This window comes from Dermacentor variabilis, chromosome 10 (genome assembly GCF_050947875.1).
Source record: "Dermacentor variabilis isolate Ectoservices chromosome 10, ASM5094787v1, whole genome shotgun sequence".
NCBI classification, from domain to species: Eukaryota; Metazoa; Arthropoda; class Arachnida; order Ixodida; family Ixodidae; genus Dermacentor; species Dermacentor variabilis.
The window spans coordinates 89,776,608-89,895,616 of NC_134577.1; the positions used below are offsets into that span (position 1 = coordinate 89,776,608).

Here is a 119,009-nt window from a genome sequence, read left to right on the forward strand (position 1 = left end):
CGCAAACCAGTCGAGGAAAAAAGCACGGCTACGAATTAGGGTAACTTGTAACCGTCCGTAGTTTCATGCATATTGCGGTGCAAATGTTTTATTGCACCTGAACGTTATGAGTCTATAAAGCCTGTCCGAACAGTTTCAGGGACGCTTTAACAAACCCGCCCCATTTCAACACCTGTTCAAACGAATTTATTTTCCATTCTCGTGCACTACGATATAGAAAGGACCCAAACAATAGAGGATAACTAGTTCACTTGACAAGAACTCGAGCCCCTCTAACAAAAACGACCTACACCCGCCGTGGTTGCTTAGTGGCTATTGTGTTCGGCTGCTAAGCATAAGGCCGCGGGATCGAGTCCCGGCCGCGGCGGCCGCTTTTCGATGGGGGCAAAATGTGAAATACCCGTGCACTTAGAGTTAGGTGCACGTTAAAGCAACCCAGGTGGTCAATATTTCTGGAGTACTCCACTACGGCGTGCCTCATAATCAGAAAGTGGTTTTGGCACGCAAAACCCCACAATTTAAAAACGACCTACATATGATGGAAACTTGCACGCTTAAAAAAGATTATACCTTTTGGAGCTTCTCTTGTCCCACAACAATAATCGTCATTGCCTTCCTTTCGTCTCCTTTCTTGAAAACTCTGAGCGAGTTACATTCCTGTCAAGGCTGCTACGTCACGCTAATGACCTGCATGACGTTCATGGCCTGGAAGTACCGGGAGCGCAGCATTAAGGAAAGGAAAGACGCGCAAGGTAAATGACCATTATTGTGGGGAAAGATAAGCCCCAAAGCATTCAAACACTTTTAAAAGTGTACGACATTATTGCTTGCCTATTAAAGAGTTCAAAATTATTCAGCAACCAATTAACGTAGCATTATAGGTAGAATTTGTCGTTACTGTGCAAGGAAATAATCACTATGCTAACTTGTAAAGTGTGATCTCCAATGTTTACTCACTCATAGCTTCTCTAGCACCCTCACAAGTTTGTTTCTGGCCAACGATTTCTTCTTTTACGAGAAAGAAGCCTTGAACCACACCTCCTACTTCTTGGATTACATTTAAATGTTACTTACTTGGTATACTTGGGTGCCTCGACTCTTATGGCATCTTCAATGTGGCCGCCTTGATCCTCCAAATCAGTGCCTTGCATGTCCAGCGTTCTTCTAGACTAGAAGCACTGGACGAGCACGCAAGCCGAACGTGCCACCCGCTCTTGGAGGAGGATGAAATGGCAGAGGCCAAACCACATGACTACAGCGAACGTCCGATTTCCCCCAGCCCCAGATGACGGAAAAAAACAGCGCACGCGCAGGTAGGTCGAGCGTTCGCTGAAAAACCCCCCACGCAATGTCTTTATTACAGTGGATGATCGCCGAAAGTGGCGACGCTGCGTTGTGGTGACGTGTCGCGCGAAACGCTCTCAGTCCTGACGACTGCTTCCAGGACAAGGCTTGGCGCGCTTGAGAGCGCTCGAAGGGGGAGGAGAGCAACCGAAAAAAATCAGGTTCACGCAAAGCGCACGCTCTCTCTTTCGAAATGTTGAAGACAACGCTGCTCGCGGGTGTGGTCTAAGGCACTTCGAAACGTCAGGTGTCTCAATAACCTCATTTTACTTCCTGGTTGATTGGCATTCCTTGCGTCAGCCGTCTTGAGCTCATGTCGGCTAGTTTTCCTAACCAGGCGCGATGCGCCTGGTCAGCATTCCTGCCACCTAATGAATTACCTATATATTAATTTTTCCGCAATGGCGTCAGCACCATTCATGTGGCACTTGTGCCTACCAATTGAGGTTCCATGAGGATCACGAATCCACGGGCTGTCCAGAAGGCACTTAAGACCATATCCGACCAATTCCAGACCATCACTGATGTGCGAGCGTTCGTGCGGGGAGGTATAGTGTGTCGTGAACCCGACCAGACTTGTGTTGAAGACCTCTTGAAATGCAATTCATTCGCTTCCACCCCGGTGAGTGCTTTTATTCCGCCTCACCTTGCGTGCACCAAGGGTCTTGTACGGGGCGTAGGCTCCTGATTAAGTCCTACTGAAACCCTGGGCAAGCTATTCGTAGCAGGCGTCATTGCTATCTACCGTTGCAATCGACTGGCAAATAACGAGAGGACTCCGAAAGAATCTGTAATTGCAACGTTTGCGGGCACATCATGTCCATCTGAAATAAAGGTGTGGCGTCTTGTGTTCCGTGTAGAGCCGCTTGCGTCAAGCCCAATCCAGTGTCAGATTTGTTGAAGATTCGGGCACAGCGCAGGAGGATGCAAGTCTAGCTTGCGTTGCCGCACCTGTGGGTATGGTCATTCTTCAAGTGAATGTTCTACTCAATCTCAAAAGTGCTGCCTCTGTGGGGGAGAACACCCAGCTGACTATTAGAACTGCTCAGCTCGCGCTCAAGAAATACAAATTCTTGAAATAATCAACCGCCGTCGCTGCTCCCGAAGAGATGCAATTTCAGTTATCAAAGATAGGGCCTTCGGATACTCTGGTGTTACAGCGCGCAACGCTCCAAGCATGGATCTTAATCTCTCAGAAGCAATTGACTCTGCTGTGGAAAAAGCAATGGTGAAAGCTATGGATAAATTGATATCCAGTCTCTCTGATTGCTTAGCGCAAATCATTTCGAGTCACATGATGCAAATAATGCAGGCCACTAAGACACCAATGCAGTCCCCAGTATCTAACGCCACACCTCGAACGCCTAGCAACGAGGTAGAGACGCCTTCCACAGTTGCAGACCATTCCACAGACGCTATAGTCCAACCAGGCGAGGATGAGCCCTGTTATTCAGACACTGTTAGTGTCACAGATATGGAAATTGACACTCGAGCTCCCAAACGTATGGAGTCTCTAATTTCAAAAACAATGAAACCAAAATGAAAAAAGAGCCAACAATCTCCTGTGCTTACAGAAAGTATTCTAAAGGCGGCAGTTGTCGCTGCTGTGCGTTCAACACCATTGGACAGTTGAAAGTGCTGCAGTAGAACTGTCGTTCTATATTTTCAGCTTTAACAGATTTATCTTACCTATATATTCAGTTCAATCCAGATATCTGACTTCTTCAAGAAACGTGGCTTTCACCAGAGAAAAATATTCATTTAAAAAGCTTTCGGTTTTTATGATTAGATCAAGACAGGCGAGGTGGAGGATTCATGATACTTGTTTCCAGTAAAATTTTTCACAAGGCAAAAATTTCTTTTCACATCATGGACTGCGACAGCGAAATTTTGGCCATAGATGTATGTCTCCCAGGATACCATCCATTTTCAAATATAAATGCTTATTTCCCCACCGGTGTGCAAAGTACACGTCAACTTGATAGGGCTGTGGCTGCCTGTAGAAAAGAAGTTTCTAGGGGATTTTAATTCGCATCACGTATCGTGGGGGCTAAAAACAGATTTGTGTAGTAAGCGACTATGGGAATGGACTATTGATAGTCACCTTTCATGTCAGAACACAGGACAAGTAACGTTTGCTAGAGGTCCCTTTCGTTCAGAGTTAGATTTAACATTTTGTAGCGCTGGCATCAAGGTTTTGTCGTGGGTAGCGGTTGACTCAGCAACCAACAGTGATCATCTTCCTGTGTCATTTGAAATCAATTGTCCAATAACATCTTTAGAATACCAGCCATGCACATTTGCGGATCATACAAAATTTAAGACTTTCTTGCGTTCTGCCGTTTCGAAACTTGCCAATGCTAATGATAAGGAAATCGCTTCAAACAGTGGCTCAATTCTAGGTGATTCCCGGAAGCAAGCTGACTTTGTCATCCCTTCGGCTAACGCCACCGCTTGTCGTGGGTGGAATAATCAGTGTACGCGGGACTATAAGAAAGGAAGGTCGCTTGGAAAATGCTTCTGCATAATCAGTGCCCGAAAATTGGGAAAAATTATCAGTTTCACGCTGGTATATTTAAGCGTACTGTTAATCGAGCCAAAGAGGAATACAATATTAGGCATTACGATTATCTAATTCGAAAAATAAGCGTGCTTTATTTGCATTTCTTCGTGCTAGGAAGGTGCTACCAACACCCTTAACATTAGACTCAATTGTTTTGACCCCGCAGGAACTGAGCGCCTCCCTAGAAGAGATTGCCGAAGGCTTAGAAAATCGAATTACGACCAGGCTTCCGGCTATTCATTCTACATTAGATCCTTGGGATGGCTTTACTCCAATTTCCTTAGCTGAACTAAATGAAACTGCACTATGTTTAGCGAATTAAGCCCCTGGCCCTGATGGTGTCACAAATTCAATATTAAAAATATTGTTACAGGAATCGCCTAACGTTCTTTTAGACCTGGTGAATTACTCAATTAAATATGCTTTGATTCCGCTGCAATGGAAGCTCGCCAAAGTAATATTGATGCTTAAGAAACAAGAAGGAAGGTATGCATTGGAGGACATTAGGCCCATTGCGCTTACATCAAACGTAGTAAAATTCATTAAGAGGTTTCTTCACCGTCGTATCATGACATTATTAATCATAATTCCATTCTTAGTCGCTGTCGGATTGGTTTCAGGGCCGGCTCCTCCATCTGGCATGCCCACGTCGACTTAGAAAGCCGAATACAACTCGCTTGACGTCATAAGCAATACGCTGCCTTAGTGACGCTCGATATCGCTAAAGCATACGACACTGTGGAGCACACGGTATTGATCAATCGGTTAACTTCCTGTGCTGTTCCTGGGTATATAGTAGCCTGGGTTTAGTCATTCTTAGGTGAAAGAGAATTCTATTGCTACGAAAGCGGCGTTTCTTCTTCTAAGCACAAACAAACGAGAGGCGTACCGCAAGGCTCAGTCCTTTCCCCGGTGCTTTTTAATATTCTCATGAGCAGACTACCTTGTCATCAAGAAATAACTACTTATGTTTATGCAGACGATATTGCGTTTTTTTTTTCATCTGCAAACGACATCCACACGCTATACCAACGACTACAAACTTACCTTTATGCTCTGGAGAGGTGGTTAGTTGTTTGTCACTTTACACTCAATGCCAGCAAATGTGCTGTTCTCGTTGTTCCGACACGTGACATAGTGCACATTTCATTGTCTTACCACCTTCAAGACATACCACAAGTGTAATCTGTGAAATACCTCGGAATTATTTATAACGCCTCTCTCAACTGGCGCTCACACATAGATCATGTGACCGGAAAAGGTACCCTTGCAATTGGCATATTGCGTAGGCTCAGCAGTCGTGAATAGGATTGAGAAGATATACACTCCTAATGATATATCGTATGTACCTTCGCCCTGTATTAGAATTTGGTTGCGTGCTTTTCTCTAGAGCTCCAGCCTATATGTCCCGTCCTTTAATCATCTTAGAAAAAGAAGCATTACGTCTGTGTTTAGGTCTTCCTAAATTTGTTGCAAATTCTATTCTTTATCTAGAATCCCGTGTTCTTCCTCTTTCGTGCACGTTCCGGCGTTTGACATTGCAGACGTTCTTAAGGAGTTATGAATCACCGCTGCGTCATCCCCAAGCAATCTTTATTTCACAACCTGCATTGTTTTTGATGTCATCTGGCCGCGACTACATACTCCGCAAATTATATTCGAGCAAAAATTACTTTACTCTTTGGGCGTGCGCATATGCGATGTACTTCCTATTCCTGAGAGAGCTGTTGCAACGGATATTGAATTCGATGACATTTTCCCTAATAATGCAAAATTACTTCCACACCGTATTCTAGACGGTATATTACAAGATCATCTGAAAAACCTTCAAACAAACATTGTAATTGCGACAGATGCTTCACAATGTGAAGAAAAGTCATGCGTAGGAATATTTTCCCAGATTCTCGATTGGACATTTTCTCTTCGGCTGCCAGATTTCATACGGATCTTTCTAGCCGAATTCATAGCCGTGGTGCTGGCATTACGCAAATTAGGACCATCAGTTACGTCAGCCGTGATGGTCACTGATTCATTATCATTGTGCTCATCCCTTACTGCTTCTAGTGATTCTCGCGTCATGAGGACATTTCATTCATTGGTACCTGGGTACTTGAGAAGCGTGCGTTTGATTTGGGTGCCTGGCCAAAAGGACTAATCATAAGTGAAATTGCAGACTCTCTAGCCAAGGCATCGATATGTGGCCCGATTCTCCCTTGCTGCCCTTTGACTGCTTATGTTACTACTGCTAGATTTTGCAGGAGTGTCATTATACAGACAGTATCATGCTCCGCAATTACCAACTCTGGATTACGGACATCTCCTACACCCTTGGCACAGAGATTTTTGCCGAACACGGGAAATTGAAGTGTTCATCAAGAGGCTGCACTGTCGTATACCTGCATTGAACTTCTACCTACACAGGTCTGGTCTGGTCGCCTTACCATTATGATCATTCTGTGGCGAAGCGGAGAGAATAGAGCGTTTCTTGTTGTCTTGCAGGTCTTGTTCTATTAAAAGAAACTACTCGAAATCCCGCTTCGCTCTGTTGTCTAAATTAATCAGTGCCTGTGATCCTACCTTTTGAAGCCTGCATTATTGGGTTCAGCCACAGAAATGTTTTCTTGGCAATAAAAAATTCTCACTGAATCCACTCGATTTCCATGTTGGACTGATCGTTCTCCCTCCCAACCATAGCTTTCTTTTATTATTATTATTATTATTATTATTATTATTATTATTATTATTATTATTATTATTTTATACCCGGATTTCATCTGAATACTGCCTTTTTTCTCCGAAGACAAAACGTTTACTTTTAAACTCCAACCCTCAAATTACTTTCTTGTTATTATTGTTTTTATGCACCTAATTGAATCACCCGATCCTTGGCAAATCCACCACTGTGCGTATGTGCCACGGCCACTCAGGACAACGACAACACTCCCAAATGACCATCCGAAGATGCCATTAAATACAGCGACGGGAAGGTTCACTCTGTCGTTCAGGACTTCGTGCAAAAGTGGACGCGATTTACTTTATAAAGCTTTTTCGCCAAATGTATTTTGATTCGTGCTATGTGGGTTTGTGTCCATTTTCATCAACACACTGAAATTTTTTTCTATTCTTATGTGCCTTTTCTCAACTAATGGCTACTCTTTTTATAACCTTATAAATTCCAGGTTATGACTTCAGGACACCAATTCTTGAAGGCAAAAAATGAAGGCGAAAGTTTCGTTTCTTGAAAGTTGGCGTCGGAAACCCAAGCGCCGGCACGTCAGTGTGACGTCATTGATTTCAACGTGTGTTCTCGGGGTGGGGGCGTTTTCGCGACAAGCAAAAGCTCTCAAGACTACCCAACTTCTCTCTTTCCACGTTTTAGAGTACAGCGTAGCTCTGTTTTACCAATGAAACGAATAGCTACAGGCCGGCACTGATGCCGCCAAAGCTCATGGCGTCACGGAGTGTTCATGCCGGAGCTACGTAACCACCGGTCTATCGTTCTGAAAACTATATTTCATGAACTCTCGGGCCTGCACTCACGGTAGGCGTGATGCCATTGTTAACGATTCGTCAGGAAATCCGCGCAAGGTGCGCAAAGAATGACGAAGCGACAAGAGTAGAGCCGCCAATAGTGTAACAACCGGTGATCGGCGGTATTAAAGAGCCCTGGCGTGGCCTATAAATGTTGTGCAGTGGTTGAAAGCTATCAAGGCTCCAACGTACCAATCACCGATGCACAAAACAAGCCGAAGGTTTCGACAAACGAGCGGTTCATTATAGCATCGAGGACGACAAGCCGTGTGTGAAACCGCACACGTAAGGTTTTTTTTTTCTTTTTGTCATCATCACGGTACGGAATACCAATAAACTCACACGGAACGTGCGGAGCAAATACACCGCGCGGTAGTGTACAGCTTACGCACCGCCCCGTCGACAGTAGTAGTCTGTATATGCACTCTGGCTGAGACACGTGCCACATTGATGCCAAAACGAGAATAAGAGTCCGTCCTCTACAGAAGATTTCCTCATGAAAAAAGTAGAAAGTCGAGGTCACACTCGCAAGGCTCCTTGCGCGTTCTATCCCTGCAAAGTCAATTTTCGTTCGCATACGCGTCACAGTAAGAGTTCAGATGGCGCGCCGATTCCACAGGGTTCTTCGCACAAACGCCAGCTGGGCGCGTGACTCATATGGCACTCTGCTACACCGAAAAATCACAGCACAGCGCGGAACACTTTCAACAAGAGGAGGAACAGCTTGTACATACACACGCGTGCTGAACATTAGAAAGCGGTACACATCTTTTGCACTTGTTCAAACGTACCCACAGTTGAGCATCAAAACGGATACGATTGTATACACACGGCAAGTATAGCGAATGACGAAAAACTACAAAAAGGAGGAGGGCGCAGGCATAGGGCAGACGTCCATCCCAACAAAACAGAACCTCTGTCCAATACCGGCAGTGCGCCGAAAACTAACGGGTCACACCACACAGTCGGGAACGAGACACGGTATGAATGCGCTGTTCGTTCCATCGTCAACTACTATTCCATATCCCATGCGAATGGAATGATCACAGAGATTAGCGCTGCACAATGAGGGCAGTTGGGGAAAGTACAGCCGCTTTTCATTCCCCATAGGCTGGCTGACGTGACTCGCCGGAGCTTTGCAGCGCTGTACGTCACCCACACCAAAAACACACTTGTTCTGCGGCAAATGCGGTGAGGGGCTTAGTTTTACAAGTTATGAGAAAAAAAGGAAATTGCACTTCCCACGCGACAAACGTAAACAATTACCCCAGCTCATCAAGCTTATGCTAAACGGTTTCATCCATAACCCATCGTTAACCCTTCCGTGTGAATGGAATGATCTCGGAAGGATTAGCGCTGGAAAGTGCAGCCTCTTTGTTACTTTCTTTTTCCCGTGATCGGCTTAGCGGGGCGGCTTCGCATGACTGTGTATTTTGATCACCTGGGGGAAGCAAGAACTTCAGCCCGTGCTAAACCTATACACGTTCGCTAAATGTGTTAACACTGTCGATATGTCCGAAACATGCCGATAGCTTGAAGCGCAGTTTTGTGAACACAGTTATAATATTTACAGAAGAAAACTATATGGCGGTCTACCACGTGGTATACAGTGCCGTGGAGGTCTCCCGTGTCAGAAGCTTGGGCACTTCTCCAATCGCATGTAGCTGTAGGAAGGGCAAGAGAAGACGTTCGCAAAGTCCTCCTTGTGCTTCAGGGGGTCGTTGCACAATGACGTGCCATTCTCTTCGGCGCAGTGCGTGTAACAGTGGACGACGTAGAAGAGCTGGTGGCCTGTGAGCGGCACATTCTGCAGCCGGTCCTCATCGAAGGATGGTACGAGCTTGAGCACCAAGAGCGCGATGTCCAGGGCAAAGCTATCCACCATGTTTGTCTTCACTAGACTGATCCATTGGGGAGTGCGCTCCTCTTGCCGCTGGAATAGCGTGGAAAAGGACAAGCGTTAATTATGGCGCGCGCCTGGGGGGAAGGCAATGTGTCTAAAATTATCGGGTGGGGAGTTGAAACAACGTGCGACAAAACCCACTGTCTCGGGTCCCCGCCTTCCATCAAGTGCGTGTCTCCCCACGAAAGTGGAATCCTGGCTACGTCACTGCTGTCAGAAATTACGATTATATTAATTACGATAGATATTTTTAAAAAAGAGCAAATTTGGATTGTGATCTTCGAGTAGGATGGACTCTACGGTACTGAAGCCCGAGGTTACTGGTCGGATTGATTACCTCACGGGGTCAACCACTTAAATAAACAAATGCCCAAGAAATCAACTTGTTTACCACGGAGCTCGAACTTCACCTCGTCTTCCTCGATACTCTATCGAGCCCTTAATATCCATACCCTCGGTCGCTCCATGGTTGGAGTTTATCATGAGCACTGACAAGGGTGCGCATTCTGTAACTGTGTAGTGATCGTCCGTACCTTCGTACACGACTCTACGAAGCCACCACTGCCTCCTTCCTACGAAGGCCCCTTTCATGTGGTTCGCGGCAAAGAAGAGACAGTGTCGTTTTGACCGTGTGAACCCAGCCTACCTTGAAGAACAACTCTTCATTCCTTTGACCATTCACACCTAAGCCTGCGGAATTCTGAAGGGAGGGGGAGGAGCCTTTGTAGCAACCATCCGTCACTTCGTGGTGCCCACCGTGGGGGTCATTGCCCTAGCTCGAACCGAAGCGGCTTTAAGACAGGGGCATCACCACTGGCATTACGCGAACCTGCTTTATTTTAGAGACAGTAGACTCTCCGTTCTCAGGCTGTCAAAACGTGTATTCCTTGCCTCCGCTAAACCAAGCTCCCAACAACTGTGCCCAGTAGCTTGGAGGTACTGGTAACCCAGGCGTGTCCTGTGTCTTGTACCCCGTGTGCTGGGGTTCAAAAAACTTTAACCTACATGTTAACATGATGGGCAGAAACGCAATCACAACAAAAGAAAGAAACGCAATCACACCAGGATGCGTTGACATGACCTGTGTACGTGCATATTTGGGTGGTCGCGTCCATTTGCGCTGCACACCCTGCCAACAGAAATGCACCACCTGGCCCACCAAGATATCCTAGTGCCATACCAACCTGCTTATCCTTCATGTCGACGAAGCAGAATTGGAATTTGTCCAGGAGATCTGTCCCGTGGCCCTGAAATCGAAGCTCCATGTAGGACTCGATCGTTGCCTTGGCCACTTCGACGCCGAAGGTGGCTAGCCGCACCGGCATAGGCGCGGTCATGTGGTACATAGGCGTCATCAAAATGGACGGCTTGAGGGCGTAGTCGATGCGGTCGCCCTTAATATGCGGATGGTAGAAGTCGTTTTCAAACAACCATGGCTGTGGCATCGCGCCGATGTCATCGATGTCCGCCCGGTGGTTGGCCTTAATCGCGTCACGCAGATTCTTTAAGAAGCTCGCCTCCATTTCCGGGTATTTCGAGAACCTGTTTCGAGTAAGAAAGCGCCGAAATTTCAACAAGAGTAAGTTTTAAAACTAGCGCACTAATTGCCTCTGAGTGCCGCAAACCCCGCGCCCTTTATTGCTTCCGTACTTTTGTACTCCTGAATATAAAGCAAAATTAGTACGATAATGTACATATTTCAAGGACTACAAAAGAGTACAAGAGAGTACAACTCCCTGCGGTCGCGCTTTTTCGGGTGTTCAAAAATTAAAACTCCCAATTGTCGTTGCAAATAGACTTTCTATCCCTTACTTTATGGTTACTGCGTGACGCTCTACGAGCTGCCACGCTTGCTCAATGGCTGAAACGTTTTGCCGCTTAGCTTGAGGCTGAAGGTGCAAGAAAATAAAGGTTCAGCCCGATTTTCGGTTCACTTGGCGGTGGTTTCGACACCCACCCGGCCCCGACTATTCCTCGTGAGGCGCGGTACCTAGGCAAATAGAGGAGCGGCGAGTCTGCTTCCACTCTGGGATTAGCGCATACACCGCAGCGTACCGCCGCAAAGCTAAAACGCTTTCACTTCGCATTCACTTTACTATAAGGCGTCACGCGGTTCCGAACCTCGCCTCGATGTCGTCCACTCGGGCTATCTCGATGTACTTGAAGGCCACGTCGAGTTCGGCCCACGGGTAGGTGGCGCGATCGAGCCTCTGGTACACGGTGCGGCGCACCTCCCTCGCGATGCGGCGCGCGTCTGTGCGCACTGGTTCGCTGTAGAAGCGCTCCAGGAATGGCAGGAACAGGGCGGCCCCCATGAGGTAGCTGGCGAAGGCGAAGCAGTCCCTCCGGTGGAGCTCCTCGATGCCCTCCAGAGTGTTGTAGTGGTTGGCGATGAGCTGTCGGTTGGCGAACTGCGCAGTGAACTGGACGGCCATCCAGCCTATGACGAGCTCGACAATGGTCTCTTTCGTCTTGATCAGCTCGATCATCTGCTTGAAGTATTCGTCGTGGTTGGTGGCGATCTCGATCTGGGCGCGCGCGCGCGCGTGCGGTGCGCATAAGCGCGAGCTGCGATCTTGCCTCTCGAGAACACCGAGGGAAAAAAAGACAACAAATTTATGATGGTTGAGCTAAAAGTTTGTGTTTCAGTGACTGGTTAAAGAAAAATTTTATAAATAGGCAAAGACGTGAATTTTTTTCTTCTGAAGAGCAAGTTCGGAAGGCCAAGACTAGATTTCATCAGCGAAACACTGGCAGTACGGGAGTAGTTTGATATAATAAAGCGAGCTGAGCGATTCTGAAGAGACTCTATTGCATCTGCAAGGTTACGTAAACCTGGATCCCAGATAGCAGACCGATACAAGTTTAAGTCGAATTAGCATTTGATATGGCAATAATCTTAAATGGCTCGGTGCTTCAGCAAAATACTGACAAAATATTGACAACAGTATCAATGTAAGATTGTGGGTTCTCAATGCTTTCGAAAATTCATGCTTGTCGGTGCTTATTGTAGCTACGCTTTAGCAAACCTCCGCAAGAAAAATGTTATATGTGGAATTTCATCCGAGGCATGACTTGGATATTCGGGAGGTATGGTGTGTGTGGGGGCGGGGGAAAGAGAATGAGTGATGTACAATGGGGGTGTAGACTAGAGAAGTGAACATTTCTAGCAGATGACGATTAGGACTACTTTCGACAAATATAAGCTTGCGCCCTATCTAATTTTAATTCAATCTCAAAGCAGTTTAAAAATGCTTATGCTCACTCTCAGGCCCTACCTGCAGTTATATGACTCACTTATGCAGCAGTAACAAAAAGAAAATGAGGAATTTAAAAAAAAGACATTCCATGAAGCAGCACCCCCTCAAGCCTGATTCCGGAGTAATTTCAACTCCGGAGTGGTAATTCCACAACACTGTCCTCCACAAAAATAGTGGCATCACTTCACTTGTCACTAGCGTTTCATGCCACAAATGATGGCAACACTGCGATCATTCAGACTGAAATCCAAATGAGGGTGACGCTGAGATCAGTCAGCATAAAATCTCTGTCATGTTATGACCTGCAAAGGTAAAGCTCAGGGGCTGCCTGTGTTCGCTTTGATTGTTAACTCTTGCTTCTGAACAAGTTTTTACAGCTATGCGAAATGCCGCAAGCCACCAAAGCGTCTCTTCCAAAGACACAGCCTTTGCTAACGCAGTGGCAACTGGACTGGCAGCTAATGATGGATCTGCAAGCCAGTGTGGTAGCATATCAAACAGCCTGTGCCTCGATGTGATGGCAGCTGAAGATGTGCAAGATCAGCTTACGGAGAACTATGACAGTAATGTGATCCACGCACGACAGCCTGAACGTGTGCCATACTACGCGCAGCTCTGGAACAAGTAGAACAAATGCTTTATAGATTTACGTTCAGCAACTTCATTACCATATGAGGCAAACGCTCGCCTACCCAGGTATGTAGTTCTCAGCTGCAGTGTTTTATTTATTTATTTATTTATTTATTTATTTATTTATTTATTTATTTATTTATTTATTTATTTATTTATTTATTGGTACCTCAAATCATATTTTTATTCTCCAGCAAGTATCTGGATGGTCACCTGGGCTAAAAGCTGTACGAACAGCTTGACGAAGGCACAGGAAACCATTACATGGCAGCAGCAGACCGAACGAAAGAACAATAACAATACAGAAGTAGTCAGCAAATCGAGTCAAGTACAGCAGTAACACAGAAGTTTTCTTAAACGACATGTGAAGAAATACGGATTACATGTGCACAAAGTATGTTCGCAGTTGTTTTCGACGAAAACCAGCAGCATCCTTATGTTTTTTGAGATAAATGCAGATTTTGGGCCAAGGATTGCAGCTTGTAATCGGTTCTAAACTGTGGTAAGGACCAAGTGTCAGTACAACGAGTGTTAACTATTGGTGTACAATATTCAAGGGAAGCAAGTTGTGTCAGGAAATTACTCATACCTTTGAAAGAAAAGTATATTATTTGTAACAAACGAAATTCATATGTATTATCTACACGGATCAAATTGAATGATGCTATTGTGGGACTAACACTCGACGTTTGTTCAATGTTAACGATAAGGCGAATAATTTTCCTCTGCAATACAAGAAGCTTGTTCATATTTCTTTTAGTTGTTGTTGCCCATACCAGTGTACAATAGTTGTGAGAACGAAATAGGGCGTAATATATTTGTAGTTCAGCGCTTGTGGGAAAAAATCTACGGCAGCGTGAGATTACACCTGTAACTGCAGACAGTTTTCTGGAGATGTAAACAGCATGAGCGTCCCATTTTAGATGGGCAGAAAAATACACACCGAGAACCTTGTGCTCGGTGACTATTTCTATAAGCTGGTCTTGAAAAATGAATGAATTCATCGGAGGAACTACTTTATTCTGAGCACGAAAAATAACTGCGTTGGATTTAGTTGGATTTACTTTGATTTTATTTACTCTAGTCCATGCCGATAGTTTAGTAAGAATATCGTTGCATTTTGGCTCTAGTGTGCTATTACGCCCAGAAATAAGTAAGGTGCTATCATCAGCATAGATTACGAATTTTACTGTGGTGTCGATATTTACGATATCATTGATAAAAGTATTAAATAAAAGGGGCCCCAATATACTTCCTTGTGGCACGCCACATGCAATTGGTAAGAATGATGATCTTTGGTTGTTAATATACACCCACTGGTACCTATTTTCTAAGTAGGATTTAACTAAAGCCAAAGCTGTACCACGAATTCCACATGATGAAAGCTTACTAACGAGAATACTGTGATCAATGGAGTCAAATGCTTCACTAAAATTGAGGAAAATTCCGGCTGTCAGTATAACATTATTAATATTTTCCAAAATTATTTCCTTCAGGGCTAACAAGGCGGCTTCAGTCGACCACCCCTTCCTAAAACCATACTGCGAGTTTGTCAAACTACTGCGCTTATCATAAAAGTTTGTAATGCGACAAAGAATAATTTTTTCAAATCCCACAGCAAATACCCCATTTGGGGCTTTGCATGAGGGGTAGGCATATTTAGATCATATTTTCAATGAACGCCTTGAATGACGAATGACTGGAGTGGTGCACCGCTTCAGCAGGTAGATGATTCCAGTCTTTTGCTGTTTTAACCAAGAAAGAGTTAAGATGAGCGGAGGTGCGAGCTGGAGGGGGATAAACAGCCTTCGAATGGCTATGACGGGATGAAGTGCGATGCGCAGGCGTGATGTTGGTCTGGTGAAGCAGTGAGCGATAGAATTTGTAAAAGAGGCACAGTCTTGCTGTGTTGCGGTGCTGCTCGAGGGTTGGAAGGTTCAGAGATGAGTTCAGTTTAGTAACGCTAGTGTGGTAAGAGTAGTCAGAATGAATGAACCTTGCTGCAGGATTCTGTATGGATTCTAGTTCTGTTGCCAGGTTAGATTGGTGTGGGTCCCACACTGTGCATGCTGTTAAGAACCGCCAGCTGCAGTGCAAGTTTCGACGGCCAGTTGCGACTGTGGCGGCAACTTTCCTGGAGCGTCGCCGCAAACCTCTAGCCACGGCGTGACTAAGTCGACTGTGTGTCAACAACAATACGTGCGTCCTCGACTCTCCGTCGCTGGAGCCGAGTTTGACGAAGTCGCCATTGTGACTAAACGGGCTCGGCGGATGAACTATTGGTAATGAGCCCGCGGGAACGTCTACTGAGACCCCTTTCCACGCGCCGACCAAGACGCCAGACAAAGGGCAGCCGGCGGGCGCGCTGCAGCTCGGGGAATAAATGCCCCTACGGTGCCGGGTCAACTCGCCTACGGTGCTTGGACGGCCGTTTCCGTCACCTGGGTATCGGGGGAGGACCGAGTGTTTATAAACCGCTGTTGTGCAGCTGCTCAAGACACACTCTCTCTCAAGCAGTCATGTTAGACTGATATAAATACTGTAAATAACCCCATATTCCTCGTTCTCGATGAGAAGCAGTCCTTTCCTTCCTCAACGTCCTCAGCGTGGATAAGTTGGACAACGGCATGGGCCAGCTACCTTCTAATTCATGCCCAACTCCAATCTTGACAACGGATCACGAGCGATGGAACTGAACCCCCTATCATAACAACTAGCTGACAGCGGTGAGATGGACTTTGCGACGTGGTGCTGTGTCTGCGGTGAGTGCTTGGTTCTTGCTTTGACTGTATAGGCTTCATTTTGTGGTGGTTCTGTTTAGAACAGTAGGAAAGCTAGACTGTTGAGTGTTAGCTAGGTTGTGTTTTCGTAGCTAGATTTAGCGAGCAGGATAAACGCAGTAACACAGCAATCATGGAGTTAGGGAGACTAATGAGAGACGAATTGTTGATTGTTTGCGAGGAACTGGGCCTAGATGTACGCAAGGAAAGGCTAAAGGCGGAATTATTGGAGCTAATTTCCGAACAGGCCAGTGGGGAAGAAACTGAAATGGGATTGGAACTTCTAAAGAAAAGAGAGAAACGGCAAAGAGAGAGAGAAGAACAGGACAGAGAAGAACGGGAAAGAGAGAGAGGAACGGAACGGGACAGAGAGAGAGAGGAACGCGATAAAGATCGCGAGTTAAAAAAAAATGCAACTTCAACTTGAAAGCAAACGTTTGGGGTTGTCTCAAGGAAGTGAAGGGGCTCTGGGACAATCAAGTGAGGTAGAATCATACCGCATGGACAGGCTATTAAAGCCATTTGAGGTCGGGACCGACATAGGCTTGTTCCCTAAGCAATTTTGAAAGGACTTGCGAGAAGATGAACTTAGGCCCGAGAACATGGCCACAGAGGTTGCTGTCTATGTTGCCGTGTGAGGTGGCGGAAGTAATCGCAAGACTCAGTGCACAGGATGCATATGATTATGCGAAGGTCAAGGCCAGTCTTCTAAAGAAATACCGCCTTTCAGCCGAAGCTTTTCGGCAAACGTTTAGAAGCACAGGCAAGAAAGATAGCGAGGGGTATCCGGAGTTTGCATACGCCTTAAAGACCAACCTACTCGAGTGGCTGAAAAGCGCGGAAGCGTACGACAGCAGAGACATGATCATTGAATGCATGTGTCTAGAACAGTTTTGCAGAAGCATCCCACCCGTGAAGCTGTGGGTGCAAGACAGAGGAAATGTAAACACTGTGGAAAGGGCGGCGGAATTAGCCGAAGAGTACGCAACGCGTGGAAAGTTGAACGGCGAGGACGGAAACTGGGACGGTCGAAATGGACCGCGGAAACCATTTCTATTCAAAAAGGGTTCGCAGACTAGACGATCGGAGTCTGTAGAAGTGGAGGGAAAGCCCGCAGAAAAGAGCGAGGAGAAACTTAACGGAGAAACCGCACAAAAAGCACAGGAAAGAAAATTTGAATCTTTTACACCCATTCGCTTTTATAAATGCCACCAACTGGGACAAATAGCTGTAAACAGCGGGAAGCCCATTGTAGTTTTTTCCTGCGTAGAGGAAAAAGACGAGACTGTGGAACTTTTAAGCCCATATCTTCCCGACCTGCAAGTTAAAAGCAAACCATGCCGAGTGCTAAGAAACAGTGCCGCCACGATGGACACTGTCCATCCGTCTTACGTGACGGTAGATGACTTCACCGGAGTAGTATGGATCCAACAGGTTGTAGAAGAACACAGCGTGTACACAGTAATAGACGAGCTTTTGACAGTGTTTGCACGAGTTGGGTTTCCAGCGGAAATGCAGGTGGATCAAGGGTCAGGATTCACCAGCGCACTGACTTCCACATTCTTGCAGAAGTGCGGGGTAAAGTTATTACACAGTTCCGTCTATCACCCTCAGTCAAACAATGTAGAGAGGTGGCAGTAACTGCTTAACCGAGTTTTGCGTGCGCTCTGTTACGAGCAAAAGAAGCACTGGGAGAAATGTCTGCCGGCAACATTGTTTGCTTTGCGAACGGTTCCACATGAGGCTACAGGGCTCTCGCCAGCAAAACTAGTGTGTGGGAGGACACTCCGTTCTCCACTGAGAATGTTAAGAGAGATGTGGGAAGAAAGAGGAGAGAGTCCAACAGTGGTTGAATACGTGCAAAATTTGCTGGAAGTTTAAGGAGCATAGCGCGACCTCCAACTCTGAAATCGGCCTAGGCGAAGTAGTAAAACATTCGGTAAGCTCGCACGTGCTAAGACCCGAGCAGCTAGATGAGCTAAAAGAGGTGTTAGGGGAATATCTCGACAGATTCAGCGATCGGCCGGGTAGAACCAGAATAATAACGCATGAAATAGAGCTGACATCAACCGAACCCGTAAGATCAAAGCCTTACAGGGTGCCTCCAAGACAGAGAGAGATTATGGAGGCAGAGATACAGCGCATGCTAGAGTTGGGAGTTATTGAGCCCGCTGAGAGTGAGTACACGTCACCGCTAATACTGGCAGAAACCCCTAACAAGGACCCTCGTCCGTGCGTTGATTCATCATCATCATCAGCCTGGTTACGCCCACTGCAGGGCAAAGGCCTCTCCCATACTTCAACAACCACCCCAGTCATGTACTAAATGTGGCCATGTCGTCCCTGCAAACTTCTTAATCTCATCCGCCCACCTAACTTTCTGTCGCCCCCTGCTACGCTTCCCATCCCTTCAAATCCAGTCCGTAACCCTCAATGACCATCGGTTATCTTGCCTCCTCATTACATGTCCTGCCCATGCCCCCCCCCCCACCATTTCTTTTTCTTGATTTCAACTAAGATGTCATTACCTCGCGTTTGTTTCCTTACCCAATCTGCTCTTTTCTTATCCCTTAGCGTTACACCCATCATTCTTCTTTCCATAGCTCGTTGCGTCGTCCTCAATTTAAGTAGAACCCTATTCGTAAGCCTCCAGGCTTCTGGCCCGTAGGTGAGTACTGGCAAGACACAGCTATTATACACTTTTCTCTTGAGGGATAATGGCAACTTGCCGTTCATGATCTGAGAATGCCTGCCAAACGCACCCCAGTCTATTCTTATTCTTCTGATTATTTCCGCCTCATGATCCGGATCCACCGTCACTACCTGCCCTAAGTAGATGTATTCCCTTACCACTTCCAGTGACTCGCTACCTATTGTAAATTGCTGTTCTCTTCTGAGACTGTTAAACATTACTTTAGTTTTCTGCAGATTAATTTTTAGACCCACTCTTCTGCTTTGCCTCACCAGGTCAGTGAGCATGCATTGCAATTGGTCCCCTGAGTTACTAAGCAAGGCAATATCATCAGCGAATAGCGAGGTTCTAAGATATTCTCTATTAACTTTTATCCCCAATTCTTCCCAATCCAGGTCTCTGAATACCTCCTGTAAACACGCTGTGAATAGCATTGGAGAAATCGTATCTCCCTGTCTGACGCCTTTCCTTATTGCGATTTTGTTGCTTTCTTTACGGAAAACTAATAATAATATTTGGGGTTTTACGTGCCACAACCACTTTCTGATTCTGAGGCACGCCGTAGTGGAAGACTCCGGAAATTTTGACCACCTGGGGTTCTTTAATGTGCACCTAAATCTAAGCACACGGGTGTTTTCGCATTTCGCCCCCATCGATTACAGAGGACTACGGCGGCTGTGGAGCCGCTATAGATATCTTTCAGTATTTTTACATACTGCTCGTCTACAGCCTGATTCCATAATCCCTCCATGAATGCTGAGGTTTCAACTGAATCAATTGCTTTTTCGTAATCAATGAAAGCTATATATAAGGGTTGGTTATATTCCGCACATTTCTCTATCACTTGATTGATAGTGTGAATATGGTCTACTTTTGAGTACCCTTTAGGGAATCCTTCCTGGTCCTTTGCTCGACAGAAGTCTAAGGTGTTCCTGATTCTATTTGCGATTACCTTAGTAAATAGTTTGTAGGCAACTGATAGTATGCTCATTGGTCTGTAATTTTTCAAGTCTTTGGCGTCCCCTTTCTTATGGATTAGGATTATGTTAGCGTTCTTGCAAGATCCCGGTAAGCTCGACGTCATGAGGCATTGCGTATACAGAGTGGCCAGTTTCGCTAGAACAATCTGCCCACCATACTTGAACAAATCTGCTGTTACCTGATCCTCCCCAGCTGCCTTCCCCCTTTGAGTATCTCCCAAGGTTTCTGTACTTCTTCCAGCGTTACCTGTGGGATTTCGAATTCCTCTATACTATACTCTCTTCCATTATTGTCGTGGGTGCCACTGGTACTGTATAAATCTCTATAGAACTCCTCAGCCACTTGAACTATCTCATCCATATTAGTAATGATATTGCCGGCTTTGTCTCTTAACGCATACATCTGATGCTTGCCAATTCCTAGTTTCTTCTTCACTGCTTTTATGCTTCCTCCGTTCCTGAGAGCATGTTCAATTCTATCCATGTTATACTTCCTTATGTCAGCTGTCTTACGCTTGTTGATTAACTTCGAAAGTTCTGCCAGTTCTATTCTAGCTGTAGGGTTAGAGGCTTTCATACATTGGCGTTTCTTGATCAGATCTTTCGTCTCCGGCGATAGCTTATTGGTATCCTGTCTAACGGAGAGACCACAGACTTCTATTGCACACTCCTTAATGGTGCCCACAAGATTGTCGTTCATTGCTTCAACACTAAGGTCCTCTTCTTCACTTAAAGCCGAATACCTTTTCTGTAACTTGATCAGGAATTCTTCTATTTTCCCTCGTACCGCTAACTCATTGAGTTTGTTGACTACAGGAAGTTAAATGCCATCACTAGGGATCAGCTGTACCCGATACCCAACATTGAGGAACGAATTGAAAGAGTTAGCGCTGCTAAATACATTTCCATTATAGATCTCGTGCGGGGGTACTGGCAAGTTCCCCTTTCAGAAAGTGTAAGCCGCTATGCCGCATTCATCTCACCTGTAGGCACTTTCCGCCCTCTCGCACTCAGCTTCGGGTTGAAGAACGCCCCGTGTAGCTTCTCTAAGTTAATGGATATCGTCCTAAAAGACTTTCTGGAGTTCGCCTTGCCATATCTTGATGATGTAGCAATTTTTTCGGATAGCTGGGAACAACACGTATCGCACCTCAAACAGGTGCGTAGCCAGCTTTTCTGGACACGAAGGTTTAGTTCGCGTGAGTGCCACCACGTGGCGTACTAACCTTAAACTTTTCAAACTTCCCGCGGTGACGCGTGATGACGTCAACAAAAGAAAAAGAAAACCAAAAGCTATCCCTGCGCATTGAACTTCGCCACAATGCTTGTCTCGCCGGCGTTATCAGTCTTCTTGATAAAGCGTAGTCGCTCGTCGCCTGGAAATGACTTATCATTCTAGGAGCGTTTAGTCGCGACGAGCGATGATTGATTCGGGGCTTTTGATACGATCCTTTTTTTTCGTTTTCCTTTTCCTTTTCTTTTTGATGCTACGGAGTAAACAAGCTAGGCTAACCGTCAGAAGCACTCCGTGGCAGCCTTTCTTCAGTCGGCACACATTGCGAACATCCGAACATCGCACAGTGTCTACGAGAGACGCTTTCTTGGACAGCTTTTGATTTTGACCTATTGGTTTCATTAAGGTGCCCCAATTATTTCACTAGCGATCTTGCTTCCGCACTCATGGGCTACCGCCGCAGCTACAAATCGAGATGTGCTTAAGTATTAAGACATATATATGGATATGTTGGTTTTGCACCTTGACGCAAAAGTCACGACACAAGAATTGAGCAAACTGTCTCTGTGTCACCACAGGGTGTGAGAACGGGCTAGTTGGTATTCCGCGCTGATGTGACTAGCGCAAGAGTGGGCACGAGACACTAAAGAGGCGACAAGGAGAAGCGCAAGCTTCCAACGTCCAGTTAGAAGTTTGCGCTTGTCCTTGCCGCCTTTTTAGTGTCCCGCGTCCATTCCTGCGCTAGTCACTTCAGTCTGTGTCATCGTCTGTTAGCATGCTATGACCGAAGCTGCTCGCAATATTGCGTCACATTTACTTGTCACCAGGTCAAGTACACCCTTGGATATCACATATACAGTTGCAGTTAGTTTCCAAAGCAATCTCCTATGACGGTTATCCACGTGTGAGGAGGAAGACCGCTATTTAAAATTTTTTCCAGTAATATATGAGGCATTGTATATTCTCCATCTACCATGTTGCTGTTCCGCCTTTATAATATAGCCGCAATGTAAACTATAAGGTATCGGACGCCCTAAAGGCTACCCACATATTCAAAGACCTCGCGCACAACTCCTGGCGACACTTGTATTCAAAAGTTGTACGACTGCCAAGGACATCCTTAACGTACGATACACAACACATAATGGGGTTTTACGTGCCAGAACCACGATCTCATTACGAGGCACGCCCTAGTGAGGGATTCGAGAATAATTTAGACCACTCGGGGTTCCTTAACATGCGCCTAACCCTAAGCACACGGGCACTTTCGCATTTCACACCCATCGAAATACGGCTGCTGTGGCTGGGATTCGATCCCGATACCTCGTGATTAGCAGCCCAACCCAATAAGAACTAAGCAACTTTGGAGGGGAAGGAATGTTGGCAGCTTGAGGAAGGTGACAGCCGGGGGACACGTGAGACAATTCGTTCCTATCCTCATTGCGTGAGAATCGGTACCAGCCGTTGAAGAATGACACAGTAGAATACACTTTATTTAATGTGATGGAGTCCGCGTCCAATATTTCAGACATGAATCACACTGTAACGACTGATTACCTGGCATCTCGCTTATACGTGCAGTCGCCTGAAAGCTGCCGGGCGCTATCGTTGGCCACAGTGTCCACGTAATTGACCTCTCTTCCACACTTGCCAACATTCTCGCCTTATTTCACACCATCGCGTTTCAGCTGGACTGCTTCAACCGCCAATTTAGTTGTGCCAAAATTTTGCCACCCTGTCAACGTTATGGTTTCTTATTTTTAGGTCATCTTTTATATTTGGGCTAATGCTTTCCTGAGATTTCCAGCGGTTTCGCTGGAAATCCATATTTTGAAGGATTTTTAATAGACGTTGAAACCATTGCAAGGCCCCCTGACCACGCTGCTCAAAAAGTCATTTTATTTCCCTGAGGTCTCGTGCAAGCTTCCGCCTTGTTGCCGCTCATCAACCTCCGGATTTTCCTGTCACTTGTACCCCATTTTGACGACTGCAATCCCACGGAAGTTGGCAACGATATAATGTACGTGGGATTAAAGCCGTTTAATCAATTCTACCGTGGACACGACAGCCACTTTTGCTCGCTGTCAATGCAAATATTGCATTAATGAGCACCGTTCTTAAACGTATAAATTGGTAGTCTAAACAATTATGAGGATCCAACGTATAAGCGAATCGATGTACGCGAAGCTTTCTGTGTTGTTTGTTGTCATTGTTGTACGTAATCTCCACAGAGTAGTTAGGCACCCTCTAATGAAATGCTGTCAATGTTTGCCCGATTACGACCGCCATTGTGATGCAAATAGACGTAGCTTCAACAAAGTTTCTCAAATAAACGCTGAATGAAACGCTGACGTTATCCTGAACAAGATCAACAAGCGCCGTAGTGCTCGATCGTATGATGCCCCTATTCGCAAGCTGATTTTCGTGTTTGTTTTTCTGTTTTTTTCTAGGGGGGGGGGGAGGGGGGATAAGGCGGCGATGTGCTCTTGTACCGTAGAAACGTCCCTCGGACGTCTCTAATTTGCTCGTTTTTATTCTCAAGCACCCAATAAAAACTGTCATCGCTGCTATTTCATGATGTCCTGGTGGCTGGCCACCATAACGTGTCGCGCAAATGTGACCACGCTCATTCATTTTGATTGGCATATACTATATTGTGCGTCATACTTCGCCGCATTCGTTTTTCAAACTATGCCAGAGCTCGTAAAGGCCGGTCAATTCACTAGGTTCCTTTCCTCTGTTTACATCCGCAAAGTGTGTGTCTATCGCTGTGGTTACGAAATACACCCGGCAGTATGCTACCACTCAAGCCTTTCTGGCGACCTGTGCAACCGAAGTCGCAGGCTTTCTTCAACACGGTGTCGACGTTCAATATGACTATCCTCAAGTACTTTTCGCGCACTTCGCTCACCACCTTCTCTCCAGTGTCATGTCTCACACTACTCTATCTTGCTAGACACAACACAAACACGCAACGACCTTAATGAAGTATCAATTACACGCTAGTTGACATGCTGTCGATCTACGACAGCATGTCAACGACGCACAACGTGAAGCGACACGCAACGGGGACTGATAAACTTCTTAAAGGGGCTTAATTTTATTTTTCAATGCACAACCGCAAGCACAGGGAGCGCCACGCGTACACCGCGGCCATGTAGTTTAGCCGCGCTCCTTTTCCTCTAACAATATGGCCGCCGGTGGCTTCACGCGCTCCCGTAGGCGGCGGATTGGACTGTTATTCCAGAAGCTTAAATATATAACCTCTCTGCATAGAAACAACAGCATGATTGTTAACATATTGTTGGCTTGGATATGTTTGGCAGGAGGCCCAAGACGGCACACTGTCTTCTAACATGTTCTTGTGTTTACGTTTTCGTCTCTGTCTTGAAGCGACGCGCACCGTAACATGCTGCAAGGGTGCCTGCATTGAGCATTTGTAAGGCGAGAAACGCTGTTCTAAAATTTCTCTTCTCTATCTTGCGCAGTAAACGCATTTTTATAGCGTTCCCGCAATGATAAGAGTCACGAGTATGGCAACCGCAACCGCAAGCGTCACGGTATGGTCGTAACTTGTCGCGACAGCGCAGTTGTAATCCACAGAACCTGCAACTAAGGAATGCGCGGCGAGGTATGGCTGATGAATAAGTAATTGCCAACGTTGGTTTTCAGTAGACTTTTATTACCAAGAACGGCGGGCGCTTATACTACTGTAGAGAACGGATGCTGGGCGGTGACTCGAATCACTTACTCGCCACATCACACGTATGCACTGGACTTCAACCGGTTTCACCAACTCTCGCTTATATTCTATCGACCCTAAACTGCGGCTTCACCTGTCACCCGGACTCCACCTTTTCCACTCTTTGTCCCCCGCTTCTTGTCCAATGTGCTGAGACGTGCTTCAACTGATGCTTGCTCCTCCTTTTTCTCAATAAACGAAGGCATTCATTCATTCATTCATCCTTAAGTTGCTGCAGCAAACAGCGTGTCTTCATCTCCATAACTACCCTGTCTCTCACCTGCACTCTCCCATCGCAAAACAATGTTGCTGTGGAGCAAATGGCTGGGCGTCACATATACAATATTCTAGGAATGGCCAGCATCGCAGCGTGCAATTTTCGGTGGGTGACGAGACAGTATAGAACACCTTCTCTGCCACTTCCACACTTAGCGCTCTGCTTTGTGAGCTACTATTAGCCGCTGGGACAAAGTACGAAATGAAAGAAACCTAGCTGGAGCTGGTCGTGGGCAGCTCTTTTCGGATTCATGAGGCGTCGATTTAAAATATATATTTCTTATCTAAACCTAAATGACAGCGATATAGGCGACATGAGTTACGGTAGCTCGTTCGTTTGGGCTAGCGACACTGCTCACGCAGCACTTTCGTCTTAAGAGGAAGCTTTAGCTCGGGCCCAACTCCGACGCGGCCTATTCAAGGACGTGTAAAACGCAAAAACGTTTTATGAAATAACCCCTGGACCGACTTTAATGAAATTTGCTGCATTTGAGAGAGAAAGCTAAATTCTAGTGACTGTTGGAAGCGGAATTTCGATTTACGGTTTCACTTTTGTTTAAAAGATTTTCAAATATTCGACAGGTTGAATAAAATATAAGCACAAAGTTTACAAATTCGTAACTCTGCATCAAGAACAGATATCGCGGTTCTGTAAAAGGCAACCATTAGATCATTCGAAGCAGACAAATCCGCTATGTCATTTTCCATCTTACTTGAATTCGTTACGTTGTTTACAAGGGTTCTGCAAAAGCTGTATTTATATAATAATACATTTCCTGATATTCATGTTTAACGTATCAATTTCGTCCGCTTTAGATGCGCTATTAGATGCAATTCACAGAATTGTATTATCATTTTTTGTTCAGTTACAGAGTTGTAAACTTGGTAGTCTGGTTTTCTGTATATTTTCGATTTTTGCCCCTTTCTTATTAAAAAATTTACAACCTAAATTGGAAGTTCGAGACCAACATTCACTAGATTTTAAGTTTTGCTTCTAAATGCCACAAACCTCGTCAATATTGGTGCATTGGTTGCTGAGAAAAACGAATTCTCCTTTTACATATATTTAGATAGGAGCGCCCGAGCTAAAGCTTCCTCTTAAGCGTGTTTGCGAACGGTAATGAAAGGCAGGAGGGTAAGACGCCTTCCTGAAATGAAACATTCCGAATAACTATTTGTTTGACGGTTGTACGTATGTCAAGGGCCCCCTATCCAAACCAGCTGCAAGTCGGCATCAGCTTAGAAAGGGTAACTCAGATGAAAGTTGACAAGCGGATAGGCTTTGAATTATCCTAAGGATATCTTTATTGAAATTCCTTACCATGAGATGAAAGCCGACGAATAAGCGTTTAAGTTTTCTGTGTTATTAAGGCCTCCTGTTAAGAGGAAGCTTTAGTTCGAGTGCTCCTATATAAATACATGTAAAAGGAGAATTCGTTTTTCTCGGCAATCACTGCACCAAATTTGATGACGTTTGTTGCATTTAAAAGCAAAACTTAAAATCTAGTGACTGTTTGTTTCGAACTTTCGATTTCAGCCGTCAATTTTTTAATAAGAATAGGCAGAAATCGAAAATTTTCAGAAAATGAAACTATGAAGTTTACAACTCTGTAACTCAACAAAAAAAAATGATAATACAATTCTGTGAATTGCGTCTAATAGCACATCTAAAGCGAACAAAATTGATATGTTACACACGAATATTAAAAGATTTATTATTATATAAATACAGCCTTTGCAGAACCTTTGTAAACAACTTAACAAATTCACGTAAGATGTAAAATGACATAGCGAATTTGTCAGCTTCGATTTATCTAATGGTTGCCTTTACAGAACCGCGATATCTGTTCTTGATGCAGAGTTACGAATTTGTAAACTTCGTGCTTCTATTTTGTTCGAACTGTCGAATTTTCGAAAATCTTTTAAACAAAAGTGAAACCGTAAATCGAAATTCCGCTTCCAACAGTCACTAGAATTTAACTTTCTCTCTCAAATGCAGCAAATTTCATTAAAATCAGCCCAGGGGTTATTTCAGAAAAACGGTTTTGCGTTTTACATGTACTTGAATAGGCCGCGTCGGAGTTGGGCCCGAGCTGGAACTTCCTCTTAATATAAGGTTGCCGTATTTAGAGCCTCCTAAATTGAGAAAGTAAGTTGTAAAAAATAAATTGTTGTGGTAAATGTGTAAACGCATACGCAAGAAGAATCATAGTCCGTTTCCCAGCATTCACTCAGTGAAGATGGAGCACGTCTATACTCTCACGTTGTAGTGACGTGAAGAACAGAACACTTCCAACAGAGTGTCACGAATATAACTATAAGGTGAGCTTGAGCTGGAAAACACTCAAAGCACAACGATGGTTGCGCTCATAGTAGTGCTTCCTTTAAATCTGATGTATACGGATCAAGGCATCGGTTCATCAGATTGGAATGCCCGTGCATTGCAGCGCAATTTCGGGTCCTCAAATGTGATGGAGAATGTACGCCAGTATTTGCTTCACGCGCGCAATCTGATAATATGACGCTCTTTCGCTGTTGAAACCGTGACAACATACTGGATATTGGAAAAACATGCAGGCGCTTCTTGAGCTAACCGATAACGTTGGAACAGTGGTTAGACGCTAAGAAAGCCACCACCGCCCCCCCCTCAAAAAAAGGAATACAGTTCCTTTTAATATTAGGTGAAACATAGTGCTCGTGGTAAAAGGGCCCCAAGACTGCACAGCGACGCCGACATACAGAAAACTCAAGAGCTAAACATTTTCCAATTACTGGTATTTCTGGTATTAGTTCAATTACTGGTATTGGTTCAATGTAGCCCTGTAGTCCAGGGGCCAGATCCACCACAGGTACTGTGTCAGAGCTCATATTTCATGTCAGCCTTAACTGTCAGAGAAACACCATATTTTCTCTTTAAATCTTAACATTAGGCAGCCAAAATACATGCAGCAAAACCCTCATCTTGATATTTCAGTACATTACGTTCTAACGTAGTGCATGTCCACGCTGATCCATGTGTTACAAAGTACTGAACATGTACCCAATGCTTTCCCCCAGGCAGCTGTTTTTATTCATCATGATGCCAGGAAACCTAGCCTGATGCCACCAACGCTCAGAAATCTAATCGGGAGCGCGCACAATGTTCTCGCACACCTTGTGTGATGTACCGTAGCGCTGAGGTGTTTCTTGTGTAATGTAGGAGAATCGGTTGTAAAGGCAGAAGTGCACATGTGCTTAAGCTCGCGAAGTTGATTTGTGCGAAGAAAACCTGGCCAAGCTTTCACACTTTATAAGAAGCCTGCAGCACCACCAACGTGCCGGCTGCTTTTAACTGCACCAATGAAAACTATTAAACCAATACAAGCATTGGTGACATCATTTTATCATTCGAGCGTTGCAACCTCAACTTGCAACTTCTTGCAAGTTCTCAACTTACTCGCAACCTCTGGATGCGGAGTAAGTTGTGAAGTTGTGCGGATAATTAACAAAGCTACGTTAATTAGGTTTTCAGTAATTGGTCTTACGTCACTAAAGAAAATGAGTAGTTTGGAGCCCGTCCTCTAGATTATGCAGCCGAGTGAAAAAATTTCGATTGAACATGCTTCTTAACAGCCATGAGGACCAAAATTTTCTTAGACGCTCTTGGAAGGCGTAACTGACACAAAAAAAGAACATAAGTCACAGAAAGAACGGCACTTCAAGACGGGACACACAGGAGGATCCACACACAAACTGTGCTAACAACTTGAAGCGCTGTTCTTTCTGTGATAATGAAGCAACTAGCCCGTCGGTCACCCCTTGCAAACCTGTAAAGTCAACCTGACTGTACCTAGCCTTTTGTGATGCTGTCATTAATACTACGGCCCCGTGAGCATGCTCCTTGTAGCCATCCCGCTTTCGATATTTATTCACGCTGTTGTTTCGAAGGCAAGCAGTTTAAATTCTTATTGTCAATATAGCAGAGAACATGTGCCGCCGAAAGCTTGCATGGTTGCAGAAGTGATGCATGACGCAATGATCGTGAAGATATAGTGCGTCGCTGGCATCAAGAATGCGCTGCCGCCGAGGAAAGGAAGATAACAAAATTGAACAGGTTGATAGCTGCTCACGCAGCGGTGCCGGTGGTGACGCTGCCATGGTGACGAAATCTGGGGCGGCGGTATCGACGGCTGAGGCATTTATTTTCTTTATTTTTTTATGTAGTGAAGCCGTTAAGATGAAGTTCTAACTCGGGCCCAACTCCGGCGCGGCCTATTCAAATAGATGTAAAACGCCGAAGCGCTTTTCTCGGATAAACCCTGGACCGATTTTCCTGAAATTTGCTGGATTCTAAAGAGAAAGGTAAATTGTAGTGACTTTTGGAAGCGAACTTTTCATTTAGGGCCTGAATGTTAAGAATCTTAGAGATTCGAAAGTGCGAAAAGATAGGAGCGCGAAGTTTACAAATTAATAGATGCGCATTAAGAATAGATGTCACGCTTCTGTAAACGGCATTCATTAGTTCAAAGCGGACAAATTCGACATGTCGATTTATATCTTAAGTGAACTCGTTACGTTGTGTACAAGGGTTCTGCAAAAGCTGCATTTCCATATTATTAATTTTCTTTTGAGATTCATGTGTTATACAATAATTTTGTCCGCTTTAGATGTGCTGTAAGTTGCAATGCACAGAATTGTGATATCATTTTTCATTGTTGGAAGACAGAGTTGTAAACTTGATGGTTTCGTTTTCCGAAAATTTGCGATCTTTGCCAATTTTCGATAAACACATGATAACCTGAATCGAAAATTCGAAACAAACAGTCCCTAGATTTTACGATCCCCATACGTGGGCCGATCCGGAAGATAGTGAAATACGGATCCGACCCGACCCGCGGCGGCGCTGAAGCCGGCGTTAAGCACTCCCCATACGTGGGCCGATCCGGAAGACAGTGAAATACCGACCCGACCCATCCCGCGGCGGAGCTGAAGCAGGCGTTAAGCGCTCCCCATACGTGGGCCGATCCCGAAGATAGTGCAATGGCAGGCCGACCCGCGGCGGAGGTGCAGTTCGCCATTAAGGGGCCCACATACATAGCTTTGCTGGTTATCCTTCTTCACAGAGTGGAAGGGCACTGAGATTTTTTTCTTATCCGCGTTGTCCTGCATGCGTCTGCGATGAAAACAAGAAGCAGGTATGCGTCGAAAATCTTAGGTGTGGTGGCAGGTGGTAGCGCAGAAGTTAGCATGCCCAGCCCCTGCACGTACTTATATCTGCATTAGCATGGGTTCGTGGTAGGGATAGCGAGCAAAGTTCTCCTGTTTTCTGCGCGCTCTAGCGATTGTGAAACTAAGGATGTGGTTAGCATGCCCAGCCACTGAATGCATATTGCAGCTGTTACGAGTGGTGGAATCCCGCTGGGGCTGATTGTGAAGAAAGCTTCCTTTCTCTGTCCGCTCTCGCGATGGTGAAGCTAAAAATGAGGAGGCCTGACGGACACAACGTTGATCGTCATCATAACATAATGGATGGACGACCTGCGGAAAGAGCAAGGCACACCAAGTTTTTTCACACTTCAATTGTCCTACAGTAAAGCGTTACAGTGGCTAGTATGCCCTCATGGGTATGGTCGACCGAACTGCTTCTCACTGCTAACACTGCACTGATAGTAAGAAAATGCTCCGTTCGCAGACACCTCGCTACACTGAAATTAGGAAAACAATATCAGTTTATAAAAGTGTGTGTGCCAATAATCTGGTATCCTTCTTGCGTGTGTGGACGTCATAAAGGTTCTGGCAATGAAACGGTAGTATCGACGTTTTTGCTGCAGTTGCACACAAACAAAATTCGTTGAAGTGATCAGACAGCGATCTACCAGCCGAGAAGACCAACCCGCAAATTAAAAAAGATCTTTCAATGTACATTTGGCTTAGCTACCGACTGTAATATTTTTCTTTCTGTGCTCTTATGAAGAGGAAAACTCCACATTACTACAATATCAACAACGGTACACAAAATAGACTGGCTTTGAAGCTGTGACCACGCACCGCACCTTTGAACATTTAGCCAATGTAGTATTGAGGCAACATGTTTGGGCAAAATTATTAGGTTTGCGGTCAAAGAACTGTAAGAGGCGGGAAGAAATCGTTGTCATGCCCGGTCGAAACAATACCATCTGAAATATTATTTACCTATATATCTTTTATGAAAAATCACTATGACCGTTTATACATTTGCTTCGTATGAGTTATGTACTAGCTTGCATCGTCAATCTCAAAAATGTATTCTCTTTGCGGGAGAAGGCTTTCGTGAAAAACGACGCAACATAACAGTAAAACATCCAGCAAGGTTCCTATACAGATGATTGGCGAAATTGTGCCCTGAGAGCGTGTCGACTAGCGTGCGATTGAAAGTTGAATTATGATCGTTGTAAGCTTGTGTTGCGTCTAGCACGAGCGAGTAGTGTTAGCGATGACATAGGTGTGAAAATGGTCAATCAGCTCAGTCTGCGATAAGTTCTTGTGGATCTCCACATTGAACGTCGCAGTCCTCACGATGAGGGCATCCCTGTGACATTATTAGCCCAGTGGGCTGGGAAGGCTCGAGTGATAGCTCACCTTGAGGGGTATTGGCTAACAATTATTAATGTACGTACTTCGTGATGATGAAAAGGATGCAGAAACACCACTGGTGTTGTCTAACCATTCGTAAACAGGCCACCAAATTTCAATTAGCCCACCCCCAAACATTAGGTAGGCCCACCCCCATATTTCCAGTTGGCACACCCTCAAATTTAAATTAGACCACCCCCATGTGTAAAGTCGGCAACGCCCGATTTTCATTTCGCCCAGCCTTAAACTTCAAGTTGGCCCAATCCCAAATTTCAATTGGGCCACCCCTAATTTTCAAGTTGCTCCACCCAAGAATTTCAATAAATCGCCCCCAAATTTCGAGTCCACGCACCACACAATTTAGGTTCGCCCACCCCCATATCGCCCCCAAATTCAGATTGGCCGACCCCGAGATTGCCCCCACATTTAGGTAGTATCAACCCCATATCACCCCCAAATACAGATTGGCCCGCCTCCACAAACCACCAAATTTAGATTGGCCCACTGCAATACCACCTGCAAATCCAGGTTGGCTCACCCCCAAATCCGCCTCAAACTAACGCTGGCCCACCCCTCGATCACCTCAAATTTAAGATGGCCCACCGCAAATGACCCACCAATTCAGGTTAGTCCACCCATATATCAACCCCCAATTCAGTTTGGCCCAGCCGCACATCACCCCCGTGATTAGGTTAACCGTCCCCATGTCACCCCCAAATTTAGGTTGGTCCACCCCCATATCATCCCCAAATCCAGGTTGACCCACTCCCATATGATCCACAAATCTAGGCTGGTCCACCCCCCATATTCCCCCAAACTTAGGCTTACCCACCCCTATATCAACTCAAATTTAGGTTGGGCCACCCCCACATCAGCCTCAAATTCAGCTTGGCTCACTACCATTTCACCCCAAATGTACGTTGGGCCACTCCCATATCACTACCAAATTCAACTTGGCCCATGCCTGTATCACGCCCAAATTTATGCTGATGCCACTTCCAATTTCATGTTGGGCACCCCAACCCTTTATTGAAGACGTATATATTTATATGGGAAATGCGTCAAGTTATTTTGGCGTTACGGACACGATTTTGCACCATTTTGCTACCAAATTGCTGGGGTACTGGCCAGTGAATGCTGCGCATTAAAAGCAAATGCACCGAACGAGCGACGCCATATCGTGATCCTAAATGCTGACGGCTAGCCAAGTTAGCTTCTCTGTAGAGCGACCGGGGCAGACACAGCACGGGACATTTATTCAAATGGTTTATTTACGGCCACATCTACGGATTCATACCACTTGGCTGTAGGGAACACAAACAGTAGCTATTAATCCAGGCACTGCACATCTTCTTCTAGTTGGTGCATTTCTTATTTGGATGAATCTTTAGAAATTATAAACGTTCGGGCAGCGACTCAGCCTAGCAGACCGTTTGTTCCACACGAATGTTGCATAGGAATAGCACTGGCCACCGGGTGGCACTGTGAGCCAGGTGGACCTGATTCGCTCGTAGTGTGTGCCATTAAGGACAGCCGAAAGTCGAAGAAAACGAACCTTCCAGAAGAACGCAATAAGAATAGCCATGTTGTTCTCCCAGGGTCTACGCTACAAAGCAGGAAAGTTTTTTCGGGGGGGCGGGGGGGGGGGGGCATAACACAAAGCTATGCGCAAGCTTCTAGTCATGATGTCCAATGCAAAATATCTTCATAAAAGCGCTGACTGAACAAATCAACACGACAATGCTACGTTTTAGGAAGGAAAAATAGAAAACATATTTCAAGAGCACCACTGGAAAACCAGAACTGAAAGCAAATCTTGAGTTTTGTGTTTTTGCCATCTAGTGAGAGACTACAAAACTAGGTCCTATGCGGCTTAAAAAAAGTGCGAAGTGGGAATCTGTGACGCGAGACTAAAGGTGCGCGCGATTCTGCCACTCGGCCACGGCTTCCGAGCTTTCGCCTAGTGGTACGCTCATGTTTTTATAGATACCACGTGAATTTTCACGACAATGTTACAAAAAACGCTTTTGGGAACAGTGTTACGCCACGTGTGGAGAATCGAGATAGGCATCAATCGAAAGCCGAGTCTCCGGACTACATACGCTGCACTGGGTATTACGATAGACGCCGTAGTTTTATCACAGACACCGTTCTCGCTTTGAAAACCGAGTACAAATTTTAGTCGTTTCTATAGACTGCCATTCCTAAATCTTTAACTGCTGTGGGAACAAAATTCTTACGTGCCATAGCGGGATCACAGCATTTGGCTCGTGTGGATTGTCTTCCAGAACACGTCTGTCACCTGCCTTTTTCAATAATCAACCTGCAGCTTTTGTTATTCGCGAAAAACCCGCTCGTTCCATTGAAAACGCGCTAGCTTCGGGCCGGGGCCGCTTGGGGCGCTAGTTGGTACGTGTCCAGGAAAGCTGGATATGTTTTCACCGTTGAGGGAAGCCAGCTTAACGATGAAAGCGGAAAAGTGTAGATTTTGTTGTTCACAGGTTACTTATCTGGGCCATGTTGTCGGCCAGGGCACGAGACGGCCGGCCGAGCTGAAAATAGCCACGATTGGGGAATTTTCTCAGCCGCGCACGAAAACAGACCTTCGTTCATTCTTGGGACTTCTGGGCTACTATCAACGGTACATTACGAATTACTCGCAAATGGCAAGTCCATTAACGGACGCCCTCCGAAAGAGAGCACCGAGTAGCGTACACTGGGATAAGGACAAAGAGAACGCTTTCCAAAGTTGAAAACGCTATTAGTTTCACGTCCTGTGCTTCGCGCGCCAGAATACACAAATGAATTCATACTTTAATGGGACGCAAGCGACAGAGATATGGGCGTGGTACTTAGTCAGGTAGGCGACGATAACGAGGAGCATCCTATCCTCTATGCCAGCCGTAAACTAAATGTAAGAGAGGAAGCCTACAGCGCTTCAGAGAAGGAATGCGCTTGTTTAGTTTGGGCCGCCCAGAAGTTGTCGTGTTACTTGTACGGAGCGAAGTTCATCTTCGAGACCAACCACTGTCCTCTGACGTGGCTCAATCAAATGTCACACAAAAATGGCCACTTGCTCCGATGGAGCCTCACTCTCCAAGAGTAGAACTTCTCCGTTAGATATAAAAATAGAAAGTTGCATAGCAATGCGGATGGTTTGGGCAGGCTAATTTGAATTCTGCGATTGAGGGTCCCACCTAAATCGTAGAGTTACTAGTGTTAATTTTGTTAAAGAAGATCCCCTCTCTTTTAGCAGGATTCCCTCCATGATTGCTGAATTTGCCAGCTCGAAATTGCTTCAAAAGTTGGCATAGCGAAATGCAGCATTTTTTGTTTCTGCAACTATGTTTTTTTAAGCCTAGCAGGTCTAAAGTGAGAGCCAAGGTACGTCATCTCGGCGCAGAGCCGTGTTGTGGGGTTCGTTTTCCAGTAGCCTGTCCTTGTTGGATGTTTTGGGGCGGTGACATCATTACACAAGTGGTCGCTGCGAACCAAGGTATCACCCCCTGGCCACCAGCCGTTCTCTTCCTGCACAGCGGTTGATAGCACTGGACAGTCCAGAGTTTCCGGGCCATGGAGGCGCTGTTAAGAACGGCCAGCTGCAGTGCAAGTTTTGCTGGCCAGTTGCGACTGTGGTGGCAACTTTTCTGGAGCGTCGCCGCAAACCTCTAGCCACGGCGTGGCTAAGTCGACTGTTTGTGAACAACAATACGTGCGTCCTCGACTCTCCTTCGCTGAACCCGAGTTTGACGAAGTCGCCATTGTGACTATACGGGCTCGGGGGACCAACTATTATTACTGAGCCCGCGGGAACGTCTACTGAGACCCCTTCCCACGCGCCGACCAAGACGCCAGACAAAGAGGTAGCCGGCGGGCGCGCTGCAGCTCGGGGAATAAATGCCCCTACGGTGCCGGGTCGTCTCCCCTGCGGTGCCTCGTCTCCCCTACGGTGCTTCGCCTCCCCTACGGTGCTTCGCCTCCCCTACGGTGCTTCGCCTCCCCTACGGTGCCTGGTCAACTCGCCTACGGTGCTTTGACGGCCGTTTCCTTCACCTAGGTATCAGGGGAGGACCGAGTGTTTATAAACCGCTGTTGTGCGGCTGCTCAGGACACTCTCTCTCAAGCAGTGATGTTAGACTGATGTACTTTCTCAAGCAGTCATATTAGACTGATATAAATAGTGTAAATAGACCCATATTCCTCGTTCTCGATGAGAAACAGTCCTTCCCTTCATCAACGTCCTCAGCGTGGATAAGTTGGACAAAAGCATGGGCCAGCTACGTTCTAATTCATGCCCGACTCCAATCTTGACAACGGATCACGAGCGATGGGATTTAAGCCTCAATCATAACTATGTGTATTCCACTTTGGGTAGAACGTTTGTTAAGCATGCGAGTAGTTTGACAGAGGGCGGAACAACCGTAGATTACGGCGCAGGTAGCATAGTGCACCAATGGCATCATTGCTAATGCTGCAAATGTGCGGGGACCAACCGAGATTATTGGACAAGTTAATACCTAAGTACTTATAAGAAGTCACAGCACATATTTCAGAACCGGCGATAATGTAATTAGCTGAAATAAATGATTGACGACGATGGAAAGTAAGTAGCGACGTTTTTTTTTTTTTTGACGTTGAGGGACATTAGCCAATTATTACACCAAGTTTCAATGACGTTAAGGTCGGACTGGAGAGCGCGAGAATAGGCGTCGTTAGTAAAAGGATGATAGATTACACAATCAGCAAGTGATGAGGACGACGAGCCTTCACAACAGAGGACTGCTGCTGCCACATGGCGCAAGTTTCAGTCAAATGGCATCGATAATGGAAAGAAGTGTTCCTTATCCGTTCCCCATGTATCCGCTGAGTCATCTAGCCAGACATCGGCTCACCTCAGTGGTAGCACTTCTCGGAGCATGCTCCCTTCACTACAGCTGACAAAGATCCATTCTGAACCCATTGGCGCAATGGTGTCAGAATTGTCACCAGAAGAAGTAGCTAGGTCCTGTGATAACACCAGAACTACCAATCTAGTCTTGTTCAATTTCTCTGGAAATGACACCAAAGAAAAGCTAGAATCGATATGCAATAGCACTGCAGAGCTTAAAAAGAGTAGTGACCTAAGACGGAAGTAAAAGATGCTGGGAATGCTGCACAACCACGCAAAGGCCTCCATTCGAAGCCTCAAGCAACAAGTCTAGGCGCCAAAAACTTGACCACATGTCCAAGATGAAATTCGTAAATGAAGACCAAAAGAAACTACTAACAAGAAAAATAGCAAAGAATGCGCTTGGTCCGATAAAACAATCGGAACACCGCTACAAATCAAGCATGCATGTGGTGCAGCTGGTTATGAACTGCGATCATTATCGTCTCCCCCTGCCCTCAAACAGAACCCTGATACGGAGGTTACAAAACATCCACTTTCTTCCAGGCATCCTCCATGAAGTGTTCGATGTGCTCAAATGCAAAGTGGGGGCAATGGAGGATATTGAAAAGGATTGTGTCCTATTCATAGATGAAATGAAAATCGTTCAAGGGTACGAGCATGACCGCTCACTGGACTACCTTTTTGGGAGCACGACCCTGCCTGATACACCAGACAATGTAGCGAACCACGCCTTTGGTGTTCATGGTGGGCGGTCTAGACAAGCGCTAAAACAAACGATTGCATACCACTTCACGGGCAGATCTGTTGATGAACGATTGCTGAAAGACGTTTTCAGCCTCATATAAATGCTTCACAGCATATCGCTAAGAGTTCTTGTCGTAACGAGTGATATGCGGTCAGCAAACCGAGAGGTGTGGTAGTTGCTAGGTATTTCTCGCCATTGAAACTCTGAAACAGTTAACAGTGTCCCTCACGGTCACCTTGCTGCGTTTTATGATGGACCCCACCCCCCTGCACATTTTATAAAAATTCTTCGTGCTCAGCTTCTGCTGGTAAGCTGTTTCTACTTGAGCAATGAGATAGTGAACCAGCAGGGCCTGTTTGGCAACAAGGTCGACATCAAACATGTAGAGAAAGTACTCGATCACGACTCCGATAACGATCTTAAGATAGCACACGACTTGTCTGCTGTCCACGTGAGCACTAGAGATTTTACGAAAATGAAGGTAAGCATTGCTGTACAGCTTTTTCGTGAAGCCCCTGCTGGAATTCCGTACCTAACCCAGAAAGGAAAGCTTCCAGCCGAAGCCGAAGCAACCGCTTGGTTTTTAAGCTATTTTGGGGATGTTATAGCTTAATGCAATCACGTCATCCTGTGCTTGCTCTGAGCAAGATAGTTGTCACCTGGTATAAAGAGGCTATAGTAACACTTTACCTTGCCCAGCATACGCTGCGACATGTGAAGATGTGAACAGCGCATTGGAAGCCGTCTCAGGCAGGCCTTCTGATTTCAACATCTGTTGTACTTAGCCTCGCAGAACTTCTATGCCACCGTGGGTACATGTATGTCCTGACCAGTCGATTAATTCAAGACTGCCTGGAAAACATCTCAATCTTGCGGATGAAAAAGCCGACCCCAAATGCATACGACGTCAAATCCGCTTTGAAGCTGGTTTGTGTAGGGCAGTCTCTAAACACACCGAACTCAACAAGCTACGACATTGATGGCAGCATGCACCTCGCCGACCTTCTTAGTCCAACTTTACAAAAGCAGCTTGTGAAGTTTAGGGATGAGGAGCGGCTAGAGGGCCTTGTTATTGAGGAAGTTTCATCAATTGAATGCGACATCCTCGCCTACTTTACAGGATTTCTTCTCATGGCGGTAACGCAGACAACAGGGAATTGCGAGTAATGCAGTACAGTATTAGTGGGAGAAAATGAAAGCTACAGTGCACTCGTCAACTTAAAGGAGCACGCAAAGCTGTTCGCAACTTAATAAGGCCCAGCAATGAAGCGATGGCTGTCCTGGTTCACTTTGAGGAACATCTCAAGGCATTTGTCTCAGCTGATACCATCTTGGACATGAAGGCTTCGTTTAGGACCATATCAAGGTTTCTGGCTGAAAATGTGGAGGTTAATCTTGAAGGAGTGTGTAGTTCTCACAAAGAAAAGGTTTGAAAGATGCTTTTGGAGAAGTTTGTTACCTCACGCTTGCGAATGCATCTTCGCCAACAAATGGCTCGATGTGTTGAGGCACATTCGAGCAAGACGTATGCTGGAGTAAACGTTTCATACATAGGTCAAGCAAAATGATCAAGAAAGAACCTCCTTGTAGCCTGCTGCTTTCAATTCTGAACATAGTTGCATAGTGCGGATACAGACTGTAGATTAGCTGCTGGATCCAGCTTATTGATTTCTTTTTTTCTACTTTGTATGACATTGTTTATTAATATAAAATTTCGTAAAGTAAGAAATTGGAAGGGACAGCTGTGCTGCATATGCATGTTTTGCCTGATATGTGAAGCCGTCAGCCAAATAGTAGACGAAACAGCTCACTTCGTAAGTAGAGTCCTCTTGTTAGACAACTTTATTGTGCAACACACTGTACACCTACCTGCTGTATTTATTGTGCGTAGGACACCATTGCATTCATTGTATATACGCGTTTCCCCATCTTTTCATGCTGCTTGCTAATGCAATTTTAACTGCCCTTTCTAATTTGCTTTATTCGGAAAATCTTGTGTTAATGGTGCAGTTGGTAAGAAAGGCCTTCCTGCTGCAAGGATTACAGACCAGAATGATAATGTGCGAAGCTGCACCTTTATTGTTAAGTACTGTCTGTTTCAAATATTTTCTTGTATTTCTATTTGTTTTCAGTAATTGTGTTTATCCGCTGTATATATTCACATTTCCTTTGATTTCATTCACGTTTTTCATTCTTTTGTTGGACAGTAAGTGCGCAGTGTGTGTGTGTGTGAGTGTGTGCGTGTGAGTGTAGCCCTTCCGGCAACAATTGTAGATGGGGATGTGCACAAATAAAGTGGAGTACCTTCAAATGACAAATGCCTTACGAATTATTCCTCCGTACGTGAATCATTTGTGTAGAATTTTATCTTGCTGGATTAAATAAAGCTCGCCTGACCATAAAATGATGCATGTTTGGGTTCTTGAATACATGAAGAACATTTGCATTATCGCAGTCAAGGGCTAAAAAAACACGGTGTTCACTCCATTACAGGCATGAGTGGAAGAACACGCACATTCACTTGCTTCAGTTCCTGCATTGCAAGTTATCTAGTCAGGAGCAGTTATTAGCGACGTCTAAACAAACGGGCGTTGGTGCGCACATGCAGGCAGATTTACCACACATTATATTGTGTTCAGTTTTTTTCTTGCTGGAGTTGCAACCAAGCAAGCCTCACTGTGAAGAAAAACAAAACATGCGCTTATGAAACTGCACACGGTAATGTGCTTGTAAATAGCATTCATTGGCGTCATGACATCGAGATATCAAGTCACCATGAAAGTTTTCTTTCAATAGATTTGTTTGCTGTAAAATAAGAGCTGTGCAGCGTTGCATTAGGCACAAGCAAGTTTGACTAAAGGTCATCAACTCTTGTTACCTCGTGAACTTTTCCAAAGTTCAGTCCAGTTATTGGTATTCAGGTTCTCTTACTATGTCATAATTGACATCACATGTAACAGATTTCCGCCTAAATAAACCAGTAAGTACTGCAACACTGTTAACTTCACCTTGTAACATTTGTCTGCTTGTGTAGCCGGCCAAAAAACTGCTACAGAAATTCAATGTGCAGTTACATACCCAACTTGCACAGACCTTTGAGCAGCCTAGTGTGCGGAGGATCAGGATTGCTTGGCTAATTTGTTATGGCATTTTGTTCTGTTCGACAGACATTTTAAATCCGCGTCTTTTACAGTGTGAATATGCTACATTCTCATTCGTTTTTAATTAGCCTTCCTATTTTGGTTTATTTGTTTGTTTTTGCATGGCGTTGGTTGGTGAGGGTTTATATCATAAACCAGCTTCTCTGCAGGAATCAGAGATCTCAAATTATGACTATGTGCACAATTCAAGGGCTGTATATTCCAGTGATCAATGCTTTTCGAATGCTTTCTTGGTTATGGGAACCATTTGCCCGGGAAGACTTCAATCTTGCTGGATAAAAAAACTGTCGGACGTAATTGGATGTACTTGAGGCCGAAGAAGCTGCAGTTCGCACTTTTACGGGAGTGCGACAAATTCACATCGGCACTTGCTTCAGTTACTGCGTAATTACAGTTAAGCACGAACGTTGGCAACGTTCAAACAAATGGCGTTGGTGCACGCGTGGGAGGATCTAACACACGTCCTGTGTCCTGAACGTGTCCTTTTGATTAGTGACACGAGCTTCGAGTGGCACTCTTGTTTCTTGAGCAGCACTTACAGTTCACCTCCTGAGATGACCGGAGGCGAAGTTCAGAAAAAAATAGTAGAGCAAAATATTCACAAGTTCCATTATAGATATCAGAGCATAAGCTTACATGGTTACAAGTTGAGTTACTGAAATGTCTGGAACAATTAGAATTAATTAGCTGAGACGAAATTTTAAATAAATCAGAAAAAATAGAAAAGACATAGTACAGTGCAAAATTCATGGGTTTCATTATACATATGATATCAGACCATAAGGTAAGTTAAAAGTTGAGTTACTGAAGTGTCTGTAGTAATTAGAATTAGCTTAGACGAAATTAAATATAAATAAGAAAACAAATAGTACAGCACAACATGCATGGGTTTCTTCATAGATATGTCAGAGCATAAGTTTATATAATTGCAAGTTACTGAAGTGTCTGGAATAATTAGAATTAATTAGCTGAGACTAAATTCTAAATAAATCAGAAAAAATAAAAAAGAAATAGTACAGTACAAAATTCGTGGGTTTCATTATAGTATTTCATCAGAGCATAATTTAAGCTACAAGTTTGGTTACTGAAGTGTCCGAAATAATTAGAAATCACTGATTACCGCACACCAATGCACATAACACCAACGCCAAGGTGTTAGTCTTAGTAGTCAAAGATTAGGGTCGCCTACCTTTTTTTGTGCCCTTTTACAACCTTAAGTAACGCATTAGCCCCGTAACATGTACTTGTAAGATTTAACACATTGTATAGTACGGATATCCTTTTTCTTTTTTCCTGTACTTAATTACATACAACTGTGGAGTCGAAACAAAACATAGGCTTCGGAAACTGCATATCGTCATGTCCGCTTAAATGGACAGCATGCACTAGCTATCGTGAAACTGAGCAACCCGGTCGAGATAGCGGTGAAAGTTTTCTTTCAAGGTCGGCTTTGCTTGCTTATTGCACTAGGCAAAGGCAAAGGCGACGTAAGGGCCATACACGTCTTAGTGTGAACGCTAGAGTGCATGGTTTGCGCTCCGCAAGACTATCTGCTGCTGGCGATTAGGTGCTAAGCGCATGCAAAACGAATTGAAGGGGCGAGACCACACGACACACTCTCTGAGGCTTAACATTAGTTCGCATTGTGTGTGTGGGACTGTCACTCTTCACAGCAGCGACAACATGAAAGCTGAACAGACTCTGCCGTTCCCATTGAATACCCATGTGGCTGCCGAGCACACTCGCTGCAGCGAACGGATGAGCTGCGGCCTGATTTCGCCGAGAATGCTGTCTTCCTACCTTCCATCGTCGCCGTTTTAAAGTTTAATTGGAGCCACGCGCTGAAAATCGGACTCCGCTAACAGCGGTAACAGCTCAGAACTTTTCCGAGTGGGCAAATTAGTTGGAGTTCTGCATGGCAAAAGAATGCAGAAGCGGTTTAAGCGCTCCTGAACCTTCGCAGAGAATCAAAATGGCTGTCCGCCAAATTTAGCGGCAGCTTTTACCTCACGGCGGTTCTTCGGAGAGATTTGGCTGTGGCCTGCGACAATTTCGTCAGAGATGTCACCACCCTAAAAACGCGGTACATGGAGGCTCCCTAGTGGTAGCATTATTTAGAAATTAGCTGAACCCATTCTGCTTCTGAAGTGTCGCGTTAAAGCCAAGGCAAACTTGCGCATGACGTTAAAGGTATTCTGAGATTGCAATCGCAAGAAAAATCTCGTAGTTACTGTAGGCAGCAAAAAGCCGAGAAACCTGCATTCCTCCGTGCACTCCGACTATGGCTTCGAACATTGTCAGCAACCCTGAAGGGAGTGAAGAGCAAGCAGCAGGTTATGGGTTTACCCGCTCGTTTCCGGTCAAACCGTAGAAACCTTGGATGTCGCTGGTCCATCGTTCCCATGTTCCCGAGGTATCGGAGTGGTTCCTCTCGAACACATATCTCCTGGGCGGGGCGTGGTACGCTTCTAGCAGCGGCAGCATGATGTCGTGCTCGTAACTCAGCATCTCTTCGAAGGTGACGCCATTCAGGATGCCTCCACCATAGTGGTCGTACAGCGCATCGAAGTACGTCCGATGGGCTGCCGACCCCACGCCAAGCGTCACCACGTGGTGCTGGAACCGATCAAGGCCTCTGGTAGGACGTACAACGACCTGTAAATTGATAAAGGACCTGAAGGAGGAGCTAAAAAGTAAAACGGTTTGTTAGAACGGTAAAGCATTGTTGCGATGGAAATCACGCGGACGCTCGATGCACAATCCCACCGTCGGCACCATGCAGGTAGTCTCCAAATCTATGATGATGATGATTTATTGGCAGGCCCCTAGAAACCGGGCATCTACAAATAGTCACCTAGCCTGCTTGATTTAATCAGGCGTGCAGTACACGTCTTTCGTTGTAGTATTTCCGTATACACCTCCGGATATTTTTTTTTCTTCAGAACTTGTCCATCTGCCTTGCACCGTTACCTATGCTAGTAACGGATATGGTAGTATCAATTTGCTCCCTGCTTTTCTTCCGTCATTACTGAAAACACCCCTTGCTTATCTCGAGTGCTGGCGTGTTGATGGTACCGTACACTTTTAACCCAATCGCGCTTCTAGAATATGTACACTACCTCCGGTTCCCCCCGGGTGAATCCCTTCGCATTCCATTAGAAAATTCTGAGTGGTCTCCGACTTTTCGCTGCAGCATACACATGCCTAAGCTTGTTGTCGTATTTTCTCCGGTATATCTTTGTCCTTAACCAGCTCGGACCTCATATAGCAAAGCACTGTCTTTAGCGCTATAGTACAGATTATCCCTTCTAATTCCTACCTCCAGTGTGCCGAAGAAGCCCGACAGCTTGCCCGCCTGCGCATCAGGAACCAGCGGAGGATCGACTGCCGACACTATAAGCTTCGACGATGCGACGTCGAGCACCAGCCCGACGACCGTGCCTGGGTCTGAACTAAGATACGCCGACGAGGACTTAACGTGAAACGGTTACGCCCCTATTGCGGGCCCTACAAGACCATGCGACGCGTTGGCGCACTGGACTATGACGTAGTGCCAGACGGCATTTCGCAATCACAGCGGTGCCGGCCCTGAAGTCAGCCACGCGGTTCGTCTTAAGCCTTTCTATGCCCGCTGACGAACTTAGACACTTAGTTTCTTTGTTATTGCTTTTTTCTTTAATACGCGTGTTTTTGTTTACGCTTTCTTGTTGGTAGCATCGGGACGATGCTTTTTAAGGGGAGGGTATCGATACGTGTACTTGTTTATCGGCTGACCGCATTTGACCGTCTAACAAATGTTATCGCTCAGCGCAGGACGCGCCTGCCTGTATCGGAAGTTTCTGGAATGTTATCGATGGTTCTATCCGCTGTGTGTTGTCACCGAACCTTGTGTGATCTGATTGCATGTACACATCCAGAAAAAAAATTTCAACACGAGCGGACACTCCCATAGAGCCCATTGGCCGAATGGACTGTGGCGCACCAAGCGGATAGTATTGACACCTTCCGGTTTCGATTTTGGGCGCACGCGTTTTGAAGACCAATTGGTACACGCCACGCCGGCTCCATCGATCGGCATTTATTTTTTTTTTCGCTTCTACTGCTGAACCACGCGCGACCTTCGCGCGGAACCTTTTTTATTATTTCGTAAAAATTATTGCGAACGATCTTTAGAAGGCTCCACCGAATCTGTGTCACGTGCTATTTCATAATTAAAGCGCAGGACGTCTTCTGAATTGATGAAATGTTTATTTTGCTCTATATAAATGCTCGTTCCGGGCTTCTTGTGCCTTCATCCAAAGTTGTGGCACCAGGTAAGCAGCAGTCGTTGCCGTACGGAGCTCCACCGGATGCCATCAGCTGAAAAAAATTAAATTACAAGCATGTATCATATTGGCATATTGACCTAACAGGAATATTCGGTGTAGAGTCGAAACGTGCGTAAGTGGTGAATGAGGGGCATTAAAGATAAATTCAACTTTCCGTGCATTTCGTAGCAAATGGACTCCTCCCAAACAATGCCATAAAATCTGAACAAAACATCTGATTTTCAAGCATCCCTCCCTTCCCGGGCTATATTTACTGCACTTCAAGAGCACAAATACACGGGTGATGGCGCGTTCCCAAAACAACTTGGCCTCAGCCGACGCGATGGTACTCCAAGTACAGGCGCCCAAATCTTTAACTGGCGTGCGCGAGCGGCGACTTTTCCGTGCGTCAGCGCCGTATGACGGGGCGAGGCTGGAAACAGCTTAGCAGACGATGGGCCAAGCTGAGCGCGCTTTGTCCGCATGCGCTTAGCCTCAGACTCTTTCCAGCCGCGCCCCGTCATACGGCGCTGACGCACGGAAAAGTCGCCGCTCGCGCACGCCAGTTAAAGATTTGGGCGCCTGTACACAGAGGTGGCTACAACACAGGCTCTCAGCCAGATCATGTTACATGCTCGCACAATGCCTTCTAGTCGCACTCAAGACAGATTCGTTGGTGCAAAGCCTGTTTTTAGTCGCTCAGAAGACAGAAATGTCAAGTTCTTGAGCTCCTCGGCGTTATGTTTTTACGCGTCCTGCCGGTGCAAGCTACGCCCTCTCGTGTTATCACTCATGCCAATCGCTCGTCGCGTTTTCGACAAGCATGAGTACCGAAATAAGGTATATGTTGTTGCAGGGCCATAAAAAGCGTCACAAACTTTTCACACTAAAATTCAGTACACGCAAAACTAACACCACAGCCGGCTTGCTTTTTTGCTGACAGCTTCACAACCTCAGGCGTGGTGAGCATGCCTCAAATGTACCCCAAAAAGTGACGATATGAATAACAATAATTCTGGGGGTTATAGAATACCTCACGAACTTCTCCCAGTAAGATTCCGCACATGCGAAACTAACTGCGGCACACAGCCGAGCTGCTTTTCGCTAACTCCGCCACTACGCCGAGCGCGGCCACTGTGCTTGAAAAGTACCCCAAAAATTAGCGAAATTAGTTACAACAATGTCTGGGGCCAGAGAAAGTGTCAAAACTTGTCCCGTTAAGATTCGGCACACGCGAAACTGTGTCACACGGCCGAGGTGCCTTTCGTCACAAAGCCAGGTGATGTGAGCGTGCCCAAAAACTACCGAAATAACTTATAATAATGCTTGGGCTCATAGAAAGCGTCGCAAACATCTCCCAGTACGAGTAGTTAACTCGAAATAACTAGGCCTGGACGGCGGAGCTGTTTTTCGATAATTGCGTCAATATATCGGTTCAGCTTTGTGCAGTAAGCCAAATGTGCTTGAAGTGCACGTCGCAGACTGTCAAACAAAATTCCTCACCTTGCTGGAGTCTAATAGTGCAGCGGTGCCGTGTCGAAATGCAGACGGGACACAAGAGAACGCCGGGAGCCCGAAAATAGGGCTACATCCAAAGCAGACAGGTCGCCGAGCACGCGAGCTTCACATGCGCAGCCCGCCTCGCTCGCTCCTGTGGCATGTCTGGCGCATGACGTATGCACGCGCGTCTGGCGTGCCGCTAGCTTGTTGCTAGGCAACGCAAGCAGAATTAGTCGCAAAGTGTAAGTTCATTTACACCCAAAACCTTTTTAGTTTTAGTGAGAAAGAATTTTTTAAAAATGATCGGTTGTCTGTAAGTTCATTTCACGTTCTTTTTTTCCCCGATGCTCGCGTCAAATATCGGATGGAGTTGAAACTAGGCGTGACGTGTTTCCATTTGCCAGTTTTTGTTGAGTGTCCCTCCACGCTTGTTGAATTTCTTTCTCTATGACGTATGCGCGACGAGAACTGTGTAGCGCTTTTTGGAGGACACGCGGGCACCAGCGATTACTCTGAAACATTCGATGACTCACACATAAAAGCCGACGCGCTTGACCGGCTGATCAGATTTTCGACGATCGCTGACTGTGTTCGCTGCTGTCGCCGTTATTTGAGTGTCGCCTCTTTTCGATGGTACAAGTTCGCGCAGTAAAAGGATACTTTTGTCATTCACAGATTTCCTGCTTTCACCGTTACTACTGCTTCACATTAGCAACACAAGGTATTGCCATTGTCGAAACGAGTTTTGTTATGAGGCGTGCACTGCATCAGTATTCCGCTTTCGCGTTCCCGAACTTGGCTGCAAGGAACCAAGAGCTCAAGTATTTCGTCCATGGGCGGCAACAGCAGACGTATCTTTCTTCACGACGGCAACACCTAGCTTCTAATAAAAAGCGAGAATATCATCAGGAGGGTTCTTTTCTATAGCGAAAAGAAATGCGTCGAAAATTTGCGCGGCGTGCGCTTCCAGTATTGTGCTTGAGCTTGCTTCATGTCTCAGACATCTGGGACAAGAAGCTGTACTGATATATTAACACTGTCAGCAACATCATCTGATACCTAGGAGACAGAACGTCAATCTATTCGCTGCATATATACTTATCCTACGATTATGTCGATGGCACCAGGTCAAACAGTTGGACACTAGCTATAAAATTAGATTTATATATGACAAGCTTTTCGCGAGCATGAAGCATGCCAAGTAGGATCTTCTTGCTTGCGAGCGGGGCGTCATGAAGTTACAACTTCTAAAATGTAGCTATTAGTTTAGCATGACGCGTCACTATATAAATTTGCAATGTTTAAAACACACGACGTCTATTCGGTGCTCCTCTTTATTGGAAGATGGGGCCAGCTATAGTGTCTCCGCCACTGGTATCGTTATTCTGAACTGGCGGCCGCGTGTTTTTACCTCAAACATGGTTTCGCTGACGTAGTTGGGACTCAACTCTAGCAGGCAGGGCCACCCCCACTTGTCGTTGAGTTCAAGAATGCTGCGAAACACGTCCACCGACTCGATGCCACGTGTCTTGGGGTGCTGCGGCCAGTGCAGGTTGGCGTCGCGCATGTATCCGCGGATGCGTGGCGCGTAGTCCATGTACTTCGTCACGATCTCTTCGCATGACTTGAAGAGCCGCGCCGCCTTCTGCGCCGCTGTCTGGCCCTCAGCCGACACGTCCTCTTGTCTGCAGAAGCGAGGAGCGTGAGCGCGCGGTTAGCACTGGCCCAAGGGGCTTGGTTATCACTGTACACTAACTCTGGTTGTGCGTCAACTCGGGCAAGCATTGCCGATATTCAATCTTGACAGCTAAGACAGCTTCAAGCAGTGGAAAGCATGAGGAACTGCTTGGGAAACATCTCTCCGACGCAGCGCTATCTCCCATGTTGACACAAATCTAGGAAAAGCACAGATCGCTACACTTACCAATTAGCGTGTGCAAATTTATGACAAGCAGCGTCGCCGACATTAGGCGCGTGAGAAAGCTTGACTACGTTTTGCCGTGAGCAGACGAACTTTCCGTAAAGTTTCTAAATAGTTTCTATAGTTTCAGCTGCCATCATCTTTGGACACTGGGGTAGCCTACATAATTTTTTACTACGGTGCTATTTTGCCGTCATCGTCAGAGTTGGAACCACGTTTAAAATAGTGACTGCCCGCTTGGCAGCCTCACATAAGCACCAGTACACCTTCACATCACTCCTAAGCAGGGGAACAGTGTCGCGCATATTTTTTTTTTCGGTGTCGCCGTGATGTTTTGTACAAAGCCCAAGGGCGTTAAAACTGCCGCCACGCGCCTTATGCGCTATGTGTGCATACTGCGCGAGGCGAGGGGAGGCGACGATCGCGGCTAAATGTCGCGCGCCAAGGGAGGAAAGTGAGAAGGAAGCGCGCTGTCTTCCGTGGCACGCTAGGTTCCGGGGGGGAAGGGGGGGGGGGGGCGGAGGGAGAGGGGTGACGTACTACGTATTTCAAAGCCGCGCGTGCCATATCTTGAAAGCGATCTGCATTGCAGGCAGTCCCTAGGCACTTCGACCACTTATACCTTTGTGGATACCGCATTCTCACAGCTCACTTTGCGTCGAAGCGATAGAAAGCACGATGGTCACTTCGCTCGCTGTTGCAGCAGTGCTTCCTCACGCCAGCGTTTGGACAGCGAGTGTCCGTGCTGATCGAGTGCGATGTGTTCATGTTTTCCTGTGCGCGCTGACACCATGCTTGTTAATTTGGGTTGTAAACGAATGTTTGAAAGTTTATACGGCCAATAATATTGCTATCCTTACTTTCTATAGATATTTATTTCTTTGCTATCGTAACTGACGGTTCGCCTTTCCGGCGAAACTGCGACTTTTTCTAAGCGCCGCGATTCGCCGACCGCTGTCAGACGAGGCTCCAGATTTTGAGCAGACAAGTCAACTAAAGAGGCAGTCCCACCACATGCTTACATAGATGATGCTGATGAATATCATGGTGCTTTTCCTTCCTAGCGGGCAGACGTATAATTTCCGTCTTAGAAGTCGTAATTGAAATCACGAGAATGTACAAAAAGGAAACTGAGCACAGTCACACTGACAAAAACCGCGAAACAGCCGCCTGTGGCAGCTGCTGACTGGCTCCTGCAACCTCATCGCCGTCATTTACTAATTTCAAGATAATTCCAATACAAAGAATAACTGACAATACTGTGCAAACTGATACACCTAATAAATGCAAATAATTGCTATACGGAAGGACTACTTAGTAGACTTATTTCTACAGCCATTCGCTGCGAGGTTGCGTGCGCTGGGCGGTTTTTCTTCGGCTGTGCCATCCACGTTACAAAGGGGATGCCTAGACATCACCTTCATCAGCACCACCAGGTGATTGCCAAGGCGTCCGTAGAAGGCAGACCGCGAGAGATCTCAAATTGCACATTGCCTCTCTCTCAACGTGTTGGGGAAGGTACTCAGAGGATATATCTGAGGCAATTTTTCAGCTCCGCCTCGCACATTTTGCCGTCTCAACCATCAGTTCCCTAGAGCCTTTATTATTCCAGTACTTATCTAGGTTCTTATTCATTTAATTTGTAGTACTTATGTTTAATCATTTTTCTCTATGAACAAATCTTGTGTGGGTTCACACACCATTCATTATCTCTCAATCTGTAGATTATCGTAGACAGAAGAGTGTAATTTTTGTTACCTTGTTTTCTTTTATTCAATCTTTTTTGCTTGCTTTCCTGCCCTTTGCGTGGCGTTGATTGATCAATTAATATGTCAGTTAGCGCGTTGTGCACCTACTCTGTAGAGTCATGATCCTGTGTATTATTTACTTAATATCTTACCATACCTAATATATCCTGCTTTCAGTTTTAATTTCTACTGTTCTTCTTGCATTGAATATTGATCTTTGACGCTATAACATTGTGTGAATAAAGTTTTCGTTACGTTGATGCTTTTTAACAGCGGAGCTGTTTAAGCTTCAGTTCCCGTCGTGGCCGGTGATCGCTCAAGACTCGGCGCTGCTGAGCAGACATAGATAGGCAAACCTAGGAAGGTGTTCTCTCCCGAAGAGGAGAAGCGACGGCGAAGGAGGCCGTCGCCTGCGCGCATCTATCCCGGTGGGCATGGTAGAACACAAATAACCATCTAACTAGATAAAGAAAAAAATGATGAAAAAGAGCACATATTGTATCATCAATAAAAACGGTATTAGAGGATAACGAACATGGCAGGACCGATCCGGCAATGAACAGTAATTCTTCATGTGCAGGTTCCAGTCGGCGTTATTAGGCTTCTTCCAGCGGTCCGAACTTGAAGGCCTTCCCATGCAGTTTTGACTTTCTTTAACTGTGGGCCGATGGGTCCAATAAAGTGCTGACTGCATGATCGTCGAGAACCTGGTCGAAGTCAGTGGTTCTTTTTATTGCATTTCAGTCAGGTTTGGGCATCGGATCACGGCTGCCTCGTGATTTCCCGTGGCTGTAACGTCGCGTCGTCAGGTCTTCCTTTGTCGGCGTATTATTTGGTTCCAGGCTTCGTCAGGAAAGCAGCGTCTTGTTGGTATGCCGTCGAAATAGTCTTTTCGGTGTCTTCGTTGACGGCGTTAGATACTCGTCAGTTCAACCAACAGCAACCCCACCTCCATCGTTTGTCGCCAGTGTCGCCGACCATACGTTGTCGCCAATGTATGGTCGGCGCTGCAGCGACAGGTATAGGATGCACGTTGAGGGCTCCCCTGAGTAGCGGCGAGGTAGTCGGCGGTATCATGTGTCCTTTCACCTTGCTGTGGGCACGGGGCGTTGATGCCGAACTCTCGCCGTCCCAAGCCGCGGTATGGATATCGGCAATAGACACGGCCGACATCCCGGCAGTGTAGCAGAGCGGGCGTTGGTCGGGGGCGCGCCAAATGTCCGTCATCCTCGAGGAGCTGCGCTGGGTGACTGGCGGGCATGCTGGTGGTGGCGGCGGTGGTGGGGGACAGAATTGCGGCTTTATGGGGCCTGGCGTGGTGGCCGAGCTGGATCTTGACAGCGAGCGACGGTGGCATATGTTATCGCTCCCGGCTGGGGTTGCAGCGATGCCGGACCTTCCAGTTATTCCAGTTACTGCGGAAGCTCTTCATTAACTATGTCAGTGATCGAGCCCAGCTGCGGCTGCGATTTTGGACACAACTTCTCCAGCGCTTCCCGTACGACCGCTCTGATCGTCTCGCGCATTTCGTCGGCGCATAACGCTTGAGCTTCGGCGTAGTTTGTTGTCAGCGCAGTGCAGTTGTATTGTCTGGTGAGCATTTCAAGCGTCTTCTTGATCGTTGTGGCCTCCGAAAGAATTGTGCGACAGTCTTGGGCGGGTTGCGTATTATTCCGGCAAATAGTTGCTCTTTGACACCCAGCATCAAGAAACGGACTTCCGTTTCATCAGCCATGTTAGGGTCGCCGTGGCGGAAGAGGCGAGTCATCTCGTCCATAACATCGCGATGCTCTTGTTCGGTAGTTGCACCCTGGTTCCTAAGAGAACTTCGCCCCTTTTCTTGTGTACGACACCCGTGATAGACTTTGCGAATTTCTAATGGACTAGGCCTCACGTAACCAAGGTGGTCTCTCTGTTCTCAAACTAGGTCCGAGCAGCATACTCCGATGAAAAAAAATAGACATGGTGCAGCTAGACGTAGCCGTTCTAGTTGTTGAACGCCGTGATCCTCTCGTATTTCGCCAGTCAGGTTCCAGAGTTTTCAGCCGATGATCCACAAAAGCTTGGTGGTTCCCGAGGTTGTTGCAGCAGGATCATAGACTGGTGCTGCCACTGGTGTCCTTTACTTGGCCTTGATCCCTATGGTCTTCTAAGGAAGAGGTTCATACTCCGGTAGCAGTCGTTGTCTGCGGCTAAGTCGCTGGTCCTTGGCGACGTTCGTGTTATCCTCGGGTTTAGGGTTTGGACTGCGGCTTTGCAGAGATGTTCGGCACATGAACAATGTAATGCCTCCACCAGATGTCACGTAACAGTGACGGTGAAGTACACAGTGGCAAAACTATGAATGAGGAAACTAAGTTTTTATTCAGTGAACATGTGACAACAACAGGAGGCTGTATACACTCATAGCACAATGATGGCGACATCGAAATCTGTTCTGTGGGTAAAGTATATCGACTTTTACCCATGACTCTGGAAAGTTCCAGGGTAATCGCTGCTGCTCGCGTGCCTTACAGAAAGTACTACACAAATCGTGTAGCATGTGCAGTCTGGTTACACCAGCTTCGGTGAGGACATGCACTACAGAAAGAATCAGCGATAACATTCGCGTAACTTCTAAATAATAACGGCGCGTCTTGCACGGAGCGACAACTTTAAGTTGCTAGCGGATGAAATGTAATCCCCAAGAAAAGAATAAATAATTGCACGTGTCAATATTTATTTGTGTATCACGATATATGTATGTACTGCACATACCCAGATTCCGTCCGAATGAGTAACAGCGTTTCTTGCGAAGAAAACTAGAAGGCACTAGTGTCAGCGGGTGCTACAAGCATGGCGGTTCGACCTGCGTAGGAATAACGATTAGCACTGGGTGTCCTAAGAGCAACTGCGCTGTGGCAGTGAAGACATCTAGCTTTTATGGACACTTACTAACTGGCACCCAAGCGACCATGGCACGAAGCGAGCGCGTTTTCAATGGAACCGGGGGTTTTTTCATGAACAATAAAAAGTGCAGGTAGATTATTGAAAAAGGCAGGTGACGGACATGTTCTAGACGACAATACACACGAGGCAAATGCAGTGATCCTGCTGTGACAAGCTAGAATTTTGTTCCTAACGAAGTTAAAGAATCAGCAATGGACGCTTATGGAAACGACGCAAATTTGTACTCCGTTTATGAGGCACACATGGTAGCTGTGATGAAACTATGGCTTCTATCGTAACAACTGCTACGGCGTATGTAGTCCGGAGACTCAGCTTTTGATTGATGCCTATCTCAACTCTCTACACATGGCGTAACACTGTTCTGTAAAGCAATTTTTGAAATAGACGGGCAAATTCCCGTGGTATCTTGATAAACCCAACTGCATGACGGCGGAAACGTCGGAAGCCGTGGCTAAGTGGGGCGATCGCACGCACCTATCGTCTCGCGCCATGCTGGCAATGGTTTATAAGCGTGGTACTTTTTAGGCCCCATCTAACTTAGTTCTATCTTGTCCCACTACATGGCAGCCACACAAAACTCAAGATTCGGTTTCGGTTTTGGTTTTTCAGGGGCGCTCTACAAACACTACATTTTCTATATTTCCTTCCTGAAAGGTAGCAATGTGTTGCTCATTGGTTAAGTGATCGCATTTATGATAACATAACAAGCATGCGCACGTCTTTGCATTATATTAAAAGATACTGTAGCAAGCATGTGACGCCAGCTTAGGCATAATGCTCGTTGACCCGCCAGGCTCGGTGGCCTGCCAGGCTCGGTAGGCAACGTTGATCACCACACCGCAATAAACATCAACGAGCACAGCTGCTCGGGGTCAGTCATCGTTCATCACCACCACGCTGCGGAGCGTCCGTCTAACGGAAGGTGTTCGAGCCCTTCCTTGTTCACGAACCCGGGCGGATCGTAACACTGACGACGAGGATGGCGATGAGTACCCATGGATCGTCCCACGCCGCCGCGAGCGGCGAAACACCGCCCCCCGTTGCTGCCGCCATGCCGCTGTACAGAAGGTTCGAGCCATTCGAGGGAGATGGGTCGTGTTCTTCTGGGCAAACGACAAAACCGAGGCCAAACAGCGGGACATTTTTCTGGCCAGCTGCGAGACCCGCGTCTTCAGTCTCCTGCTCGACCTTCTCAAGCCAGCGACGCTGCATGTCAAGACGCTGGGTGAGCTGCTCGCCAAACTGCGTTCCCATTACAACCCAGCACCGTCCACATAATGGAGCGTTTCCGTTTCAATAACCGGAGCCGCCGGGAAGGAGATACCCTCGGGCAGTTCGTTGCTGCACTACGACGAATAGCGAGTACGTGCGCCTTCGGGAACCAACTGGACTCGCTGCTCAAGGACCGTTTCGTCTGCGGCATCAACAACCCCGCCATGCAGACGCGACTCCTGGAGCTTCCCGACCCTCACTGGACGACGCCGTGAAGGCAGCGCTGGTAATGGAAGCTGCCGCCAAGGACGCTGGCGAGATGGCCAGTGCGACAGGCTCATGCTCGGCAGAAGCAGTGGTCAACAAGTTGGCGACAAAGGGGAGTGCCTGCGGTCTCTGTGGTGGCGCCCACTCCCCCTCACAGTGCCAGTTCTCGCAAGCACAATGCTTCACGTGCGGGAAAACTGGGCCCCTAGCACGTGTATGCCGAAGAGGGGGGGGGGGCGCGAACAGCAAATAGCAACAGCAGCCTGATCCAAGCCCAGGTTCCACACAAGCCCGCGGCCATGGTAACCGTCGCAAGGGTACGCGGCGGGGGCGTGCGGCAGCAGGCTCAAGTTCTTCCGTGGCCAGGCTTCACGTCGTGGCCGAGGACCCGCCGATTTTCTACATGTGGCACACAGGCCTTGTACCATCGTCTGTGCGGCCGTACATACTGACCGTCGAAATCTGCGGGAACCCGATTTCCATGGAGCTGGACACAGGGGCCAGCGTGTCAGTAATGGCCGGGAAACTCTTCAAGCGTGCCTTCCTCGGTGTGTCCGTTGAGGCTTCGGGCGTGATGCTGCGCAGCTACTCCGCGCAGGTGTCTTAGGTCCAGGGTCAAGCACAGGCCGGCGTTCGCTTTGGCGACAGGGAGGCAATCCTCCCGTTTACTTAACCAAGGGGTCGTCGCCGACGCTGCTATGCCGAAACTGGATTCATGCACTGGGCGTTTGTCTGCCAGAGTACCAGGAAACCAGTCTGCATGTGGTACAAGACGTCGCCAGCCTCCTGACCTAGTCCAAGTTCCTGTTCCAGCCAGGGGGGGGCACATTAGCCGGCACAGCGGCTGGCATCCATGTACCTGAGGGAGCCCAGGCACGTTTTTTCAAGCTTCGCCCACTGCCGTTCGCCCTGAAGGACGGGGTCTGCCAGTAGCTGCAGCGGTTACAGCGAGAGGGCATGCCGGTGCCCGTCAAGACGTCTGAATGGGCCGCTTCCATCGTACCAGTCCTCAAGCGAGACGGCAGTGTCAGGATCTGCGGGATTTCAAGGTTACCATCAACCCCGTCGCTACCATAGGGAAGTACCCGCTGCCCCAGATTGAAGATCTCTGGTCAGCGTTGTCCGGTGGACAGAAGTTCAGCAAGCTTGACCTCGGACATGCTTACCGGCAGCTGGTGCTCCAGGATGCCTCCCTGAAGTATGTAAGAATAACAACTTTGGGGCTCTTCCAGTACACGCGCTTACCGTTTGGTGTGGCCCCAGCGCCGGTCATATTTCAGAGGGAGATGGACAAACTCTTCAGGGGAAGGAGACACGTGGCGGTATACTTGGACGACATCCTCACTACTGGCAGCGACGACGGGGACCACCTGCAGAACCTGCACAACGTCCTGGCACGACTGCAGAATGCCGGTCTCAAGCTCACGCTGGAAAAGTGCGTTTTCCTGACCCCCAGTGTTGAGTACGCGGGAAAAGTCATTTCCCAGGCAAGCCTAGCCGGGGCTAGGCCGGCAACACCAGTCGCTTCCAGCGGAGCACCGCCCACCTTTGAGATACCACATGTGTGGTATCTCTCTCTCTCTCTCTCTCTATCTCTGTTCGTGTGTGTGCGTGTGTGTGTGTGAGCGCGCGCGTTCACATTTCGTTGCTTTCACCTACTCTCGGGGACGAATAGGATATGTAGTTTCTTTAAACCCGGATGTAAATATGCGAGACTAGAACCATTGACACTCCATTTAAAGCATCTCTTTCTGAAAGCGAAATCAAGAAAAACAAGCTTTATCCGTCAATATTGGCGCCCCAGATTTCTTCACTATGGCACCGTCACCATTACCCGGCTCTATGAGCAGTACTAGCTGTTCACCTTCGTTATCTTCCTTGCCTTGGCGGCAGCGCATTCTCATACTGCCAGTGACGCACTAAATCTGCACCATTATTGCGTCATTTATCGCTTCTGCGACCAAGCAAAAAACCTTCGGCGGACACGTTCCCGCCTATGTTGGCAATAAAGCTTTAAACCGCTTGCCTTCGAAAGAACGACGTGAATAAAAATGGGAAGCGGACTGGTCGCAACGAGCATCTCCACGACGCCATACGATTGATGGCAATATCACAAACGGCTAAGTGAGGTCAGGATGGCCTTACAGACGTACTTTTTCTGCGCCAATTACGCTCTCGGAGAGTGGCTAATTGCAAAATATTTGTTCGGATATGTGTTGGAGGAGCACGTTCATTAAAATTTCTTCGCGGGGCTAGATCATCTCGAGGACGGGATATAAACCACTCATTTGCTTCAGCCGCCTAAGATCAATTATGGAAAGTTAATTCGTTAATTACGCAAACTTCTAAATTTACTCCGTATCTAGAGGTTACGTGTCTGAACAATCGAGTGATAAAATGATGTCACAGATATTTGCATTGATTTCACAGTTCATTTGGTCCATTTAAAAGCAACCGGCATATTGATGGTGCTATCATCATCAGCAGCAGCCGCAGCAGCCTGGTTACGCCCACTGCAGAGCAAAGGCCTCTCCCATACTGATCCAACTACCCCGGTCACGTACTAATCGTGGCCATGTTGTCCCTGCAAACTTCTTAATCTCATCCGCCCAACTAACTTTCTGCCGCCCGCTACGCCAGTCCGTAACCTTTAATGACCATCCGTTATCTTCCCTCCTCATTACATGTCCTGCCCATGCCCATTTCTTTTTCTTGATTTCAACTAAGATGTAAATGACTCGCGTTTGTTCCCTCACCCAATCTGCTCTTTTCTTATCCATTAACGTTACACCCAGCATTCTTCTTTCCATAGCTCGTTGTGTCGACCTCAATTTAAGTAGAACCCTTTTCGCAAGCCTCCAGGTTTCTGCCCCGTACGTGAGTACTGGCGAGACACAGCTGGTTATGCTCTTTTCTCTCGAGGGATAATGGCAACCTGCTGTTCATCATCTGAGAATGTCTGCCAAACGCACCCCAGCCCATTCTTATTCTTCTGATTATTTCAGTCTCATCATCCGGATACGCGATCACTACCTGCCCTAAATAGATGTATTCCCTTACCACTTCCAGTACCTCGCATCCTATCAAAAACTGCTGTTCGAGACTGTTAAACATTACTTTCGTTTTCTGCAGGTTAATTTTAGACCCACCCTTCTGCTTTGCCTCTCCAGGTCGTTGAGCATCCACTGCAATTGGTGCCCTGAGTTACTAAGCAAGGCAATATCATCGGCGAATCGCAAGTTACTAAGGTATTCTCCATTAACTCTTATCCCCAATTCTTTGCAATCCAGGTCTCCGAATACCTCCTGTAAACACGCGGTGAATAGCAATGGAGAGATCGTATCTCCCTGCCTGACGCCTTTCTTTATTGGGATTTTGTTGCTTTCTTGATGGAGGACTACGGTGGCTGTGGAGCCGCTATAGATATATTTCAATCTTTTTACATACGGCTCGTCTACACCTTGATTTTGCAATGCATCCATGACTGCTGAGGTTTCGACTGAATCAAACGCTTTCGCGTAATCAATGAAAGCTATATATAGGGTTGGTTATACTCAGCACATTTCTCTATCCCCTGAGTTATAGTGTGAATATGGTATATCGTTGAGTAGCCTTTGCGGAATCCTGCCTGCTCCTTTGGTTGACAGAAGCCTAAGTTGTTCCTGATTCTATTTGCGATGACCTCAGTAAATACTTTGTAGGCAACGGACAGTAAGCGGATCCGTCTATAATTTTTGAAGTCTTTGGCGTCCCCTTTCTTATGAATTAAGATTATGTTAGCGTTCTTCCAAAATTCTGGTACCCTCGAGGTCATGAGGCATACAGGGTGATATACGGCATATACAGGGCATGCAGGTATACAGGATTGCCAGTTTTTCTAGAACAATCTGTCCACCATGCTTTAACAAATCTGCTGTTACCTGATCCTCCCCAGCTGCCTTCCCCTTTGCATGGCTCTCAAGGCTTTCATTACTTCTTCCGGCGTAACTCGTGCGATTTCAAATTCCTCTAGACTCTTCTCTCTTCCAATATCGTCGTGGGTGCCACTGGTACTGTATAAATCTCTATAGAACTCCTCAGCCACTTGAGCTATCTCATCCATATTATTAATGATATTGCCAGCTTCATTTCTTAAAGCGACCTCAATGTGATTCTTGCTTATTCCTAGTTTATTCCTCACTACATTTAGGCTTCCTACGTTCCTGAGAGTATGTTCAATTCTATCCATATTATACTTCCTTATGTGAGCTATGTTAAGCTTGTTGATTAACTTGGAAAATTCTGCCAGTTCTATTCTAGCTGTAGGGTTACAGGCTCTCATGCATTGGCGTTTCTTGATGAGATCTTTTATCTCCTGCGATAGCTTATTGGTATCCTGTCTAACGGAGTTGTCACCGACTGCTATTGCATACTCCTTAATGATGCCCATAAGATTGTCGTTCATTCCTTCACACTAAGGTCCTCTTCCTGAGGTAAAGCCGAATACCTCTTCTGTAGCTTGATCTGGAATTCCTCTATTGACTCATTCATCGGCTTCTTCTGTACCAGTTTTTTCCGCTCCCTCCTCAAGTCTAGGTTAATTTGAATTCTTACCATCCTATGGTCACTACAGCGCACCTTGCCGAGCACGTCTACATCTTGTATGATGCCAGGGTTAGCGCAGAGTATAAAGTCTATTTCATTTCTAGTCTCGTCATTCCGTCTCCTCCACGTCCACTTTGGTCTATCCCACTTGCGGAAAAAGGTATTCATTATCCGCATATTATTATGTTCTGTAAACTCTACTAATAACTCTCCCCTGCTATTCCTAGAGCCTATGCCATATTCCCCCACTGACTTGTCTCCAGCGTGCTTCTTGCCTACCCTGAAATTGAAGTTGCCCGTCAGTACGGTGTATTTTGTTTTACTTTATCCATCGCTGATTCCAAGTCTTCATAGAAGCTTTCGACTTCCTGCTAATCATGACTGGATGTAGGGGCGTGGACTTGTACGAACTTCAATTTGTACCTTTTATTAAGTTTCACAAGACCTGCCACCCTCTGGTTAATGCTAAAGAATTCCTGTATGTTACCAGCTATATTCTTATTAATCAGGAATCCGACTGCTAGTTCTTGTCTCTCCGCTAAGCCCCGGTAGCACAGAATGTGCAAGTTTTTAGGAATTGTATATGCTTCTTTTCTTCTCCTAACTTCACTGAGCCCTATTATATTCCATTTACTTCCCTCTAATTCCTCCAATAGCACTACTAGACTCGCCTCAGTAGATAACATTCTAGCGCTAAACGTTGCCAGGTGGTATAGCGTTCTTATAAAGCAATTGTGAAAGCTTGGACAGGTTCTATTGGCGCAAATCAAGTTCATGAACTTAAACGCCTGTCGATTCTCCTTCATTATTAAACTAAATTATGAGGTTTTACGTGTCAAAACTACGATATGAACGATAGCAACGCACGTGAAACCTAGTAAGTGACGCCACAAGAACGTCTGAAGAGGCCACAGGCACAAATATACGAGGTAGATTCATGCAGTGACCATCACTGCCATAATAGCAGAACGACCGCAGTGCCATTGTTTCCCCTAGTGGCTTCAGTAGGAAACTACTCCATGGGACCTCCTTCTCTATACTAAATACTTGTAATCTGACCTAACTTCTAATAATAAATTCCAACTCTGAAAAAAATATAACAAGTGTTAGGTAGAACAGACGTGCGTTACGCTGCTCAATTTCAGGCCATGTTTCTCAGAACTAAGCTTACAGGCTAAGGGTGTCTAGCAAGTAGCTGGACTTAACGGTCTCGCTAGCTTCCAATTTCAATGGAAGGACCTCTGGTGAAATAAAAAGGTAATTTAAATTTCCGAGTTTTATAACTGATCACAAACACGTATCCTAACGTACGGCCGCTGCCGTGAACGACGTCATGAAAAAAAAAATAATAAACTTATCCAGGTCCTACGCACTGTGCCACTTCCTGTAGAGGAAGCTTTTATGAGCCAGCAAGGGAAACATGGCGGTTTACAACAACAGACGCGTTGCATGCGTGAGTGACGAACACGCACTTCAACCACCATGGTGGACGTTGCAGAAGAAGCCGAAGTCTTATTCAGCATTAAAACGCGCTGAATCACAGGAGACGATGCGGGTTCAACCTCGTAGGGGTGCACCACAGCACCAAAGTACGATGGCAAGACTGGCACCGAAATTTGGCGACAAAAGTGACCCGTAACTTCTATCTTCATCGTCAACCGCAATATCCACGCACACTTCGCATCTAGCCGACGATGAAGGCTACTGCTGTGCAACTAGGCTAAGGCGTCAAGCGCAATTTTATCCGTAGGCCAACGCTTGGAGATTTAATGCATCCGTGGCTCTGGATGGATAACTTCCGAAAATCTTGAGCGAGACGAAAAATCTTTTTTGTGTTTGTTTTTCAGAAAATTTTGGTAATATTGAGAATATTGAGAATAGCTTATATTTATTCTTCCAAGAATAGAAACAATGACAGTCACTTTAGCATACGCCAAAGGTCGCGATGGCGGAAGCTTGCGCGCCCAAGAAACATCTATTAAATTACTTGACATTATCATTACTTCTGATTACTTGTTTTCGCCCACTAAAAGGCGTGGGTTGCGAGTGCGCCAATTAAAGCTGCCTTAACTGTGCCTTACCCACTTCGCCCAAGTTAACACCAAAGGTCCTGGGTTAGAGCGCATGTGCGTGAGTGTACGCGTGAGCAGCAATCAGCGCTCTGCTGTGTGTGTTTCTCTTCTCTCTGTCCAGTCAAAATATCGTGCAATCCGGCTCCTAGTATGCTATATCAACAAACCCAGTCTTCAATCTAAAGATGATTCTTAACTTTTATTGGTCCTTTATCCACATTCTCTGCCTAAAAAAAGAAGGAAGTAGTTTCTCCCGGTCATTGCATCTCTATCCGTGGCCTAATGGTTAAAGCGTCGTGTTACATTGCTGGGGAAACTGACTTCGAAAATTACTCACGCATACACACACGCAAACATCCCCAACCGCAACCTGTTCAGCGCTCCTAAGCACGTGTCAAGAACACCCTCAAAGTCACATAAATGGCAAGAAAGTGATGTGCATCACAGTCGGGGAAAGAGCTAAAAAAAAGCTATGGCTTAAAGACGAAGTCGACTCTCAAGCACTCCAAACAGGTTTGGAAATAAAGTATTTGAAATTGCGTTACTCCATGCACCCAGTCGCACAAGCTTTTCAACAAATACCACTTTGGTGGTTTTGCATGTGAGGACTTTCGACACAAGATAACGTCCCCCACCTGGCGATATCGGCAACCGCTTGGATGAATCGGTCGCTAATAGAGCGGCGCACCGACGACTTGTTCTTCAAGCGGCCACACACAAAGCGGTAGAAGTCTTGGCAAGGATCCACCGACCAGTCCATGGTTTCGTTGAGCAGCTGCACACAGCCAAGGAGTAGTGAGCAACGCGTCAGGGTTATTAAGAAAGCATTTGGCTAGCTGGCTCGTTCATTGACAAAACATGGTGAGCCATTTGACCTAAACTTTCTGCATGCGCAGACTTTCTTTATTTCCTGACAAAACAATATACGGCAGGAAAGTCCACGTTGATTCCGTGGCACACAACGAGTGACACAAGATGGCGTCAAAGACGTTTGTTAAAGGGTGGCAAAGACCAAGTGGCATGTACACGCTGCTCTAGGTTCGCATCAAAGATGTTCATTGAACAGCACCACATGTCCCGTACCACATACCAATGATCCAAATCGGTCCAATGGTTGGTATGAACCCTTTTCCCTCACCGCAGCAGCTTAATGAGTCACTAACTTAGCCATGTACTACCCAACAACCCACGTTCTCGGGAAAACGGCTAAAAACACAGGCAGGCAGGCAGGCAGGCAGGCAGGCAGGCAGACCGATAGACAGACCTCATAAAATGCGTCAAGTACCCTGAGAATGCTAATCACATTAAAATTTCGCAGTGAAATGCGAAGCATTGATCATGATAGGTGCGCTTAGGGCTCTTCCAGGAGCGGGCTACACACAAATGCCGTCCCTGAAATGCTACTTTCTGCAGGTTGCGGCAGGCGGCAACATAACCTTATGCTTCCGCCGTTACGGCAGCAGCTCGCTTCCCCAGAGGTGAAGGTAAATTCAAACTCTCGTCTAAAAAACTGGGAAACAAACTGTGGTAAGTGTTATACTAAACGACAGAGACTCCTAAACGCGATCTATCGGCAACATTTGAGCAATAACAGTGCAGCGACAAGCGCAAAGCCTATTATCGAACAATGGCAGCGAAATGTGCGGGACCCTGTCCCAGAACTTCCGCCATCAAAAATGTAAATATTGCAAACGCATTAACACGTCCGTTAGTGTAGAGCCATTACAAGCAAGGAATGTACCCAAAATCAGCAGGGTCGAAATGGCGGAATTCGTCGTAAATTACTGTTTCAAGTCTTTTTTTTTTTGCTTCACCAAGGCCACAAATTGTATATTAGGCTAACTAATCTCGAGTTGTTTTCAGTGCACTCGTGCGGTACCGCATATACGTCAGGGCGCCACGCTTGCGGTTCAGCACATTCGGCTTGGAGACAACGTCAAGTGTGCACGCCACCAGGCCACCGCAGTGATCGACGGTGGAGCGCGGTGCGGACCCATCGCGCAGCACGCGACTAAGAGCGGGCCGTTCAGCTCGGGCTCCATTTTGGGGCAGGCAGTTACGATACAAACGTGTATCTGCATGTCAAGCACAAAAGTGCGTTTGCTGCGGGAATCCTGTAGCTTATCGGTCAACGCAATTGTTTACCACCGCTATATAGGAGCTCCAACGAGAGCAGACGTCAAAGGTCATCGATGTTGTGGCATCCCATGATGTTCAGGACGTATGAACGTGCATCATGAGGTTCTGTGTTGGATACTGTAACTTTCGTATTTCCGTCGTTTCTTTTCAGTTCCCAAGGCACTTCAGGCTAAGGTGTAGTACATGCAAGATGCTGCCAGAGCAGTTCGCAGCCTCATATTCCAGTACCCCGAGAATCACTTATCAGTTCGCATTCCGAATATTTGTCATCAATAAAAAGCTTGTCCTTGTTTGCCTTGGTGCGAATCACGGTGAGTGCAAGTGAAAACTGATCTCTTCTTAAGCTGTGGTCTGCTGAACTTCGCATTCGGCAAGTATTTTGCAGAGGGCGCTACAGTCGCAAACTTGCGTTTGGTGATGCCTGCGTTCATCTCGCGTAGCGGAACGTGAAGCAGAAACAGCTGACCGGAGCGTGAACGTTAACAGGTGGCTCTCTGAAGTTACCAAAATATTCGCATAACATTTTAACTCATGAGAAAAATAACTTCCTCCAAGCCACGTTGTACAGGTGGTTGAACAGCAAAGCTGTAAACGACACCTACATTGATTGCCCATTGCGACGTAGCTTGAAATTATTCACAAAACCACATCACATGCACTTTACCTAATTATTAGCCAAAGACGTTTCAACCGCTTGCTACTTGCCTTGCGCCGCTACTTCGAGTCCCTACACAGAGTGGAGTCGAGAATAGCAAAATGTACTTAACCTAGAACCATAGTCGAACACACACAGAGAAACTAAATAAAAATTCGGGCGTAGAGAACTTTCCTTTAATTTAGGATTTGCACCCTCGAAGCGATTGATTGCATTGTAGCATCGTCGCTTGGCCGCGTTTGCGGCTTCATTACATTTGTGATTTTCCTGCCGTGTTTGGCGCTTGCACTAAGCATGCTAGACATGATGTTCATACGTGGCACAGGCACAACGCCGCTGTTCACAATTTCGCTCTGTTTTCTTCGCCGCTCATCGCATGCGCACTGCTCTTCAGGAGTCCTCACTATACGCGGCTTTCCCACAGCACGGTCAGAACACAAATGCAGTTCCTTACTAGCCGGGCTCTGTTTACATATATGTAATGTAGTGGCGTCACGTCCTGTGTTACACACTGTGCTGTAACAAACTTGCACTTTAGTTTATATTTGATATGGGTATTGACGTCACGTCACCTGTTACCAGCGGATGTGGTTATCAATCATTCTGTGCCTCGCATTGTTAGCGACTGGCTTATGATCCATCACGTTGACGCAAGGTGTGTCTAATGCTCGTCTTTGTCGAAACAAGTGGCATGCACTGTGGGTGTTATCGGAATGAGTTTTCACACTTCTCACTTCAATTTAGCCTACGATGCCACTACCTCCGGCATGGGCCCAGGAAAGGGCTTACTTTTGCCCACGGACACGACCAATGCTTTAGGAGGGGAGGGGGGCGGGGAGGCGTAATAGTATACACCTTCGCGTGGTAAAAGTGGTCCTAGAATTTGCAGTGACTCTGCTGTGAGCATTTATTTACTTATCCTTTACGCATTGCTATACAGGCTACACACTTCAACGCAGCGAAGGAAGTTCTTCGAACACACTCCATGGCAAGTCCACCCCATAGCAAGTGTCACTAAGCCTTTCCGTCTGACAGCGTGCGAGGGACAGTAACGGCGAAGTGCACTCAGTCGAAGTGACACTAAGTTTGCCCGTCTGACTGGGGTACATCGTTAGAGTACGCAAGCGCCGTCAGTGGGACTGCGTGGAAATGGCGGCGGCAGTGACGACGGCGTGAATGCGCCTGAGGCATTTGTATATTTGCTGTCGCAATCAATCGCTTTGATACTCTGCGTTCAGCGCCGAGGCATCGCATCAGAAGACTGGCTGCACTGGAATACTAAATGGAAACGTACTTGGCCATAGGAAATACCACTTGGGGACCAACTACTTCACTACGATGATTAAAGTGGCTATTTCCCGGTACAACAATAATTACTTGCGGATATCACTAACCATTCTGAAGAAGCATACACTAGCTTTAGACGCTGCCTATTCAAAGATGACACGGTTTCCAAACAGCGTTGGTGGCTCTGTCATGCGGTAGCAACAATACTTGAACGAGCTCCATGAAGACACCGCTACCGCGAAGAATGCGGGTATCACCCCAATTTTTAATGAACTGTAGGGAAACTATATTGTTTGTAGTACACTGATGGTCGGTTTGGTTTTGTTCACTTACTTACTTTTGTTTGTTTTGTTAGTTTGAAACTAACGAAAAAGAAGGGACACTAAAGGGAAGTGTAACGGTAGCTGTAATAATAAATCACCGTTGCCGATTTCCGAAACATCACCTCTCACCAAGAGAGGAAGCTGGATCAACCAAGTTCCGCAGCAGCGAGCTGTGACGTCATGGATCTTTACAGCGTCTCCTCGTGCATAATTCATTCGCTATCAGTGAAGATTAACTGCATTTTTATTGTATAAGAGCTATGGAGTGCGCTAAGCACGTTTCGAGGACATCTGCTGCATCAAAACGGTCCAACTCGAGAAAATCCTGTTGAAATCAGTGACATCACCCCAACGCCGAGGTTCCGTTGCTAAAGTCGTGAGTGGATTCGATATATCAGCAATGGGTATAAACTTTATATCCTCCGGTGCTAACTGCATTTAGAATTGGTAGCTGAGCTTCATTATCAACAGTGACTACTTCCTTTAGTCTGTGACGCTACTACTTCTACCCTTACCAACTAGACTACCAAGGTAGTGAATGCTGTGACAACTATGTGTTAACTACAAAGACCTTTAATAAGAGCGTAGGACACAGACGATAAAAAGTTAGGCAGGAGCACTAACGTGAACGTCACGTAATCTCTCGCAAGAAGCGCCGTTTATGGCCGCTGGTCGAGGCAATGGGAAATTGCCTCTGCTGTTAGCTCGCCTCTCCAGAAAACCGTCTCAGAACACTTCCTTTTGCTTTATTTCCGCTATTACTACACACTATCAGTAATTGGCGCAGCCAAGGTAGTAGAACACTTCCTTGAGGGCACCTCGCCACTGTCAGCATCCATTAAATATTTTTCATGTGGCTCGGTGACCTCTCAGTTAAAGGCAGTGGCAATGCCTTACACCGTAGCAGACTAGTTTCGAATAAGCTGTGACCACTAGAAGGATTCTATAACGCACGTACCAAGGATCGGCCTACGTCAAACTCGTTACACTCCAGCTCTTATAGAAATAGACTGCCGCCACCTGGCGACCACGTGCTGTCAGTGCGTTCCACCTCAGTGCGTGCCAGATCCGCCGAGCCATCGCAACGTAGTCGCCCGTACTACGGTGAAAACAGCTCGCGAGACACGCACGAGTCTGAAGGCTACACAAGCGCTTGCCACTTCCAGAGTCGCCCGTGCACTTGGCGGTTCTCTGAAATGTGGAACCAGCTACAGCCTAAAACCCTTGGTGGCACGTCTTTCCGCGAAGGCGATTATATTGCGCACGAACCTTGGTGTATAACATGCAGCCCTCGTCGCAGATGGGCGGTTCGACCCCCGCCTTCCAGGCCACGATCAGCGCTGCCACACACATGCCCACGATGACCGCCGAGGCGATGGCCACGTGCATCGCACGGCGCCACGGGAAGTTCTCGGCACAGTGGCGCAGTTCCTCGGGCACGAGTACCGCGGTGGCCACACGCTCGCGTATCCCCGGGGGCCTGAGTCCGTGGTCGATCGGTCGCGAAGGCATCTCTATGGGTGCCGCACACGATGCGGTCGAGGATCTGGTCCTCTCCGTGTGGAAGTCCAGCGACTGGGACCGCCTGGCCAGCTGCGTCGTCGGACAGAACCCGAGACGAGGACAACCACGCATAGTCATCACCGTTATACCACCGCATTAACACCGTCATATCATTTTAGAGCGAAGCTTTTTTATCTTTCTTTTCTGCAAGCCCTTCCCGACTTTGCTGACCGTTTCTGCAGATGTTGCTGTCTCTTCAAATAGCCCACGCGTAGAAACTTAAACAATTCCGTGTCTGACGGCGGGACGGATCTCTGGCATCGGGCACAACCGCTCCGTGCTCTAGAATTTGGTGCACGCTTAAACTTCGCCTCTAAGTGAGGAACGCGATAGCATCCAAAGATCCTTGACTGCTTCTCATGCTTCCCGGCAACAGCATCTGATGTAGACATAACGTTCACCCTGAAACGCTGGCCGCGAACGCTATGCGCGAAGGCGAGCTTTCTGGTAGAAATGTTGCCTCTTGAGTGGGCCGCGGATGCGCGCAGGCGGGCGCCATCTGGATGGCGCTACAAAGAACCGGGCGCGCCGCTTTATGAATGCTATAAATGCTGGAAAACGGATTTGAGTTTAATTTCCGAAAGCGGGAGGATTAAATTTTCTCGTATATTCCAATTACAATCCGACGCTACCACGTCTGTAGATTGTGTGTAAGTGATACTTTGCGATTTTTGTGACGCGTTTTACTTTGATAAATTTCTTCGCTAACGTTCTTGCTCTACACGGAGAGCCTGCGTAGTTCGGAATGATCTATCGCTAACAAGACGGCAGACGCTGGACGCCGGCGCCGAATTTTCTGCGACATGGGGCCCTTAACGCTATCGCAGTAATACCTGCGTCACATTCGGGAGCAGACTTTTTTGGTGCCAAAGCCAAGTGATTCTTTAGGACTTTTGGGGCGTGTGTTACGTCACGTTGATGATGATGATGATGTGTGGTGTTTTATGGCGCAAGGGCCAGGTTTGGCCAAAGAGCGCCATGACTGTTACGGCACTTGCACGTGACCGAGACGACGTGTGCGCGAATGAATGTGTGCGGGAAAGTATGGGCGCCACTGTCCATAAGGCCACAGCTGCAGTAGTGAAACTATCAAATAATTCTCCACCATACCACTGTATTTCGCGGCGTACATTTGTCGACAAATCCCTCTTTTCACAGTTTTATCCTCGACATACATCAAACATCGCCTTCGCTTTGTGACAACTCTGCGTTGATGTCTCAATGCGCATTCGAATGAACTGGTGTTTGATTTCGGCATAGCTTATGAACGATGTATTGCATAAGCATAATCATGGTATGACGTTAATAAAGGTTTCGACATTGGCTATGTATAAACATAAGCATTGAGATTACACATTGGATGGTATGGGAACGAAGGCAACTCACATCGCAGCCCCTCCGCGAAAGATTCGCTTTCCAACATAGGCGTTCGATTTTTGATTATCATCAATGCTTAACCAAATGTTACACGTCCTTCAACGACCTGACAAAATCCATCCTTTCATTCCGACTGCAGGATTTTACTTTATTCTTGAAATTGTGTTACAGCTTAAGGGTAAACTTTATCTTGCAGGCTCTATCTAAATATATGGGATAGGAGAAATCGTTTTTCTCGGCAACCACTCCACCATATTTGATTAGGTTTGTCGCATTCAAAAGAAAAAAAATTAAATCTAGTGACTGTTAGAAGACTTTTTATTAAGACCGCTGAATTTATAGTAATTGTCAACAATTGCAAACTTTCCGATAACGAATCTATCAAGTTCACAGCTCTGTAACCCAATGAAAAACAATATAGCAATTCAGTAATTCACATCTAATAGCAACTCTAAAACCGACAAATTTCGTGCATTACAAATGGTTCTCAAATGCACCACTAATGTGTGAGCAATAATGTTGCAAAACCTTCGTAGACGTTTAAGAAATTCGCATAAGTCATTGTAGTGTTTTCGGTTATCTCTATTCTGGCCAAGCAGTGGTGTGCACGAGCCTGGAACATCACTAAGGAACAGGAATAAAACATGGCTGTCTAATAAACACGGGGATTTTTAATGGAACGAGCATCGAGTGACACTCTTGTTTCTTGTGCAGCACTTCCGATTCACCTCCCGAGACGACCAAGGAGAAAATTCAAAATAAATCAGAAAAGAATAGATAAAAAATACCACAGTACAATATTCATGGGTTTCATTATAGATATGATATCAGAGTACAAGTTGAGTTACTGAAGCGTCTGGAATAACCGAAAATAAATAGAAATCACTGAAACGACCAAGGACGAAATTCAGCATAAATTTAAGAAAATGAAAAAATGGTGCAGCAAAAAATTTATGGATTTCATTATATATATATATATATATATATATATATATATATATATATATATATATATATATATATATATATATATATATATATATATATATATATATATATATATATCAGAGCATACGTTTTGTTACAAGTTGCGGTACTGAAGTGCCTGGAATAAGTATAATTAATTGGAAACCACTGATCACCACGCACGAAAGCACAGAATAATAGATTTTAGAGAACCGCCACGTGAGCATGACTTTTGCAAAATTCCTGGAGACACGGCACTAGAACGCGGAAGTAATGGCGTCGCTAATGACCTGACACACAAGAAGGTGCATGACAGTTAACCAGCTAATAATTGGAAAACAGTTGCCTCTGAGCTCGGTTCGAGCGTTGCACTCGCCTACAGTTGACCTAAAAACACCAACGCCGAGCTGCGAGTGCCACTAAAGGACACAAGTCAACGATTAAGCTCGCCAACCAGTTTCTGGTTATTTCGATACATCGGAGTGGCGTCAATCTTTCCCTCGCATCACCGCTCTACAGGACCGGACTCGACAAACATAAATTAATATATAAAATTTCCCCGCTTTCAGTGTTACGATGGATGCTATTTACAGAACGGCGATATCTGTCTTCGATCCAGAGGGACGAATTTTTCAACTTCGGGCCTTCGTTTTTTTTTTTAAACACACAAATATATAAAAATATTTGTAAGTTGAGGCCATAAATGGGAATTGCGCTTCCGACAGACACTAGAGTTTTTTTTTTCTCGAATGCCGAAAATTTTCATAATATATGAACGGGGTTATTTCAGAAAAGAGTTTCTGCGTTTTACATGTATTCGAATAGGCGGTGTCCGAGTTGGGGCCGCACTAAAGCTTCCTCTTAAGAGGAAGCTTTAGTGCCATAGCGCAGACGGCAGATATATGGCACACAACGCTATCGGCCCTCGGTTGCCTTGGCGCCAGCACTGCCCGAATCGTAGATCCTATTCGATACAGGGCTCGCGCGACCGAGCCATACGCAGCCGTGCAGGTGTAGAACTCCGCGTTGTAAACATTCCCTTGCTATCTAAGTTACCTAGCACGGTGTCAGCGAGCACCTGCAAACATGAACATTCATACTCGATGGCCGCGGAAACTCGCGGTCCAAACGCTGGCAAGACGAATCGCGGCAGCAGCAGCGAGCGAAGTGACCTTCGTGATGTCTATCGCTTCCACGTAAACTGAGCGGTAAGAACACAGCGCACGCAAAGCTACGAGCCGTTGGCCCACCTAGGCTGTGCTCCCAAAGCAGATCGCTTTCAAGTTAAAGCCCGTGTTACCGCGCGCGGCCGAAATACAACGCGAAGTATTACGCGTACCCTATGGCCAAAGCAAATTTGTTAACAGATCAGTTCAGATCCGTTGAGTACTGCAGGAACACTAGGTGTCCTCATCCCGGCCGTGCTGCATGAGGAACCATTCGTGCACGGCGGAGCTAAACCTTTCGATCGTTAGCGACGAGGGAATTTCAGCTAAGCTACGGTGCGTCAAAGGTGGCCATCACATTTGTGGTTGCTCTAAAGTGCGAATTAACGGATAGCACGAACAGCGCTCACCTGGGGCTTTGGCTTCTTCTTTCTGGTGGCGAGCCTGCGCAGACGTGGCAGGTAGTGCATGGCTGGCAGTAGAAATAACGCTAGCAGTGTGGAGCTCAGAAAATGCGTGACCGGACGCTAGCATGGATCTTCTTCTGCGCGTTCTCGCGGCTCGAGCAGCCGAACACCACGGGCGGCATTTCTTTTCATCTTCAGGCCGTAATCCCGATAGAACGTGCAGAGGCACTGCTGCAGCGTAAGAAAATTATTTTGCATATCTGTTCCCGTACTTTTCGAATAAGTTCAACATTAAATGATATGCATCTCTATTTTTGAAACCAAAAGAAAAGGTAAAGATGTTGTGCTTAATCCCAGTTTTTGTTTTGCCGTCAAAAAGCCTGTGGGCATCTCCTGCGGTCTTGGTGAAGAAAAAAGGGCGGAACCCTTCATTTCTGCGTCGATTATCGTCTGAACAAGATCACCGAAGAAGGACGTATACTCCCTCCCACGGATAGAGGACGCATTGGATAGACTCTGCAACCCAAAATACTTCTCGTCGATGGATTTCAAGACTGGCTACTGGCAAATAAAAGTCGGCGAGAGGGATCGAGAAAAAACTGTCTTCATCACGCCAGATGGCCTCTACGAGTTCAAGGTCATGCCACTCGGTCTGTGTTCGGCACCTGCAACGTTCCAGCACATGATGGACACGGTGTTCACAGAGTTGAAGTTGCAGCCCTGTCTTATCTACTAGGATGTCGCCGTTGTCTTTGCCGGTAATTGCCACGATCACTTTATTGACTTGGGACAGAACTACTGACCACCGAATCATAAGGCCTCACTCTGTGTTATAGCTCAACTGTTATGACTGCTACCGGGCGGAAACAGCATCAGGTCGGATGGCCAGGAGCATAATAACGCCCACAAAAGAACGGGAACGCTGCGCCCGTTTATTCAGTGACAGCCCTTAGTTCAGACGTTCTCAAGCCGCTCCGGCACGTGCGATGACGTTGGTCCCGCGCTACGGCGAACGCGATTTTCTCTGTCTTCGCTGTCGTTTTCACATTCGCTTACGATAAGCTTCCGTTCCTATGCCACGTCATGAGCAAATCTAGAGTCCGTCCTCATCGGCAGAAGACATCTGCCATGGCTGACTTCCCACAGAACGCCGACGAAAAGGGATTGTACAGATTCCTTGGCCTCTGTGCCTATTAGAGGCGCTGTCTTCGCTTAGCCATTAACATCTCTCAGAAAATTAGACGTCGAGTTCAAGTGCGAAATTCTGCAAATCGAAGCATTAGAAGAACTTACACGATGCCTGCAGTTGCCACCAGTACTCGCCCACTTCGATGAAGACGCCGACACCAAAATTTACACTATCCCAAACAGCCTATGCCTCGGCGCCATCCATGTCCATTGGCAGCAGAGCGCATTGTGGTGCTCTGCGCCTGCAACGTTCCAGCGCGTGATGGACGCGGCGTTAGCAGGATTGAAGTGGCAGACCTGTCCTGTCTACTTGGATAGCGTCGTTGCCTTCGCCGGAAATTTCGACGGCCACCTTAGGCGGCTTGCGACAGTATTAGAGGCCATCAAACCATCAGGGCTGACGCTGAAGCCGGAAAAGTGGCGCTTCGCTTACGATGAGCTTCTGTTCCTAGGCCACGTCATAAGCAAATCTGGAGCACTCCCCGACCCGCAGAAAACAGCTGCCATCGCAAAGTTCCCGCAGCCCATCGACAAGAAGGCAGTGCGTAGATTCCTTGGCATGTGTGCCTACTACAGGCGCTTTATCAAGGACTTTTGACGCACCGCTGATCCATTGACACATCTAAATAAATGTGATGTCCAGTTCAAGTGACAAACGCTGCAGGTCGACGCATTTCAGCAACTCAAGCGACGCATGCCACCGGTTCTTGCGCACGTCGACGAGAGCGCCGATGCAGAAATCCACACTGACGCCAGTAGCCTTGGTCTCGGTGCCGTCCTAGTACAGATGAACGACGGACTTCAACGGGTGAAAGCTTACGCTAGCCGGTCGCTATCAAGAGCGGAAGGCTACTACCGAATGGGATTGCCTCGCTATCATTTGGGCTACAGCAATTTCCGCCCTTACCCATATGGTAGGCCATTCAAAGTCGTCAGCCAGTATCACGCTTTGTGTCGGCTCGCTAATTTAACGGACCCTTCAGTACGTCGGGCGCGCTGGAGCTCAGACCGCAAGAATATGACGATACTGTAATCTACGAGTCCGGACAAAAACACTCTGATGTCGACTGCCTATTGTGGTATAGTGTCTCCCTCTGAGAGATCTCCTGTTAACTGTTAAATCATCTTGTGGCCTAGTTTAGCTACATGGCGCACCCACTTTCGGTCATGTGTTTGGCTTCGACCAATGAGGTGGTGACATCTGGCAGGGAAGTCTTCGTGCATTAAACGGCCGCTTGCCGACCCAGTCCTTTGTGTGGTTTGCTTCAAGAGTGGTCGTCTCTCCGCCTCCCTCTATCGTGGTCGTCGTCGCCGGCGCTCGCCGTGCGCTCTCCGGACGCCGGGCCCCCGCCGCCTGCCGCTGCCGACACAACTTTTTCGCGACGAGGATGGGATCTCCGCTCCAGCTCCGACTGAAGGTCCGGGGGATCAACAAACTTCGTGAGTGAAGCTTTCTTTCCGTGTCTGCACCTCATGGAAACACCGCCGACGCACTTGACGGCGCGAGGCTCCAGCGCCTAAGCCTTCTTCGACCCCTTTGTTCTTGCCGGCTGTGTTGCTGCTTCGAGCTCCAGCTTGTCTCCTGCACTCCTGCTTGGCATGGCTTCTTTCGCTATGAACCTGCCTGTCTTCCTTGAGTTGCCTGGCCACCGTCTAGTCCGTGGTACCGATGGAAAAAATTTCCAGGCCCACCTTGAAGCGGCCGGCGGTGGCGACTGGACGGACGCGCGGCGAGCGTCCGTGCTCCTCAGCGTGCTGGGACGAGTAGAACAGAGCAAATACTTCGCAGAGGAGGAGCAGGAAGCAACAAGACAATCGACCTAAGCAGCGTCATCCGATACGGTTCCGGCCACGTCGCAATTCCAGAAACTCGTGCAGCGTCTTAACCGGCTGTTCGCCGCGTCAACGAATGTATTGGCGGAAAGGCACAAATTTACGAGCAGAAAGCAGTTTGAGGAGGAAGGATTTCTCGAATTCCTTACGGCATTGAAGGAAAAAGCAGTCCAGTTCAATTTCGGTGCGAGTCACAACGAGCGCGTCCGAGAACAGATTACCCATGGAGTAGCGAACGCCAGCGTTCGCGAGAAGCTGTTAGCCCATGGTGAAAACCTTTCCCTGGACAAGGTGGAAGAAATTGGCCGCTTATTAGAAGCTCTGCGAACCGCGCGTTTGGCTCTGAAATTGTTCAAAGGATCGAGGTATCCCAACATGGCGTTCCGTCGACGGGCCAAGATGGCAGGCTTCGTCTGGGAGGCCGCCAAGATGGCCGACTACTTCCAGGAGACCGCCAAGACGGTAGACCTTTCTCACGAGGCTCCTCCAGGAACCGTGGTGTCTCGCAGTCCTCGGTAAAACAACCGGAAGACCAGGATGCGAAGAAATAATAATAATAATAACTTCGTTATTTCCATCAGTGATGGAGGAGACTGCGGGTAAAAGTCGCTTTAGAGGCAAGTGAGTTGACTAGAGCCCGCAGCCTCCTTTACAAGGCAGACAGCGATTGAACAAGATATATATATATATATATATATATATATATATATATATATATATATATATATATATATATATATATATATATATATATATATATATATACATATATATATATATATAATAACAATTGACTACATGTGAAATATGCACAAAAACTAAACGCAAGAACACAAATTACCTGAAAAACGCTCTTCAATTATTTAAGAAAGCTTGAGTGACAAAATGTTCACGTAAAGCTCGTACATCAATTATATAAATATCAAGACTTGATTTCAGAAACAAATTTAAAAGTGTTGGTAGTGTGTTTATCTTTTGTGTAGAATAATTGGCATGCGGAGTGACTACCTTCCACTGTTCCGTACACCTCGTGATATAAGACTGTGTGTTCCTGGTGAGATTAGATAACTCATGAAGAAACTTTGAATTCTCTTTCACCTCCCGTTTGAAAGCTTGACTTAACTTGTAATTATAAAGGTTAAACACGGGTATTATATTTGCTTTCGGAAATAAGTCTGATGTGGTGGGCTTTGTAAGGCAGGTTAAATAGTATTCGCAAAAGATTTTTTGAAGTAAATCTATCTTTTCTACATTCATAGGTGATGCGGTACCCCACACGAGCAGACAGTAATAAAGTGTAGAAAAAAATAGGGTGTTATAAACAAGAATCTTGATTCTGTAAGGTAAAAGAGGTCTCAGCCGCACCATCATGCAACTACACGAGATAATTTGCCCAATATCGATTCTATGTGCATGTCCCAAAGCATATTTTGTGTGAAAGTAACTCGAAGTATTTTAAAACTATCTACAATTTCTATGTTTACATCGTCATAAACAAGGTTGATGGAACTGATTATTTGCTTAGATTTAGGCCTAAAGATTATTGCTTTTGTTTTGTTTATATTAATTTGTTGACAGCTTTGTTTTGACCGTACATGAAGATATTTCAGAGCAGTGTTAGCTTTATTCTCAAGGCTACTAGAGTCAGGTAATTAAAAAAATATAGTGATATCGTCTGCGTACATTACGTATTTCGCATCTTTATAGATATTTACTGAGTCAAGAATACTACCCTGAGGAACGCCTCTGGTGATATGTTTCAAATTTGAGCGGCTATTGTCTATTTCAACATATTGATAGCGATTATCAAGATAAGATTTTATAAGGCTTCCACAGTCATCCACAGGCGTCCAATGCCGTAATTTCAAACGTCGTGCATGCGATCGGTGTGGCAGCACGAAGCATATCGCGTCTCACAAGAATTGTCCTGCAAGAAATCGGTGCTGCAACGCCTTCCACACGTTGGGCCATTTCGCTTCGTTATGCCGAAAGACCCGAACAGCTGTGCAACACGTCTTTTCCGCAGAGAAACTGTCTTCGTCAACTTCCGCAGGGCAGCCGTCCATGCTTGTCTTGACGGTAAGCGCTTTTGAGACTAAAAAGATTTGGAAGTTCCGGTCGTAGTTAGCGGCGACTGCTGGTGGATACGGGAGCCCCTGTGTCGTTGATGACTGGCAAAGATTTTAGAAATCATTTTGGTGGGCAGCACACGTTGTCAAACACAACAGTGGACTTGAGAAATTTCTCGAAAAAACGCATCGACATTCAAGGTCTGTTTCAAGCCACTGTCCAGTTTTGCCAAAGGTCGGGCTCCGTCACGATCCACGTAATGACTAAAGGAACATTGCTGCTGGGACTAAACGCCATCCAACGCCTGGGTATACAGATCGACGGTACATCGCTGAGATGTCGTCTGGCATCGCTTCCTTTAGTACAGAGCCCCGCAGCTGCACGTCCGGGTTTTGATCACCTCTTCAGTGGTGAGTTGGGTCTCGTCAAAAACTTTGTGCACCGAATTTATCGGCGGCAAGGTGTGACACCATTATCTTCAAAGTTGTGCCGGCTACCGCTGGCTCTCCGTGACCAGATCACTTATTGTGACGTCTCGAGGACTGCGACGTCATCGAGCGCGTCGAGGCATGTGAGTGGGTGTCTCCGCTCGTTGTGGGACGCAAAAAGGATGGAGCCATCCGGCTCCGTGTAGACCTACGGGAACCAAATTAGGCAATTGTGATTGATGGGTATTGTTTGCCGCACGTAGAGGAATTATTACAGACATTTCATGGTGCCACTTATTTTTCTAAGCTAGATCGAGCATCTGCTTATCATCAGCTGTTACTGGAAGAAGATGGTAGAGATCTCATTACATTCATAACCCATGAAGGTTTATTTAGATTCAAGCGTGTCTGTTTTAGATTGGCATCCGTGCCAGCAGTATTTCAGAAAATGATGTCACAAATTTTGAAGAGTTGTAAGAATGTTGTCTGTTACCTTGATGACATTTTGGTATGGGGTCAGGCACAACCTGAGCATGATGCTAACTTGAGAGAAGTCCGTTGCCTACAAAGTATTTACTAAGGTAATCGCACATAGAATCAGGAATACCTTAGACTTCTGTCAACCAAAGCACCAGGCAGGATTCCGTAAAGGCTACTCAACAATAAACCGTATTCACACTATCAATCAGGCGATAAAGAAATGTGCGGAATATAACCAACCCTTATATATAGCCTTCATTCATTACGAAAAAGCGTTTGATTCAGTCGAAACCTAAGCAGTCACGAAGGCATTACGAAATCAGGGTGTAGATGAGCCATATGTAAAAATACTGGAAGATTTCTATAGCGGCTCCACAGCCACCGTAGTCCTCCACAAAGAAAGCAACAAAATCCCAATAAAGAAAGGCGTCAGACAGGGAGATACGATCTCTCCAATGCTATTCACAGCATGTTTACAGGAGGTATTCAGAGACCTGGAGTGGGACGAATTGGGGATAAAAGTTGATGGAGAATACCTTAGCAACTTGCGATTCGCTGATGATAGTGCCTTGCTTAGTAACTCAGGAGACCAATTGCAATGCATGCTCATTGACCTGGAGAGGCAAAGCAGAAGGGTGGGTCTGAAAATTAATCTGCAGAAAACTAAAGTAATGTTTAACAGTCTCAGAGGAGAACAGCAGTTTACGATAGGTAGCGAGGCACTGGAAGTGGTAAGGGAATACATCTACTTAGGGCAGGTAGTGACCACGGATCCGGATCATGAGACTGAAATAACCAGAAGAATAAGAATGGGCTGGGGTGCGTTTGTCAGGCATTCTCAAATCATGAACAGCAGGTTGCCACTATCCCTCAAGAGGAAAGTGTATAACAGTTGTGTGTTACGAGTACTCATGTATGGGGCAGAAACCTGGAGGCTTACGAAAAGGGTTCTGCTGAAATTGAGGACGACGCAACGAGCTATGGAAAGAAGAATGATGGGTGTAACTTTAAGGGATAAGAAAAGAGCAGATTGGGTGAGGGAACAAACGTGGTTAAATGACATCTTAGTTGAAATCAAGAAAAAGAAATTGGCATGGGCCGGACATGTAATGAGGAGGGAAGATAACCGATGGTCATTAAGGGTTACGGACTGTATTCCAAGGGAAGGGAAGCGTAGCAGGGGCCGGCAGAAAGTTAGGTGGGCGGATGACATTAAGACGTTTGCAGGGACAACATGGCCACAATTAGTACAAGACCGGGGTAGTTGGAGAAGTATGGGAGAGGCCTTTGCCCTGCAAAAGGCGTAACTAGGATGATGATGATGATGATGATGATGATGATGATGATGATGATGATGATGATGATATGTACTTTAAACAGAATGCCCTGTAGGTCCGGCGGTATGCATGTAGCTTAGAAAGAAGGAACGCACATAGGCAAAGGAATGTTCACTTGCTGAGGTTGCGGCCATGGAACGACCCTCATCAGAGTGAGCAAAGTAAGCAACTCGGCATGCTTTCTTTGTACGTGCGTCTTTTTAACGTATACCGTCGTCCCAATTAATTTGTACCACGATATAAAAAATACATCAAGAGCTCTAGAGAAATTGCGCCGACTGCAAAGTTGCAGCAGTCATGTGTACTTACAGCCAGTATTTTTTCATCACGAAGCCTTAATTAATCCATTGCTACTAATTCGTGAACTTCTTAATTATTGCTTGTATACCAAACATCTCAATTAAAAAGTTATAGGGCACCTTAAATAACCTCCGAATGAAGCATATACTTCGTGCTGTAGTGTGCCTGATTCTTCTTCTTTCAAGAAAGAAACAAAAGCCCGCGAAATACGCGAAATATGACATAGATGAGCGCTCGCGCACCGCTACTCAAGCGCCTCCAAGGAACCTTTGAAAGATATACGGCGGCATTTGTTTATCCAAGCATTTTACATGTAGGATGACTCGAAAGGTTTCACGACTTAACCAGAGTGGTGCGATAAGCGTCAGCATCTGCGGACGCAAGAATGTTGTGCTCGATCATGAGGCACTCATAATAGCTTTAACCTTCGCCTATCACGAAACAAAGCTACAAAAGGAATTCAACCAATGTTAAATAAGCAATGTGGAAGAGAGCATGAAGAAAGAAAGAAAGCAGCTCTTGGAAGAACGGAAAAGAACTTCTTAGGAGTGTATTTCAATGCAAAATAAACGAAAAGACGTAAGGTGTCTCAGCCGCCCACACAGAAACATCCAAAGGTGCAACTGGTTTATCGATTTACCCTTTCTGTCTCTTGAACTCCGTAAAAGAGGCAAAACAATGCAGTTCTTTTTAGCTATTCCTATCCCTGTCGCAAGCTTTTTTTTTTTGTGTAAGGATAGGGTGACATCATTAAGATGCGTTAAACAATGATGTTTTATACCAATTTGAGAGGTTATTTTCCACTGTCACCTATAGCACGTGCTCAAACAGGTCACCGTCTGAAGCAATACAGTACTTGCTTCTTTCCAACGCTTGTGCTATTGCAGCTTTCACCAATGACGTTGGAATCTCGCGGCAGACTCTGCTTATTTTTGCCGTTAGGGCATCCGGTGGGGTAGTTTCGCTGCTATACACGCGCTCTTTCACGTAGCCCCCCAAGAAGAAGTCCAGCGATGTCCTGTCCGGCGACCTTGCAGGCCGGGATACAGATCCGTGCTGGCCGATCCAATGTCCAGGAAAATGCCTGTCAAGCCACGCCATTAACCCCTGGCATTGCCACGATGCGATCCACTGACCCGCTGCTGTTCTTCATGCAGGTTTAGACGTCACTTATCATGCGAATGCTGCTGCTGCTTCTTGTGAAATCAACGAGCGTCAGTTTGGGACGATCGCACCTGTGCTTCGATGACGTAATAACATGGAATATCAGAACCAACAAGGATTCAACCCGACTGGCGACGCCGCCAGTGAATGAATGGATCCTCGACGAAACACCGCTGGCCCTACTGCCATCGTCAACAACCATCCGGCTGCCTATAAAAGAGGAGCGACTGCCCCTGCCGCACCGTGGGCTCGGTGGCATTGCCACGATGCGATCCACTAACCCGCTGCTGTTGTTCATGCAGGTCTGTGAACCAAGCTGTCTTTAAGCTAAGAAAACCAATAATTATTCTCTTGTGCAACTACCGATCCCGCATTGCTGTTTGTGCGTTTTCTCTGAGTGCCTTTCTGTTATCAGATACCTTTTGTTACTCTCTGGGGATATTGAAAGTAATCCCGGTCCGGATTACGCCTCATTACTGGCCGAAATGAAGAAGGTATCCGCTGGCCAAGATACAATTATCGCTAAGATGCAAGATCTCAAAAACAAACACATGGCTACGACTGCATCTCTAGAGGCTATAAGCGAGAGGCTGACGCACCTGGAGGGCAATTACCAAAGTATTTTATCCATGCAAGCCGATATGCAATCCATACGGGCAGACAGTGAACGAACGACGCAGCTGGTTCATAAACTGGATGCCTATGTAGATGATGCTGAGAACCGGTCAAGGCGAAATAATTTGATTTTTATGGCCTCCCTGATCCATCAGCATCAGAGCCATCAAACGAATCGGAAAGAATTATCTTACGCCTCTGCTCGGATCATCTGAATGTACCGCTTGAGCCTAAGGAAATACAGCGAGCGCATCGAATTGGTCGGTATTCCCCTGATCGCAAGCGCCCAATTATAGTTAAATTTGTATTCTTTAAAACAAAGGAAGCTGTCCTTTCTAATAACCGTAATCTCAAAGGCACTGACTTCAGCGTTGCCGAAGATTTTTCGCCGGCTGTTAGGAAGGCCCGTAAACACCTTGTCGCCTTCGCAAAAGCTAAGTCTGTGCCGTTTTCCCTACGTTTTAAAACACTATTCATAGATTCCAAGCGCTACGTATATGATGAAGCTTCGCAGACGATAAAAGAAGTATAGCAACCACTTCGTAATAAAAAAATTAATCCACGCCCCCGAATAGCAGTTGTATCACGCACTTCTATCTCAGTAATATTTAATAACATACGAAGCTTCATTGCAAAACGCGAACACGTGTCTAAGCTTGTACTAACGTCTAAAAGCAACGTGCTGGTACTCACGGAAACCTGGCTTAGTGACCATATTCCCGACTCGGAAGTGCTGGCTGGTTTACCGAATTTTAACGTGTTTCGGAAAGATCGCACGACAACACGAGGAAGAGGCGTCCTTATAGCTGTCAGTCAACAATTATCGTGTTCTGTTGTTAGCGTCATATCCGACTTAGAAATCCTTTTCATTCATTGTCACGCCGCTCCGCAATCAGTTCTTTTAGGCGTTTGCTATAGACCTCCTCGCAGTAGCCCAGATTTTGCCTTTCAAGTTAGCAATGTACTCTGCAAACTAACTTTTCAGTACCCCAAAGCTGACCTCCTCCTCTTCGGAGACTTTAACTTTCCAGATATCGATTGGCACAATATAGCTCCGTCTTTCGTAAATCAGACAGAAGCAAGAAATTTCCTTGATGTTTATTTTAATATTAATCTCGCTCAACTTGTATCTGAACCAACTCGCGTCACACCAGACACAGCTAACGTATTAGACCTAATACTAACAAGTCAACCAGACAGTTTATCGTCAATTACGTATCTGAAGGAAATTAGCTACCATAAGGTTCTTCACGCTTCCTTTCACTTTGCACCAATTCCACGCCAGAAACTTCAAAAGACAATACATCTTTTTAACAAAGGCAACTACGAGGCTATACGCGATAACCTGTACGACTTCTTTATTTCATTCGAGGCATCCTTTAACAAACACGATATCCATACCAACTGGTAACGGATCAAAGAAAAAATAAATGATCTAACTGACAGGTTCATTCCAACGATAACGTTTCGAACGCAACTTCAGAAGCCATGGTTCACCAATTCTTTGAAAAGACTTGATAATAAAGAAAAACTTTTGTACCGTGCAGCAAATGGCAGGACAAACACATGCGCCTGGGATAAATACTACGCAGCGGAACGGGCATACTTATCAGCTATTCGGGAGGCAAAACAGTCATTCTTTCACGAAGATCTACCAAAAATGCTGGTCACTAATTCAAGAAAGTTCTGGCAGGTTATCAATCCTCGGGAAATAAGCAGTATTGCGTTAGTCAACGAGAACGGTGAAACGGTCGATGATGTTGAATGTGCTAATCTTTTTAATACAGCTTTTGTGTCAGTCTTCTCCTATGAACCTAGCTTGTCATTTCCCTCTACAGTTAACAACTCAACTAGTGTCATACCATCAGTAACCTTCTTTGCCGATGGTATTTTGTCTCTAATTGACAATCTTAAAATAACATCCTCAGCCGGAGTAGATAACATAAACTCAAAAGTGTTAAAAAATACTAAAGACATCAGTGCTGCTTATCTGTGCTTGCTGTTGTCGCAGTCACTCTCAACTAGCATCATACCACATGACTGGAAGGTGGGGAGGGTTCTTCCCATCTACAAATCAGGTGACAAAAACTCTCCACTTAACTATCGCCCCATTTCACTAACAAACATACCTTGCAAAATCATGGAACATGTCATATATACAGAAATTATGAAATTTTTAGACGCAGGAAACTTTTTTCATTTTTCACAGCACGGATTTCGCAAGGGATTTTCCTGCGAAACGCAAGTGGCACTTTTCCTTCATGATCTTCACACTAATCTCGATACTAACCAGCAGACAGACACCGTATTCCTATACTTCGCGAAAGCAGTCGATAAGGTATCACATCAATGACTATTACTAAAGCTATCTCTGGCGAACGTGTACCCCGATATATTGCGATGGATTGAAGCTTTCCTTAGTAACCGCTCACAGTTTGTCCTTATTAACAACAGCGCATCCCTTTCCCTACCGGTAACTTCTGGGGTTCCACAAGAATCTTTGCTCGGGCCGCTCCTCTTCTTCATCTACATTAAAGACTTACCTCTGCATGTATCCTGCAATATTCGCATGTTTGCAGGTGACTACGTCGTTTACCAAACAATTACTAACATGTCTGACCAAATCTCCCTTCAGGAGGATATTAACCGCTTGCAACAACGGTGCGATTGCTGGTTAATGTGACTTAACACAAACAAATGTAAAGTAGTGGTATTCTCCCGCCGACGTAACCCACTAGCTTACCACAAACACAATAAATAACGTAGACGTACAAACTGCGCAGTCTTACAAACACCTTGGTGTTACCCTTACTAATGACTTGACTTGGAGCACACATATTACTAACGTCATCTCATCTTCTCATAAATCTCTTAGTTTCTTAAAACGAAACTGAAAGCAAGCACCCAAGCATGTGAAATTACTAGCCTACAAAAGCATAACCAGACCTAAACTCGAATATGCATGTGCATATCAAGCATATCTAATCAACGCACTTGAATCGGTGCAAAACCGCGCCATAAGGTTCATCCATTCAACGTATTCATACGATGTCAGCGTGTCATCATTGAAAAAAGAATCCGGACTGGTTACACTCGCTGATCGCCGTCGCATCTCAACTCTCTCTCTTTTCTTTCATAAGTTTGGTCATACTTCACTTAATCAACCACCATACATCATTCCCGCTGCCCGTATATCACATCGCACTCGGCACGTGTACCAAGTTGGCCGTCCTCGCACCCATACTATCACTTTTTCAGGCTCGTTCTTCTTTCGCGCAGCAACAGATTGCAACAACCTGCCCCACCAAATTGCCGCCATAACCTGTGCACCTACATTCCTGCCAAAACTAACAGACCATTTTTCAGAATGAAGAAAATTTACGGGATATGCTATCTATGTGTGTACTAGATGGAATTATGTACCTTATTTTCACGTGTGTTGTAACTTGTGCTCTGTTGTTCTTAAACTGATGTATAATAAATATTTGTATGCCCACCCCTTATGTAATGCCCCTATGGGGCTTTTAAGGTAATAAAATAAAAAATGAACGAAAACAGGCTTGACGCCTGCGCGTCACGTGATGTGATGGCGACGACATCACTACGCGCCGGCTGGGAGGGCCGCGAGCGCTTGCTGCCCACTCGCCTCACGAGAACTGATGTCACTTGCAGGTTGCTCGACCGCCAGGTCCGCACAATTTATCAGTGTAATTGTAATAATTCATACTACGAAGGGAATTATACATATTTATTTATCACAGCAGACGCTGTCTGTAAACATCTTTACCACTACATGATGTTCGCGGCTGAAATGGATGACAGCAAGCGATATCGCAATGTAATATAGGCACATGTTGCCGTTTTTACTGTGTGCTATAAAATCATAAATGGCAGCCAAAAGAAGTCATTGCACTGATAAGAGGCACGCACAGTAACAATACCCAAAAATAGCCATTGTTTATTAAGGTACGCACTAGGAGCCTCAGCATAATGACATAAAGCAGAACATAGCACACTAAAATGCCAAAGCCATGCCCAAAATTAGAACAAAAGAACCATACTGCCATTTTAATTGTAGGTTAGACAAAAATATTAGTTCACCCATTTATCAGATTGAAAAATGCTGCGCTTAAAAGGCATCAAACACAACACATTGCATTTCAGAGCCCAAGACGAGCGAAAATACCACTGTTCATTAAACACACTGGTGACCAAATTGTGGACTACAGTAGGATAAATAAGTGACGAAATAGAACCACTTATTGTACTGCTACAGGTAGAGGCATCCACAAGAAATGCCAACCCACAAACCAAATTATCGAATATCTCTGTATGCACTCTGCGTAAGAAAAACTCACACAGCCACAAGTTATCACAAATAAGTCATTCACCAACCACAGCAAGAACTGTCTGACGTTTAGTAAAATGAGAAAAAAAGGAAACATATCGCATTGAGATGCCGAAAACACTACAATTTCACATTACAAAACAAGGAACTGCCGTTTAAAGCTAGGCCAGAAAATATGCAAAACACAAACAAAGGAAGGCTCATTTTACTGCAAAAAGCAGAAGTTGGCCGAAAATCACATCAGAAAACTTCAATATCCCACCCGCAGCGCAATTTCACACAATTAAATGTGCAGAGTACAAGGCACAGAAAATTACTTTTCAAAAAAATATAAGCTCTTCGGTTTTTTGCCGTCTGTTCTTTTCTAAAATTAAGATGATCATTCCTTTGTTTGCACAAGTTGTTCAGCATTATATTTGCTGCACAGTTTGCAACCAGTGCGACAAGGAGCTCGTAGGCGTGACCATTTTCACATGCATCGATGTCCTCAAGCCTCGGCAGAGAGTCTAGAGTCAGTTGCGGAACGACGCTCCTTTGGTTGGGCCCATGGAGAAACTGTGTGCTGGCACTTTGTGTCACAAGCTTTGTAACTACAACCTCCGTTTATACATGACTACTGCAATCACAAGGGCAAAGGCAAATTTGAGGTCACCTCGGTCCAGTTGTCCGATTAAAGAATGGGTGTCGTCATTCATTTCGGTCTCATTTCCAGTAACAACCATGTGCCCTCGGCAACTTTCACACCATAGAACTTTCATCGTAGCATGCGCACAATACCCACAAACATAACCAACAGCTGGCATTCGTGCTCACGGCGCGTCAGGGTCATCGTTGCTAACATGAACACTGTTTGTTACTTCAATGCCTCTGAGGTAATCAGTGCTCATCCTTGGGAGGGCATTTTGAAGGCGAATCCTTGCTTCTGTTTCACGGAGTTGTCGAACAGATATGTAGTGCAGCCCACCAGCCGTCTGCCGGTAAGGTCCAAGACGACTCTTGAGAGCATCCATTAGGACTTTCCCTAGTAGGATGTACTTGAAGTGAAGCTCACTTATGTAGCACTTTACCAATTCCAACAAGGATTGAGCAGAGAGCCTTAGGGCACGCATTGTCTTCACGGCAAGGATTCCAGTGCCGTGCCCAACAAATTACCAGACATTTAGCCATGTAAGGACAACATTTAGAAGAGTACTTTTGGGTGACCTGTATGGTATGACATGGGTTCTTCGTAAATATTACGATGATGGAAGCCTTTATTCAGTGTCTTTACGTTGACAATACTCCACCAGCGAAGAATGATTTTGATTAAATCTGATGTTGCTGGTGCATGCTGAAAATTGGCTTCACCACTGCGAGTTGCGAGCGCTGCGGCTACGTGCGGATGAAAAACGTACAGTACCAGCGTAACATTCTGCCATTCCATGTTGCTTGTATTAAGTGCCTTTGACGTCAAGCCAAATACCCAGGCTTTAGCAGCCGAGATGACATCCTCTTTATGTAAATCTCTCAAATGCCTAAATGAGGCAGTCATTTTGAATTCAGGACGAACATCATTGTTTAAAAGCTAGAAGCATGGGTAGAAAAACAAGTACCTACATTTTTCTGGTTCAGGCGATTATTTCTTATGAACCTAAAGAGATGCACAACACCTACCACGTAAAATAGCGGTCGATATGGGTTTGCCGGATGTAGGTAAACATGACGAAGCATCGGCTTTGGCAGAAACATCTTTATTGCTGTCCTATGTAGTGAGTTATTCTCACAGACAACAGCTATGACCCTGTACCCAATCTCTTCTAAGCATAAGATTACCTTCTTCAGTATGGCATGAAGTTGGTCGCCCTGTATGGTTTTTACCGGAAGAATGCGTGCTACATCCTTGAATGAGCCCAGCGGACTTTGAACCATAAATACGTATACTGATGTGGCTGTCTCGTAGGAACTTCCTGTAGCACCACATATGTTCGCACCCTTGTAACCAAAACAAGGCTTGATATGAATTTCCTCAAGTATCAGCGTCACGGTGTGTTCATGTGGCTGCAGATGTTTAAATATCTGGGAAGCATAGTGAAGGAAAGTAGCATTGCAAGAATAAATTTCTGGGCACATTTGAACAGATGAGTACACTTTCCTGATAGTGCTCTGATGCGGCAAGGTTAGTGTATTTGTTGCTCTGAAAAACTTATAGGCATGCGGCGATATTGTGTGGAGAATGCATGCACACACATTACCTGTGCGCTGTGCTGAATACTGTCTGCAGAAAGCAGTAGTAGCAGTTCCTTTATAAACTTTAGAGCCCCTTTCTTGTTTTCATTAGTGCTTTAGTGTTTTTCATTAGTGTGTTTAGTGTTTTTCATTTTCATTAGTGTTTTCATTAGTGACGACAGGTGGCGAGAACTACAGCACTCTTCAGACAGCATGCACAAGTTGTCCAAGATTTCCAACAAGGAGCTTGCTTTGCGAACTGAGTCCGGTACAACACCGTTACCAAGGTTATTGATCGCGGAGCCTTGATAGCAGGCAGACACTTGAAGGTTTTCGAACAGCGTCAATGGCGCCTTGAACCCAGGTTTACCATCCTCGGTGATGTTCAAAAACATCATGTACTTTTCTTTGTGGATCACAGTCCACTTCACCAACACTGATGCCACTTACAAGTGCGCCTCGAGTTCTTCGAGGGACGAAAAAGGGTCTCTCTGCAGCTCCGCTTCATGTGAAGCCAGTGACTCTTCGACAGCACGGACCAGTTGGGAAGCTTATAGTGAGCTCCTCTTGGCATCAGGTGCTTCTCTCGTGCTGTTGTCTGGTGCTGAACGGTACGAAGGACAGCCGAAAAAGAACTGTAGGCACAAAACCACGGCGCGATCGCGGTATTGGCAGTGCAACTAGAAGAACGTTTCCTGTTCTTGGATCTGTGTATGACGTTGTGCTCTCGATGCATGAAGCGTGGACATGATCCGCGCAAACCTGCAGCAACGTACAAACGTCTCGTAAACGCCTGAGAAGCCACTTGTTAAAATAACGTAATGCCCTCCCCTTTGTGTAAGGGTGTTTACAGTCCATGTGGGCACAATAAGTCTATCTGGGCTTCGGAAGTATCAAAGTAAAAGTGCTTAACAAGTACGAGCAACTAGGAGCACACAACAGGACTATCAAGAATTCTTACCTTAGTGTATGAAGTGGACGCGAAGTCCTTCTTAGGAATGGCGCGTAGCCACATCTTGAAAGTGTGGTCATTTTTAGGGAAAGAATACACTTGTATCCTCTTCCCTGTATCGTAGTTGCCGGTGCACCTCCGCACACAACACTTATTTGGCACTTTAGCATACACTGCACATTGCGCACGGAAACAAAATTGCTGCAAAACAACAAAGGGAAACTATAAGCGCGACCGCGCTGCTCCAACCAACCGTTCCGCGCGCTGCCAGGAGCGTGAAAGAACGAGGCTAAATTCATGTCGCTGACACTGCGGCTTCTGGATGTGTCAGCCTGCCGGATATGACGTCAAAATTTTAGGCCCAGGCCTGGAAGATATTCAGGGGTAATGCTTCGGCTCGCTCCACGGCATGGAGTGGCATGTCTAGACTGGAGCTAAGCAGCACTTCCTGCCACGATAAAGGTGAGGGAGAGGACAGGAGATCAGGGGGAGGGGGGTCCTCCTTACAGTCGCAGAGGATGTGACAGCGTAGCTAGCTCGCCGCACGAGTGAAAGTACGTACTTACTCTGTCCGGGTAAATGTGTGAGTATACGTAGGGGTTCGGGTATGAGTGTGTCTGTAACCTGCGCCAGGTGGTCTCCTCACGCTTGTTTAGTTTAATGTGCGGTGCGGACCTAGTGTGTCGTCTAAGACGGTAATATTGGGCTATGTCGTGATTCGACTACTATACTATACTAGCGCCAGACACGCACAATTAAATCGTGATGCTTAACGTCGAGACACTGGAAGGTGGGTCATGAGGCAGGCCGTAGTGGTGGGGTCCAGATTGATTTTGGCCACCTGGTCTTCTTTCCCTTGCCTAAATTTGAGTGCGCGGTCGTCTTCGTCCCCATCAGATTGCGGTCGCAGCGGTCGGGAATCGAACCCTAGACATCGTGCTCAGCAGCAGGGCCACTAAGCCACCGTGGCAGCTCTCAGAATACATGCATACATGAATACATACATACCCAAACAGAGGAATCAGTCCTGTTTGTGTATGTTCGTGTATACGTTTGTGTCTGTGTATATTCACGGTGTTGACTGCAGTTAAGTTCGCTCCAGTCTACTCTATATACTTAGGATTTATAGGTATAATTATTGCTTAGTGTCCGCGCTTCCAGTTCTCAAGTCCGCTCTGCCCCACCTCCTTTGCTTACTTCTTTTTTCATTCTTTATCGGCCTACTAAAGCAAATCTTCTAAAACTGTCTAAGGGGGCACGGCTAATGGCAAACTGTTGGATCATTGCAACATGATACCTTTACAGCTGCAGTATAGTAAGACATAAGCAGCCTAGACAAAGCACGTAACAGATGGAACACATAAAAACAAAGCTTAGCGTGATACATACTCCTATTCAATTCGTGGCAAACTATTCTGCAACAGAACATGCGAAAACAGGTAAAGAACCACAAAACAAATCAATAAACATTTTTCGTACTGTAATATCAGCAGTTGACTTAGTTTCTTAAATTTCTGCATTGATAACCGAATTTTAAGCTCTTTGGTACCATGAAATAATTACTGGATTTCCCAGAAGCGGGGATGACGTGTAGAGACGGATGGTCGCAGTAAGAAACACGCGTTACACACCATTCTTACTGAGTCTCTCTTTATTTTCATTATTTTTTCCATCATTTTTTCTGGTCCTTCCGAGAAATCTCATTTAGAGCACTCCTGCAGCACCTATAAACAGGTTGAGCAAGCCTTTCAGTGCATTCGTTATCTCCCACCTACAAATTAGCGCTGGATCGGGCTGGTTAGGAAATGAGCCATCTCACTGAGACCGGTAAAATAACGTAAAGGAGGTGGCGCTGCTATTAGCCCCCTTGGCTGCACGTAGTGTCCATTGCTATAGGGACGTGAGCTAGTAATTGCTCCACAGCTATGATGGAACGGGTAATTACAGATCTCGTGATACGGCTGCGCTTGTAGTCATGTCATGCAACAACATACACAGGGTCTCTCGTCGCAGGCCCACAACCGGCCCCTGTTAGTATAAGGACCTGTAAAAAGATACTTTACTTTCTATACAATTTCTATCGATTCTTCTTCCCTTTTATCGCTTCAGCGCTTAACATTATTGTCATGTTCTTGTTCTCCATTCTCGATTTATTCAAACAATTTCTCACACAGTTCGCTCTGCTAGGACGAGAAAAGACACGAAAGCATTCATTGATCATGCTTGTATTCGCAAGTACCGTCGCCTATAGATGGCGCGCAAGGCGACTCAATATGGCGTCCACAGAGAGTATAGAAACCCCTGAGCACACATGCGTCCTTCGTTTCAGCTCATATTTCGTTTAGCGATTGAAGATGGTACTACCTTTTTCTGGATCACTGTCGCTGAGTGACATCATGCGCCAGATCGACGCCTCAGAAACGCGAATACGGTGCCTCATTGAAGGAAAAGTGGTGATGAACGCCATGATGAACAGCGCATCGTCTGTCGCCGTGCAAAGGCTTTGTGTGCAGACGTCCCAAGCCCGCCAGAAGCCACACGAGCTGGAATTTATTTATGACAGGGAGGGTTCTATCAAAGTACCTTAGCTTGTCTTTTATCTTTTTCTTCGTGCTAATCGTGAGGGCCCGCGAAGCCTGCCTTTCGCGCACTGCCGTTTCGCGACAAAGCAGTTTTACTGCTATGGGATGATCTCGAGTTCCTTTCAAGTAATTAGTTATGAGCCAGATATTTAATTCGATAATTAAAGAAAGGATATCACTACATCAATTTTTCGGACGTCAATATTGTACGTCGCTAAACTAGAACACGCAGATGTAAAGAATTGTTGTTTTATTTCTCGCTGGTGCAGTGGTATTATCGTTCGAGTGATGAGGAGTGACGAGAGAAGCTCGTTGCACTCACGTCGCGAATCTGTTTTATGTCCTACCAATTTTGTTTTCAGGGCCACTGTAGCTGTAAAGCTGGTAATTCACTGCGGTGCAAGCAGATGATTGCGATGTTGTTCCTCGTCAACAGGCAAGTTGGTTTTATAGTTTTCGTGATATTTACTTTGATACTGCTGCACACTATCAAACAATGCACGTAAGCATGCCCAAGCCAAGTCTCGGTCAATTCTGTTTGATCCTAGCCGTGGCGGCCGCATTGTAATGGGTTCGGCATGTAAGAACGCTCGCGTACCGGGCATTGGGTGCACTTTAAACATTCTGGGGTGCAAATTCACCTGGTACTTGCTTCAGCGCGCCTTTAAATCACACGGTTACTTTGTCATGAAAAAAACAAATTATTTTGAAAAATTTTCATGCATAAACAGAGTACAAAAATTCATGAGAACTCTTTGTTTGGCATGCGTAGCTTGCTTCTTGATCTTCCGACTTCAGCACGCCTATAAATCAGATAGTTACTCTGGCACTTAAAATCCCGTAATTATTTCTCAAAAGTTTCGTGCATTAAGTACAGTACACGAATTCATGAAAACTCTTTATTTCGCATGTGTATATTGCATCTGGGGAACACAAGGATCTAAGCGAGCAAATTTCATGGCAACGTGTACGTGGCCTAGTGGCACCATAAGAAAATTGGAAATTCTCAATGTATTCAAAACGCTTTAGCTTGGTTCCTTTGAGTAGAGATTTTCTGTGCGTTTACCAGAACAAGTGGAACGGTAAAATACAGGCATGTTGATACACACTAACTGTGGCTTACAAACAGGTCCGGCTTTCAAAGCTTACATGCTTTGTCATCTACCGGCATTAAGCAGGCCTGGGGAAGACTGCAAGCATCTCCACTCTACGAGGCAAAGCAACTGCAAGAGCCTTGTGGCGTGCAGGTGCCCCCGCGTCAACACCTTAGTGACAAAATGAAGCAAGAGACAAGAAGACGACTCCTGGAGGCTGCACCAAACCGTGCACTCGCGCTACATTTTCATGGTCGGCTTCAACCAAGTGGCACTGATACTCTTAGCACCAATTATCCCATGATGAACAAACCCTCTTTAACTACATGGACAGTGAAAGGATAAGATTATACACAATCATGCTTTTCCATGATGTAATATTTTTTATGCAACACACTCAAAGACAATCAAGTTCACAGAAAGTGACATTACAGAGGCACAGCAACAGTTTTATGCTACTAATGTCATAACCACAACAGCACAGGCTCCACAGATGTGTGCAGATACAAGGACTTGGGAGAGCACCAAGAGGCAGCGAACAAGAAAAGTTAGAATTACAGGAAGCAAATGCCACGCATACTACACGTTCATCCCTCGGAATGACGCCCCGTGGAAACAGAAAGTGTCTGCTACGTTAGCCAACTCTTTTCGTGGTAATGCAGCGAAGAGATATAGCAAAGCGTATGAAGGCCATGCTTTTGAAGAATATGCAAAGCTTACTGGTAATGCTATCGCAAGGCTCGGTGTGATTGTGAACCCACTAGTGCCATGGCTTGGCTACAGTCCCGATAGAATTTCATTTCAGGATGGGAGACCAGCCATTCTCCTCGAAGATTATAGCCCAGTTGCTGGAAAATTGCACAAAGCTGCCAACATAGCTCGGGAAAAGAAGCTTCATTATGTGAAACGAGATGGGGAGAATCTTGTGCTGAACCGCAGACATTCATATTTTCCCAGGTTCAGCTTCGAATGTTTATCTTGAATTTGAATGTGACTGATTTTATTGTTTAGTCAAAGGTGGAATCACGCATCCTCAGTGCGCAAAGGTCCAACGCACACATTGACCAGCTTGTGCGAAAGCTTCAGTACGTTTACTTCAAGCATCTTCTTCCAGAGCTTGCTAAGCATGTATGACTCGAATAGGCATTGCCTACTGGAAACTTGTCGACAGCAACCTAGTCTATACGAGTGTGAATGTTTCGACAAGAGCAGTGCGCCCTCAATCATTTATTTTTACTCGAGTGAGTCTACTGTCTTGTGATATGCTTCATCGTTACCTTTGTTCCTTTAAACCAGTACATGTCTAAGTCCTTAGCATTGCACAAAAGGAAAAGCTGTGATACTCTGTGTATTGTGTGGAACAATTCAGTTGTGATGTCATCGTGTGTGTTACGTGATGCTTTGTTTTATATGCATGCTGTAAATTTCAAGTGTGTGCAAATACCCTTAAGTTTGGAATATAGCACTGGATACTACACACTAGCTATTCATATTCGAAAATGAACTATTTGGTATTTTCAAATATTTCACAACTACTGAATGTTAACTTCTGGTTACTGTTCTCTGTCTGCTAACCAAAACATCAGAAATAATCAGAAGCTAGAACACAAGTGTTATCAAGCAATGCAGAAACGAAATGGACAATGCAAGCTTTTTTTCACGAGTTCGCAGAAAAAGCTGCGTGACAACTTGTAATTTTTGTTTGTAATGTTGTTTAATGTAATTCATTCTTTATGGCAGCCTAGTTATGTAGCACTTTTATCTTTTAATGCTGCAACCTGGGATATTTTCTTTGCGAAGGGTCGTTTTTCATGGGTCTACAATGTACAAGTACTTCAGAAGCATTTTCCCCCTAGGGTTTCTTTTTCAGCAACCATTTATTTATTTTTGTAGCTAGTCATGAAGCCGCCACTCTTTCGTGAAGACCTTGTTTGCACTTAGGCTTTAACTTGTTGAGAGGCATGCGCAGTACCTATATATACTATTTGGTCATTTTTTCCCACTTCTGGCTCTGTTATTATGTGACATCAGTATTATTAAAATAATTTTTATACAATATTCAACTTCTGTTGTTTGCGACATTATTTCACCTTAATCATTTTTTACACTGTTTTCTGCAACATACTATGTTCATGTGTGTTCATCATTTTATGTGTGATCTAACGTCATGTTTCTACCGAGACTTGGCTTTTATTAATATCTACGTACATCAAAGTGGGGCACCACGTGTGCTGTGATGTCAAGCCCTGCCTTGTGTCAGGTTACAAGATTTCTGTCAAGCTGCAGTAAACTCAGCTAACCATTCCACGATTGTATAGGGAAAAATAAAAGGAATTCAATGAGGAGATAGCCCTGCTGGCTAGAAGGCAGCGAATATCGACGCATGGCAAGAAGATATAAGCTTGGCCTAGAAATAAATGTTTAATGTCTACACCATATAATTACTATAATATTAGTAGGCTTCAGCATTTCTAATTTAAACTGAAAAAAAAAGGTACACGAACTCCTTTTTTTTTAGAAATCAGTTTTAATGATAAAAGGTCAGAGAGCAAATTTACTCGAGAGGCAAAACAGCGGTAAGTGTGCATCGCGGATCCTAAACACGTTCCTGATGCAGGAAACCTGCCTACGTCAGCTTCATGTGCCAGCTTGCCTCAAACGCAACCATTACTTCTTTCGTTGTACCTGATTTGCCTGTTGCTTTAACGAAACAGATAGGGCATTACATGAAGGGGTTGTGAGGGCCCTGGCCCAAGTCTCTGTAGTCATTGCACTGTGGTGGACGAACTAATGGAAATGCGCGCTATTCTACGTAGTCATTCTTTCTGTATTTGTTGGAGCTCTGTTCCTACATAATTTTACCAATAAAGCATGCGTGAGTATCAAACACAGTCACTGATCCCTGCATATTCCCAACTTCACATGGTTTGTTCACTTTGAATTTGAATTCATTATCCTTAAACAAAACATACAAGCGGTAGCCGAAAAATGCTGCTGAGCTCACAGCTTGGCAGTGTTGCTCTCCCTTTACATGGCAGGAAGAGTGTATCCTTTTTACATACAATTGCGGAGAATAAAATCACAAAGTGAAGAATCTATTTCACATAAAAATGAAAACCAGGGATAAATCTGTTTTCGTTGCTTGGCAGCCTGAAATGAAGGATTTTTCTCGCTAATATCCCGAACAATTAGCACACGCGATGTCCTCTTTCTGAACACAAACATACGTAAACAAGGGAAATCACTCACGTGTACATGTAATGGAAAAGAGCTGTTTGCAAGTGATGGGACTATATGGGACTCGTATGCTAAAAGAACCAGATAGGCAAGAACAAGTAGGCGTATTTGGCAAAATGAAAGTAATTTGTTATGACAGCAATGTCGCGCAGAAATATCTCAAACAGCAACAACAACAACGGGCGCATAAATATCAGCAATACTATCAAACCGGTTTTAGCTGAATTTCCTCGCAGAATAACAGCATAATTCGTAAATTATCCTGATTTACATATTGCATTGGTATGGTAACATGCATGACCTGAATAAACTTAAGCATGTAACAATTAAAAAGTAAATTTTGGGGTTTTACATGCCAAAACCATGATATAATTACACAGGCACGCTGTAGTCGGCGGGGGCGACTCTGGAATAATTTTGATCACCTAAATTTTTTAATGTGCACCTAAATCAAAGAACGCGGCTGCTGTTGCACTTTGCCTCAATCGAAATGTGGCCGCTGGGGCTGGGAACCGAACTCACTTCTCGAGCTCAGCATCGCGACGCCTTACCTGCTAAACGACCACGGAGGGTTGCATGTAAAAATTATGCTGCTGCTTGTAATAACTGAAGTGTCTTTTTTTTTGCATTTGCATGTTTAATATCAGGAATATGTGAACTCAACAAACTTCGAAGCATGCTGCTCGAAACCGAGTTACTTGGATGATAGGCAAGAGGGCACTATATTTGAACAATTAAAGTATCTGCTCATTTCTATCTTCAAAGGCACTACTACTGCTCCAGATAAGCGCACTACTGCAACTACGTAGCGCCACCACGAAGTCTCTGTAGTGTCTGCGGTGCTGCTTGCGATGTATGAAACCAACAGTAGCCTGCAGAGCATAATGGCAACGAAATAAAGATACGTCCTTGCACTTTAGGTTGCCTATTGCCAGCAAACCATACTGACACGTGAACTCGTTTATCTTTTACGGGTGAGCGCTTTTAACGTCGAAGAAATGTTATCGCTCAGCGCAGGACGCGCGTACATGTATCGGAAGTTTCAAGAACGTTATCGATGCTTCTGTCCGCTGTTTGTGTCTGCGAGACGCGAATTGTGTAGAACTTTGTGGAAGGCAGGTGGGTCCCAGCGATTACTCTGGAACATTCGACGACTTGTGTATAAAAGCCAACGCGCTTGACCCGATGATCAGATTTCGGCGATCGCCGACTGTGTTCGTCGCAGTCACCCTTCTTTGAGCGTAGCCTGTTTTAGTGGGCACAGGTTCGCCCAATAAAAGTTAGTTTCGTCGTTCACAGTATTGCTACTGTGTTCTTTACGGTCACTACCACGTGACAATCCATTTTAAACTACATCAAAACAAAGAGACTTTTGACTTGTGGCTCACAGTTCCGGAACAGCAGATTCAGGGAAGATTTCCAGGAGGGGGAGATGCAAAGGAGAGAAAGGCAGGGAGGCTAACCATAGTTAAAGCCTCCGGTTTGCCACGCTGCACTAGGGGAAGGGAACGTAAAGATGGAAGGAAGAACGGGGACAAAAATAAATGCTTAAAGAAAAAAGGGCGAGTGGGATCATTATAATCTTTCTAATAGAACACGTCCACGTAAAAAGGTCAACAAAGTTTTGTCCGACTTTCGGTTCGACGACAGTCCATGTCGGCATTCCAGGACCGTCTGTTCTGCAAGTAGCCTGTCGTCACGGCGTGCCAACACGGCTGCTAGCGACAGCCGGTGCAGGCTGCATCGAGGACAGTGGCGACGTACGTGTATTATAGTCTCCTCGCCACCGCAGTGACTGCAAGCCACGCTCTCGTCCATAGCAACTCGGAAGGCAAATGCAATACAAATTTTTGCCCGAAGACCAGTCGTTTACGCGAAGTATCATTTAGTCACTGTCCAAATGTGCATCTTCTGTGATAAGATATTCGCTTTCGAAGAGTAATAAATTTTTGTGGCTGTTTGACATACGGAAGGCGCATTTCCTTACGAAATCACGACGAGCTGACTTAAAGGTACCATGCACTCGGCAACATCGACGCGTTGTTGTGCCAATAAAACGGGGATGATTATACTTTCTAAGCACAGTTCGTCGATGCCGTAACTTCAAAAAATAATAATATGCCGGAATTACGATGGGCGCCGTCGATATACAAGCGCCCGCTTCGAGGGTGCGGCAGATGGGAGGCGCACTCACAGTGACGTCTCGCTGTTTGCAAACAGGTAGAGCTCTATTTGTCGGCATTGCCCACGTGATCGGTGTATCAACCGATTGGCCGGTTTCTTATTCATTTTTTAGTGGCAAGAACATCGAGTGACACTCCTGTTTTTTGCGCAGCACTTCCGGTTCACCTCCTAAGACAATCGGGGACTAAATTCAAAACAAATCAGATTAAAAGTTTTAAAAAATGTACAGTACATTTATTGGTGTCATTATATATATGACATGAGAACATAACTTTAGCAACAAGTAGAGTTACTGAAGGGTCTGGAATAATTACAATTAACTAGAAATCGCTGAGACGGCCGGGGACGAAGTTCAATATAAATCAGAAAAAGCATACACAGTACAGTACAAAATTAATGGGCTTCTTTTTAGATATGGTATTAGAGCATAATTTTATTTACAACTTGAGTTACTTGTGTATGGAATAATAAGAAATCACTGATCACCACACTCCAAAGCACAGAATCGTAGAACCCGCCGTGGCTGCTCAGTGGCTATATGTATGGTGCTTGGCTGTTGAGCACGAGGTCGCGGGATCGAACTCCGGCCACGGCGGCCGCATTTCGACGGGGGCGAAATGCGAAAACTCCCGTGTACTAAGATTTAGTTGCACGTTGAAGAACCCCAGTTGGTCGAAATTTCCGGAGTCCTCCACTACGGCGTGCATCGTAATCAGAAAGTGGCTTTGGCACGTAAAACCCCATAATTTAACAGAATCGTAGACTTTAGAGACACGCCGCGTACGTGAGTACGACTTTGGCGAAACTGCCGAAAACCAGGAAGTAGAAAGCGGAATTAAGGACATCACAAACAAGGAGGAGGCATGAGATTTAACCTGCTAATTAATGAAAAACAGTTACCTCCGAGTTCAGTTCGTGCGTTGCGTTCGCCTAAAGTAAACCTAAAAAACACCAACGCCGAGGTGCGAGTGCCACTAAGAGACACCTCAGTCAAAGACTAGGGTCGTCTACAATTTTTGTTCCACTAGTGTTGCTTTGTACATTTATTCAAAGCGTCTGACATCAAACAATATAGTTTTAAATTGCTCTTGTGCCTGTCGTTTGGCTCCAGTGTCGTCCTAAAGTACTGCTGCACAAATGTAACTGGTACGGAGTCTCCGCCGCGTTAAAACTAGTGCGCCGTATAGAACGGTGAACATTGCTGTGTTTGATTTGCATTGTTTGTTACGATCATGCGCATATCTATATAGCCAGAAAAAAAAACTAAAGAAACTAATAAAGGTGCTCTGAATCTGTCCGGTCCTGCACAGATCGCGCGCTGACACGCGCGGTAACATTTCCCCGCATACAATATCTGGAAATGAGTGGAGTACACTGCAAACCAAGTCATACGTTTTGCCTGACGATCTGACAAGGTATGGGCGTCCCCATCACTGAGCCACGGGCGCAGTTAAAGGCTCTGGCGAAGTCTAGAACGTACATGAAAGGCGTCACCACGCGCCTCTTGTCTGTCGGCGCTCGGTGCGCGTTGGGACAACGTCCGGTCGCCGCGAGCAGGTAGAAGAGCTGCGCATGAGACATGTACGACGTGCTCCACGCCAGCTTTTTGGTGTACCAGTCCGCAGGCCGCGAGAGCGCGTTCAGCACCGATTCCAGTCCGAGCGACGGGGCGATTAAGTCAACACTTTCTCCTGGCTGCTGGCCGAACCTAGCGTAACCTCTTTGGAAGCACGTGGAAAACCGCTTGAGGTTGGACACCGTGCTCTGGTTCCAGCGCTTGTCCAAGATCAGGAGCTTCCAGACTGCCTCCGCCAGGTCGTAGCCCAAGGTGGCCATGTTCAGCACGTCAGAGTGCGGTGATGCACTCCGGACGAGGTCGTACAAATACGGCGAGATTTGCACATCCCTGTCGTCCGTTATTTTGACGTCCTCGAAGAGGAACATCGGCTCCACGTAGTGCCTGCCTCCGGCGAGACTTAGGGCGTGGACGTAGTCGTTCATTCGAAGGACGTTCTCGGCAAAGATCCCGACCGCGCGGGGAACTTCTACGGGAGGCCGCGCCGACGCGTCCGTGGTCGCCGTCACGATGGCGAGACCACCGACTAGGCTCCGCAGGCGCGCCACGTCGGCGTCGAAGAGAGAACTCGACTCGGCGACGCGAAGCACGGCTCGCTTGACGGCGGCGAAGGTGACGGTCACCTGGTCGTCCGTGCCACGCTGAGATATCACCTCGTCTCTCAGTCGCTGCCACAAGTCGCCCCCGTGGTACCTGGCCTTTCTCATGCAGTGCTCGAACCCGGCCATGTACGACGGCTTGGCACCGGGCAGGAACATCATAGCACCAGCGACGACGCTGTGCCACAGAAGGTACGCCGCCTTGGGGCCACAGTCCCCTTCCAGCGCGAAGGCGTCGTGGATAGCGCGTACCTGGAGCAGCCCCATGACGTCGACTACGGTCGCATTGCTTACCGTCCAACCGACCACTCTCATGGCAGCTAGAATGTCGCGTGCTCTCCAGAGTTGCCTGCTTATGGCTTCGGTCGCGTTAGCCCACGCGTACGTGCGGTTCTGCAGCGTAGCTGGAAAACGTCGGCACAGCTCCGCCATGAACTTCTTCGTGTTCGACGTCGTCACTAGCGGGCTGATGGCGCTTCGCACTGCGTTCACAGACGCATTCAACCAGTCGGCGGAGAAAGGCGTGACTGTGCACAGTGCGCGAATGCGGAGGCGCAGCCTCGACTGCATTGGATGATAAGTGACTTCCAGAAGAGACGGGACCATGTACCGCACGCTCACTTCGACCATGAACTGCAAGCTGTTCCTGGAGTTAGGATGTCTTAGTGCATCCTGCGTAACCCGGACGACGCTCCGAGCCATCTGCGAAGCGAATTCGTCTCGTCTGCCTATGCTGGCCACGCAAGAGCGGAAGTAGCCGATCATGAACTCGGCGACCTCTCCTACCCGACCGTGGTGTTCGGGAGGGACGCCGGTGACCACAAATCTCTCGAGCCTCGAGTCCACCGTGGCGTTCATCGTGAAACGGAAACGAATGGCTTGAGAGCAGGCGTACTCGAAGAAGTTGTCGCACGGGTCGAGGCTCGAGTTGAGGTAGGGGACGAGATCGCGCACTTTATCCGGGCAGCAGAAGCTCGAGGCGCCGGTTTCGCGGACCAGCCGCTGCTCCACGGACCTCGCCCTGGACCTGAGCGTCAGCGAGCACAGGAGAACGCCGACGGTCATGGCGATGCCGATGGCCATCAGGGCGTCACCGTAAAGGGAACAACGGTTGTCGCCAGACTCCTCTTCGTGAGCACCGAAGTCGCGTACATTGTGGCTTCGCTCCATGACGGCTTCTTCTTCATTCACACAGCGCGCATATGATATGAGCTTTCAAAACATAGCGTACCCAGAAAGGGGGATGTTGTATAAGTGTCTCCCTCTATGGGAGCCCTTATACAGTGAACTCTCACTTGAGTGAACTTCAAGGGACCGAAAGAAATAGTTCACTTAACTGAAAGTTCGCTAAACTGAATATTCACTAGACCAACATAAGACATGGCATAGAGAGTCAAAAGTTTGAAGTGCAATTCATGGAGCAAAAGGCATGGCATCCATAGTGTTACAAATGTGTGAAATGGAATTTGTACATATCAATGAAAAACACACCACGTAGGTCGTTTGTGTGCACACGCAGAACCGACGAGACTGGAAAGAAAGAGACGACGACCATGCCACGGACTAGCCGGTCGGGAAAAAAAACACACACACCACATGGTTTGTGGTGTGACAGATCACCGCTTTGCTCTGGCGGCGTTGCAAGCACCAGCGATGTTACTTTGTTCATGGCCTGCGATATTACACGGTTGCTCGTTTTGTGCAGGCGATCTCGGAGGCCATGCCTCGTTGCCGTTCGTTTTCCGCGCCGCCGCTTTGCCCCAGGGGCGCTGTAGCGCCAGCGATGTTACATTGCCGCTGGAGCGGCGGTTTGGTGAGGGCGGGTATCGGTTGCGCCTGCAGTGCAAGGCTTGGTCTTCTGAACGAGTTCGTTAAGCTGAGATATTGACTGTTCCGAAATTCGTTTAAGTGAAACATTTTTTGCATAGAATCTATAAGAAAACTGCCGGGGATTTTTAAAAAAGTTCGTTATTCTGAAACATTCGATAAACCGGCGTTCGTACAACTGAGAGTTTACTGTAAATTGGTTTGTATGTGTTGTGTGCTAGGTTGACCGGGTCACGTTACAGGCCCTAATGTTTAAGGGACTTTAGGTCATGTGTATGTGCGCGAGAAATGGGAAGGAGACATCTGGCAAAAGTAGTCTTGGCGAATTAAACGGCCGCTCGAAGGCCCAATTCTTTGTAAGGTTTGCTGTCAGCGAGCTGCTTCTCTTGTCTCTCTGGTGTAGGCGTGCCGAGCGCTCTCCGCGCGCTCTCCGGACTCCGGGCCCCGCCGCCTGACGCCTGCCGCTGCCAACATGAGAGAGGACATCCAAGAAACTGGTGGTTGTATACTCAGAGATCATGACGTTAGGAAAATGAGCCTGAAAATGTAAAGCAGGCGAAAAAAAATCAGAGGGCACCTATGCACTTATTGCCAATGCGAAGCATTCATGTCCAATTGAACACTGCTGAGTGGTCCTTCGAGTTTCGCATATCTCGCGGGCGAGCGAGCGCGTTGAAACGCCTGGCGCGTTTTCAGCACTGGGTGCATTATTGGAACAGTAAACTCTGTCCAACAAGAGCCCTTAAAGTCGCAATCACTAGAATATGTTGCTGAATTTCGTTTCTAAACTTTTTACCGGCGCGGAGCTGGTCTGGCTCCCTCACCGAACTGTCCTTGTTGCGGGGAAGATGAAACAATAGATCATTTCCTCAATGATCGTCAAAGATATTCTTAACTGCAAAAAAAAAACACTTCGAAACACTGTTCTGCCTTCTTAGATTAAACTTAAATGTTAGAAATTAAGTATATAAAGGGCCTCGACATTTGGGTACGACAGCTAGGTTGGTGATGCCATCCAGAATTTTATCGCAGGATCAGAAAGATTTCGACTATCAAATCAGAACTTAAGGTTTCGTAAAATTTCTAGAAAATCAATTAGATTAGCTGTATTTTTGTTTTCATTTAGTCCTTCGTTCTATTAAAGTCATAAGATAGGATCCGTCCGTTATTTTCCATATACCGTTCACAAATTTTCTCGACATCACTTTATCATACTTTTTTGTTATATTGAACCACCCCGTTCTTCACCAACCTCCCAGAGTGGATATGTGCCACTAAGACCTGAGGGGCTCTACATCTAGACCTTCATTTGGCCTTACCGAGGCGCTGGCGAGACCTTGCGCGGACGAGGCACGCGCGGATAACACAGTCTCCCGAGATCGGCAGGGAGGATGACGTGGCGTCGCGTCGATACCCTCTCCGCTCGCGCAACACCTGGCGCGTTATAATATAAATATGTCGTCTGCAGCAACGAACCTGCTGGTTCGTTGCTCCAGACGACAACCGCTGGCTTTTTCACTCAATGGGCCGCATGACGCGTTCGCATCAATAATAAGATCCGCTGATATGATGCACAACTCTTATTATTATACCACTCTACTTTTTCTGCGTAACAACCTGGTTCTTGGACAAATCTGAAACCGCCTGCCTCTTGGGCAATCCCCCATAGTGGGTAGCTGTCAGTATTTAGAGACAAAACGCAATCCTCATTGTGGATATATTTCATGAATTCAGTTTAGCATTAGCATTATAAAAACGTATGAATACACCACGATAGATCGGTCATGCAGGGAGAATCGCGAACTAAATGCGATTACGAAACACGTAACGAATAAAACAAGTGACGCCAGATTGTCCAATATACTGCGGCTAAACAATACTGGTGCGGGATGTTATTTGCCGTATCGTTGCATCCTCAGCGTTGACCACACCATAACCCGCAGTTGTCGACATGAGGCTGAAAACAGCTTAGGAGGTTGACGGAATGCCGCAGTAGCGTCAAAGCAAAGTAGAGGCACAAAAGATGCTTTTTACAATGCAACAGAAGAAATAAATGTAGCAAGAAGTTGTAGTGTTATTAGTAGTAGTACGGCCCTTCAGTCACATCTGGCTACAATGCGGGTCGATTTTATCGTCGGCAAACTATTGAATCGGCGCGGCCGCCATGGACGCCAGAGCCAGGGACGAAGAACACTTACGCAGGGCATGCCGGAATTTTGGCCCGAAGGAAAGACTAGCAGATGGGTACAGATGCGTAGAACACGTTTATTGTTCGGACAGCCGGTTAAATAAGCGCGGCCTGTTACGGCTGTGCCCCCTCAGGGCAGGCAAACATGCTTTCCACCCGAACCGAAACCGCGATACAACAGTATGCACTGTTCGCTTCACTCTGCTGGGTGCTTGTAGCCTCTGCCTTCCGCGGATATGAGCCATTTGAGGTGTGAGCCATAGATGACGATAGTTTTCTGTGTATGTTACTCCACAAAGAAATCCCGGGATCCTAGCCACAGACAGCTGAAGGCATAGACAACCATAGACAGCTTGGCTGTAAAACATATCTGCTCCGTCCAGCCACGAAACATATTCTTGCTTATTTCTAACGCTGTAACGCGAGCGGTGAGCCGACAATTCACGTGAGAGCCGTTACATCGTAGTAATACGCGTGATGAGCTGAGAAATGCGAAGCGCTAGTTTGACATTCAATTAAGCGTGGCTACTGACAAGGCTTTGCTTGATCTTCTTTCATCCCTCAAAGCCTTGCGGCAAACCTTCCCGAAAGGAAAAATAAACAGTTGGGCAAAATATAGAATTTCATTTTTTTCCACCATCACATCACTGAACGGGCGCAAGCAAGAATTTGAAGGAAGAAGTGCATGCGAATTCAGTTTGAGCGACCACAAGAGCCTTAAGGAATAGCGTCTACGACTCGTATATTCTGGAAGTTCCGAGTCGGTATGAAGACGTCTTCTGAACCACCTTCGAGCAGAGGATCGAAGAAGAAACGGCAGCTGCCTGAGGTGCCGGAATCGAGCTCTGACAGCAAGGAAGCATTTGAGAGCGAGCCATCTGTAGAGGGCGCTACGCGCCATGCGTTCTATATATGTGGTTGTGGAATAAAGGTGTGGGCATTCGTACGGTCAAGGGTATTCTAGTACACTATAGTCAAGGGGCTCCTAGTCACTTGTGTAGACGCGGCTAGCGTCTGTCAGCACCCCGCATCGTACATGGTGTCAGAAGTGGTCGCCGTTCGCTCTCTCTAATGGCGAACAAGCCGGACGCTGTGTTTGCCGGGGTACCTGGACTTCAGCAGCCATCGAGCTTCGACTTCGCCGACCCAAGTTCATGGTCTACCTGGATTGAGCAGTTCGAGGACTATGCCTACGCTACAGGATTGCACCAAGCTACCGACGAGGTTCGGGTTCGAACGCTTCTTTATTGCATGGGTGTTCAAGGTCGACGCGTGCTGGCGTCTTTCAACTTGTCGGCCGAAGAAGTTCAGTCGTACAGCGTTGTTAAAAGCAAGTTCACCTCGTATTTCGTGCTCCCGCTAAACGAAGTTCACGAGAGTTCTCGTTTTCACAAGCGGACGCAGCAAGAAGACGAGAGCGTCGATGCCTTTTATTCCGCGTTGCGCAACATAGCAAAAAGATGCAACTACGGCTCAGCGTCCGTTGAGAACAGGCTCGTTCGAAACCGATTTATTGTTGGTCTGCTGGATAGCAGGTTATCGGAGCAACTCTGCCGTACTTCTGACTTGACGCTCGATAAAACGCTTCTGCATGCACGGCTGCACGAAGATGCGGAACGAGAAAAATGTGAACGAGAAAGCCAGTTATCTGGGCAAGTCGCCGTTGACGTAGCGAAACACAGGCCAACGAGAAGGCCGTCACGTAATCAAGCGTCGGCAGCAAGAGAAACGCTCCGCGCCGGCGCGCACAGATCGTGTCACTTCTGCGGACGAGATGAGCATCAGCGGAAATTTTGTCCTGCCAACAAAGCTGTTTGCAAGTTTTGCAAAAAGAAAGGACACTTCGAAGCAGTTTGCTTAGCCAAACAGCGCACGCAAAGCAAAGTCACATGCCATCGAGATGCATGCTGTCAAGAGCAGTCAAGAGGCAAAGGCTAAGTTTGTTTGGGTCCACGTGAATGGAGTCCCACTCAAATTCAAGGTCGACTCAGGAGCAGAAGTTACCGTCGTTCCCAGCACTTTTTCAGGAGTACCGTCGTGACTCGAAAAACCGGAGGGTCTTCTCACCGGTCCAGGAAATTGCCCTTTGAACGTAACAGGCCAATTCACAGCTATGTTGGAGTGGAAAAGCCGCACGTGTGTACAGTCAGTGTACGTCATGCCTTCGCAGTCTACACCTCTACTAGGCTACCCTGCTATCCTCGCATTGGGAGTCGTGAAGTTCATCGACGCCGCACAGCGACCTGAAAAGCAAGCTAGCTCTGCAAGCGACGCAACCCCTGGCGAGGACATCTTCGAAGGGCTTGGTACTGTAGGGGAGGAGTACACTATTCGACTCAAGCCAAACGCCAGGCCATTTGCTCTCAGTGTACCTCGTAGAATTCCCATTCCTCTGTACAACCAGGTAAAGGAGGAGTTGGACCAGATGGAAAAACAAGGTGTCATCAGGCGCATTACCGAGCCGACGCCATTGTGTGCCGGTCTGGTCGCAGTACCGAAGGCATCAGGCTGAATCCGAATATGTGTGGACTTAACGAAGCTCAACAAGGAAGTTCTCCGTGAAAAGCATGTGCTTCCAACGGTCGAATGGGTACTCGGGCAACTGGGCGACGCCGAAGTGTTCTCAAAGCTCGACGCGACAGCAGGATTTCACCAAGTGCGATTGTCCGGAGAATGCCAAGAGTATACCACATTCATCACACCGTTTGGACGCTACTGCTACTGTCGTCTACCTTTTGGCTTGACTTCAGCACCGGAATATTTTCAGAGAGAAATGGCTCGAATTCTGGAGGGGCAACCGAACGTCGTCAACATGATAGATGACATTCTGGTTTTTGGCAAAGATCGAGAGGAGCACGACAAGCGACTTGTGGGGGTTCTTCAACGTCTAAAGACAGCTGGAGTTAAACTCAACAAGTCAAAATGCTGCTTCGGTCAAGACAAAGTAGAGTTTCTGGGTGTGGTGATCGACGCCAAAGGTATCTCGCCAAGTCCCAGCAAACTCGAGGCCCTGCGCAACTTGGAGCCACCTAAGGACGTCGCCGGGGTTAGGCGATTCCTCGGCATGGCTAATCATATTGGTCGCTTCCTGCCCAACCTTTCGCAAGCAACCGCCCCTATTCGCACCTTGCTAGGTGAGAAAAATGCATGGCAATGGGGACCGCTTCAAGAGACCGCTTTTAATCAGGTAAAAGCGATGCTCACCTCAGACCTGTGCGTCGCTAAGTATCATCCCGGTCGTAATACCATTGTCTCGTGCGACGCGAGCTCATTTGGATTGGGCACGGTTCTTCTGCAGGAACAACTGTCAGGTGAGCGACGCGCGGTAGCGTTCGCATCCAGGTCGCTTACTGAAGCGGAAAAGCGCTACAGCCAAACAGAAAAAGAAGCGCTGGCGGTAGCATGGGCAGTGTACCGTTTTGACCAATATGTGCGTGGCCTAAACTTCACGGTAGAAACCGATCACCAGCCGCTGGTAACACTACTTGGAAACGCTGACTTGGACACAATGCCCCCACGTATTCAACGGTTTCGCATCAAACTTATGCGCTACCAGTTTAGCGTGGTCTACGTTCCTGGCAAACAGCTAGCCACTGCGGATACTCTTTCAAGGGCTCCGGATGAGAAGCCGTCGATCAGTGTGGTGGATGTGGTAGAGGAGTTTGTTGAATTTCAAGTTGCTACTGTCACAGACACGAAACTGGTTACCGTAGATGAGGTTCGCAGGCACCAAGAACTGGACTGGGAATGCAACCAGCTCGTCAAATACTGCACTCAAGGCTGGCCTCGTAGGGGCAGGCTTCCGGAGCACCTCACGAAGTACTGGAGCCATCGAGGTGATCTCTCTTTGTGCAACGGCAGCCTGATAAAAGGTAATCGCTTTGTCATCCCAGCTTTGCTGCAAAAGGATACACTCGAACTTATCCATGAAGGCCACCAGGGAATTAACCGATGCCGACTAAGGGCGAAGGATTCTGTGTGGTGGTATGGACTTTCGCAGCAAATACGTGATAGAGTCACTCGCTGCAGACAGTGTGCAGTCACAAGAGCGCAAAGAAGAGAGCCTTTGGTCGTAACGAAGACTCCAGAACAACCGTGGCAAGAAGTAGGAATGGACTTGTTTAGTTACAAGGGACACAACTATCTACTAGTAGTTGATTATCGTTCTCGATACCCAGAAGTCATCTACATGCGAAGCACGAACTCTGAGGCAGTCATCAATGCAGTCAAAAGCATTTTTGCTCGTTTTGGCATTCCCGCCGTAGTACGAAGTGATAATGGACCGCAATTTGCTTCACGAGCCTTTGCAGCTCTTGCGAAGTACTATGGCTTCCAACACATCACCTCAAGTCCAAACTACCCGCAGTCAAATGGGGAAGTGGAAAGGATGGTGCGTACGATCAAAGAGTTGTTTGCAAAAGCAGACGATCCTTTTTTGGCTCTTCTGTCGTACCGAGACACTGCAGGTGTCACAGGGTTCAGCCCAGCGCAGCTACTGTTGGGTCGCAGCTTGCGAACCAGGCTTCCCAAGACAGTAGACCACCTGGAACCGAAGTGGCCTGCGCCAGACGATGTGAAGTGCCAAGACGAAGAGGTGAGAGGGCGGCAGAAGAAAGACTTCGATCGCCGTCATGCTGCGACCGTACTTCCTCCGCTGCAACCGGGTGATACGGTGTGGGTTCGAGACATCAAGGATACGGCGTCTGTTCTCAGCCCAGCCTCCAAGCCGCGCTCGTACGTCGTCGAAACACCCAACGCGGTGCTTGTGCATAATCGGATACATCTAGTGCCCTATTCAGACACAACGATGAGCCAGCTGAACGAGCCAGCTCGGAGTGAAAACCGTGAGGAGCATGAAGAGCAGACCACGGCAACAGACGCCACGGCAACAGCAACACCGCAAGTCTCCAAAGATTGTAGAGTGAGAGTCACCAGGTTTGGTCGTCGTGTCAAGACTCCGAGAAGACTTGACTTGTGAAATGTTTGGTGTTTCTTGTGTGCATATCTCGGGGGAGAGATGTAGAGGGCGCTACGCGCCATGCGTTCTATATATGTGTTTGTGGAATAAAGGTGTGGGCATTCGTTCGGTCAAGGGGCTCCGAGTCACTTGTGTAGACGCGGCTAGTGTCTGTCAGCACCCGACATCGTACACCATCGAGGACGCAACCACCACGGCGGCGCTTGAGCAGGCATCGCTCTAGCGTCCACTTCGCCAAGATGAAAGCTATGAACAGCCGCACATATGCCAACACAAACGGTGCGGGATGGAAATGTACGTCGAAAAATAGTGTGCGGCGTAATTTCTGTGAACCAAATTGTGAACCTTGCGACTGTTAGCGCGTAGCGTTTTACTCCCGCCTAAATCCCGCACGGTTCAGATTGTAGCACTGTCAGCTGTCGTGCGACAGTGCTGCTAGGTGAAGTCTCGCGGCGGTGTCAGCGCCTGATCACTCAGAAATTCGCACTGTAAGCTGACGCACTCTAAGCTGTCGTGGGAGAAATAGTTTTGCAGCGGGTCAGTCCATCATTCAGAGATTCCCACTGTCGGCGATCGTGTGACGAAGTTGGAGTAGCGCGGCGGTGTCAGTGCTTCATCACTTAGAAATTCGCACTGTAATTTGTCGTGTGACAAAGTTCAGTCACAAGGTCGTGTAAGTGCTTCATCACTCAGAAATTCGCACTGTTAGCTCTCCTATGACAAAGTTGGAGTCTCGCGGCGGTGTAAGTCCTTCATCACTCAAAAATTCGCACTGTTAGCTGTCGCGAGACGAAGTTTGAGTCTCACGGTGGTGTCAGTGCTTCACCACTCAGAAATTCGCATTGCAAGCTGTCGTGAGAAAAGTTAATCTCGCCGTGGTTTCAGTGCTTTATCATTCAGAAATTCGCGCCGTAAGCTGTTGTGTGAAAGTTAGAGCCTGGCGATGGGTCAGCGCTTCATCACTCGGAAATTCGCGCTGTATAGCTGTCGTGCATGCGGAAAGTTTGTCTCGCGGCGGTGTCAATGCCTCATCGCCGAGAAGTTCACGGCGTGGCAATACACTGCAAGCATGCTAAAAGTTTTAACCCTGTTTATATGAAATCGTCAAATACAATGATCATTCATGTAACCGCCTGCTTGATTAAACACATGAGAGAGGATAGTGGTTAGCTAATAGAGGCACGCACCTTGTGCTTTTTCAAGCACGTGACACCTGGAGCAGCTCATTCAGTTTTCTGACCACTATAGCTTGCAGCCCGAGCGAAAATATCTGCTTTTTGCTGTCGGCCGCGCTTTCTTGACGCTGTGCAATTTCCGTGCAAAAGAAAGTGGCAATTGCAAAAGAAGAATGCGCCCTCCAAGAAAAAAAATTTACTTTTGGCTTCAGTGAGTGCGATTCGGTGAGTGCTATAAGTTATTCGGATCAACTAACGTTGTGCATGTGACGCTCCGCGTCTGTGGGTGATTTATGCGGCTTTGCGTCCAAGCGCAAATAAGTGGCTAAAGGTGGGGCCGTATCCGGGCATGCGGGTGCCCTAAGCAACTGGTTACAGTGCCAACAAGGTTGATCTTTAGAAAAGCGTAGCCTTGCACGACCGAGTAAACATTGTCACTTTACAAAAACATTGATTGCAATGCTTGTATTGCCTTCGCCTATGTTGCAGCCGACGAGACGTCACATTTTCACCATCAGCCCACCTGCTATTTTCTATATTTGCCTTTCTCGATGAAGGCATTTTTCCGGTGGCGGTCCTGCATGATGTGTACTTCAAAACAACTATCGAGCTTTGATAGCAACATGCAGGGCATCTGGCACGGTAGGCGAGAGTTGTGACGTCACAGTGAGTGAAGACGCGCCGGCTTTCCTTTACATTTTCAGGCGTTTGTGAGGAGAATGCAAGCGTTAAAATGGCTAGACACGATCGTCAGCACGCCATCTAGGCGCCTTGTTTTTTTCTTGCTTCTTTGTTGTGATAGAATCTCGTGAGGGCCTTTTTTAAAACCTTTCTGTTGGCCACAAATTTACCTTGTAAGAGAGAGATGGCACGTATTACGAATCGCACTTCATTATTATTTTTTTTCTGTGTTGGTTCCTCCTTGCACTAGCTGTCGCGCTTCAATTACGATCGCCTGGTCCATGTCACCGACAGCAAATTCTTGGCCAACCACCGTCCAAAGCTTTGCGACCTCTCTGAATTGACCTACATTTAACTGCGCAGGCAAGGGCACCCCGAGCTCGGAGAAAGCGAAGGATACTAGCGTAACAGACACAGGAAACGACATTGTTCGTTCGGAGCCAAAGCCTGACAGCGTGAAGTCACCAGCCGCTCCGGAGGTAGCCACTACTCAGGCACAAGCAGTGGTGGCCGACACTTCCCTGGACTTGGCAGCGCCCACTTCGTCACCGGTGACCGAGCCAAGCCTGCCCCGGGTGTCACACGTTACGCAAGAGGGAAACGTTACTCGTGGCGCTCCTCCCATGGTACACGGCCAGAATAATCCTGTCAGCGACACCCTGCTGCCTCGGACGCCTGACCGTCCTTTGCCGTCGCCCGTGAGTGCATTGCGTTCGGCAAATGGTTGCACGCACTCAGAACTTACTCTTATGCACTTTCAATTGAACATGCGTACTCGCAAGAGAAAAGTTGAAAAATAAAAGCATGAACAAAGTACGAGAGCTTTCAGAAATACGGAGGGACGCATGCACTGCCTAGTCAACTCTAGAAGTTCGTCCACCTAAGGGAGCCGGGTCCGGGCGTTATGCAGGTCGCTTCAGTAATTCCGCAGGCGTGTTACTCGCAACAAGGTCATCGATATACAGCGAAATTCGGAGATTCATGGGGGAGGTAGGCGTAACGTTAAAGAAATGGGAAGAGAGTGGTTTGTACTAGGGAGCAAACAGGTGTAGCTGATGTTCTAGATGGAATGGAGCCTGGCAGACCATGTAATGTCGTAATGTACACAGCAGATGGCCGGTGCATGGTGCACCAAATTAATTGAATGGACTTCAAGGCAACGGAGACGCATTCAAAAAGGGCACGAGATAAGCCTCTCGTTGCACTGTTTTTCGTATACTAGGTACTCCAGATAACGGCCGGCGTAATGCAAAACTATCCCTTTTTGCGTTTATTCCTAATCGGCCATTAGTTCTCTGTGATAGGTCAAAATGGCTCGGACTCTGCCTACATGGGAGGGCACTTCGCCTATATATGGGCGGAGCCCGAGCCATTTTGACCTATCAGGGAGGACTAATGGCCGATTTCGAATAAAAACTGATCGGAATAATTTTTCGTTATACCGGCCAACGTTAGGTAAACTTTAAAAAATACCGTGGCAGAAGCTATCAAAGATTGTTGTCAAAGTCAGCGACAGCTTTCTTTAACTCGCTGCTGAGCGCCACGCCATCCGCGAATCACGACAACTCATGGGCACACCAGCAGACACAAGTTGTCGCAATCGCGCGGCCAACCGCATCACCAAATAGTGCCGCGACAAAGTATATCTTGTTGCGATCACAAACGAGTTGAAGCTCCGTAGAAAGCTCCAATATCTCGAGTATTCACCATCCCGAGTATTAAATCCATAGTATGCAATTCTAGAAATTGCATCCCAGTTTGAACTCTAGGGCTTGCAATCTCTAATATCCGCCTATGCGCCATTGTAATGACGAATGGGATGCCTGCAAGGGGCGTGCGCCCACCTCCCCTCCTAGCCTACTGCGTTACGTCATCCAATCAGCTGCCTTGTCCTCCTCATCCTCCGTGCGAGCGCTTTCCCTCTGTGCACTTTGCTCACCTGCATGTCCCTCAAAAGTGGGCGAAGTAGCTATTTAACGGATTTGGCACGAATGGGCACATGCGAGTATTACACATGAAGTGCCAAATTTGCCTTTTAGGGCACGTGCCTAGTAACAAATGTCCAATGGCCCATATTCGTTACTCTGCAAGACAACATCCAGCACATGTTACTGCCCCAATTGTCTCTCCTCCCGGTTTCTATTGTTTGACATTGGCCAACCTCGACGTTAAATGGGCGAAGTAGCTAAACAAAGCTAAAGAACGCTAAAGAATTATGCGGCTACGGGACGAACGATATCCCGTCATAAAGTCTCTTCCACCACCTCGATAAATATTTTGCTTGATTACCTGCGTAGTTGGCGAAGTACAATGAATCCAGTTTCCATCTTTTTAAAAAAATAGCGTCTGCCTTTCGATGGGCAGGCAGCTATTGGGTTAGATCACTAAATAGGAAAATTGTCGCACGATTCGTGACATGTACCAGGGGCCCCTGAAGTGATTTGAAAGAAGTAAGTTTGTTCACTGCCTGATTCGGCATCCATGTGGTCTCCACGTATAAGCGGTGATTTTCTTGCGGAACATGCTGCTTGCAAGTAGCGGACGCCAGCACCGACAGGTAAGCACGTCCAAGTGGTTTCCGAGGCAATCAATGAGCAGAGTTAGTTCCACAAAATTCGCTATGAGCCAGTGGTGTCGTGTGGTGCAGCACTTTGAGTACATCGCGGGCTACGCCTAGGGACACTGAATGATTACGCAGCAGGTGACCTTCTGGGTAACACAGGTGAATGTGTTGAGTTAAGACGCAATAATAGCCTTCGATTCGAAAGTAACTCCAGTTCACAAGTTGCGCAAGCTCATTGGATTGGGGATGATACGCTGTCATGAATTTGTGGATAGTCGAGCACAAGCGCAGAAGTTCGTCCACAGCTTTAGAAGGAGGAAAGCAGTGGACGGGACCGGGACGAACTAACCACGGGCTCCGTAATGTAGAAGTACGTGGAGGAGAAGAAATTTCGTGACGTCGGTGACACAGCTGGTCGAGATAGGCCGCGTGATCGCGTACCGCGTGGCGTAATCTGTGGCAACGGCAGCCCATGTGTTACCGGAAGTCGACGTGTGGAAAGGTCCCAGCAAGACGAATTCAACTCGAGAAAATGGGTCGGCAGGGACTGCAATTGACCGAAGGCAACCGGCAGGGAGCAGGGAAGGCTTCTTGCGGCGTTGTCAAAGTTCGCAAGACCCAACATAGCGTCACACATATTGATATAACCGGGTCCCAAGAACCGTCGTCGCGCACGGTCAAAAGTACGGCTAACCAGGTGTCTGGCGCTTAGGACATCGTGAAGTTTTGCGAGCCCGGTTAAGCGGAGATGTTGCGGAACAACAAGAAGAAAACCACCGCCTCCAATGTGTATGTTGTGGCGATATAAAATATCGTCAAGTAGCATAAGCAGGTGTAGCGATCGGCCACGTGGAATGGCAGAAAGGCAGTCGATCAAAGAACGCAAGGAGTAATCCTGGCGCTGCTCGGCGGCGATGTTGGAAAAGGCCGTTATAGAAAATTATGCGTATCCTACGCACTCCGGGAACCGGCGCAAGCGAAGCTTCCTCTGTTGTTTGCTTTGCTCGACGATATTAGTGGGGACGTTGATGGCGAATGTTTCATTTCTTCAGTGCTTAGTGCAATACGAGAGTGGTGAGTTGATGTTAAATGTCACCTTGCGGGCACCACCGCTGTTTGCCTTCAAAGCACACAGCACACGCATCGAGACGTGTTTGCTCGAGGTGTTGTGGTGCGCCGTTGTTCATAACCTCCGAGAAGGTTAGTATTCTCATCGCCTCACACGGCACATCGCAACGGGGCACAAGTGCTAAACGTTCCTTGAATTATGGAATCGCACGTGCCAAAACCACAGTAGGGTTATAAAGCCTTACAACCGTTGCGTTGTCGGGGCGGCTCGCGAGAAGTCGGTGATGGGAAACAAGAAGAATGTCAGTTAAGATTTTTTTCTTCCGCAATTTTTCTTGCTTACAATGACCGGCTTCATGCTAGCCGCCTTTTTAACACAGTGTATGTAAATGTTTTCCGGTTTGTTGATGACTTTTTGTTGCTTCTTGCTTGTGAAGGTCAAGGATTTCAGCCCACCGTTTCATATTTACTTTGCCAATTCAAAGAGTGTCGCCACTTGTCTTGACGCATGAGCTACCCGTGGATGCCTGGTTAAGGATTTAGACTTGCGACTTTGCATCCATAGAGAATACCTGGGCAGGATGTGTGAGCCCTGAGGGAACAAACCACTTCTGCCTTGTCAGTCAGCCCATTCCAAGCTTGCCAGGGGGTGTTCGCATAAAAGATTAGCTGTCCGCTGTCGCGGACAGCCGATCTTATACTCTCCTGGCACGCGCAGGCCTCTGCGAGCCCCAACCCATGGACCAGTCCGGCTTCTAGCTTTGATGTCCCCGTCGCCGCTTTGGTGTCCTGGAGGCGCCGCCAATAATGCGAAATAGTGGCACGTTGTTTTTATTAGCAAACAACACTATTGAATAAATATAATTGCGTCGAGCCGGCAAGTTGCGATGCTAGGTTCACCACTACCGCGCACCGCGACTTCTGCCGGCGCGCCTAGGGACAAGCGCATACAACACGCGCTAAGAAACTCCTCCGTAGTGCCTAGGCAGAGTCGTATGTTCAAGGAGCAAAAGTCCCCACAATTCCTCTCTCGCACCCGTTCTTACTCGCGCATGCGCGCAAACGTCCCTCGTCTCCGCAAGTGCCACGCCCGTTGTACCTACTAGCAATTGGAAATACGCGCCCCGGTCGCACCAGTCACGGTCTATATTTTTTCCAAGCTGTGGCTTCCACAACTACAGAGTTTCCTACTAAAATCACCCGAGGAAACTCCGGCACTGAGATCGCTCAGTTATCGGAGGAGGCGTGCGCCTAAATGTCGTACAAAAATCCCTCACGTGACCTGATCCTAGGCGCCTAAAGACAGGATTGTTTAGGGATTTTTTAGAAGGAACTGTGGTGGCGCCGAGCGACGCCGTCGCGTATTCGTCCTCGGCGTGATCGTTATCTGGCCCGCGCGGACCGCGCATTGTTCAACGTTGCTTATGTGATTGTGCTTGCGGTGCTTGTGGGTTCGTTGTAGGTTCTGTGTTACTTGGCGGAAAGCCGTTAGTAGTGGTGGTGCGGCAGTGCGGCTTTCACCTCGGTGAGCTCTGGCAGTACAGAAACTGCGTTGTGTGACCCGTCTACTTCCTTGAGAACTCGGCGGGGGTGACAATTGCAATGTCGAAATGGCCTGGCGCCTCGGCAGCGAAGTTCTGCGAAACCGCGATGTATCGTCGCCGTGTACGACTACGCTCAACGGACATCGAGGGATGTGCTTCTTGCTACAAGTCATGTAAATGCTACTGCGTCGACCGCCCACTGTTCAGCGCTGAATGTGTGTTTGGTGTGCTGTGCTTGAAACGAGTGGTGCAGCCATGCAGCGGGGGTGGTGGAGGAGCAGAGTGGCTTGGGGGCTCCATTTGCGCTTTCACAGACATGTGCTCCCGTTGTGGCCTCATTAGCGGCTGTCGTGGGATTGTGGTGTGCTCCTTGCCTAGTATGAAGTTTACGATGCTAACACACAGCATGTTCACGTTTTTCCGTGCTATATGTCATTTGCATTACGACCGAGTTGAAAACTAGGCATATATCTGTGTCCTTTACGTTTGTGTGTTGTAAATTACCTTATATTGGGGAAGTTCTGGCAGTCTTATTAAGTAATGGGTACGAACGTAAGCATATAAACATATTTATGTGTGTCTCAAATTTTGAATTAGCCATAATACCCTTTACGACCAATAAGTGAGATACACGGCCTGTGTGAATCAGCTACCTTTTGTTGCGACGCTCTTCCGTGTGGTAGACTGATGCATAGGGCGCTTTTATTTCTGTACTGTTGTAAAACAATTTGTTTATTCACTCAATACAAATTTACTACTTGGCCGCAGTACATTTTAGTTACGCGATGAAGTATACTAAAAGTGGGAGGGCACCCCTATCACCCAGCATAGTATGTCCACTTAGGCGACCTGAGAGGCGGCGGGTGCGCGAGTGTATAATTAAAGAACTCTTATTATGTCCAGTGACAGTGGCCCCTTTCTACTATTGGTATGCTTCACCGCAGTACATTGCTTAGACTTCACCGCAAAACATTAATGTATTGCGAGAAAGGTAATCTTAAAAGGCCCAGTTATGCAACATTTCTTTTGTAGCTTGCTACACAGCAATACAGGGGTGGAAATAAGCATCGTGCAGTAAAGCATACTAAAAGTGGAAAGGGCACATAAATTTACACTGTGCTTATTATTTCCAATTGTGATATAATTTACAAGTGCACCTGCTTGTGGTAAGCTTCATTGACAATTCTTTGTATAATACAAATTGATATTGTAGGGAAGCTTACTAAAGCACATTTGCCATTATGGAACACGTCGTTCACCTTCAATACAGGAGCACAATGCATATTCATGCCCATGCTTTTGGCTGGACTGCACATGCTCTTTGAGCAAATTCAGTGTTCATAAGTGCACTGGTACTTACTCTAAACCGGAGGGGTGAAGTTGATATGGAAAATTTTTGATATGACAATTTTTATTAAAGGGACAATATGTTAACAAGATGGTTGCAGCACAGCTTTTTTTCTTTCTTCCAGGCACCTTTTCTACGAGAAGCTTCCATTGCAGTGTTTCGAGCCTCTCTGAGCCAGCACATACTGTATATAAAAATCGGACACTGATTGGGAACATCACCTAATGCTCTCTGCAGTAAGCTGTGCACAAGTGAAGTTCATGCCTGTCTATAGTAAAAAAAATGTAGCACGACCAGACAAAATAAAAGAAGGTGGGCTGCAGCAATACTAAATGGTGCTTTATCCTTTCCCTTGAATTTTCTGGTTTTTGTGTTATTTATTTGTTTTTATTTATTTATTTATTTATTTATTTATTTATTTATTTATTTATTTATTTCAGTACTCTCAGGGCCAGAGACATTACAGAGAGGAGGGGCATACAAAATTAATCCTCTACAGAAACCACGCGAGAGCTGAACTTGAGCTTGTTGGTTTCAGGTAGCGCGGTTGTTACTAACAGAACAGTGCAATAAACGAACAAGGATTTGGAGGCATCCGGTCACCTTGCTTGTCTCATGGTGTCGCTTCATGAGCACCGTCAGCCCCCAGACCAACGAGGGGGGGAGTTTTGTTGCAATCGCTTCTGAATTGTGTTGCCACCAAACCATCAGTGCTCTCAATGACAACTTTTGGACAGTAGAATGCTTGCACCCAGCAAAGCTAAGACGGAAGCATTCAGGATGTGCAAAGTGTACCTTTTGAAGCTGGCGGCTTTGCTGAAGGGGCTTTGCCTGTCTGCCCTCTTTATGGATACACAAAGATGATCTCCTTTTTGAGAGGGATTGTTTCAGAGGTTGTTACATGGCAACAGTACGGGGTGCTTAGTAGCAGAGGAGCTTGTCTTTGCCCGCTGTCGCCCCTGTGAAGTGCCTACTTTTTGGACGCAATGTACTTTCCACGCATGCATGAATTTTTAGCTCGTAAAGGCGTCTATTACCCCTTGGCTCAAGCTGGTCCTTGCTGATGTCACCCAAGAAGGCATTGGGGAGTATGGCGATGCAGACTTGCATAACACTGTTGATACCAGTGAAACCAGATTAATGGAGCTGCTGTTTTTTTTTTTGTCCACTCCATCTTCGTCAGTTACAATGAGCAGTTCTTTGTCCAAACAGAAGGCATATGTAGTTGGTCGTGCATAGCCTGCGCACTAAGACTTGTTGGCGTCTTACAAGAGACCTGCCGGAGAACCTTAGCACAGTGTCTATATGCAAAAACCTTCTGATGTATTGATGACTTCCTTCTCTTTATCACACTTTGCCTGATGAAGCCAGCAACTGGGTCAATTAGATCTTCAACAGGCTTCCCACTAGTTTTCCCAGCGTCTCCTTTACCAGGGTGCTGCTCATAGATATCTGTTTTCTTGACCTTGCGCTGTACTTTAACCATGGCCACACCTGCTGAACCTATAGCATGCGATCAAAAAAGTGCTATAAATCATGTTGCTCCTAACTCATGACATGTGCTACAAGGCTTTGAAGAACACCCTCATTTATTTATGCCCTCATCATACTGTATGAAGCTTTGCATGATAAATGCGAAAATTAACATCTGCTGGTTTTTCAGTGTTATTTCTAGCCAGCGTCCTGAAAGCTATCCTGAGTGTTTCAAAAGCAAAAGAGTGCTGCCGGACAAGAAAGTGCATAAAGCAAGCGTCGCTATAACCACATATGTCACACAAAATGAAGGCCACTGATTGTACAGACGGTTTACATCATATCCAACAAGCTTGGTTCTCCCTTTGCTAGTGAGTAAACTCAACTTGCCCCGAAGACATGGCCTCTGACAAACTATGTGCCAGATGCTGTGTCCCCTGCAAAGCTGAAGATGTCTACGAGATCCTGAGACCCCGCAGCGGCTTCTACACGGGGCAAACAAACTACTATAAAAACGACTGCCTTTACTAATAAGCTAATAACATGAAAACAGGCAGAAATTTGACTATTCATTGGGCCCAACCGCATGTTCAAGCGACTCTTCCACCAGATGTGTGTTGTTCACAGGAACTGGGGTTATACAAATGCAGATAAAAACAATGATGTTTGAAGGTAGTAGAGTTGAAGTATATTCTGCACAAGCAGTGCTACCTGCAGCGCTGGTACCTTATAGCCACAATTCATGGCTGCACCACCATGCAAAGGTACTATTATTGAATTATTAACTTCTATTTATTATATTTATGGTGGTCATGTATTGCAAGTACATATTATCAACATAGCGTGCAATATGCTTAAATGGTGTAAATTATGATAGCCATTCCTAATCTGAAATGCAACAAAAGAGCAACTATAGGAAACAATTTGTAATTCAAGAAGAAAGACAACCAGTGCGCAGGATAAGCTACAGACTTCCTTTTATTGAAAAAAAAATGTCACATGTGTCATGCCACCAGCAGTGGTAGCAATCTCAAGCTTGGGTGACAGAGGCAAAACTTAGCAAAATGCTACAATCTCACGCAAATTTAAAATGGCCTTGAACACAAAAAACCAAAATCATGTTGCACAGAATCAAAGGGTAAGACTCTATCAAGAACACTATGGCACCACATACTTGACATGGTGCAAAAAAGGTTAACATGCCCT

At 46.5% G+C, this 119,009-nt stretch overlaps 1 protein-coding gene across 2 annotated transcripts; it reads right to left on the minus strand.

Moving 5' to 3' along the window:
• Window positions 1-7,669: 7,669 nt before the first annotated feature.
• Window positions 7,670-70,896, minus strand: LOC142560794 (neprilysin-1-like). 2 transcript variants are annotated; one of them, XM_075673147.1, is made up of 8 exons: window positions 70,770-70,896; window positions 66,557-66,880; window positions 61,519-61,658; window positions 47,542-47,815; window positions 42,670-42,978; window positions 11,463-11,869; window positions 10,526-10,883; window positions 7,670-9,371 (listed from the first exon to the last, which is right to left on the minus strand). In XM_075673147.1, the coding sequence occupies exons 1-8, from the start codon at window positions 70,827-70,829 to the stop codon at window positions 9,069-9,071; spliced, it is 2,175 nt and encodes a 724-aa protein (XP_075529262.1). In that variant the 5' UTR covers window positions 70,830-70,896; the 3' UTR covers window positions 7,670-9,068. The 2 variants fall into 2 exon arrangements, with proteins under 2 accessions (XP_075529262.1, XP_075529263.1); XM_075673148.1 differs by lacking the exon at window positions 66,557-66,880.
• Between the last annotated feature and the right edge of the window lie 48,113 nt (window positions 70,897-119,009).

Excerpts from the sequence above, each read along its gene's own strand:
- LOC142560794 (XM_075673147.1), bottom strand. The coding sequence starts at position 70,829 with ATGCACTACCTGCCACGTCTGCGCAGGCTCGCCACCAGAAAGAAGAAG. Across the intron at positions 47,816-61,518 it reads GCGGTTGCCGATATCGCCAG|ACAAGAGGACGTGTCGGCTG; the intron begins GTGGGGGACGTT and ends TCGCTTCTGCAG. Across the intron at positions 11,870-42,669 it reads GTTTGACCGGAAACGAGCGG|ATCGAGATCGCCACCAACCA; the intron begins GTAAACCCATAA and ends GCGCGCGCCCAG.